We start from the raw sequence: 121,896 nt of genomic DNA, 5'->3' as shown, positions 1-121,896 counted from the left end.
GTGGGTCTTACTACTCGTCCAGGGTCCGGCACCGTTGGACTTGCCTCTTAGGCATCCCCTCTGAGGTTTTCGTGCCCCTTTAGTTGGAGTCACTCGCACCTCCGTAGCCTCCGCCAGCTGTGACAGCACGTAGACTTATTTTGCTCAACTAGAAGAATCCTAACTCTCCTCTGTTAAGTCAGTGGGTAACTGATGTTATATACTATTTTAAATTGGAAAAAATCGAATTCTCACTCAGAGGATCGGTTCAAAATTTTTTTGAAACCTGGCAAGATCTAATCGATAACATTTTAGAATAAGCATTTATATTGGGGAAATTGATTCTCTTCCCTCTTTTCTGCTCTTAAAGTTTTACTCTGACTGTTGGCCTTCCACTTGTTCTCTCAGGTGGGGGTTGAATTTCGTTCTGGTAAGCTTAACTTGATTGTACAGAATGTTACTTGCTTTTAATAAAATCAACACAAACAAACAAATAAATGACATTGCCAAATGAAAACACAGTAGTGTAAACGAGAGCTCAGTTGTGGCTTTTTGTGTCTTCGTTATGCCCTTTCAAACTCTGTGAGGTAGTGTGTCTTTATCACACACTGTAGGATGATTAAGCATAAGACTGACACGTGTGTGGTTTCATTTAGGTTAAATGACTTTTGTTATTGGTGACGCAGTGGGTAGCGCTGCTGCCTCGCAGTTAGGAGACCCGGGTTCGCTTCCCAAGTCCTCCCTGCGTGGAGTTTGCATGTTCTCCCCGTGTCAGCGTGGGTTTCCTCCCACAATCCAAAGACACGCAGGTTAGGTGCATTGGCGATTCTAAATTGTCCCTAGTGTGTGCTTGGTGTGTGTGTGGGTGTGCACGCCCTGCCCGGGGATTTGTTCCTGCCTTGTGCCCAGTGTTGGCTGGGATTGGCTCCAGCAAACCCCCGTGACCCTATAGTTAGGATATAGCAGGCTGAATAATGGATGAACTTTTGCTATTTAAAGTGCAGTGATAATTCTAAACAGTCATTTTATTAATAGACTTGAAAGGTTTTTATATATAAAAAAGTAAGAAAGCCTTATGCATTTTGCCAATACTTCCATTAACAGACATTTTCAGTCAACTTAACATACAATGGTAGGTCATGAACATCAAGCAAGTCCCATTGTAACCCAAGAGCCACCTGCACATACAGTAAGAATGTTTATTTGAAGTCTTACGCATCATTTAATTCATACTCATAGGTTTAGGAAAAATATATCGTCCCTGGTTTTGACTGGCAAAATTCACCAAAGCATTTTTCGCAGTGAAAATGCGGTGCTCGCCAGTGATCTTGTTTGCCAAATATGTTTCAAGAAATTTGCCACAGGGCTAACTTCAACAGACATTTTTTTTCCCAGTCCTCCATAATGCTTTGTGAAGCCTGTGTCATATCACAGAGCTGTAGCAGCCATTTATAGAACCTTCAAGGCTGTGTGCAAGAAGATTGCTGACTGATCTGCTTTGCACATGCATGGTGTTACAACTGATTGGTACTTCAGCCGGATTTGCACCCACATGTTAAAAAAAACAAAAAAAAAAAAAAACAAAACTAATTTCATTTGAGGAGTACGTTAGCAGTCCATAATAAAAACATTATGAGTAATGACACTGATCCCTGTACTCTCACTCGGCGCCGCATGGCTAATTATTACAAGGAAAAGCAAGTCTTAAACAAAGCCCCTCCATGTCCCATTCCTCAAGAAAGTAAACACATAAGATCCTGTGAATTAATAACAAAAGATGTATTACCTTTTACAAGGCATTTCTATCCTGTTATTAATTCACAGGATAGTCTTAAGATCAGTGAAATCACAGAAATGTTCAGGAACTTCACTGAAGCAAACTCTGTGGGGTTCACTCATCACTAATTGTCGCTGTTCTGAAGACGCACACAAGTAAAAATTGTACAGACAGTTTTGAGAATGACAGATATTAATTTTCACAAAGGTTGTTGTCTCATTTTCTATGATGGTAACTTGTGTATGCTGTACTCCAGAATGTTCTGAAGAGTGATCAAATGAATTGGAATTAATTGCAAAGTCCCTCTTTGCATGAAAATGAACTTAATCCCAAAAAACCCATTTCCACTGCTGCTGTAAAGGAGGTTTCAGGATGCCCAAAAAAAGTCCAGCAAGCGCCAGGAACTTCTCCTAAAGTTGATTCAGCAGCGGGCACAACCAGTGCAGAACTTGCTTAGGAATAGCAGCCGGCAGGTGTGAGTGAGGTGAAGACTTTTGGAGGATGGCCTGGTTGTTGTCAAGAAGGTCAGCAAAGAAGCCAAGGAAAACATCAGGACAGACTGATATTCTGCAAAAGGCACAGGGATTGGACTGCTGGGGGAAAGTCATTGTCTCTGATAACTCCCCTTTTCTATTGTTTGGGGCATCAGGAAAAAAGAAAAGGTGAGCAGCGCTACCATCAGTCCAGTGTCATGCCAACTGTAAAGCATCCTGAGACCACTCATGTGTAGGGTTGCTTCTCAGCCAAGGCAGTGGGCTCACTCAAAATTTTGCCTAATAACACAGCCATGAATAAAGAATGGGACCAAAACATCCTCCGAGAGCAACTTCTCCCAACCATCCATGAACAGTTTGGTGATGATGATGGAGCACCGTGCCATAAGGCAAATTTGATAAGTAGCTCAGGGAATAAAAAGTCGAAATTTTGGGTCCATGGCCAGGAAAAAGAAAGAAGGGCCAACACTGCAAATATTGACTTCTTGCATAAACTTAATGTAATTTTCAATAAAAGCCTTTGAAACTTTTGAAATGCCTGTAATTCTACTTCAGTACACCAGAGAAACATCTGACAAAAAGATCTAAAAACACTGAAGCAGCAACCTTTGTGAAAACCAATACTTGTGTCATTCTCAAAACTTTTGGCCACAACTGTACTATGTACACATGAAACTAAATGTGAACTTGAACTTCTCTCCCAGTCCTGAGGGGACTTCTCAAGTTGGGGTTTATGGGGCAGGTGAACAATACACTTGTCAGGTTATCCACATACAGTATGCTCTGTAGTGGACTGCTAGTCTATGGCAGGTTCTTGATTTCCACTACACTGCTTGCTACTTAGGCAGTAGCTCCCAGATAACGATAAAGACCAGAAATGGGCCTAAACATATGGATTATTAGTGGTACCTTGAAAAGCCTTGAAATCTGGGTCCAGAAGGTCAGCCAAATAGGTTTTGCATTTGAGTATTACACACCCTTCTCATCTCGTTTAAACACACATTATACAGTGACAAAATGCATATTAAAATCAAAATCCATAACACAGTCTTTCTTTAGTATTACAGTGTGGTACACTTTTACAAAATTCAAAAAGTTCTATTTTGCATCACCGATAATTAGAAGGTTCCAGAAATGACAGGTTATACTTCTATTCACTTGCATTCCGTGACCTTCAGTAATACTGAATTGTGTTTATATAACATCACTTCTGTTTATTATTTATTTTTATTCATGTTCATATATTTTTATTTCTATTTATGTTATTGGTTTGTTTTTCTTTTATTCTATTATTGTAAAGCACTTTGGCCACAGCATTCCTATGTTGTTTTAAATGTGCTATATAAATAAATTGACATTGACTTTAACATTCTGGTTGATTTAAGACATGTTGTATCAATGTCTAAAGAAACTCCATTTTCTGCTATCCTCTTAATACATTATGCAAGTGACCACATTTTTAAACAGATTTTTCAGCTCTGGTTAGTCACCCTTTTTTAATACTACTACGGTTTTATTTTCTGTCAAGGCAGACTCAAACGCTCCCTAATCTCCCCACGCCGCTGCACACATCTCTCACTGACTTCTGATCAGTTTTTCTCTTTGGATCTTTTCCCACTGCTATGAATTAAAGGTTTGAGTTGCTAGTTTTCACTTTTGTTTAATTTTGGTTTATTTGGATTCATGTTTTTTTTGTGGTTATTTTGATTCATAGCTACAATATTGTTTTATTTAAAAGGGTTGATGCTATGAGTGTCAAAGATCTTAAATACAAATTCTAGAATTCTGTTTTTTTTTTTTTTTGACAGATTTTGTCTTTCATTTCCTACACTAACCCTGATCATTTGCCTCCCTCCTGACTATTCTTCGTTTAATCAGCTAATGAAAACTTCACTTCTGGGTCCATTTGCTCCTTAAATTTTAATTTCAAACCTAAGTTCCACCTCGTCCACCTGTGTTATCCACTCATTACACCCAGGACTGATCAGTTCTTTTAGTGCAATTCGCTTCCTGCTGCTTTCAAATGTTTAATTAAACTAGGAATTTAAGAATGGAAAAAGGTGATATTATTCATGTTAACTCTCAATGTTGTGATGCAGTTTTCAGGCCCCTGTCACGCTACATCATTTTTCCCATAATTTCCAGTTTTGGACAGTGGTGACTCACACCAGACACCACCCATCATATACTGAAACATTTCCTATAACTCAGTCATTGCCCCTAGCAATCACAAACTCAAATGGCAAGTTGTAGGGTGGGCTCTTGTGTGTATGAAGGCAGATAACCCGTAAGTGCTCAGATAGAAGTATGAGTTATACATCCACAACAAATCAAAGGTGGTCTTTTCCAGGTTTTACAATGTATCCACTTTTTTTCTTCCTTGTTACAAACTAAAGCACAGACAACAGTAGAAGCGGCAGGGGCTATGTAGTTGTTCTCAGTGTTTGTTCACTTTCACATAGTGTGTCAATTCCCAAATGTGTCAACTATAGCAATACTCTCAACTTTACTACTGCACTGTGAAACTGTGCAGAGAATTCTTGAGAGTTGTAGAAGTAGTCATTTTCATTGAGTTCTAGTTGTGTAATCTGACATTCTCAAGTGAACAAGATCTACAGTCGGTAAATGTGATGTGCTCTCTGAGTCAAAGCTGTGTAGTGTGGCATCGGCCTTAGAAATAAGCAAGAGTGTACAGTAATCCCTCACTTATCGCGGGAGATAGCTTCCAAGGCCGACTGCGATAACTGAATTTCCGCGAAGTAGGGACACTATATTTATTTAATTATTTAACGTGTATTTGGGCTTTTTTAAACCCTCTCTGTATTGTTTACAACCCACCCTTTACTCTATTAATAACAGGGACAACTGCTAAGCAATATGAAATCGGTAGATAAGTTTACACTTACTGTATAGCGAAGTACACGTAGCTATATATGACGTGATGATGGTGATGAATATGCTGCGCAGTAAAAATGATGACAATGAAGGTGATAATCCCCTGAATGCAGTAGCAAGAGCATGTTAATGCTGAATGAGTGAGATGAGACTTCCTGGTTAATGCAGCACTCCGTCGCTGAGCCAATCAGCAGCACACAGGAACTTAACTGCGTGCTCTAATTGGGTAGCTTCTCAGCCATCCGCCAATAGCATCCCTTGTATGAAATCAACTGGGCAAACCAACTGAGGAAGCAAATACCAGAAGTAAAAAGATCCATTGTCCGCAGAAACCCGCGAAGCAGCGAAAAATCTGCATTATATATTTAGATATGCTTACATATAAAATCCGCGAAGTTGTGAATCCGCGAAAAGTGAACCGCGAAGTTGCGAGGGATTACTGTAATTATGGATTAAATATGTTAAATCAGGCCTTATAATTAGATTAAAACAATGATTTTTTGTGCACAATAGCCAAAATTACTTCTAAGACAGTCTACCTTACCTTAAGAATTGTACTAGCAAGATAAAAAGTGAGAAGCATTTAATTTGCAACTAGAAAAGCATAAGGGTACTGATGCTATTAAAGGAGATTGTTTCTTGAAAGAGCAAACACAATCAGATGTTCAGACTACAGTATCTGCTAGAAAACTGCCTCTCCCTTAGTGTGGCCAAGACCACAGAGATAATAGTGGACTTCAGAAAGCAAGGAGACACAAACTCCCCTACAACCATCAACAGGACTACTGTGGAGAAAGGGAGCAGTTTTAAAGTTCCTCAGTGTACATATCACCGAAGACCTCACATGGAATGTTTACACTTAAAGTGGCAAAGAAGGGATAACACTATCATCATCTCAAGTGGCTGAGCGGATCTGGCATGAGCCCAAGCACCTTCAGATCATGTTACACCTGCAGTCTTGAAAGCATCCTATAACTGTTTGCATCATTGCCTATTATGGGAATGGCACTGGCCTCATTCGCAAAGGACTGCAGAGGGCACTGTGTTCTGACCAACAAACCACTGGAGAGGATATTCCTAAGCTGAAAGAGATACATGTTAGGCAGTGTCGAAGGAAAACCAAGAAAATCATTAATGACTCCAGTCATCAGTGTCATAGACTGGTCGCATTATTACCTTTAGTCAGATGATACTGCACCATGAGGTCCTAAGACCAGCCAGTTCCAAATCATCTTCATCATTCAAGTTGTTAAGATGCTGAACTCTACACAGTGACTGGTACCAATCCTTAAGACCCGACACATTCATGCTGCTGTTCCTTCATCCCAACATTCTATTGTACCACAACTATTTTGTGTTAAATAGCCCATCTGTTCACCTTCCTAGCATGCACTGTATATGATATGCCAGTATGTGTAATTATTTATGTAATGTGTTGTACAAATGTGTGACTGATTAATTCATAATTAAATGCATTTATTATGTGCATACTCTACTGTGTAGATTTGCAATCAAATTTTTTGTGTAAAAATGCACAAAATATCTGCTCAACTATTTTAATGTGCTGACCTTCCAAAAAAAATAATACATTTCTTTAGGAATCAAAAATATACAAGGTTTCACAAAAAACTATACAAACATATTTTCACAAGGACATGCTGCAGTCATTATTTGCAATCTAGACCTTTGTTATCAATACTTTAAAAATACTTTAATGTAAATAACAATACATTTGTACATTATTTTGTCATTAAATAATGTATATTAGATTCTACTGCACAACTTAATTTTTAAGTATCTTTTTCTAAAGAGTGTGTAGGCATTATCACACATGAAGAGGAATCAGCGTTTAATGACCACCCACCCATCCATCTTCTTAGTTCAGTGTATATACTTAAAAATTATTTTGCAATTATGCCATACTGTAACTATCTGAAAACAGATGTGATGCTTAAGAAAGGTTTAGCGGAATCATTTTTATTGATAATAAATAGCTGGTGTCAAACAAATTACTAAAAGATGTATAAAATGTATAGAAATAAATACTGTAAGAGCAGGCTATTCCTTTTATTGTACTTACATATGAAGAGTAATCACATGCCAGAAGGCAGTAAAAAAATGTCATGACATTCTTAGCATTGCCAGAGCCACAAGTGGCGTAGTCATGTCCTCTTAAGTGAGGTGGGCAACATGCCTCACTCCAACTAGCACAAGGCACATACCTGAAATACAGCAGTATAGCTTGCCAACCCATCAGATTAATAACTGAACACCTGAAAATTAATTTATTTACTATCTGAATTTCTGTGGTATATGAATGCATTACATACCTGCATGTGTATGTTTAGCTATTACACCTTAATATAGACAGTTGGATGACCACTAATACACATTTGAGGTGTTACAGTGTGCGTTATGGCTTTGTTAGACTGCATTTGGCTAAGCAGACAATTTACAAAATGAAACTACCATGAAGAGATTCAGTTTAACAACCCACAGCATGAGCACTGTGAGATAAAGTATTGTCTTGGAATGGAAAAAAAAACAATTGGCACTATTTCTGTGCCCATAATTAGTGGATGAATTTATCACTTTTTTTTTTTTTTTTTTTACAATACACTGTTCTTTGCATGTATTTTAATTCAGGAAGGATCTATGGAATGTCTTTACAAGCTGCCCTGCTATCTTCCCATTTTGCTTTTCTTTAAATGCAAAGTATTACATTAAAATGTAAATCAAATATGTTAAATACATTTAAAACTTAAAAAAATGAAACAATACAATCTAAGCTGAAAGCAGACAATCCACTTCAGTTTTCAGGCAGGAGTAATGCAGCAATGTACCAGCTCCAAAACAGATGTATATTATATATGAATAAGCCTTGGCTACAACTTACTGATCAGTTTTTCATTTTTGTCAGATGTTTACATTGAGGATTCTAAACCTCTAGGCTGAAAGCCTTCTCTGCGAATGCAGCTTAAATCTATACGAGGTGTGACATCACAACGAACCAGCAAAGTATCATCTCGTATGTATTCTCTCTGCCTCAGAGCTTGTAGGTGCATGAACGTAACATAGCCAAAACCTTTAGGATTGCGTGGCATACTGGGGCGCTGGAAAGCTAAGAGATCTGGTTTTGTTTCCATCACCTCCTCATGGTTTTGTTGGACAGGACCCTCTGTCTGGTCTAAAATAGAGAGGCGAATTGTACCTTGGAACGGCCAAGGTAACTGACTATCATATATGCCCTGCATGGTGTGCACAAAGAGAGAAATGTAATTGGCACATCGTGGCACACTAGGCGTTTGCAAGTGAAGGCGCAGACAAAGCTTGTAGCCTGGCCGGCCTGTGTAGAAGCCTGGACTATGAATCACAACAGGCTGGTCAGCTTCTTGGGTTCGGAGAAATGCAGAGAAGTTCTCAATCTTCCAGATATATATGCCATTGAACTGCTGAGCCTCAAGCTCATTCACCTTTTCTTCCAAAACACGGACTTGTCTCTTCAAATCACCAACCAGGCCACTCTGCGTTTCCATCTTTGCTGTCAGTTCCCGGATTTGGTGATCTTGCCTAACAAGTCGACTTTCTAGCTGATGTATAGTCTCCTGAAGATGTTGCCGGTTTTGGTCACAGTCACAGTGGGATGGGGTTTGACCACCAGCTGCTCCACTTGCAGATATGGGGGATGCCATGGTGCAGGGCCCTGTTAAAGGGGGTGCTGGATCAAAATGAAACTCGGAACTATCACTTTGTAGGATTGGTCCCATGTGGCTGGGTGTGGTCAAGCTGAGACTACGTAAAGACATTGCCATGAAGTGCATGTGCATCTGTGTGTACTCCTGCATGTGCTGTGCCAGCTTGTCACGCTGCATCTGAAGAGAGAAGATTGACATGAAACCAATTAAAATGCAAAACTACTAGCCAGACTTCACATTTTAATTTCACTCAAGCATTTTGTATTGACACTATGTATTCTTAATAAATACAGAAACTTCTCCTTAGTAAATATATAAAATACATAGGCTGCACATTCGAAATGTTAAACAGAAGTCATGCCCAAACTTAACTAATTTTGGAATTTTTTAAATTCATTCAACTTTAATGAACAATAATTGAATGAATAAAAATTCAAACAAAACTTGAGAAAAAAAAGAATGATCAGATTGTTTTCAAAGCACGTAAGGATCTGGGTAACAGCTATAACAATATTCAGTGTACATCTTCAGGAATGCCTGAAAGTCATGTATTGTGCATACGGTGATTGTGACTACCTTAACAGAATACTTTACCCAAAAATGGTATTTTATCATCAAGTTTTGCATTGATAACAGAGATTAAGAGAAAATAAGTTTGAACAAATATGTGTCTATGGTGACTAACACTGGACCGCAGCAAATGGGGTTAAAAATGCCCATTGGTGTGTAAATCTCCAGGTTACTTGTGTTGCATTGTCCATGTGTGTTATCCAGTCACATGCTCACAATTTGCAAAACCCATGGAAGAGCTGCCTCTTCACTCCATTCACTGGTCAAGAGTACTAAAAGTATTTTTAATTCAAAAGCTCTGTCCCATGAGAATTGTGTTTACTATTTATGGACAGCACAGATTTTTCTAGAAGCATTTATTTAAGAACAATTTAGCAAAAAATGCATTTTGTGAGCATACGACTGGATATCTGATATGTGGATTAAGCAACACAAGTAACATATCTTCTTGTGAACATTTCTGATATTGTTTGCCGAGCTCCAGCATTATTCACCATAGACTACCATTCTATAATAAACTCAATGAAAACAAGAGATTAAAACTTTCTCTGTCATAACAACAAAACACATGGGTTAAATATATAAAATCCTAAGCCTAAAAGTGCAATGATTTTGTGCAACGATTTTATGTCATATTTTTTGTCACACTTTAAATCGAGCTTATTTTAAAACCTACATATATATGTTCGGAATCATTCTTTTCAGATTTTATCAAACTTTAATGTGATGTTGTTAGATTTTCAGATTCTTATTCCGTTTTTAAATTATAAACTAAAATATCAAGAACGAACATCCCGCGAGACAAGACTTTGTGCCAACTGATTTAACCATGCCCGGGGCCGGAAATAAAAGACAAAGAGCAGGACAGCTACTGAACAGGGTTTTAAATGTTCAAAGCACCGTGCGAGATCCAGATCACACGGCATGGCAGCAGCAGCAAGCCAGCAGCTGATCGAGCAAAGACGAGGTGTGTTAAAAAAAACAAAAAAAAAAACAAAAAACTATTTGTTTCTCATTGTATCACCGTTTAAGAGGGGGTTTCAGAGGAGCGACCGCATCTCCTTTGGGTGTGTTCAGCCCCCCTCTTCACAACGTGAGCGGCAGAGACGTGGCTTGGCTGGCGTGTAGCGCAGGCCAGGGGGGTTGGCAAGCAAAGCGAGCTGGGGGTAACCCCCTAGTAGTATATAAAAATATTTGTGGGTGGAGTATGTTCTTATTAAAAAAAAATCTTTTTAAGTCAGAATATCTAACAAGCAAGCAAAAAGGTAAACAATTTAAAAACATACATCTAAGTCAAACTCAATCATGGAGAGAAGCAGTAGTTGTAGTCTCTTAATAAATATTCAGTTTTTCTTAATTAAATTGGACTGAAGGTGAAAATTTCTGGGCTTAAGCAATTAGATAACCTCTTCTGCTCAAGCCTTTCTTTTGAAACATCCAAACAAACCAAAGCAAACATTTTGTGTTTTTCACTTGCTTGTTCATGCTACAGACCAACCATGGGTGCAGATAATTTTGCCATTTTTTTTGTTCATTATGAAGCCGTTTTCAACACTAACTTTTTTCACCCCAAAGGTTTTCTAAACTGCCAATTACAAACTGAATGCACGATTTTGGTGTTTGCTGAAATGAACTGCCTGAAAGCTGATTTAGGTTATGGATCTCAGTGGAGCACGCGTGCTTTTTTTTTTTTTTTTTTGGCACGTAGCAAGAAAACCCTCTTAAAAATGTATTACCTAGTCATGATACTTAACCAAAGTAGATACAGGCTTTAATGGGATAAAATGTACAACCCATGACATGTCTTTGAGATATTAATACTGCTTAAGAGAAGATAAGTTAACTTTGTTTTAGTAGTTTTTTAAAGCACAAATAACAGGTTCAAATGAAAATTAATTCTTTGAACAGACTTACCTTTTCTGGACATCCAAAGGAACTAAAAGTACATAGCACAGGAGCTTTGGGGCAATCCATATCACAGTGGCTTTTTAGCTGTAAAACAAAAATGTCATTCAAGTAGTCCTTAAAAGTCAAATTCATATTTTTCCAATAATTATTTCAAAACTTGCATCAGCAATGACATTTCCTTGGAGAATTTTCACAAAGTGTGTTCTGATGATTTGCTATAAAAATGACAGCAGAAGTATTGTGACATAATGAGTGGACTAGTTTTGGTACACACAGAGTATGTAAGAATTTATTTCCAAGATCAATTCAATGATAGCACGGCTGGCTTTACAGACCGTTATTCCTTGCTCAGACTTCATGCAAACAAGAAATGGTTTCATTTAGTGGAAAACCAAAAATACAAAAGCCAGCTTTATATCATTTGGTTTCTCACCACCCAAAACTAAGCTTAGTGTATTTTCCACTTACTGTATGTTAGATGTGGCTATTAGGTACCCAACTCTTAATCATATAAATCATAACATGATGAATGAAAAGGGTTTGTCACTCTCACCTGCTCTCGAATTAGCTCAGTACTGCAGTATTCACACATCACATTTGCTAAAGGGCATTCTTCTTCATGAGTCTATCAAAATTAAAGAAGTACAAATTACTAATTTATATATAGAGACAGATCATTCAAAATCCCTTAACATATGCTTTGAATGAGTGTTAAAAACATACTTTTCATATATAGTATCATCAAGTCTGGTCACATTTAAGCATTCTTATTACCGCAGTAGGCATTAAGAGTGTCCAAAGTCAATGCAGATACAGCAAAAATCTTTGCTTACTTAAGACAGATGTGAAATAGTCCTGACCACAAAAAATATTTCACAACTTCTAGCACATTGGTACCAGTTCAATTCTCTCTCCCTTAATGTCAACAAAGTCAAGAAACTGATCGTAGCAGGACACAGTTCACACATTCATTTCATCTAGATCGAACGGGACAATGTGAAGAGGGTCAGTAACTTTAAATGTGTTGAAGTCATCACTGTAAGTGAACAAGGTACAACACATCTCAGTAAAGCAGCTCACCAATGCCTTTACTTCATCACATGCTGGTGGACAGCCTGGATGCCTCTATCAGTGCTTACCAACTTCTATCAGTGCACAGTGGAGTCCTTCCCTTACTGGCCACACAACACCTTGGTATAGTACTTGCTCAACTCAAGACCGCAAAGTACTACAGAGGTGTGGTGAAGTCAGAGTGGTGAACAGACACTGTGGTATAGCGGGTTCGCGGCTTCAAAAATTAAAAAGGGGCCAGATTAATCTAAATCCATATAGCCATGTCGTTCTCCGTGGGCATGATTGCATGACCGCAGGGAGTTAATGAGGTAGTTGGAGCAAGTTGCACCTGCACGTGTGTGTGTGATCGTTCTCATTTGACTCATTGGCTTCCTGAGGCGTGTGATTAAGGCGCTGCGCCCACGGAGGCATATATATATATATATATATATATATATATATATATATATATATATATATATATATATATATATATATATATAGGTTGACACTATGAAAGGGGAATGGATAGATGAAGAAAATGAAAGAGGTTAGAAGACGTGAAGAGCGATCTTAGCAGGAAGTTCTGCACTCCTAGAAGGAGGAGACAGAACGAGCCGGGGCCCCCAGCGAAGGAGTGTTTGGTTGAGGCGCTCTAGGGGCTAGTTCGCCGCACTGAACATACAGGTGGAGTGTGGTGAGCAAGGCAGGTGTGTAAACCCCCCAACCCCACCCCCGAAGAAGGGATCAGTGGAGCGACTACGTGAGTGCAAAGGATGAAGGGAGGAGAGCCGATCTCAGACAGTCTGGCAGTGATGTCCGTAAGTAAGCCAAGACGGAGTTCGGCCGAAAGGAGCTCGTTGCAGTTGGGTCTCCGCCGGCTAAGGGAATTATGGGTGAGAAAAGGAGGTGTGCTAAGATCGGGATGAGAGAGACTGCATTTTTAACCTCTGATTTTAAAGGATTTGTTCATTGTTTTTGTCCCCACCTTGCACTTGTGTTTATGGATTATTTATTGGAACTGTGGAGCACTGCACTAACTGTTTTTGTTTACTGATTTTTAATAAAAGCACCGTTGCACTGATTGAAATATCCCTTGGCTACATTTGAGAAGTGTCCTCAATTTGTCAGCTCATCTCGGTGACATTACCGATGGTGTTGGGTTCGGGGCTCCCAAACGCAAGATGGGAGTGTGGAGTGAACCAGCATTCGTCACACACACATCTTACTTCATTTCTAAATGTATATAACATTGTCTGTTTTAGAAAGATAAATTTTATTATTGAAAACCTTTGTCATTCAACATTGCCACTTTCCTCAACCCCGATTTAAAGTCAGTAACACTCACATCGTGAAATTCAGAGACAATGTTTATCTTTTGGCCATGAAGCTACTCAACAGTTGCTCTTACAGACAGCTGCAGGAGTATACCCAACAGGTGTTTCTTACTAATATCATACAGTGTTGTATTTAATGTATGGTATAACTCACTGTTTCATGCTGGCATTATACTAGTGTTGCCACCCATGTGGGAGACATGCTGGTGAAAATCCATCCATTACTGAGCCTACCTATACCAGTTTAGTCTTGAAGCATTAACACAGCATACTTTTATCTTTCAGTGTAACATTACATTGTCAAATTACCTTATCAAGTTAAAATACAAAATGTAAAGAATACGATGCATAACATTTCAAAATGTGACACCTAGGATCTTTATTACTTTCAATATAGAACAGCATGTGTAAGAATGCATGATGCATGCATGATGCATGCATGATAACTGACTCCGGATGTACTGTATATTACAGTAGAAAAATTATTTATTTAGAAACCCGATATTTTCTAGCTAATAAATACAAATACTTGTTTTTCATTTTTTTTAATATAAAATGTACAATGTTGAAACGAAAACATCTTATATTCTTAGTCTAAAAATCATGTGTTACTTAAAAAGTATTGTTTTGACCAGAATAACTACTAAATGTGCTAGGGATATTTTTCAAAGCTGAACTCTTGCATAAAAAATAAACACTCAGCAGGTTTTAAATTTTATTTAACCCAGCCACAGGGGATGCACAAACCAGTGTGTTTCTTCGTGCCGGTCCCAAGCCCAGAGAAATTGGGAGGAATCAATATGTGGACAACAATACAGAATTCCATACCGGATCGGTCAAGGCCCAGGTTAAAAACGGCAGCCACCAGTACTGTTAGCCAGCAGAGTGCTGGCGGAAATGGGGCTACTGTTGTCCGAAGAAGAAGGAGAAGAAGAAGAGGGGGGAAGACGTGTCCGGAGGAAAGAAGAGAGGAGGAAGGTAAAGAGAGTGGAATTTAGGGTAGGAACTCTGAATGTTGGCAGTATGACTGGTAAGGGGAGAGAGTTAGCCGATATGATGGAGAGAAGGAAGGTTGATATATTGTGTGTGCAAGAGACTAAATGGAAGGGGAGTAAGGCCAGGTGGATTGGAGATGGATTCAAATTGTTCCATCATGGTGTGGATGGGAGGAGAAATGGGGTAGGGGTTATTCTGAAGGAACAATATGTCAAGAGTGTTTTGGAGGTGACAAGAGTGTCAGAAAGAGTAATGATTATGAAGCTGGAAATTGGACGTGTGATGATGAATGTTGTTAGTGCATATGCACCGCAAGTTGGGTGTGCGATGGATGCGAAAGAAGATATCTGGAGTGAGTTGGATGAAGTGATGAACAGTGCACCCAAGGGACAGAAAGTGGTGATTGGAGCAGATTTCAGACATTTTGGTGAAGGGAACAGAGGAGACAAGGAGGTGATGGGTAGGTATGGTGTCAAGGAGAGGAATGAAGAAGGTTAGAAGATAGTGGACTTTGCCAAAAGGATGGGCATGGCTGTGGTGAATACGTATTTTAAGAAGAGGGAGAAACATAGGGTGATGTACAAGAGTGGAGAAAGATGCACACAGGTACATTATATCCTATGCAGAACAGTCAATCTAAAGGAGATTTAAGACTGCAAAATGGTGGCAGGGGAAGTGTAGTTAAGCAGCATAGGATGGTGGTCTGTAGGATGACATTGGAGATCAAGAAGAGGAAGGGAGTGAGGGCAGAGCGAAGGATCAAATGGTGGAATCTGAAAAAGGAAGACTGCAAGGTTGAGTTTAGGGAGGAGGTGAGAAAGGCACTGGGTGGTAGTGAAGAATTACCAGACAGTTGGGAAACTACAGCAGATGTAGTAAGGGAGACAGCAAGAAGGGTGCATGACGAGACACCTGGGGCCTCATGCATAACGCCGTGCGTAGAATTCGCACTATAACATGACATAAGCACAAAAGCCGAAATGTGCTTACACACAGAAAAATCCAGATGCAGGTATCTGTGCACTCGCCAACTTCCACGTTCTTCTGCTACATAAATTCCGATCAGCGTGAAAAGTAACACACATGCACGCGCCTGCTGCCCTGCCCCAACTCCTCCCAGAATTTTGCCTCTTTGAATATGCAAATCAATATAAATAGCCCTTAAGCTCAGCCTTCTGTGAAAAGACAATGGGAAAAGCACGGGGGGACATAAGAATTTCAGCGAATACCAAGTGGAGGCAAAGAAAAATGTACTATTTGTTGGTTTAAACAATGGTATAATCAACAAAAGGAAGTTGATCGAGTGACAGAGTGTCGGAGAAACTCGAAAGCTCAAGTTCACAAAGTCGCACAGTGCCCGAAATAAAAAAAAAAGTCACATATCAAAGTCGCTGTGAAAAGGCGAGTAATAGCCCATCATCTTAGTGTCATATGAATGCTTATTAGGGTACAGAAAAAAAAAAAATAGGAATACAGTGGGGGGAAAAAAAGCACGAAATGTCAACTTTAATCTCGAAATTTCCACTTTAATCACGTAGTTTATTTTGCCATTAAAGTAGAACATCATAAACTTCATCTTAAAATCGTTTAATTTACTAGTTTCTTAAATCCCATCAAAACTAAAGTAGCACGTTAAATGCTTTGTTCTGCATTTGATCTTCTAAATTTTCATGATGATAGGAATGAAAGCATGTTATTAAACATGGGAACACGGTGGCGCAGTGCTTGTTCATGTCCAACACAAGATGCTTGCTGTGCCATGCGCAACCTTCAATGAAATAATTTATCGCAGCAGTACTGTCTCTTTCAAACATACTAACCTCCAATTCTTGTCCTTACTTTTCTTTCTCCAAATATCCAATCGCTACACAATCAGCTCTGTAATAGACGTTAAGCCATCTGTAAGCTTAGAACGACGATTCTTCAAAACGTTTAAGGAACATTGAAATATCTTCGTAGTACGTGTTTAATTATTCTATCTATCTATCCTACCAGTGTTGCGCCAGCCCAGAAAGAATAAAGCACGAGGTATAGAATAATCCGTGAACTAGCCAGCGCTGCGGCACCGTGTTCTCACATGTTTGATTATTAACAATATAGATTACTTAAATTGAGTTAAAGTTTTATCTGTATAATATAATCAACATATTTTGCTGCATTTCATCTTAAAAATGATATCATCATCATATGTAAATATGCGCTTTATAAAGTGGTGCAGGTTGTGCAATATTATAACTGTTGTGCAAGTTCACATTGAGGTAAAAGTACAAACAGTTCTACAAGGAGCACTTGATGGACTGATTGAGTGTGTTTAAAGTTCTTGGGATGAAACTGTTTCTGAACCGCGAGGTCCATACAGGAAAGGCTCTGAAGTGTTTTGCCATGTCTGAGGCAGCGTTTGCTTGATGCTGTATACCGATAATTCTCTTTCTGATCAGCTGCTGCTGTGCTTCCAAACTCAGATACAGTGATATAAATACTCCGAGTGGTGCAGTGAGAGTAATATGGAAAAAGATGATCCGCTGTGGCAACCCTTAACGGGAGCAGCTGAAAGAAGAAAAAGAAGGTGCAGTGAGAGTAACAACGCTAAAGCAGTTATGGTGTTTGTAATACTATGGCTATTTCCTGGACCATTATATTGTTGCAGGTTAATTACAATCAGATGCATTACACTAATAAACAATATGCAGTTAGTTTCAGTGTATTTATAAAGCCGCGTCAGGAATGTGGGTCTAAGAAAGAAAGGGTAACCGCACAGGAACAGTAGTGCTGCTTTGACACTGGGTGCCGCCAGTCTGCAAAACCGAGCGGAGAACTTGCGTACTACAGGGTATGAGGTACCGTGGAAAAGTGCGTGGCTTTATGCCAAGTGTAGGTTTTATACATCGCGATTTGAACGTGGAAACGCTCTTACGCAACATTTCTGTGAGTATGCACCGTTTATACATGAGGCCCCTGGACATAGGAAGGAGGAAAAGGAAACCTGGTGGTGGAATGGGGAAGTACAGGAGAGTATACAGAGGAAGAGGATGGCCAAGAAGAAGTGGGATAGTCTGAGAGATGCAGAAAGTAGATAAGAGTACAAGGAGATAAGGCGCAACATGAAAAGAGGTGACGAAGGCTAAAGAAATGGCGTATGACGAGTTGAATGTGAGGCTGGACACTAAGGAAAAAGAAAAGGACCTGTACTGACTGGCTAAACAGGGGGACTGAGCTGGGAAAGATGTGCAGCAGAGTAGGGTGATAAAGGATAAAGATGGAAACATACAAGTGAGAAGGGTGTGTTGAGCAGATGGAAAGAGTACTTTGAGAGGCTAATGAATGAAGAGAAAGAGAAAGCTGGATGATATGGCAATAGTGAATCAGGAAGTGCAACGGATTCGCGAGGAGGAAGTAAGGACAGCTATGAAGAGGATGAAGAATGGAAGGGCCGTTGGTACAGATGACATACCAACGGACGCATGGAGGTGTTTAGGAGAGATGGCAGTGGAGTTTTTAACCAGATTGTTTAATGGAATCTTGGAAAGTGAGAGGATGCCTGAGGAGTGGAGAAGAAGTGTACTAGTGCCGATATTTAAGAATAAGAGGAATGTGCAGGCCTGTAATAACTACAGGGGAATAAAATTGATGAGCCACAGCATGAAGTTATGAAAACAAGTAGTGGAAGCTAGGTTAAGAAGTGAGGTGATGATTAGTGAGCAGCAATATGGTTTCATGCCAAGAAAGAGCACCATAGAGGCAATGTTTGCTCCGAGGATGTTGATGAAGACGTATATAGAAGGCCAGGTTGAGTTGTATTGCGTCTTTGTGGACCTGGAGAAGAGTTGTGGTATTGCATGAGGAAGTCGGGAGTGGCAGAGAAGTATGTAGGAGTGAGAAAAGTGAGTGCAAATTAGAAATGTAGGCAGAGTATAAATCAAAAGACAACTTGCACTTCTGCAGCATATTTTGAGATTTACTAGCTGAAAAATATAAATATCTGCAATATAGTGAAGCAATAGTTGTGTTTTTTTGCCAACTGCATGATGAACTGATTTAACCTTCTGCTATACTCTTGGAAGAAAAACAAACAAAATAATTAGGGGGAAAAAAAAGTAGCACAACCAGTCATTATGACAAGGCAATAAAAATATTTTTAAACAAATAAAGCTGCTGTAAATGTTATGTAGATTCATATCCATAACCTGAACAGTTTCACCCTAAAGGGTGCCCTACTTTCAATGGCCTCTGCGAATCTGATGCAAACATTCTTATATACAGTGTCCTTTCAAAAGTATCCGGGCCCTTGACTAATTTTCCATTTCTATTTAATAATACACCAAATCTTCAAATTGTTTGCTGTGATATGCAAGACTTTGACTGTAATCTGTACATGTGACAATAAGGAACCTAGAAAACCACTTTTATTTCAAAGCTCATTTTTTTATTTATTTTTTATGTAATGCTGCTTTATATGAATGTTTTTTTAAGCTTCTGATAATCAAACTGCACATTTACCAGATAAAAACTACCTTATTGAATATTGTTTCTGTTTATAAAGAACATCCACTTAATAAAGCTTATGTTTTAAAAGTAGGAACTCAAACACATTAGATATAGGCACAAAGAAACAAAGAGAGATGACAAAGTAACATTGAGTTATGTTGTAAATACTGCATTTATGTTAAGGAGTCACAAACCAAACTTGAAACCCACCAGCATCGTTTAATGCTACTGTAGTCCAAGAAACAGTATGTGCTTTCAAACTATTAGATGACAATTTGAGTCACTCAAATTTCCTCTGTTTCACCATTAGTATGAATGTATCTCGTACACGTTTTCACTTATTGAGACGTGTTATAAAGTAAACAGGCTGGCACAGTGGTGAAGTACTTAGTGGTTCAGAGTTGCAACTCCAGAGTGGTTGCTCCAGATTTCCTCACAAATTATAAAGATGTGTTTACAAAGTGGTGAATCTATATTAGCCTGGTGTGACCGAGAGTAGAGGAGTGTGGGTAAGGCTCCTTCCCTCCTCACTCCCAAGCACTGCTGGGTTAGGGATCTGCTACCAAAAACTTTAAAGTAAATAAACTGGGGTGGGGGAAGGATGAATAAAATGCTAGCAAGTGATGTGTTTAAAATGATTAAAATGGGGACAGTGCTGTTTCTGTCTTGTTACAGCAATTCTGCTGGCATTAACCACATTACCTATATATAGAATAGGACATAATGTCCAACGACTATGCCCGGGCATGATGTTGGCTGGCATTCACAAGACAGCTGCAATGTTGGGTGAACAAAGTCAAGAAGATCCACAAAGGAAAAGGAACATACAAGAGGGCTGGAATATCCAGTGAACAAATGCAACAAGGTGCACAAAGAAAGAGGGACATAAGGGCTAGCATATCAAGTAAACAGAGCTTCCTAAATGAACAACATGATTGAAACAGATGGACTTAACATCGTACCTGTTCTCATAAATGCATAAAAAAGCATTTCATAAAGCTAGCTAAATAATACAAGCACACTATGCTTACCTTTACCTCCTCAAAAATGATGGAACCTGCACAATTTGGGCAGATGATAAGCCGCCGTAAACACTGATTAGCCATATGTTCATTCATATGGCTCCTCCTCACTTGTTTATTGCAGTCTCTGCATGGCACTGTAGCATACAAGCACTGGGATGTGTGTGTCTAAATAAACAAGGAAAAAAAAAAGAATGAAACTATTAAAAGCCAAAAAAGAATTAGAGGGAAAAAACAAGACTTGGAAATAAATACTCAGTGCTTTGAGCAAATGTCAAGATCAATTTTACTAAGACTTTTCTTTCGTGTTTTAAACCCTTAACGACTGCCCGTAAACAGCCACTGAAAGTCTTTAAATAAATACCAAATCACCTTCACAAAAAAGAAAAATATAACAGAAGGATTATCTGCAAATAAATAGCAGAATAACAGAATGTACACATCCACACAGCAGACATTGTCAATCTTGTAAAAAGGCTTAATGAGCAAATGAAACAACAAATTAAAATTTTAAATAACCAAAAAAAAAAAAAAAAAGGGCCACAAAATAGCTATAGGGCCAGTTGTAAGAGTTTTACTCTTGAGAACATATAGATAGGATTGAGGTATATAGTAGAAAAGACAACAACAAAGCAGCTACACAGAATATATTAGCTATCTAAAAACAACCAAACAATACTGAACGGAAAGATGGCCAAGAACAATATGATAGTAACATTATGAGTAACAATGTCTCCATCTAATGCCAAACACTAAGATTTGAATTTTTCCAGTAGATGGTGAGGAATACCACCATGACTTTGTTGTTGCTAACTTAACAAATGTATTACTGTTAGAATTTGCTTGTTAGTGCTGAGGTGGCTGGATGAAAAATTTCATGCATCACAGCTTCTTGACATTTTAGAAAACATGTGCTATAAAGGTCCTATGATGGTAAACTGTACTAAACACTAATCATGCCAGAGAAGCAAGCTAAGAAAACAAACCAGGCTCAATTTTACAGAGAAATAAATGATGCTGGTCCATTTCAAACTTAGCTTTTAAATAGATAAAAGCCTCTGGATTTCTAAAATAGACCATAAACAAAACTGAAGGCTCCAATTAATGCTTTCCATTGTGCCACTCATGGCAATTTAAGTTAAGATTTATCACCCTCGCTTAGGCACTCAAAGTATCTGACAGGTGCAAAAGAAGCATATAAAATAAATTAGTCAATGCAAGAAGGTCCACTCAGCTCTTAAATTTCATTGCTGATTCCTCTTTTTATGGCTATCAGCAAATTATGGATCATTAACATATTTTTATTATTTAAATAAAATTAGGCTAATTCAGGAGGATCACAGCAAGTTATTTTAAATTTCACTGCAGTGGACTCTATTTAATCCTGGAGACAGGCAGTTACTCCAGGACAGCTGGACAGGGCCCCTCGTAAAGGTCTTTAACCCATCAGCACGACTGGTATCTGCTCCTTTGGGCAAGGAGGAACAGGATGAGCACTGGCAGAGCCTACAAAATGACCTCCAGCAGGCAGGCCACTGGTGTGGATGTCTCTGACCAAACAATCAGAAACAGACTTCATGAGGGTGGCCTAAGGGCCTGACGTCCTCTAGTGGGCCCTTTGCTCACTGCCTGCCAGGCACCGTGGAGCTCAACTGGCATTACAATACCAGAATTGGCAGGTCCACCAATGGCACCCTGTGCTTTTCACAGATGAGAGCAGGTTCACCCTGAGCACATGTGACAGACGTGAAAGGGTCTGGAGAAGCCATGGAGAATGTTATGCTGCCTGTAACATCATTCAGCATGACCGGTTTGGTTTGGTGGTGGGTCAGTGATGGTCTGGGGAGGCATATATCCATGGAGGGATGCACAGACCTCTACAGTCTAGACAATGGCACCTTGACTGCCATTAGGTATTGGGATGAAATCCTTGGACCCACTATCTGACACTATGCTGGTGCAGTGGCTCCTGGGTTCCTCCTGGTGTACAACAATACTCGGCCTCATGTAGTTAGAGTATGCAGGCAGTTCCTGGAGGATGAAGGAATTGATGCCATTGACTGGCCCCCACGCTCACTCGCCTGACCTCAATCCAATAGAACACCTCTGGGTCTGACATTATGTTTTGGTCCATCCGACGCCCTCAGTCTGTCTAGGAGCTCAGTGATGCCCTGGTCCAGATCTGGGAGGAGATCCCCAATGACACCATCCGTCATCTCATTAGGACATTGCCAGCCATGCCTACAAGCACGTGGGGTCCATACAAACTACTGAATATAATTTGGAGTTGCTGCAATGAAATTTTGGCAAAATGGGCTAGCCTGCCTGGCGCATTATTTTTTCACTTTGATTTTCGGTGTGTCTTTGAATTCAGCCCTCTGTAGGTTGATCATTTTCATTTCCATCAAATGATGTGCCATCCTTTCGTTCCTAACGCATTACCATATCAATCCATAGCAGTAGAGATAGCCAGCAGGAATTTTTTTCCCATTGAGATCTGATGTGCTTTCAAAGTGTTCCTTTAATTTTTTTGAGCACGATCGATCGATAGATCGATAGATAGACAATGAAAGGCACTATATGATTGTCTGTCTGTCTATCTGACACACTTTTTAAAGTACCATATATTCATGACCATAGCTGTGAATAAACAGTTTACTTTAGTTCTGTGCTCTGACAAGGCTGAACACATGGATGGTTGAAAACAAAGGAGAGAACAGCAAAAGCATCAGTTAACAACATCCTTCCTAAGTACTTCATTTGGATTTCAAGCAAACTCAAACTTCTGAATCTTAAAACATGAAATTCAGCTTGAATAACACTATCAAAAATTGCATATAACGTTTACACTTGTATACCAAATAAATTTAAATTTGAAAGGTTTATAGCTTACAAGGCAACTATCTGAAATATACAGATTTAAAATGGATATGAAGATGGGAAATAGAACAACAACATTTATTTATATAGCACACTTTCATACAAAGAATGTAGCTCGAAGTGCTGTACAAGATGTCAAATAGCAAGTTACATTAGGTAAGAATATTAATGAATAAGTAACAAAGAAAAAGTAAATACTGTAAATAAATCCACACTATTTTATAGAACATAGATATATAATTAGTAGAAGGGTAACATCCTTATGTACAGTACAATATCATAACTAAGTCTATACATGATTCCGGTGAGAAGGTCAGATGGCCGGGAAGACAGAAAAAAAAATTAAGCAAAGTAGATTCTTAAAGCCATCACTAGTATGTGGAAACATATCCAAAAATTTATGGAACAGTCAAGAGTCTGTCTGTGATCACTTAAACATTTATTAACTTTTAGAACTGCTTTCTACTTTTCTTTTTACATTGCTGTGAAGTTCATCAATGATACAACTTACATCCAGTTTGCGTAGCTCCATCCTTTGCTCACAGCCTTTATTGGGACAACGAACTGTTAGTGATAAAATTTCTCGCTTGGCAAAATTATCTGGAAAGAGCTGATTTTCCAAGAGTATCTCATTGTCCACTGGACACTTTTGTCCTGCATCCCTTAAACAGAAAACGTGAAATTCAGTTCAGGGCTCTCATTTTACACTGATCAAACATCGCCATAATCGTCTTGACTACTTTAATATAAAGATTATTCTGAGCCTCAAAATATTCTTGAAATCCTCAAAGTAATTCAACTCAATTCTTTAACATATGACGCATGTTACTCTGAAACAAGTCATTTTTTGTTTGAAAAAGTACATATTAATCCCATTATACCAAGTGGTGAAATAATCATGCTGTGATAGGTTCGTTTATAGACATATGGTAGGTAGGTAGGTAGATAGATAGATAGATGCTAAAGGCACTATATAACTAACAGACAGACAGACAGACAGACAGATAGATAAATAGACATGAAAGGCACTATATAATAGATAGATAGATAGATAGATAGATAGATAGATAGATAGATAGATAGATAGATAGATAGACATGAAAGGCACTATATAATAGATAGATAGATAGATAGATAGATAGATAGATAGATAGATAGATAGATAGATAGATAGATAGATAGATAGATAGATACTTTATTAATCCCAGGGGGAAATTCACATACTCCAGCAGCAAAAAATATTAAATTAAAGAGTAATAAAAAATGCAGGTAAAAAACAGACAATAACTTGAGTAATGTTCAACGTTTACCCCCTCTGGTGGAATTGAAGAGTCGCATAGTTTGGGGGAGGAATGATCTTCTCAGTCTGTCAGTGGAGCAGGACAGTGACAGCAGTCTGTTGCTGAAACTGCTCCTCTGTCTGGAGATGACACTGTTTAATGGATGTAGTGGATTCTCCATAATTGATAGGAGCCTCTTGAGTGCCTTTTGCTCTGCTACGGATGTCAAACCGTCCAGCTCCATGCCAACAATAGAGCCTGCCTTCCTCACCAGTTTGTCCAGACGTGAGGCGTCCTTCTTCTTAATGCTGCCTCCCCAGCACACCACTGCGTAGAAGAGGGCACTCGCCACAACCATCTGATAGAACATCTGCAGCATCTTACTGCAGATGTTGAAGGATGCCAGTCTTCTAAGGAAGTACAGGCGGCTCTGTCCTTTCTTGCACAGAGAATCAGTATTGGCAGTCCAGTCCAATTTATCATCCAGCTGCACTCCCAGGTATTTATAGGTCTGCACCCTCTGCACACAGTCACCTCTGATGATCATGGGGTCCATGAGGGGCCTGGGTCTCCTAAAATCCACCACCAATTCCTTGGTTTTGTTTTGTGACTTGTGTTGTGGAAATGCTTCACTTTTGCTTTCTAGACAGGGTTTAGTTTCAGAGAGAACATACCTTATTACAAAGCAGTAGTCATTGAGAAATGCGGAATCAGCTGTGCGTTAACTGTTTTAACATGCAGCTCTCATAGTGGTCCGTCTTAGTGTTAATATCACCAAGAAATGTATTAGTAACAATAACAACTGTTACATTACATCTGGAAAAAGTTGCTCTGTTATTTTATAAATGTATGAAAATACTATTAAAGCGCTACTGACCACTTTACAAGCTATGATGAAAATGGGCTCCACTTTTAGTGACGCAAAGGTTCATGTACCATAATAGGTTCATGAAAGCAGACCTCAGCTCATTTGTATAGGGAATCACTGTGTTAACTTACTGTATGAGAAGCTCTCTTCATACAATCTGAAAAGTCGGCAACATCTGTGGTAGAGGCTAAAGTGTCTATTGGTTTTGGAGCATTGCTCACAGGACCAGTGGTATTCTAGTTTTTAACCAACTGAACTGTGCCTTTCATTGGTGCATTCATAATGGGATATTACTCCACAAACCCTTCGCATGTCAACTTGATGGAGCCTGTATATACAAACGGCACCACAGTCCAAATATGCAGTTTCACCTTAACAGAGCATATCTTCCCTCCAGCAAGCTTTCAGGTACTGTAACAGAACTAACAAAATGAAATAATGGGAAGTCCCACCAACTTCAACAAATTACATTTGCTGCTGTCAACACTATCCTATTGGGCTCCTTAACAAGTGCTGGACTACTTTTTCATAACCTAAGCAGTTTTTAGTGCAAAACACTGTATTTAACACACACCCATACTCCCTTAAAATAAAGGCAATTTTTTTGTTTCCAACCAACAAACTGAATGCCTGCAAAATTGGGAGACCCATGGCCAAAGGCAGAAAATGCAGCTCCACAGAGACAGTGAGCAGGCTAATATTTTAACCCAAGTCTTTGAACGTATTACAGAGCAGTGCTTCTCACTGGAACACAGATATTCTCATATTTTTCATTATAGGCTACAATTAACAAATTTTGAACTTAACGTTCAAGTCAAGTCAAGTTGGGGAGCATACACTGGTACAGTGCATTGCCGCACCCACTACACGATGAATCAACTCGGGATCCCAGTTGGCAACCCCCCAGGCAGGCACATGGTCCAGTCCCACCATCCAGAAATGACCCCTCTATCTGCTGCAGCCAGGTCTTATGTGGGCGACCTCTTGGCCTGGTCCAGCCACTCGGGTCCCCAACAATGAGGATCTTACAAGCTGGATCACCCTCAGGGAAATGCGCCACATGGCCGTAGTGCCGTAACGGATGCTCCCTCACAATGCAGGTAATGTGCCTCATTCAGGACTCCATGAGCAACCACTCATTTGACACAAAGTCAAACCAATGGTACCCAAGGATTTTCCGGAGAGACACAGTATCAAAGGAGTCCAGTCTTCATCTCAGGTCACTGGATAGCGTCCATGTCTCACAACCATATAGCAAGACAGGAAGCACCAGGACTCTAAAGACTTGGACCTTTGTCCTTTTGCAGAGATATTGGGAGCACCACACACCCCTTTCCAACAACCTCATGACTCCCCACCTCTCACCATCACCCCCCCCCCCATTCCCCCAGTCCGTCTACTGACTTCATAGGAACATAGGAAGAGTCACCAGAGACATGAATGTCACTGCCAAGGTAAGTAACATTGCTATGAAATAATGCATGAGAAAGTCATGGTGTGAACTAGATTGACAATACAGAAGAAAAAGTTTCCACTCATGTACAGTCACCCCTGGAATTTTCCCAGAAAATGCACCATTTCTCCCAGAAAATTGTTGCAATTACAAATGTTTTGGTATACACATGCTTATTTCCTTTATGTGCATTGGAACAACACGAAAAAACAGAAAAAAAAGCCAAATCTAATATCAGGTCACACAGAACTCCAAAAATGGGCCGGACAAAATTATTGGCACCTTTTCAAAATTGTGGTTAAATCGTTTTATTTCAAGCATATGATGCTCGTTTGAACTCACCTGTGGCAAGAAACAGGTGCTGGCAATATAGCAATCACACCTGAAGCCAGTTAAAATGGAGAAAAGTTGACTCAACCTTTCTGTTGTGTGTCTGAGTGTGCCACACTAAGAATGGAGAACAGAAAGAAGAGCAGAGAATTGTCTGAGGACTTGAGAACAAAAATTGTGGAAAAATATCAACAATCTCAAGGCTACAAGTCCATCTCCAGAGATCTTCATGTTCCTTTGTCCACTGTGCGCAACATAATCAAGAAGTTCGATAAAAGACTGCAACGAAGGATAGTCCGAATGGTGGATAAATAGCCCCAATCAACTTCAAAACATATTCAAGCTGTTCTGCAGACTCAGGGTGCAACAGTGTCAGCTCGAACTATCCGTCGACATCTGAACGAAATGAAACGCTATGGCAGGAGAGCCAGGAGGACCCCACTGCTGACACAGAAACATAAAAAAGCCAGACTGGAGTTTGCCAAAATGTACTTGAGGAAGCCAAAATCCTTCTGGGCGAACGTCTTGTGGACAGATGAGACCAAGGTAGAGCTTTTTGGTAAAGCTCATCATTCTACTGTTTACAGAAAACAGAATGAGGCCTACGAAGAAAAGAACACAGTACCTACAAGTCAAACATGGTGGAGGTTCTAAGATGTTTTGGGGATGTTTAGCTGCCTCTGGCACTGGATGCCTTGACTGTGTGCAAGGCATCATGAAATCTGAAGACTACCAAAAGATATTGGGGCGCACGGTAGGGCCCAGTGTCAGAAAGCTGGGTCTACGTCAGAGGTCATGGGTGTTCCAGTAGGACAATGACCCCAAACATACCTCTAAAAGCACCCAGAAATGGTTGAAGACAAAGCGCTGGAGAGTTCTGAAGTGGCCAGAAATGAGTCCGGATCTAAATTCGATTGAACACTTATGGAGAGATCTCAAAATTGCTGTTGGGAGAAGGCGCCCTTCAAATCTGAGAGACCTTGAGCAGTTTGCAATAGAAAAGTGGTCGGAAATTCCAGTTGAGAGGTGTAACAAGCTTGTTGATGGTTATAGGAAGCGCTTGATTTCAGTTATTTTTTCCAAAGGGCGTGCAACCAAATATTAAGTTGAGGGTGCCAATAATTTTGTCCAGCCCGGTTTTTGAGTTTTGTGTGACATGATGTCAGATTTGGCTTTTTTTTTCTGTTTTTTTGTGATGTTCAAATGCACATAAAGGAAATAAATGTGTATACCAAAACATTTGTAACTGCAACAATTTTCTGGGAGAAATGGTGCATTTTCTGGGAAAATTCCAGGGGTGCCGATAATTTCGGCCATGACTGTATCATTTCTACTGGAGATGGGTCTAACTGCTTCCTGCAATAGCTATGATGTAGGTTAGGTAATGCACACAATGTCAGCCATGAAACACCCTTTGAGTCACAAAACCCTAATCTTAACCATAGCGTAATTCGCCATATGATGGGTGCTTTGTGATCGACGCTGTGGGCATTTCGGGATGTTAGAGCATTACGTTGCTGACCTCAAAGGTACTGCAGGCTACTATTACTCTTTGTTGTTCTATTGAGACATTAAGGTATGTGTAGTGTGAAAGAGCTGTAAAATTTGAATTACTAAAAGAAAGATTTATCCCATGAGAGAAAAAGATAATCACTTGTAAATGTATTGTGAAGTTTCTAATAAATACTATAAGCACAAAATAAAGCAATATGCTAATAATAAACAAGGATTAATGTTTGATTGCATAGTTATTGCAATTCTCTCAGCTGCTCACAAACTTCTACAGATACGCTATAGAAAGCATTCTCTGTCACAGTATGACAGTGTGGTACGGCAGCTGCACAGCACTGGACAGGAAGGACTTGGCACGGGTGGTGAATACAGGACAGGGGATTGTGGGAAGTCCTCTCCTAGACCTGGACTCTGTATATGCTGGAAGGGTGCAGAAGAGGGCCAAATGTATAGCTGCGGATCTCACCCATCCGGGAAATGAACTATTTGTACAACTGCCTTCGGAAAAGCGGTACATGAACATAAAAACACGTACCAGCAGACTGAAAGACCGCTTTATCTCCAGAGCTGTGAAGTCCATCTGCACCTGCTGATGCACACACATACATCTACCCCTAACCCGCCCCCCCGTAGACATGCACATGCACTTTCCCTCGTAATCAAACACACACACACACTCGTATTCCTCCCCTGCAGACCCACGCGCACAGATCACTGGTCCCTGCAGGTATACTACCTCAGGAAAAGTCTGGACTTGATGATGTTTTATTGCTGCTATCTTTTATACTCATGTTTATTTTATTATTTATAGTGTATTGTATATTTAAGTATTCTGCCTTGAAGCCAAGTCCTACCAACAAAAAATTGTTATGTGTATGCATAATGACAATAAAGAATTCTATCTAATGGGCAGCATGATGGCAGGACTGTTGGCATGCAACACTGAGACTGGGGTTCACTTTGCAAAACTACCTGTAGGGAGTATGCATATTCTCCTCGTATGTGTAGGTCTTCTCCAGGTGCTTCAATTATCTCGCATAATCCAAAGACACTCAGGTTAGGTGGACTGGCGCTAAACTGGCTCTTGATATATGTGTGTCCATTCTGTTATGGGCTGATGAGGTATGTCAAGAGACTGTTCCTGCCTTTTCACCATTGCTTGCTGGGATAGGCTCCAGTTTCTGTGTGACCCTGCTCTGATTAAGTGAAAATAGATAAATGGAGGGGTGCTGTAGTTATAATTTTAACATTCTCAACACCCCACCCCCAACCCCCCCCCCTTTACTACAATTCATGGTCTTGGGAGGCACAGCCTATCTGAGTAGAATAAGGCATAAAGGCAGGAACCAGTGCTGGAATTTGTACCAGTCAATCACTGTGGCCATAGTTAGAAATATTGAAAATCAAATGCAAAACCAATCTAAAATATTAGAAAGTCCAACTATTTATGTAGTACTTACAGTATGTATTAAAACAGAAATTACATAAATATTTTTTAAATATGAAAAATACCTGATAGACTGCAGGATACAGCCTTTACAGAAGCGGTGGCCACATGGCGTTTGCACTGCTTCTCTCAGGGCCATTAAACAGATGGGACATTCATACTTGCTTTCCAGCGGAGGCTCAAATTCCACATCATAGCCTTGCATCTCAGTTGTGCAATGTGGAATTTCTTGGTATGTGGCACTACCATTATAATTCTTCAGGTCTGCTTTTTCTGATGCAGCGCAGCCCCCAGACAATCCAGCACAGCAGCCACTGCTAATACTGTCTGTCTCACTGTCATACCCGACGAGGCTCATTCTCAAATCTTGGGCTGGAAAGAAAAGACAGTGTAGATGAAACACCCGATACCAATTTTACAACAAACCACCATCATTATTTGGAGATTAACAGCTTGTCAAGGTGCATTTAAAGTGTTCTAGTACAGATGTAAGCTACTTAATTGAAATATGATAAATAAAAAAACAAGCTTCACACACCACCCACATGTATATACCTACTTATGTACACTCACAACATAAACCATTTGGCCTGTTTACCTGAATATATAGAAACCACCCCAAAATTGTTATTTTAAGTGATTTACTTGGTTCCCCTTAACTTATTGGTCTTCACTGCTGAATACACATAAACAGAGGATCTTCTGACAGATAACTGACCATCACAAAAGATCTCTTTTGCAGTCATTTAAATGCTCATGTCATTTATGGATCCTGCTTTGTGGCACACACCCTCAACACCAATTCTATCCATGAAGACAAAACAGTCATAACATTAAAAACAAAAGGCCCTAAATCCAGACCTTCACATTTTTTGTATTAAAACTAATTATTTCAATACAGACTGATGTTCCTACAAAACAAATGCAGACTTAACTGTGCTGTTCGGCACGTGTTAATGCCAACCTACTACATTAAGTTTGTTATATACAATACAGAGTAAGTCTTGATGTAGAAGATTTGTAAACTCTAACCCAAGTTTTTCTATTCCATATTTGTTTCTTTGAATTACAGAGAGATATATAGAGATATAGAGAGATAGAGAGATAGATATAGATAGATAGATAACTTTATTAACCCCCAAGGGGAAATTCACATACTCCAGCAGCAGCATACCAATAAAAACAATATTAATTAAAGAGTGATAAAAACACAGTGCAAGTTAAAAAGTGCAAGGTGGAGAGTGTGAGGCAGGTATAACAGATGGAAAATTTGTATAATGTTAACGTTTACCAACCCCCCAAAGGTAGAACTGAAGAGTCACATAATGTGGGGGAGGAACGATCTCCTCAGTCTGTCAGTGGAGCAGGATGGTGACAGCAGTCTGTCGCTGAAGCTGCTCCTCTGTCTGGAGAGGATACTGTTCAGTGGATGCAGTGGATTCTCCATAATTGACAGGAGCCTGCTCAGCCACGGATGTCAGACTGTCCAGCTCCATGCCTACAATAGAGCCTGCCTTCCTCACCAGTTTGTCCAGGCGTGAGGCGTACTATCACATACCAGTATTTTTCATTGTACTTATTCTTTTCAAATTAATTTAAATTAACTTTCATTTTTTTTTCCTTACCTAGAAACTAAGCCAACTCGTATCGCTCGACACCCCCCCACCCGGGGCACGCAACGCAGCAGCCACTTGGCGTTTCTGCTGCTTGCGTTGTGAAGTATCCTCCTCTTTTGTCTTTAAGAATGAAACACTTCAATCAAATCACCACTCCACCTTATTTGTAATCCAAATCCTGGACACAACTGTAAAGCTTTTTTGGTTTCTAACAAGCTTCAGATTTGAACACACATTCTATTATAGCTTCCCAGATGATATTTACTGTTAACTACAGCACTTAACTTTCCAGTCTAAAATTCTTAATGCCTACAGAGAGGAGTGGACAAAGTACAGTACATTAGACCAGTTTGGCTGTTAAGCATGAGGGGGAAATAAAAAAGTCTCCTATAAATGTAATATAAGTGGGATACACTTAATAGTCACAAAACTATCATAACAGCACAGCAAGAGACATATAAATATGACTGGAGGTCACCAGAGTGTACAATGACTGCCCTATGGCTTGCCAAGATTATGAAAATGAAGTCTACAAATGAAAATCACTGGAAATATTCTGCAATGTGACAGGGCCTTGAAATTAACACACTTCTTTGGGACTGAAGTAACCAAAAAAAAATGCAGACATAGGGAGAATGTATTAATTATAAAGTGCATGGTTTGAACCCAGAATGCTAAAAACTGTGCAACTGTATCCCTAACAATAACATTCTCAAAACTGCTTAAGCCCTGTATATCAAGAAGACCAAAGCCTATCCTAACAGCATTAGGTAAAGGGAGGAACCAACCTTGGAAGGAGCATGCAATCACTCTCACACTTATGTAGTTACATAAGAACATAAAAGGATCACCAAATGAAAGCCGACTCTTTAGTCCATCAATCATGTTTGGTTAGCTAATATGGTTATCCAGTTTACAATAAAAGTTAAGAAGTTAAAACTAACACACTTCTTTAAAAAAAAGAAGGGAGCTGGAACACCCAGAGAAAAATGTGCACAAACACAGCGAGAACATGCAGACTCCACACATGACAAAGTGCAGGATTCCAACCCAGGACATTGGATCTATAAGACAATGATGTAAACCACTTTGCCACCAAGCCTGCCCACAACCAAACACTGATGAGAATGAATCTTTTCCTCTTGCTTGTGAAAGATCCTATGTAAAAGGTGGGCAATTCAGGGATTAACACGTTTACGTTCTATTAAAGCAGCACGTTTACACCATTGGTACTTCCTAGCTAAATACAGGTGGGACTTAGGGTATGGCAACTACGGAGACACAACCAAGCAATTTTCTTTTCAAATTAATTTAAATTAAACTTTCATTTTTTTTCTTACTTAGAAACTAAGCAAACTCATATTTACGTGACTTGATATGTACCATCTATCACAAACAATGAAAGGTAGTACTGTATAAACTGGACTTTGAAACCACTTTTGATCATTTTCTGCTTTCATGCACATGTGTTGCTGAATGTAATTGTTAGTGTCCACAGTAAGCTAAGCCATGGTAAAGTAGCTTAATCCACAACTTGCTGAAATTCCCAGCTTCACCGTCTCAGCTACTGACAGGGGCAGATGACGGACTGAGCGATCCCTGAGCAAAGGCAGCACACACGGCAACAGAACAGGCTCCGTTACAAATAAGCAGATAGGAAGCTGTCCATATGGTAGAGGAGAGTTACAACCAGCTGCTTGTAATTCCAGCATCCTAAGTATGCCTCGCAGCCATGGCATTGCAGGGAGTTCACCTGCTTGGATGAGTGGGTGACATTTTGTGCAATTATTCAGGAAGCACGTCTCTGCTGAGGGATCATTCGTCAGTTAGTGGTGGATTTTTATGCCACCGTTATGCTTCTTTCCAATTCAATGAGGTACTGTGTTATCAACAACTGTAGGATGTTTAACCACAAGGTTGATTTAGATAGATTAGATAGATACTTTATTAATCCCAAGGGGAAATTCACTTACTCCAGCAGCAACATACTGATAAAGAAACAATTTACTATAGGTACCCTTAGTTCATTTTAGATTAAATCATGTTTTGTGATTTTAAGTACAGCAATATTGCTTTACTGTCATTTTATTATTAAGTTTGAAACTTTTTTCTGTAAAAAAGTACTAAAGCATTACCCATTGTTGCCAATATTTCCATTAATTGATATTTTCAGTGCAAGTTTTGACTTGCATACAAAAATTGTGTTATGAACATTAGCAGGAGTGGGTCTCATTCATAACTCAAGGGCCATCTGTATTCAGTTTTACCCACCTGCACCTCAGAACAGGTAATCCACATGAACCTAAGTGTTTTTGGGTCAGGCCAGTAGTTGGATGGGAGACCATCAAGATAACGCTGCTGGAAGAGGTGTTGGTGAGCCCATCAGGAGGCGTTTACTCCTTGTTCTGTATGTGGATCCCAATGTCCCAGTGCAATGACGGGGTCACTATGCTGTATAAATTGGCATCATCCTTAAGATGGGACATAAAACCAAGGTGTAGACTCTCTGTGGTCATAAAACATCCCTTAGCATCTTTTGAAAACAGTAAAAGTATTTTCGATGTTCTGGCTAAAATTGCCCACTACGTCCAGGTGATTCTGCCCCCCCAATCAACTCCTGTCCCTTACTGGCTAAGTCTCTCTCTCACCCTTTCACCACCTAACAGCTAATGTGTGGTGAGCAAACTACTGGTACAAGAATGGCTGCCATTGTATCATCCAGGTGGATGCTGTACATTGATGCTGGTTGAAGACGCTCCCCGATCACTACATAAAGCATTTTGAGAAGGTTGGAAAATCAGACTACTACTTCTTTTGGCTGCTCCCGTTAGGGGTTGCCACAGCAGATAATATTCTTCCATATCTTTCTGTCCTCTGCATCTTGTTCTGTCACACCCATCACCTGCATGTCCTCTCTCACCACATTCATAAACCTTCTTTTAGGCCTTCCTCTTTTCCTCTTCCCTGGCAACTCTATCCTTAGCACCCTTCTCTCATATATACCCAGCATCTCTCCTCTGCACATGTCCAAACCAATGCAATCTCGCCTCTCTGACTTTGACTCCCAACTGTCCCACTTGAGCTGATCCTCTAATTTACTCATTTTTAATCCTGTCCATCCTCATCACACCCAATGCAAATCTTAGTATCTTTAACTCTGCTACCTCCAGCTCTGTCTCCTGCTTTCTGGTCACTGCCACCGTCTCCAATCCATACAACATAACTGGTCTCACTACCGTCCTATAGACCTTCCCTTTCACTCTTGCTGATATCCGTCTGTCACAAATCACTCCTGACACTCTTTTCCACCCTGCCTGCACTCTCTTCTTCACCTCTCTTCCACAATCCCCATTACTCTGTACTGTTGACCCCAAGTATTTAAACTCATCCACCTTCGCCATCTCTACTCCCTGCATCCTCACCATTCCACTGACCTCCCTCTCATTCACACACATGTATTCTGTTTTGTTCCTGCTGACCTTCTTTCCTCTTCTCTCTAGACGATATCTCCACCTCTCCAGTGTCTCCTCAACCTGCTCCCTACTATCACTACAGATCACAATGTCATCAGCAAACATCACAGTCCACAGGGACTCCTGTCTAGTCTCGTGTGTCAACCTGTCCTTCACCACTGCAAATAAGAAAGGGCTCAGAGCCGATCTCTGAAATAATATAAATGTAAATTAGTAATTAATCAATGCATTCATATCTTCTAAATAGATTTAGTTCATTCTAATAATAATTCTTTACTACATAGGATTCTTGGAAAAACAGCATAATATACCAAACCTTTAAAACTTTTAATACATATATTTACACACAATTATTATGAGTTACAAATGTAAAAAAAATCAAATTTAAAGATAAATATAAACCTTGTTGGAAATTTTGAAAATGCAATCATTAAGTACAAATAAAATTAAGAAACTTTACTTGCATATTAAAAGTGAGACACTGGTTTGTCTTGATGACTTTGATAAAACAAAGTATTCAAAATGTAATAGTTAAAAGTAGTCTGATTAATGTGAAGGCATCCGTTTGTTGTAAAATTCTGTATGCAAGTACTTCATAACCACCATTCAGTTCCAAAAGAACCCCCACCCCCAAAATATCATTCTGAGTCACTTTCCTGTTCCAAGGCAACTACGGATGATAAACTTCAAATATGGGCTATATAGTTACTGTATGTGTTTATACAAAACATTACAAGAAGTTAAATGTTGGCAAACATGGCATAGAAAGGGATAAGACAAATATTTGATATGTTTAAATCCTGCAATTGTTCTCCTTCCTTTAAGCTAAAATTTGCATTAGAGTTGAGGGAGAACAGCCCTGTTTCTGATGTACTTGACTGGTGGTGGTGATGTTGAGGCTTAACATAATTTGACAAGTCATCTATGTAACTGACAAGTTTAAAATCAAAGTTGTGTGCAACCACATCTTAGTTTCATAATGAAGATATGAAAACATTTAATTTCTATCAATAATGATACAAAGAGAATACGTTGATTAAAAAGAACTACAGTAATTTATTTTGAAGAAGAAAAAGTCTTGGACTTAACAGTTAGGAAAAATTACAGGTGAAAGAAAGAAAAAAACCAATGGATTTACAGGTTTTACGTATTGCAGAATACAATCAATTTGACCACCTTAGTGTGTGGAGTGTGTAGATGTGTGTACACTTGCATACATGCCTGTGTTTCACGATCTGAGTCAATGATCTAACTCAGAATGAATCATCCAACCTGAATAAAGTGGCATGCCAGGCACAGACTAGTAACTGGTCTGTGGGGAACCCATGTCACCCATGAGATGTCACCCATGGGCATGTTTACTAAAGAAAATTGAGTAGGATGAACACTGGATGCAAACAAAAACAAGTGGGTTGGGGGACAAAAAAAAAAAAAAATACTGGCCCGTGGGTTTTAATATCCAAAAGTCAGTCCCTGTCTAGGCTGTGAGTTAGTCAGTTTCTAACAACCATCCCAGCTGCACTATACACTGAGCTAAACTACTGTACCTCACTTTCACCTGATAGTACATCCATTTTGCCATTTAAATGTATAATTTCTAGCAGCATAGATGTGTTGACATCTTTGGAGTATCCTCCATGGCCCTTCCCCAATTAAAAGGTCAGGAAATGCTAGCCTGTTCCCAAGGGGAACCCCACCAGAGAACCCACAATACTCAAATCACACCATTTCCCGGCACTTCACCACTTCTTATACACACACAGTTGTTTGCCACGTCCAGTGTACACCTTACCAAGACCTTTTATCCTGACATCTCTGTCCTGTGCTACCTGTTTTTGCAATGCTCTTTCTGTCCTAGCCAGGGACCTGGCTACATTACACAATACATACATATGCAAAGAAGCACAGAGTAAAGAGCTCCACAGGGTCATTAAGGTTGCCCAGCGGATAGTGGGCTGTCCTTTCCCCTCACTAGAAGAACTACATAGTTCCTGTTGTCTCAGGAACATCAAGAAAATTCTTCAGGACCCATCACACCCAAGACATGCATTGTTTGAATGCCTGCCTTCAGGCAGACGTTTGAGATCCATAAAGACTAAGACAGACTGAGAAGCAGTTTCTATCCTTCAGCCATCACCATGCTGAATGCTGCTAAGTAGTCTATCTGACCGAGTGCGCCTTCATTTTTACAATACACTCTCATGCTTACAATACAGCTCTATGTCAACATTGGCTAAGGGACAAGTGCAATATGACGTATGTATAAATGGAAAACAGTGTTCTGCTCTTATGGACTATTTTGGTTTTAACTTGAATATTTGTTTTTTTGTTTTTGCACTGGAAAATGTCACCTACAATTTGTTGTACAATGTCTCATTGCTACAATGACAATAAAGATTTTGATTGATTTGATATGAACTAGGATAACTATTATATACGAGGAAATATCAAATACAATTGACATGATATAAATAACATCAATCAGAACAAAACACCGCTTAACATATGTAAGGGCTTTGAAAAATCAAAACACCAATTAGCACAATAATGACTACATATGAATTTAAGTTAATCAAAAGAAAAATCTGCAAGTAATTCAATGTTACTTAACAAAACAAAAATTCTCATACAAGCCAAAAATAACACTACAGCATGTTCTCACTCTGCCTATTTAACTACTACTCTATTTACAAGTTTTACAAGCCCTTGCAAGTCACTACCACCAATGTACAGTACATTATTAAAATGGACTGCTAACCACAAAAACTTTATTCATAACTTTGTAGCAGTGCTACTGTGGGGAGAACTTCACTTCCCAGCAGCCCTTGGGGGCTGCCCGCATAGGATGACGGGAACAGATGTAGGTGCTGCTGGTGATGAAACAGTCCAGCAGAAAAGTTTAAAAGGGAGGCCTGATGGAGCAAAAGGAGATCAGTGTTTTGTGTATCCAGTCCAATGTGTCATCTAAAAAGTCAATTGTGTCCTAGATCATTTCATGTTAGATGAATGGACTGTCTTGTGCCTGCTTGTCATGTTATAGTGGTGGATTAATTGTCGTGCGTCTTCAAAAAGAGCACTCCTTGAAATCTCACCCCTCACGACTACCGGTAGGACTGTTTCATTAATTTTCTACAAAAGCAGTTCCCGGGATTCTCATCTTCACACCAAATCATTTCTTCTGCTTTTGCTGTATTGGACTGTATAAGGACACTCGGTGTTTATTGTTATGGTTTGTTTGTGTTTATTGTACATCTCCGTAAGGGGACTGGGGTGGGATTATTCAGCATGTAGTTATATTTCGTTTATTAGTGTTTAGTACATTCTTTCATTGTTTTATTACCTGTAGCTTTTTGTCTCTGCTTGTGAGTGTGTGCGGGTCGGGCCAAGGCTGGGTGTGTCCCTGGAATCTCCCAAAAAAAAAAAAAAATCACCCATCTCTTTGACGGTGTGAATCTTAGCAGCACCGTGCCACTACAACTTACCCTCTTCTCCTACTTAAAATATACATTTATACTTATTAGGAATACCCATAGACATTAATACAATTTATACTAAGATCCAAGCTTAGCAACACAATATTCCCATATATGAAATGTTTAAAAAAAAAAAAAAGTGTATATTTAGTGTTATTATTATTAAACATGCATAAATCAAAACACTGCAAAATTCAAATCAGGACACAAACAGAGGTTTCTTTTTTATTAAAATAAAATAATCCTTAAAAAAAGTCTGAATTAACATGAGAAGCACGAATTTGGGGTGTCCAGAAGATGCAGTGATTTACTTTATGAGGTAGAACTACAAAATAAACAAGAATTGTTGCATCAGATATCTCGGATATTAAAATGTGTGCTTCAATTTAAATATGTAAAGTCTACGTAAGTCTACATAATCTCAATTATAATATAAATGTGTCATTTTTCATTCTCTGATAGAGGTCCATAGAGGGCTAGATCCCTGGCAAATAATGAAAAATAACATCTTATTCACAATCACTGACCTTGGAAATAGTCTAAAACGATACAACACATACTTATCGTTGACATTTGCTATTTTAAACTTTTTGGTAGTGGCTCTTAGAAGGCTCAAACCACCAGTAAAGAACTAAATATCAAGAATATCCTATTCATGATCAGCAACCTCTAAAGAGTAAAAAATGACACTCCATTTCACTTCAATGCCTCTATTACTGATTCTCATTTTTTCAAAGTTTTGTGAAAAGGAGTAACCTTGTCCTCTAGTATTCCATTAAGGGTCTGTTGATGTGGTATGCACAACTTCAAGTCCTTCTGATCATTTTTGCTCTGGGCACCTATCGGTTTACTCTTTATCATAAGGGTGTAATTTTCTGCACAAAATATGGTACAAAAATATCCAAAAATGAGGGGGGTTTAGTTGTAGAGGACCAAAAATAGTGTGACATCTTGCATAATTAGATATCAAGATGAATCGAATGGTATATCATATGTAGGGGGTTTCTCATACCAATAAGTCAAGAGATGCCAGACCAACAAAAACAAAAAAGTGAAATTTTTTCTCAGCATTCAATAGTATTTCTTACACAAAACATCTGTGCTGCATTAACAAAGGAGAGCATATGCAAGTAAGAATTTCACTGCATTCTAACACATTACAATAATTACACTATAAACCTGGTAGCGAGATCCTGCCCCAAGGGGAGGAGTTCAAGTATCTTGGGGTCTTGTTCACGAGTGAGGGAAGAATGGAGCGTGAGATCGACAGGCGGATCGGTGCGGCAATCCGCAGTAATGTGGGCTCTGCATCGGTCTGTCGTGGTGAAAAAGGAGCTGAGCTGCAAGGCGAAGCTCTCAATTTACCAGTGGATCTACATTCCTAACCTCACCTAGGGTCATGAGCTATGGGTAGTGACCGAAAGAATGAGATCGCGAATACAAGCGGCTGAAATGAGTTTCCTCCACAGGGTGTCTGGGCTCTCCCTTAAAGATAGGGTGAGAAGCTCAGTCATCCGAGAGGGGCTCAGAGTAGAGCCGCTGCTCCTCCACATCGAGAGGAGACAGATGAGGAGGCTTGGGCATCTGATCAGGATGCCTCCTGGACGCCTCCCTGGTGAGGTGTACCGGGCACATCTAACCGGGAGGAGGCCCCGGGGAAGACCCAGGACACGCTGGAGGGACTATGTCTCTTGGCTGGCCTGGGAACGCCTTGGGATTCTCCCGGAAGAGCTAGAAGAAGTGGCCAAGGAGAGGGAAGTCTGGGCATCTCTGCTCAAGCTGCTGCCCCCGCGACCCGATCTCGGATAAGCGGAAGAGGATGGATGGATGGACACTATAAACCTATAATATAAAGTGACTGCAATGCAAAACTATTCCAATTTAAAATTATCTTTTTGTTTCCTAACAATGGCTGTCCTTTTATTTCCTACTTGAATGCCTTACTGACCTGTTAGCTGTAGGTCCTGACTGAATCAAAAAAGAACATATAATGTTAAAACGGATTTCCTTTTAAGTAAAATTAGAATATCAACCCATGGAGATGAGACTCACCCCTGTACTTGAGAACACTCTCCGGCTATAGACATGGCAGACAAGAAGAGCCATCACTGGAAACTTTCTCTGCTTCTTCTCTCAGCCCTGCTAGAGGACTGCAATGCAACATTTACTGCAGTCTAATTCCTCCTTGCTGTCATCTACCCATATTCCTGAATGAGTATCAACAGAAGGTGTTTTGATCTCACAGGTGGCACAGTGGTAGTGCTGCTGCTTTGCAGTAAGGAGATTGTGGGTTCGCTTCCTGGGTCCTCCCTGTGTGGAGAGCGCTTTGAGTAGTAAGAAAAGCGCTATATAAATGTAAAGAATTATTATTATTATTATCTCTGATGCTCTCATTCTCATATCTATGGCTTATGAGAGCTGCAGTAACTGTAGCTTGCTGTTCCCAGCAGCATTTTATGGTTCAAATATGATAGGTTTGTGCTTTGGCGGTCCCAAAAAAGTATGATCTGAAAACAAGCCTATGTATGCTGTGTTGCATTTATGAAACAATGTTGCGATGCGCCAAGGATATGACCCAGACCACTTTTATGTACACACTAATGTTCATGCTGTGCCTTCACAACTTTCAGCTTCACGTAATCAAATAGATGACGAAAAACTGTTTTGCAGTAACTTTAATGTGTTACAATGTAATTCTACTTTTTCACATTTTTAAATCTCCTGCTTCTGACAAAGATATTTTCATATGAGTTGTTTCATTTCAGTCATGTGGTAATGTCATGTAATATTCTTCACTTTGCAATTCGATACATTTTTTCTCTTACCTAGTACAGTAAAACCTTGGATTGCTAGTAACTTGGTCTGCAAGTGTTTTGCAAGACGAGCTAAAATTTTTTATAAATTTTAACTTGCTAAACAAGTGAGGTGTTGCGATACGAGTACTACGTATATGCTTTGTCTACTGAGTGTCACATGGTCACAACTGAGCTGATGGTTCTTCTCTCTCTCTCGCTGCAGGATTGTGGGTAATCGTCTCCCATTCTCGGTCTCAGTCAGCGTGCCTCACTCATATAGTCATCATCCGTATGAGCGTATACTGTTTACTACAGCATTGGGACCACGTGTGTGTTTGTGTTGTAATGTGCGAGTCTCTGTCTTGCACCCCATAACACGAAGCTGAGTCTCAGTACTTTAGCAACATCAGCTTTATTCAGCTTGAAACAGGAACAGCACGGTTATTTATTGTAGCGGGATCTACCGCTCTCCTATACACACACACACAGCAGACAGACAGGGTCATGGCCAGGTTAGTGCCCAAGTAATACTGTGCCCTGCGCATTTATAATATTCCTTGTATCACCCATCAACGACAGGCGCTTATAGCATGTCCATGATCTTTTCGGATTCACTTTTGTAGCGAACTGATACAGTGCAAGGAGCCTGCGGTTGCTTCGGGACACACTTTCGCACATCATCCCATTGGGTGGAATCCCAAATGAGTTTAGAAACCTTACAGTGCGTAAAGCATTCTTTTTATTTTGTGTCCAAGTGTTGTGACTCTTCAGGCAAAAGCAACTAACAAGGAACCTATCCAATGACAAAGTCGCAAAAAAAGAAGACAATTCCAGTGAGCCAACAGATTGCAGGGATTCCATAAGTTAGAGTGAAAGTCATCCTACACAATAACCCTCCTCTCTCTCGTCTCCCTCACACCAGCCACGATTCATTTCAAAAGGTAAAGTGTAGGTTAATTTGTTTTATGTATTTTTACTTTATATTTTGCATTAATCATTTTTATATGAATAGTTTTGGGTTGTGGAACAAATCATCTGAGTTTATTATTTCTTATGGGGAAATTCGCTTTGATATACGAGTGCTTTGGATTACAAGTATGTTTCCAAAATGAATTATGTTCGCAAACCGAGGTTCCACTGTACTTGTATAATACAGTGCTGCTTGATTTAAATTGAAACTGGCTCTTTAAAACCTGTCAAGTCTACCTTCACGCTCTTCCTGGTAACCATCACTGATGAATTGTCTGAATTTGCTACTGTATGTTGTTACTGAAGTGCTCAGTCTGTATATTTTAAACTGGCCTGTAATCATATTAGCTTTGTAAACTGTCATTTGTTTTACATAAAAATAAGCACACTAACAAACTACTGTGACAGCTCTGTGTGAGATAATGCCAAATTGAATATTTCTAATAAACAATCTACTTACACTGTTAGAAGGCCGCCTTATATTGCTCAATTCAAAGAATCCTAACTCATCCAGCATAACACAAACAGAAAATGTCCCATTTTACTTAAAATTAGAAAAACGGATTAACTTTATCAGTTTTGGTTTAAAAACGCTAATTTAGAATTAGTCAAGCATTTGATCAATACAGTAATCCCTCGCTATATCGCGCTTTGCCTTTCGCGGCTTCACTCCATTGCGGATTTTATATGTAAGCATATTTAAATATATATCGCGGATTTTTCGCTGCTTCGCGGGTTTCTGAGGACAATGGGTCTTTTAATTTCTGGTACATGCTTCCTCAGTTGGTTTGCCCAGTTGATTTCATACAAGGGACGCTATTGGCAGATGGCTGAGAAGCTACCCAGCTTACTTTTCTCTGTCTCTTGCGCTGACTTTCTCTGATCCTGACGTAGGGGGATTGAGCAGGGGGGCTGTTCGCACACCTAGACGATACGGACGCTTGTCTAAAAATGCTGAAAGATTATCTTCACGTTGCTATCTTTTGTGCAGCTGCTTCCTGAAACGACATGCTGAACGGTGCTTCGCATACTTAAAAGCACGAAGGGCACGTATTGATTTTTTTATCTGTCTCTCTCTATCTCTCTGTCTCCCTGCTCCTAACGGAGGGGGTGTGAGCTGCCACCTTCAACAGCTTTGTGCCGCGGTGCTTCGCATACTTAAAAGCCAAACAGCCCTATTGATTTGTTTGCTCCTTTGAAGAGGAAGATTATGTTTGCATTCTTTTAATTGTGAGACAGAACTGTCATCTCTGTCTTGTCATGGAGCACAGTTTAAACTTTTGAAAAAGAGACAAAGGTTTGTTTGCAGTGTTTGAATAACGTTCCTGTCTCTCTACAACCTCCTGTGTTTCTGCGCAAATCTGTGACCCAAGCATGACAATATAAAAATAACCATATAAACATATGGTTTCTACTTCGCGGATTTTCTTATTTTGCGGGTGGCTCTGGAACGCAACCCCCGCGATGGAGGAGGGATTACTGTACTGACCTCAACTGAACCATTGTTAACTTTGGGAATATTTCAAGTATCTTAAATTAAACCTGTTTCTTTGCATTCTGGAATGGGTGGGGGAAATCTGATCTGAAATACAGTACTTTACATTAAAATTAATTTGTAATTTTCATTGTAATGAAATACTTGAATAAAAAAAAGTAAAATGCATTAAAAACAAAATAAAAATACTGTTAGGAGCCGTCCAAATTACAAGTGTAAACTAAAAACAAATAAGAGCTAGAAAATTAATGTGGATCTGAAAGCCAGTGGGATTATAAAACTTTGCAAAGACAACTTAAATCAAAGTACACTTTCACTTTTGAACATTCCTAAGGTTTTGGAAATATTGTGCATGATGTAAATCATCCTTGCCTCTAAAATTTGTCTGTACTGTGATCATGATTCTTAACATATCCTCCAAAAAAAGCAAAATTAAAAATGGGCACTGTATTCTGCTTTAAATGACCCTTTAATATACAGCATATTGAAGTGATGAACAGTGTACCCAAGGGACAGAAAGTGGTAATTGAAGCGGATTTCAATGGGCACGTTGGTGAAGGGAACAGTGGAGACGAGGAGGTGATGGGTAGGTATGGTGTCAAGGAGAGGAATGAAGAAGGTCAGAGGATAGTGGATTTTGCCAAAAGGATGGACATGGCTGTGGTGAATATGTATTTTAAGAAGAGGGGGGAACAGAGGGTTACGTACAAGAGTGGAGGAATATGCACACAGGTAGATTACATCCTATGCAGAAAAGTTGATCTGAAAGAGATTGAAGACTGCAAAGTGGTGGCAGGGGAAAGTGTAGTCAAGCAGCATAGGATGGTGGTCTGTAGGATGATGTTGGAGATCAAGAAGAGGAAGAGAGTGAGGGCAGAACCAAGGATCAAATGGTGGAAGTTGAAAAAGGAAGACTGCAAGGTTGAGTTTAGGAAGGAGGTGAGACAGGCACTGGGTGGTAGTGAAGAATTACCAGACAGCTGGGAAACTACAGCAGATGTAGTAAGGGTGACAGCAAGAAGGGTGCTTGGCGTGACACCTGGAAAGAGGAAGGGGGAAAAAGAAACCTGGTGGTGGAATGGAGAAGTACAGGATAGTATACAGAGGATGAGGATAGCAAAGAAGAAATGGGATAGTCAGAGAGATGCAGAAAGTAGACAAGAGTACAAGGAGATAAGGTGCAAGGTGAAGAGAGAGGTGGCGAAGGCTGAAGAAAAGGCATATGATGAGTTGTATGAGAGGTTGGACACTAAGGAGGGAGAAAAGTACCTGTGGGCTAGACAGAGGGACAGAGCTGGGAAAGATGTGCAGCAAGTTAAGGTGATAAAGGATAAAGATGGAAACGTACTCACAAGCGAGTAGAGTGTGTTGAGCAGATGAAAAGAGTATTTTGAGAGGCTGATGAATGAAGAGAACGAGAGAGAGAAGAGGTTGGATGATGTGGAGATAGTGAATCAGGAAGTGCAACGGATTAGCAAGGAGGAAGTAAGGACAGCTATGAAGAGGATGAAAAATGGAAAGGCCGTTGGTCCAGATGACATACCTATGGAAGCATGGAGGTGTTTAGGAGAGATGGCAGTGGAGTTTTTAACCAGGTTGTTTAATGGAATCTTGGAAAGTGAGAGGATGCCTGAGGAGTGGAGAAGAAGTGTACTGGTGCCAATATTTAAATATAAGGGGGATGTGCAGGACTGCAGTAACTACAGAGGGATAAAATTGATGAGCTACTGCATAGGGCTGGGCGATTTGGCCTAAAATCAAAATCTCGATTAATTGAACATTTTAACTCGATTACGACTAATGAACGATTTTTTTTTTGTTTTTTTTTTGCCCTCATAGTTCACTGAAAGGGTTGTACAGTAAATATGCTCACATATTACAAGTGAGAGATTTTTGAATGAAGGGTGCATTACTTGATTTTAAAATAATTGAAGGAAACACACTATCTACTATCTGTGATTATTTATTGAACATCAATGTTGAACAACTGAAATTAAAGCACACATTGCCTAAAACGAACAGTCACTTTGTTCTTATAAAAAAAAGTAAAAATAAATAACTTGCACTTTTGGAAACAAAATAAATTATTTTCAATGTTTTTCTTATTAAAATAAAAATGCGATCGCGATGGCACAGTGTATCTTCTGTCGAGAGTTTTAATGAGGTGTTTAAACACGCTTCGCTCCACTGTAGCCAAGGGAGTCATATCCTTTGCGATGTAATAACAAATAGCGTCAGTTATTTCTTTCCATCTTCTTGAACTCTTCTCATACTGTGTGGCATTAGTGAACGCTTGTGTTATCAACATCTGCTTTGCGGAGGCACTTGTTGCTGGGCGCTTGTCAGTCTCTTTTTGTTTTTTTTGAGCCATGCACTGTTCATATTCAGTAACGTGATTGTGCTTCAAGTGTTGAAACAAATTGGTGGTGTTACCTTTGGGCGTCGAAACTGTTTTTCTACAGTGTCTACATCTGACTTCATTTTGTTCGATGTCATCCTTACTGAAGCCAAAATGTCGGGGACTGCGTTTTTCTTTGGTACAAGCTGCTCTTGTTGCTCAGTTGTGTCAGTGTTTAAGCTCTCCATGCTCGACATTTCGGCGGAATAACATAACGTAACGGAGCGGGGTCACGTGACTCCACACGCGGTAGTGTTTTTAAAGGGAAAGTAATCGAAATAATCGACCTGGAAAAATTTGATCGATTATAGGTTCTGAATGTCGATTTCGATTACACGCCCAGCCCTACTACAGCATGAAGTTATGGGAAAGAGTAGTGGAAAATAGGTTAAGAAGTGAGGTGATGATTAGTGAGCAGCAGGATTGTTTCATGCCAAGAAAGAGAACCACAGATGCAATGTTTGGATGTTGATGGGGAAGTTTAGAGAAGGCCAGAAGGAGTTGCATTGCATCTTTGTGGACCTGGAGAAAGCATATGACAGGGTGCCTCGAGAGGATCTGTGGCATTGTATGAGGAAGTCGGTAGTGGCAGAGAAGTACGTAAGAGTGGTATAGGATATGTATGAGGGAAGTGTGACAGTGGTGGAGGTGGGATTACATCAAGGATCGGCTCTGAGCCCTTTCTTATTTGCAATGATGATGGACAGGTTGACAGACGAGATTAGACAGGAGTCCCCGTGGACTATGATGTTTGCTGATGACATTGTGATCTGTAGAGAGAGTAGGGAGCAGGTTGAGGAGACCCTGGAGAGGTGGAGATATGCTCTAGAGAGGAGAGGAATGAAGGTCAGTAGGAACAAGACACCATACATGTGTGTAAATGAGAGGGAGGTCAGTGGAATGGTGATGATGCAGGGAGTAAAGTTGGTGAAGGTGGATGAGTTTAAATACTTGGGATGAACAGTACAGAGTAATGGGGATTGTGGAAGAGAGGCGAAAAAGAGAGTGCAGTCAGGGTGGAATGGGTGGAGAAGAGTGTCGGAGTAATTTGTGACAGATGGATATCAGCAAGAGTGAAAGGGAAGGTCTACAGGACAGTAGTGAGACCAGCTATGTTACATGGGTTGGAGACGGTGGCACTGACCAGAAAGCAGGAGACAGAGCTGGAGGTGGCAGAGTTAAAGATGCTATGATTTGCACTGGGTGTGACGTTGATGGATAGGATTAGAAATGAGGACATTAGAGGGTCAGCTCAAGTTGAACAGTTGGGAGACAAAGTCAGAGAGGCGAGATTGCATTGGTTTGGACATGTGCAGAGGAGAGATTCTGGGTATATTGGGAGAAGGATGCTAAGGATAGAGCTGCCAGGCAAGAGGAAAAGATGACGGCCTAAGAGAAGGTTTATGATGTGGTGAGAGAGGACATGAAGGTGATGGGTGTAACGGAACAAGATACAGAGGGCAGAAAGATATGGAAGAAGATGATCAGCTGTGGCAACCCCTAACGGGAGCAACCGAAAGAATAAAAAGAAGATTGTACTCTTGTAAAAAAAAAAAAAAAAAAAAACAAAATTAACATGCCACACAAATGCTATCTAAAGAAAAAAAACAAAATGGATGACCAAGTTCTAGAACAAAATACACAACATTTCATTCTTCAATTTAAAAGGCTGGAGCCTATATGGGTAACATCAGAGGTAAGGAAGGAACCGGATATAGATGGGGCATCAAGTACATTGTAAGGTGTACTAATACAATTTATTTCACAAAATAATGTGTACAAACACCACATACAATGAATACAAATTTAGAGAGATCAGTTAAGGAAGCAGCTCTGCTGTCTTTGTCATAAACCTTTAATTTTAATCAGACTGAATGTCAAAATACTATGCAGGAAATTAATGTACTTCCCTAAACTGCAAGCCCTGAAGTATTTTGGCTCCTTTATTTAAAGATGCTTCTTCAGCAAGTAAAAAATAGATATTCTCATCATAAAGTACCTGACATATTATCTGAAAATAAAGACATTATTGTTTCAATACCACATACACTTACAGTCCATAATTTCGGAAATGCTAAACCTCACGTGCCTCTTAAGTTGCCTCTACCAATGGCTGTGTAGGTACATTTTTCTGACAAACCCAGAGTCCATTAGGGCTTTTAACTTTTTTTTGGGTGATCAGTTCATCTTCATTAGACATGGACAAAACTGAAAAAGTTCCATGGAAAGAAAACCACAGTCTTAGTGAGACATGCTTCAAAGGATTTTAGGGTGGGATATTATAGGGAAGGCTTTCTTTATACAAAGGCAAACATAAAAAAGTAAAGGCAATTAACAACAGCCACAACTGATTGAAGCTGATACACGTTTGCGATGGCTTATGGGTCGTTTAACATGCACAGTGCTGGCTCTGCTGTTAGTGTAGTTGAAGCCAAGGTTAAATCAACATGGACATTCTGCAGCGGGATTGTACCATTGTTGAACAGTGCACTGTTGGGCAGAGGGAGTGAAACCTGCTAAAATTCACCAAAGGATTTTGGTTCACTACAGAAGTGAAAACAAAAAAACTCAATGAAAAGATTATGAATGGGCAGAAAGGTTTAAAAATAGAGGAGTAAGATTAACTGACAAAGCTCAATCTGGTCAACCATCAGGAGGCATGGTGGTGCAGTGGGTAGTTCGCTACCCGGGTCCTCCCTGCTTGGAGTTTGCATGTTCTACCCGTGTCTGCTTGGGTTTCCTCAAACAGTCCAAAGACATGCAGGTTAGGTGCACTGGCGATCCTAAATTGTCCCTAGTGTGTGCTTGGGTGTGTGTGTGTATGTGAGCCCTGTGGTGGGCTGGCACCCTGACCGGGGTTTGTTTCCTGCCTTGTGCCCTTTGTTGGCTGGGATTGGCTCCAGCAGACCCCCCGTGACCCTGTAGTTAGGATATAGCGGGTTGGATGATGGATGGATGGATGGTCGACCATCAACAATGCCCACATAAGCCCACATCAACGTGGCAAATGCCTTAATCAGAGAAGACCGACCGATTACGCTGCCTGCTTTTGCTTGGATATTTTGCTTAGATATATTTGGACTTGGATATCAGATACATGGATCTGCACATGTCACAGCACATGATGACTTGGGGTATTATAAAGTTTGTGCAAGAGAGACACCCAAACAGCTTACTGATCTGAACAAGCCTTCAGTAAATTTCAGCAGGTTTTACTCTCTCTGACTAAAGAAATCCCACTACGGCGCATTGTTCAACAATGGTACAATCCCACATTAGAGCATCCATCTTCTTTTAACCTTGGCTTCAACTAGACTAATGGTAGAACACTGTGCTATGCGTGTTCCAACTACACATAAGCCATTACAAACGTGTTGTACTATGTCAGTTTCTCCCTGTAATTTTCAAATTCCCTTTACATTTTGATTTTTAAACTGTATTTGATGAATTGCCCATATTCATAACATATAACAGACAAATGTTAAAATAAACATTTTGTATAAGTGAAACACATACCGTCATTGACGTATTTCCAGAATGTATGCTTCACAATAAACCTTATCCAACAGGAAATCCCAGAAGTCAGTAGTCTAGTATAGACAGGTTAGTTAGTTGGTTTGTTTCAGAATTAGTAACCTCAATCTTCTTCGAAATTCACATCTGCTTCAAGGATTAAGGGCTCCCGTTTTCCTTTAAAGTATTAAGATTTAAAGTGTATCATCAGGATGATTGTTAGCCTGCAAATTCCATGTACATTCATTCAGAAAACTTTCTGTGACATCCATATCTTCCATTTGCAAGTGATAGTCAACCATTCAGGAAGATAACCATCATTAAATGGCAAGTTTCTTCATTCAAAGGCTTCAGCAAAACCTAAAGAAAATAAATAAACAAAAAAAAAGTTTGAAATGGCATAGCTTTTTGTCCAATGGGGAAAAAGCAATGCATTTGTAGACTATTTCAGATTGCAAGTAAATAAATGGCTTAATTCTGAAAAGCGTCCAACATGTATTCAGCACCATTACATTTTTCAAATGAAGGCCAAATGAAATGTCTATGAGCACAATAAGTAAAATGCAGCAAAAGCAGTGAAACTACACACGACACATATTTGAATAGCGTGGAAACAAATATGACAGTCTCACTAGAGAGTCAAGAATGGCATAATGATTGCGGTTTAGGCAGTTCATCCTTTTCTTAAAGCATGATTGAATTATTTAGGACCTGATTTTTAATATTTCCATTTAAAATGACTGGATGCTTTGCCCAGGGCACAGCAATAACATTAGTACATCCCCTATACGGTTGTGTTTGTTATAAATGCTGGTTTATTTTGTCTTTTAACAACACATTAACCACAATGAAAAATAATTGTAATATGAAAGACTTTATTTGTTGTAATGGCTTTAAAACGGCACTTTCAGTGTGGTTAGTACAGTATTCATTGTAGTTATTTTGGGCAACAGACACTCTAACAATATGCTATAGATTTTGCTGCTGATATAATGCAAAATTCAATGTTGTGTTCTTCATACACCATCACTTCTTTAATTGCAATGCCATTTTTAACCTTTCGAACACTTTTAAAAACAATGCCATTGACTGTCACAAGTTTAGTGCTGTAGTATTTGGTGAGTTCAATGTGCCTCTTGATGACAGGAGACACTAAATTGGAGGAGACTTCATAAATCTGATCTTTCAGCTGGGCAAAACCAATTCTTTGTACCCCCAGGTAGAAGTGTAGCTGTGGAACGGATGTTCTAAATAGCTGGTGTCACCTTTACTTCATGGAGAAGTGCTAACAGCAGAACATGCAAGTTGGTAAGCTGTTGTTCCTTTAAAAAAAATTAATTCTTTAAAGCTGAAAAGAAGAACATGTATTTAATTCATTTTCTCTCTCTCTCTCTATTATATATATATATATATATATATATATATATATATATATATATTCAGCTTTAAAGAATATACATATATATAAAAACAATGCTACTTTTGTGAAAAACAGACCAATGCTGCAACACAAAATACAAACAAGAATAAACATCAAAAGTAATATTATATGTAATAATATACTTAAAATGAAATTAGATAAAATAAGAATTAAACCAATAGTAATACAACATATAATACCACTTCACTGGGGAATATGTCCATGAGAGCAGCAGCAGTATATATGAGTATTATTTAAACTGTCTTAATTTGCTTATTTTATATATATGAGAGGGGACCCAAAAATAACCGTAATTTTGTTGTTGTTAGGTTGGTACTTGTAGTACGTGTTTGGGCCGCTAGGGCGATCTAGTTACACTCCTCACAAGTCAGTCTGCCAAGTGCCATCAGTCTGGAAGGTTGTGCTTGTGTTCAGTGAATTTTTTTGTAAAAGTAGGTTGCGCAACAGTGTGAGAAGGAAACGCCCTGATTTGTGGGAGTCGGGCGATCGGTTCTTTCATCATGACAACGCTCCATCTCACACTGCTCTCAGCATTCGCCAATTTTTAGCAAGAAACAGTATGACAACCCTGAACCACCCACCCTACTCACCGGATTTAGCTCCGTGTGATTTCTTTTTGTTCCCGCGGATGGAAAAAGACTTGAAAAGAAGGTGTTTTGCTGACGTCGAAGAGGTAAAACAAGAAACGACCAGAGCATTAATGGGCATTACTTCAGACAAATTTAAAAAATGTTTCGAACAATGGAACAAACGGTTAGATAAGTGTATTTCCGCCAATGGAGAGTACTTTGAAGGAGACTAATTGTAGTTTGTACAGAAAATTAAATTAAACACGTTTTAAAAATATTTCCGGGTCCCCCTTTGTACATATACACATACATATATAAATACACATACATACAGACATTTTTTATATATATATATATATATATATATATATATATATATATATATAGTAATCCCTCATCTATCGCGGGGGTTACGTTCCAGAGCCCCCCGCGATAGGTGAAAATCCGCGAAGTAGCGACCTATATTTATTTTATTATTTATACATATTTTAAGGCTTTATAAACCCTTCCCACACTCTTATAAACCTTTCTCACTCTCTCGTTAACCTTTCCCACACTCTTATAAACACTTCCTATGCTCTTAAACACTTTCTGCATTCTTAAACACCGCAGACCAACACTGCACACTGCACGCAGCGATCAGACGTCAATGTGTCTGCACTCGCTTTGTGAAGGGGGGCAGCTGAAGTGACGCTGAGCAGAAATGGACTTTGTGCTGCTTCTGCCAAAATGCGTGCTTGTCGCTCTGCGCGTTCGGAAGGAGGAGGAGGAATGGGGGTGTGTGAGGGCTGAACGCACGTTCGCTCAAACCCCCACCCCCCCTCCCCGGAGGCGCACGCTCCTGCCACTTCGCATTGTCAAGGGGGTGGGGAGCTGAATGAATGCTAAAGAGAAGTGGACTTTGTGCTGGCTTTGTGCTGCTTGTCACTCTGCGTGTCAATAATTTAAAAGCTTTTAGGTGTACATCACCTATTTTCCCGTCTCACTGTCTTGTCTTGCGTGAAGTTAAAATGTTTTATAATACTGAGATGTTACTCATATCCTTAGCCCGACATCCACATATCATATGTGTTAACAAAGTGTGTTTTATAAGTTTACATGTGTTTGAAGCATGTGGGATGGGTATTTTAAGGCTTAAACTATAAAAAATGTTTATTTATATGGTCTTTCTATATCGCGGATTTTCTCCTGTTGCTGATGGGTCTAGAACATAACTTCCGCGATAGGCGGGCAATCACTTGTATTTAAAAACCCGCGAAGTCGTGAATCCGCGAAAAGTGAACCGCGAAGTAGCGAGGGAATACTGTATATATATATATATATATATATATATATATATATATATATATATATATATATATATATATATATATATATATATATATATATATATATATACATACACACACACACTAGTCATTTAGCCCGTTACAATAACGGGCGCTAGAACAGTAGTGCATAAACATTAGTAGGAACAGTCTATATTAAATGGCAAGGGACTTTGACCTCATTCTTTTTGTTGGTCGTATTTTTCTTTCTTTCAGCCTTTCTTTTGTTGATGTTTACTTGCTGAGCTGACCGTTCTTCATGGGCTGCCGCCGTGTATTGTGTGTCTTTAATTTTCTGTGACAGTAATATTGTCTTGTATGGCTCTATTCAATAACAGCGCGCACAAAAAGGCGAGCTTCAAAAGAGCGACCTCAATTGAGTTTAGCGCGCCCTTATTGAAGGATGCCTGTGCGCGCCCTTATTGAAGGATACCGTCTTGTACGTCCGCTGGCTTGTACGTCCGTAATATACCTTTAATTTTCTCTGGCAGCAATACAGGCATGCGCGTCGGTAATATGCCTTTAATCTCCTCTGACAGTAATACTGGCTTGTATGTGGCTGTAATATGCATCACTGTATTGTGTACCTTTAATTTCCTCTCGCAGTAATACTGGTTTGTATTTCCGTAAAATGGCTCTAATTTTCTCTGACAGTAATATCGCACACTCACTGTGCCCCGCGCATGCGCACTTCATCAGAACACACCTGGACGCACACAGGGATTTTATATATATATATATATATATATATATACACACACATATATATACATACATATACACACATATATATATATATATATATATATATATATATATATATATATATATACATATATATATATATATATACATATACATATATATACATATACATATATACATATACATATACATATATACATATACATATATACATATACATATATACATATATACATATACATATATATATATATATATATATACACACACATATACTGCATCCGGAAAGTATTCCCAGTGCATCACTTTTTACACATTTTGTTATGTTACAGCCTTATTCCAAAATTGATTAAATTCATTTTTTTCCTCAGAATTCTACACACAACACCCCATAATGACAACGTGAAAAAAAGTTTACTTGAGACTTTTGCAGATTTATTAAAAAATAAAAAACTTGAGAAATCCCATGTACATAAGTATTCACAGCCTTTGCCGTGAAGCTCAAAATTTAGCTCAGGTGCATCCTGTTTCCCCTGATCATCCTTGAGATGTTTCTGCAGCTTAACTGGAGTCCACCTGTGGTAAATTCAGTTGACTGGACATGATTTGGAAAGGCACACACCTGTCCATATAAGGTCCCACAGTTGACAGTTCATGTCAGAGCACAAACCAAGCATGAAGTCAAAGGAACTGTCTGTAGTCCTCCGAGACAGGATTGTCTCGAGGCACAAATCTGGGGAAGGTTACAGAAAAATTTCTGCTGCTTTGAAGGTCCCAATGAGCACAGTGGCATCCATCATCCATAAGTGGAAGAAGTTCGAAACCACCACGACTCTTCCTAGAGCTGGCCAGCCATCTAAACTGAGCGATCGGGGGAGAAGGGCCTTAGTTAGGGAGGTGACCAAGAACACAATGGTCACTCTGTCAGAGCTCCAGAGGTCCTCTGTGGAGAGAGGAGAACCTTCCAGAAGGACAACCATCTCTGCAGCAATCCACCAATCCGGCCTGTATGGTAGAGTGGCCAGACGGAAGCCACTCCTTAGTAAAAGGCACATGGCAGCCCGCCTGGAGTTTGCCAAAAGGCACCTGAAGGACTCTCAGACCATGAGAAAGAAAATTCTCTGGTCTGATGAGACAAAGATTGAACTCTTTGGTGTGAATGCCAGGCGTCACGTTTGGAGGAAACCAGGCACCGCTCATCAGCAGGCCAATACCATCCCTACAGTGAAGCATGGTGGTGGCAGCGTCATGCTGTGGGGATGTTTTTCAGCGGCGGGGACTGGGAGACTAGTCAGGATAAAGGGAAAGATGACTGCAGCAATGTACAGAGACATCCTGGATGAAAACCTGCTCCAGAGCGCTCTTGACCTCAGACTGGGGCGACGGTTCATCTTTCAGCAGGACAACGACCCTAAGCACACAGCCAAGATATCAAAGGAGTGGCTTCAGGACAACTCTGTGAATGTCCTTGAGTGGCCCAGCCAGTGCCCAGACTTGAATCCGATTGAACATCTCTGGAGAGATCGTAAAATGGCTGTGCACCGACGCTTCCCATCCAACCTGATGGAGCTTGAGAGGTGCTGCAAAGAGGAATGGGTGAAACTGGCCAAGGATTGGTGTGCCAAGCTTGTGGCATCATATTCAAAAAGACTTGAGGCTGTAATTGCTGCCAAAGGTGCATCGACAAAGTATTGAGCAAAGGCTGTGAATACTTATGGACATGGGATTTCTCAGTTTTTTTATTTTTAATAAATTTGCAAAAATCTCAAGTAAACTTTTTCACATTGTCATTATGGGGTGTTGTGTGTAGAATTCTGAGGAAAAAAATGAATTTAATCCATTTTGGAATAAGACTGTAACATAACAAAATGTGGAAAAAGTGATGCGCTAGGAATACTTTCCAGATGCACTATATATATATATATATATATATATATATATATATATATATATATATATATATATATATATATATACACACACACAGTGATCCCTCGCTATATTGCGCTTCGTCCTTCGCGGCTTCACTCCATCGCGGATTTTAAATGTAAGCATATGTGAATGTATATCGCGGATTTTTCACTGCTTCGCGGATGTCTGCGGTCTACAGTACGTGCGCTTCCTCATGATTTGCCCATTTGAATTCAAACAAGTGACGCATTTGACTTCAAACAAGGGACGCTATTGGCGGATGGCTAAGAAGCTACCCAATCAGAGGACGCGGTTAAGCTCCTGGGTGCTGACTGGCTCAGCGACAGGGAGCGCAGAATTCGATTTCACTTAAAGCCGGCATCTCATCTCATCTCACTCATTCAGCATCAACGTTTTGCTTTGTGCGTACTGTAGTCAAGCTCTTCGTTATGTCTACAAAGCGATCTTCTCCTGCTACTGGGGCCGTGCCGAAGCGCCAACGGAAGATGCTAACAATTGCTGAAAAGGTGAAATTGTTGGACATGTTGAAGGAAGGGAAAAGCTACGCCGCTGTAGGACGCCACTACGAGTCCACGGTTCGTTATATTAAGAAGGAGGAAAAGAACATACGATCTACGGCTGCAGTGTCCTTTAACCAGGAGGTGAAACAAAGTGTAAGTGGACGTAGTAAGGCGGTAGTCCGGATGGAATCTGCATTAGGGATTTGGATCGAAGACTGCCGGAAGAAAAACATCCCCGTTGACACCAATATCATCCGACAAAAGGCCAAGCAACTTTATGATAGGTTTGCGGATGCTGGAGATGCTCCAGACGATGACGATGATGACCCTCGACCTGGAACTTCTGCTGAATCCCCCAGCGAGAGCCGTGAATTTACTGCCAGCAAGGGCTGGTTTGAAAAATTTAAGAAAAGGTTCAACTTGGCCAGTGTTAACCTGCAAGGAGAGGCTGCCTCCGCAGACAAAGCCGCAGCCAAGAAATTTGTCGCCGACACGTTCAAGACGATTATTAAGGAAGGCGGATATCAGCCTGAAACCGTGTTTAATATGGATGAGATGGCCCTATTTTGGAAGCGGATGCCGTCTCGTACTTTTATCACGAAGGAAGAGGCAAAAGCCCCGGGGTTTAAGGCACACAAAGATCGCATCACGCTGGTCATGTGCGCCAATGCTGCGGGCTTTATGATAAAGCCTGGGCTCATTTATAAGTCCAAAAACCCCGAGCCCTGAAAAATAAGAATAAAAACCTGCTGCCTGTGTAATGGATGCACAACCCGAAGGCGTGGATTACGAAACACCTAACGTCGGATTGGTTTCACCAATGTTTCATCCCGGAAGTAAAGATCTATCTGGCAGATAAAGGGCTGGATTTCAAAGTCCTTTTACTTCTGGACAATGCTGGAGGTCATCCCTTGGATCTATCCTACCGAGGTGTAAAAATTGAGTTCTTGCCACCAAATACAACATCACTGATTCAGCCAATAGATCAAGGAGTTATCCGGGCTTTCAAGGCATTGTACACAAGGAACAGCCTGCAACACATGGTCGAGGCAATGGACACGGATGATGACTTTTCCCTGAAGGAGTACTGGCATAAGTACATGATCACATCGTGTATGGTGAACGTGCATAAGGCCCTTAATGATATGAAAGAAGACACGGTTAATGCCTGCTGGAAGAAATTGTGGCCAGAAATTGTGCGCGAAAACAAGGGCTTTTCTGCAGAAGAAATTCATGACTCAGCGGTTGACAAGGCAGTCACGCTGGAAAAACTGCTAGGAGGAGAGGGATTCAACGACATGACCAGTGATGACATCAATGAGCTGCTCGATGCCCACTCCGAGCTGCTCAGCGATGAAGATTTGGCCGAGATGACCAAGTCAGCGAGCGAGGAGGAAGATCAAGACGACCCGGGAGAGGTAGAAGACGCAGGCCTAACTCTCGAGCGTCTCGCGACCATTCTACGAATGGCAAAAGATATGCAGACATCCGTTGAAGAATGGGACCCGCAAATGATTCGTTCTCTGCAATTTAAAAATGCTCTTGACAGCGCCACGGAAGTGTATAGGAACCTCTTTACACAAATGAAAAAGCAGCGCCAGCAACTGCCCATCACGATGTTCCTTACACGTAAAACACTGCCTAGTACGCCTTCAGTGGAAGAAGACGACAGCACTGCTACACAGTCGCGTGAAGAGGCTCCTTTACAACAGCTGTGACAGTGCAGTAAATGTCATCGTTATCTGACAAGTTGGTGAGTACCCAAAACTATTTTTCTACGTACTTAGTACAGTACATGTATGTACGTTTATTGTAACTGTGCACACATTTTATACAATTTTTTGCATTGCATTTTTTTTTTTGCATTGTAGGTATTTATTGCCGGTGGCCTGGCTGTAACAAATGTGATATCGGAGACACTCTACAGTTTCTTTAAAATAGCATTTTGGTTTTATGTACAGCATTTACATGTTAGATTTTTCACGTATTTTTATATCACCTACTCAATTACAATATGTTTAAAACTGTTACGTATTAAATAAAACTCCTCAATGATATATGATACGTATGTTTGTGAGTACTGTAGTATATAAACTGTGTTTACATACATAATTTCAACGAATCTTACCTAATAACTAAGAGAATATAAAGGGTTTATGCTGTATAACTGTACGGGGAATATTTCTAAACCATGTGGGAGAGTTTATAAGGACTTAAAATATATAAAAATAACCATATAAACATATGGTTTCTACTTCGCGGGCTGCTCTGGAACGTAACCCCCACGAGGAGGGATTACTGTACACACACACACACACACACACACATACACATATTCACACATATGCATGCATACATACATATTATATATATATATATATATATATATATATATATATATATATATATATACACACACATATACAGGTCCATAAATATTTGGACAGAGACAACTTTTTTCTAATTTTGGTTCTGTACATTACCACAATGAATTTTAAATGAAACAACTCCGATGCAGTTGAAGTGCAGACTTTCAGCTTTAATTCAGTGGGGTGAACAAAACGATTGCATAAAAATGTGAGGCAACTAAAGTATTTTTTTAACACAATCCCTTCATTTCAGGGGCTCAAAAGTAATTGGACAATTGACTCAAAGGCTATTTCATGGGCAGGTGTGGGCAAGTCCGTCGTTATGTCATTATCAATTAAGCAGATAAAAGGCCTGCAGTTCATTTGAGGTGTGGTGCTTGCATGTGGAAGATTTTGCTGTGAACAGACAACATGCGGTCAAAGGAGCTCTCCATGCAGGTGAAAGAAGCCATCCTTAAGCTGCGAAAACAGAAAAAAAAAAACCCATCCGAGAAATTGCTACAATATTACGAGTGGCAAAATCTACAGTTTGGTACATCCTGAGAAAGAAAGCAAGCACTGGTGAACTCCGCAACGCAAAAAGACCTGGACATCCACAGAAGACAACAGTGGTGGATGATCGCAGAATCATTTCCATGGTGAAGAGAAACCCCTTCACAACAGCCAACCAAGTGAACAGCACTCTCCAGGGGGTCGGCGTATCGATATCCAAGTCTACCATAAAGAGAAGACTGCATGAAAGTAAATACAGAGGGTGCACTGCAAGGTGCAAGCCACTCATAAGCCTCAAGAACAGAAAGGCTAGATTGGACTTTGCTAAAGAACATCTAAAAAAGCCAGCACAGTTCTGGAAAAACATTCTTTGGACAGATGAAACCAAGATCAACCTCTACCAGAATGATGGCAAGAAAAAAGTATGGAGAAGGCGTGGAACAGCTCATTATCCAAAGCATACCACATCAACTGTAAAACACAGTAGAGGCAGTGTGACGGCTTGGGCGTGCATGGCTGCCAGTGGCACTGGGACACTAGTGTTTATTGATGAGGTGACACAGGACAGAAGCAGCCGAATGAATTCTGAAGTGTTCAGAGACATACTGTCTGCTCAAATCCATCTAAATGCAGTCAAATTGATTGGGTGGATTTTCAAGATACAGATGGACAATGACCCAAAACATACAGTCAAAGCAACCCAGGAGTTTATTAAAGCAAAGAAGTGGAAAATTCTTGAATGGCCAAGTCAGTCACCTGATCTTAACCCAATTGAGCAGGCATTTCACTTGTTGAAGACTAAACTTCACACAGAAAGGCCCACAAACAAACAGCAACTGAAAGCCGCTGCAGTAAAGGCCTGGCAGAGCATTAAAAAGGAGGAAACCCAGCATCTGGTGATGTCCATGAGTTCAAGACTTCAGGCTGTCATTGCCAGCAAAGGGTTTTCAACCAAGTATTAGAAATGCAACATTTTATTTCCAGTTATTTAATTTGTCCAATTACTTTTGAGCCCCTGAAATGTATGTGTGTGTATATAAAACGCTAACGTGGCTGTTCATTTGTCTGTCCAGGATTTTAAATCACCTGTAGCTCGCAAGCTGTTTCATCTATTGGTACACATATACTACATGACATCTACTATCCGCTTTCGGGGTGATGATTTTAATTACTCTTTATTTTATTGTAGAATCAACTCTTGGCAGCGTGAAGCATGCGTACGTGCACTGTTCTCATTCCCTGCCACCTTTGCGGTCACTTCCCCTATCTCTTCATATCTTAAATCATTCTTGAGGCAGATTGAAGATTTAAGTGCCAGCTTAAGTGAAAAATTAAGAAAAACGTACTATAATTGCAACACAAACACTGACTTAATCAGTTTTAACGCGAAAAGATGCCTACGGAAGAAGAGAAGCAGTGGGCTGCTAGGGTGGAGAAAAGAGGAGCTGCTCAGGAAACAGCAAGCGCATCAGCCTGTGAGCAAACGAATGGTAAACGTACAGAGAAAGAGGATGAAAACTATGAACGCTCAAGTCAAGTGTATTCACTGCACGTTATTGTGCAGTGCGCCGTTACTGGTACATATATAAAAGCCTAAGCCTAAAAGTGCAATGGTGACGTTTTTAATGTCACTTTTTTGTCACGCTTATTTTAAAACCTACATATATATGTTTGGTATTATTCTTTTCAGAATTTAATGTGATGTTGTTAGATTTTCAGATTCTTACTCCGTTTTTAAATAATAAGCTAAAAAGTATCACGAACTCACGTCCCGCGAGACAAGAATTTGTGCCTAAAGATTTTACCACGCCTGGGGCCGGAAATAAAAATAGGACAGCTGCTGTACAGGCTTTTAAATGTTCGAAGCGTCGCACAGATCACGCGGCACCACAGCAGCAGCAAACCAGCAGCTGATCGAGCAAAGAGGAGGTTAAAAAAACAAAAACAAAAAACTTTCCCATTGTACTGTATCACCATTTAAGAGGATATTTCAGAGGAGCGAACGTGTCTCCTTGGGGTGCGTTCAGCTCCCCTCTTCACAACACGAGCGGCAGAGACGCGAAGTGGCTGGCGAGTGAAGCGAGCGGGGGGAACCCCCTAGTAAAGCTATAAATGTACTTCAAAAATGTAAATTTACTGTAAACCCTTGCAAGTTGTATGGCTAATATACTCTTTTTGCGAGGCTGCTGTCTCACAAAGTCTCACTGCATGTCTAAAAAGAAAAACTAAAGAAAGTTAACATTACTGTCTAATTGGAAATATAAATGTCATGTCAGAATACAGGTATAGCCTCAGTGTTTTAACACCTAGTACAAACTACAGAGGAATCAAAACTTCCCAGAATTGTTGGAAAAAAAAAAAAAAAAACAAAACTTACAGCAAAAAATTCCAATTTAGTCACCGACAAAACACTCCACTTGAGATGCAATCCACTTGTCCCTGTACTTCATCAATTTCTGCAAACATTTTATGGACACATCTTTTGTTAATTTAGAGCCTCCTGCCTTTTATCCTGACTTTAGCAAATTGTCTTTCCTTCAGTCTCAATTTTAATTTTAAGGAAAAAAAAAAGTCACAGGGAGTGAGATCTGGCAAATTCGAGGGGTGCAAAGCAACACCACCACTTGGCATACTGATTAACAAGACTATAGGCCTACAATACTTACTGGCATAGTTGATAACTACACCCTACTCCTATGCAGTTGACTGATTACAGAAAATGTTGGGTCCTGTCCCAACCCAGTTTTTAGATGGGCATTGTGTGATCTATTCCTGCAGTTATGCCACATAGTGATGCAGTAGTCAAAATGAATATATTGCAGCAGAAAGAACAATAAAATAGAACAGAAAGCCTTTATTGTCATTGTAAAATAATTTACAACGAAATTACAAGCACTGCTCCAGCTTGGTACAAAAGAAAAACAATGCTACTTTTGTGAAAAACAGACCAATGCTACAACACATAATATAAACAAGAATAAAAAAAAGTAATATTATATGTAAAAATATACTTAAAATGAAATTAGATAAAATAAGAAATAAACCAATAGTAATACAATATATAATACCATTTTACTGGGGAATAGCTCCATGAGAGCAGCAGCAGTATGTACGAGTATTATTTAAACTGCCTTAATTTGCTTATTTTATGCATTTATGGCCAATAGATAGATAGATTCAGAAAGCGGTTTCTATCTATCTATCAAAGATCTATAACAATGACCAGAGGGCAACAGTTGAAACAGGTGGTGACCAGGATATGAAGGATCCATAATGATGTTTGTGGCTCTGTTGAGAGAGCAAGAGTAGGCAATATCTTTAGGAGAGGGCAGACAACAGTCTGTCATTTTTTTGTGCTGTGTTTATGACGCTCTAGAGAGCCTTCTTGTCTGTTTCCTTTTATCCGGCGTACCAACGATTTTTGTACCAGTTGTTTTCCCCCCCCGAGCACTCTCAGAAAGTGCAGTCGCTGTTGTACTATATATCCATCTATCCTTGGACTCCATCACATGATATGAGACAACTTTATTTGTCCCCAGAGGAAAATCTGGATTTTTTAGAGAAGCAGTTTAAATAAATAAAAGCATAAAGAGTAAGTAATGAAATAAATACACTCAAACACTTTGGTCTGAACACACACCAGAATATATAAAGTATGAATATTAAAAAGAAAGAAAACTTCCGACTTGGCTGGCAGAGTCACAGTGAGGCATTATGCAGACGTATTGCCGTTGGTACAAAGGAACCCCTATAGTGTTTCCTGACACACTTCTGCAGACTAATTGGTTGGCTGAAAATCCTCGGTGTTAGTGTGTGACAGAGAAGATGTGCAGAATTGTTCATAATGGCACTCAAGTTTTGTTTTAGTTCTTTCCATTTGTACAACCTCCAGGGGGAATCAGAGTGCAACCTATAACTGAGCTTGCCTTTTTAGCCTGTTGATTCGGTTGGCCTCTCTTGAAGTGATGTTACCAGCCCAGCATACCACAGCGTAGAAAATCACAATGACAATCACAGAGTTATAGAAGATATGAAGGATGTCACTTCCCACATTAAATGAGCACAGTCTCCTAATGAAAAATAGCCTGCTCTGCCCTCTCTTATATACTGTAGTTCCTGTGTTCAAAGATCAGTCCCACCTGTCATTAACGTGGACCGTATCTATATCCACTCCCTGAATAGTCACCGGATGTTGAGGTTCTCTGGTGTGGCAAAAGTCAATAACCAGTTCCTCAGTTTTGTTGATGTTAAGATGCAGACAATTCTCTTTGCACCAAGAAACAAACTTTTCCACTTGACTCCTCTCCTGAGTCTCATCCCCCTTATCAATACAACCCCATAACTGCAGAATCATCAAAGAATTCCTGCAAGTGACATGACCTGCTGCTACAGTATATTTATAGTTGGAGGTTTACAGAGTGAAGAGTAAAGTGGACAGGCCTGTTCGTTGTGGTGCTCCAGTGTTGCTCACACAGTCCTTGAGTCTCACAAACTGCGGTCTGACTGACAGATATTTCATTATCCAGGACACCATAGGCTCATCCACATGCATATCTCTGAGTTTATCCCTTAAGAGGGATGGTACTGAAGGTGTTGTAGCAATCAAAAAACATAATTCTCACAGTGCTGCCATCTTTGTCCAGGTGACAATAACACATGTGGAGCTTAGTCTCGTCTTTGTCCCATAGGCGAACTGCAGTGGGTCCAGGTCTCTCAAAGGTCTTCATGATGTGACACATAAATGACACTGGTCTGTAGTCATTAGAAATCTCAATTTAAAGGCAGTACGATGAGTTCAGTTTAAAGTCCAGCTTTAGGAAATGACCTTTTCTTTAACTCTAGGTGATAATTGTGAGAAATATTGCCATCATTTTTTATTCATTCCTTTCATATTCAATTCACATTAATTGTGTAATTAAAGTTTCTTACTTTTACTTCAGCAATACATTCCATGTCCACTTATCTCTATCTGTATTTCTGGAAGGAGGTTCTGAAAGTGTTCAAGTACTGTGCCACAAGACAAACATCACACTGTTCTCTAAATTGCATACACCACACACCACCTAAGTGTATAGAGGAAGATTTTAGCTTGTATACTGGAATTTCATTTATTGGTTAAGTAGTCACTAACAGGCAAAATCAAACAAACAATTATTTATTGGGCTAGTTTGCTAGTAAGCGTACAGCCACCATTCAGAGTTTGGCAAGCCACATGTACTATTTACTAAGGAACAAGGGTGCATGCTAGGGCTAACAGATTGAATGTCACTACTCAAATATAATTCAAGATTATTTTTAAAAAGTGTTATTCGAAGGCAAAAGCTGACATTCGAATGAAGAAAATAAAAAATAAAAAAAAAAGGTTGTTTGGTTTACCTTCACTAATTTCAACATTGAGTTAACTCCAGACACACAATGCAAAGCTGCAGTAGTTTACTGCTCAGTTTTTGTATGTCACTTCCACAAAGAGCTTTTTGTTCATTTTGAATGGCTAGCCGCTGGCACCACTTCACTACATTATTATCCAAAAAAACAACAAAAAAAAAAAAACACATATACACATATAAATATTGCATAGTTTACTGTCAAATAATGCAAAGAGTACGCAACACGTGTTTCGCCCTAATTCTGGGCTCATCAGGCGTACACACTCACTGCACCCCCTCTCGGGGATCGCCCCTCAGACGTCAGCGTCCAAGACGAAGCCTCTTTATGTTGCGCCAGGGCGTGTGGTTAGTTTATTTGACAGCATGTAGATCGGGGTAATTACATTCTTGACATTCATAGTCTGAATCACAATCTGATTGTATGGGTGGTTACCTACTAGGTAACGCTTGTGGTTGGTCTGCAAGTCGGCAAACATCCGCCACGGTGCCCTCTTCAGTTGCGAGAAGCAGATCATAGAATGTTGCATAGTTTACCAGAATTAGGGCGAAACACGTGTCGCGTACTCTTTGCATTATTTGACAGTAAACTATGCAACACTTTATGATCTGCTGTGAGAGTAGAGGACAGTTGAACATCAGTGGTGAGGGACAATGTTTTCGTACCCAAAAGCAGTTTAGTACTTACACTCCTAGTACTAGACTGAAAACAACGCATTGCTGCAGAAGCTTCCCTTTTATAGGGTGCAGCTACTTGGAATTTTATTATATTATAATAAAAAAATCCTGGGACGGAACGAGATGAGACTTTTTAGCCTGGGATGTGAGATGACTTTTTCAGAGAGATACTTTCACGTCCCACTAGACGAGACTTTGTGCCAAAAGATTTAACCACGCCCGGGGCCAGAAACAAAAGACAAAGAGTAGATGACAAAGTAGGATATCGTAAAGAATTCAAAAACGTTGGCATGGTACACATGCAGAGCTGGTTACAGATAATGAAAGTACTAAAGATTGCATTAGCACAAACAAACAAATTATTACTTGGTGAAATAACAGAACAGCGAAAAGAGATTGAATGTATTGTTCGGATTTAAACTTTAAGTTGGAGACTTGTAGAACGTCTAATACGTGTTGCCATCAGGGAAAAGTAGTGTTTCATCCCATTGAAGAGGCATATCTGCAAGAATTAAAAGATCTGTTGTTTGGTGAAAGTGAAATCCATATATGCAAGTGGCAGAGACGCCAAGTGGCTGGTGCGTAGCACAGGCCAGGGGGGTTGGCGAACAAAGCAAGCAGGGGGCAAAGCACCCCACACTCTCTTACATTTAAAACAGTTGCCCAAGTACCACTGTGATTTTTTTTTTTTTTTTTTTTTGCTGTTGCCGTTTGATCTTGTTGTGGCAACCAGTGCAGCCATTACCATAAAAATAAAGCATAAAAAAGCACATATAAACATACATATTATGCCTAGAATCGATATCCTAAGTTCAAAAATATTCTAATATTTCACTTTAATTTTGAATATGCAAACCTTATTTTTTGGCTGATTGGACAACTCTACTGCACACTATGGGGTTATTTTTTAAATAAAGTTTTAGTGCTCAGTACTTAATCAGCATCTCCAAACTGGGCTCTTTTTTGGCATTTACAGTTAAGGGTGTATACTACTTGGGAGATACATATCTGAGGGAACAAATGAAGAGAAGAGTATGGAATGGTGGCCTACAGTACACAAAAGGGTGCAACAAAGAAGAAAGTTTACAGGCTTCAATATACAAAGTTGGGCTTTTATGTGCTTAGCAATCCCAAAGAGCAGACACTAAAGAGGAAATTGCAGTTTGCATCTTCTGACGTTTGAATTAAACCACACTATTTAAATTAAAGGACAGTCAGTTTCTTTCAACTGCTACCACAATATTGACGGATAACTCATATTTTCCAAGATTTTTTTGATCTAGTAAGATGACTCCATTTTAGGACTGCTCAATCACTTATGCAAAGCAAAATTCTAAACTAATTGCCCAAAGGAACAAAGAGTATCTCTCGGGTTAGGAGGGGAAAAATTGGTACATATAGAGTATTTGTTATAAATTGCAGTTTGGTTTAATGCCTTCATAATTTAGCTATTTATGAAGAGAAATATTCATATGTTTACTATGTATAACATGCTTTATGACAGACCCAGTACACTATTCTAGTACCAATTTGAACTTGATAGCCAACACTTGTATAATATTAAGGAATCAAATGAGACACTATAGTAATAGAAAATAAACTAGCAGAAAACAAAAAGATACATGTATAATTGCCACAACCAGGAGGAAATAGGAGGTCAAGAGGAGTTAGGTAGAACCAAGGATGATAGAAACCAATATATCTTTATACTGTCACCCCCTGTTCTTAAATTGTAACCTGCTCGTGGAAACTTGTCAGAAAACCAAAAGCAGATATCAGTAAACTAGTCATTATTATTTAAATGGAAAAAAATATTGTATTCCCAGTGCATCACAAAATCCTCAACCAATTTCCTTAAACATCACTAAAACACTATTAAAAAGCTACATACCATCAAAAGCTTGATTTCCCCATGTAATAAACAGTCCATTCTTCAACTACCTAATTTAGAAACTATTAAAGAGGATATTCAAGGATGCTGGTCCATAAAATTCCTTACTTAAGATTATGCAGAGGCTTGGAACCTTTTCCCTAAATTTCATAATGTGGGTGTTATTTTTGACCAGTTCCCTGAGTTTTGATCCACATGTTAAATCATTGACTAACTTATGTTTTTCCCTTTAAGAAATATTGCCAAATTGAAGGAAACTGGGTCTAAGGCTGAACTGGAGATTCTTATTTATGTTTTTCTTTCCCCTCACTTTGACTTTTGTAATAGACTTTTTACTTATCCAAACAATTGCAATTCATTGCTGGACCATCTTCAATCAGTCTGAAATGCTGCTGTAAAGCTTTTAACTGGAAGAAGCAGAAGGTCCCATATTACTCCTGTTGTTAATGGCATTACTTTGGCTTCCAATTAATTTTAGAATTCATTTTCAAATTCTTGCCCTTAAATATCGTGCCAGGCATGGCCAAGGGCCCAAATATGTGGTGGAACTTCTCCATCCTCACTTTCTGAGTCAATCTCTTAGGCAACAATATCATTTATGGCTATAGCACATTTTCATACAAAGGATGTAGCTCAAAGTTCTTTACCAGATGTCAAAGAAGTTGTTACATGCAAGGAAAAACAAATTAAAGAATAATAATGCATAAATAGTACACAAAATATAAATAATGCATTCTTACATAAGATAGATATATAATCAAGTGAAATAGAGTCCTTAAACACATAATTTTTTTAAGTCTCTAAATGACAGTCAGTCGGCCAGGGTGGATAGCGGAGAAAAAAAAATCTTTTTTTTTTGAAAACAAAACCTGTAGGTCCTCTGGTCAGGGTCTACAGACTAACCCCAGGACTCGATTAAAGATCGGACTGTTGAGTGGTACCTTAAAGACTCTTGAATTCACTTCTTCTGGCCCTGCACTCCGAGATCATTACAAATAATTTTAAAAAAAGTTGTGAAGACATTTTATTAACATGAATTTGGTTAATTTTAAGTCTTATTTAAGATGCTCTAGCTCACTAGTCTACAAAAAAATATTTTTTGTTTGCTTCTGGGAACTTCAGAGTAGCTCTTTATTACGTTTTTTACACTGATTTCATATATGAAATCGGAATTAAGCTAGCATGTCAGGTTTTTGAAATACACATCAATGACGTTTTGACATTTTTGAATATCAATATATCAACACGATATCTGGAGTTTGGACTATGTCCCACCAAAATTCTTTTGATGTGTTTATTCAGAAAACAAACCAGAACATGATACCAGAGACACGTTAAAGTATATTTATGTCAATTTACCTCAATATAAAAGGGAGGTCAGAGTGCCCAAAAATGTTGGAGGGCCCTCACTTTTGCACTTGTACTGCACATCCGTCTCTCTTTGCCAGAACCAACAGTAGTCGCCCATCATGCTCGGAGTGAATTTTCCTCGATATCAGTTTTCCATCACCTTTATATCTTGACAAAATCTTTCCCCATACTCATCACTGACATCACTTAGATTTGTTGGAAAAAAGTTGAGATGAGAATGTAAAAAATGCGTCTTCAGTGACATTCTGGCTCCTGTAAGCTAATATACTTTCAGCAGGTTCTCCACAAGCTCAGTATAATTCTCTGCTCTGTGCTTGTCAAGGAAATTCTGGACAACCCGCGCTGGACAATGAGGGCGCTGATTCAGTTGGCTTCAGTTTCTTTTTGAACTCATCGTCAAGCATCAGTTCACGGATTTCAGGACCAACAAAAACACCTTTGGCTTCACTTTTCTCGAGACCAAACTTATTTCTTAAATGCTGAAATGCATTACCTTTACTGTCCAGTCACCCTAGTTGTCCAAGACCTGGAACATCATAACTAAAAAATGGGACGTGCTGGACGAAAACGGTTTTCAGATTTGGAGTCAGCAAGTAAAATTTATGAAAGTACAGGTGAAAGAATCCCAGTAGCAAAATGCTTGTAGACCAGTGTGATGTTTGTCATTTTTATGAGCCTTTTTAATAACTGGTTTTATATATGCATCTAAGTTTTAATTATGCTTATGTTGTATACCAGTACTGGAAAAGCACCAAAAAACCTAGAATTTAATATGGAACGGTACTAGAATTTCAAGATTTTCAGTACTGAAAATAAACATTAGGCTTCCTCTCAATCCCCACTCCCCAAAAACACACAAAAACTGCAGTTGTGGAAAAAATGTCCTTTTCATAGACTTCACGAAACAAAACCACACACCTCAATGCAATAGGAATTTCAAGGGGGAACCCCGTACTGCTTTGACATGATCAGGGCTTCACAGGAGAGACCAATTGCTTGCTCCAACGCAATCATCACTTCACAGGGGAAACCCAACATCACCTTACTGCTTCGGCATGACAGAGGGGAGCACTGCATAGTGCAGCACACCAGGGAGGTTAGAATAAGACAGGAAGGTTTTGGAGTTATCCATTATTTACTTTGGAACTGTTTTGGTATAGCAGTGTTAAGGTTGGAAAACTGGTATTGATACTGAAGTCAAAATTCCTGCACAGATCCAACACTAACATGTATCGATTGTACAAATTTCAGTAATTCAATTCAAAAAGTTACTCATATTATCTAGATTCACTACACAGAGTGATATATTTCAAGCATTTATTTCTTTTCACTTTGCTGATTATGGCCTACAGGTATTGAAAACTCAAAATTCAGTATCTCACAAAATTAGAATATTACATAAGACCAATTAAAAAAATTATTTTTAATACTGAAAAGTACATCCATGTATACACTCAATACTAGGTCGGAGCTCCATTTGCATGAATTACTGCATTAATGCAGCGTGGCATGGAGGCAATCAGTTTGTGCCACTGCTGAGGTGTTATGGAAGCCCAGGATGCTTTGATCGCGGCCTTCAGCTCGCCTGCATTTTTGGGTCTGGTGTCTCTCATCTTCCTCTTGACAGATTCTCTATGGGGTTTAGGTCTGGCAAGTATGCTGGTCAATCAAGCACAGTGATACTATGATCATTAAACCAGGTATTGGTACTTTTGGCAGTGTGAGCAGGTGCCAAGTCTGCTGGAAAATGAAATCAGCATCTCCATAAAGCTTGTCGGCAAAGGGAAGCATGACGTGCTCTAAAATTTCCTGGTAGACAGCTGCAATGACTTTGGACTTGATAAAACACAGTGGACCAACACCGGCAGATGACATGGCACCCCAAATCATTACTGACTCTGGAAACTTCAGACTGGACCTTAAGCAACCTGGACTCTGTGCCTCTCCACTCTTCCTCCAGACTCTGGGACCTTTGATTTCCAAATGAATTGCAAAATTTACTTTCATCTGAAAAGAGGACTTTGGACCACTGAGCAACAGTGCAGTCCGTTTTCTCCTTAGCCCAGGCAAGGCGCTTCTGACGTTGTCCCTGGTTCTGGAGCAGCTTGACACAAGGGATGCTGTGACAGTTGTAGCCCATATCTCGGATATGTCTGTGTGTGCTGGCTCTTGAAGCACTGACTCCAGCCGCAGTCCACTCCTTGGGCATGTTGCTTGTGCACCTTTTCTGCTGTCACATTTTCTCCTTCCACTCAATTTTCCATTAATATATTTGGATACAGCACTCGGTGAACAGCCAGCTTCTTTAACAATGACCTTTTGTGGCTTACCTTCCTTGTGGAGGGTGTCAATGACTGTCTTCTGAACCACTGTCAAGTCAGCAGTCTTCCACATGATTGTGTAGCCTACTGAGCCATTTAAAGGCTCGGCACACTTTTGCAGGTGTTTTGGGTTAATTAGCTGAGTGGACATTTGAAACATATCACTCTGTGCGTAACTCTACATGCTACACTGATCCCTCTCCCACTTGGACAGAGGCAGTGGTGCAGTAAGAATTATGTTTCTGGACTTCCCTAGCGCCTTCAGCACCATCCAACCTCTGCTCCTTAGGGTCAAGCTGACAGAGATGGGAGAAAATTCATACCTGGTGGCATGGATCGTGGACTATCTTAAAGACAGACCTCAGTATGTGCGTCTAGGGAACTGCAGGTCTGGCATTGTGGTCAGCAACACAGGAGCGCCGCAGGGGACTGTACTTTCTCCGGTCCTGTTCAGCCTATATACATCGGACTTCCAATGCAACTCGGAGTCCTGCCACGTGCAAAAGTTCGCTGACGACACTGCCATCGTGGGCTGCATCAGGAGTGGGCAGGAGGAGGAGTACAGGAACCTAATCAAGGACTTTGTTAAATGGTGCGACTCAAACCACCTACAACTGAACACCAGCAAAACCAAAGAGCTGTTAGTGTATTTTAGGAGGCCCAGGCCCCTCATGGACCCTGTGATCATCAGAGGTGACTGTGTGCAGAGGGTACAGACCTATAAATACCTGGGAGTGCAGCTGGATGATAAACTGGACTGGACTGCTAATACTGATGCTCTGTGCAAGAGAGGACAGAGCCGACTATACTTCCTTAGAAGGCTGGCGTCCTTCAACATCCACAGTCCACTGACAGACTGAAGAGATCGTTCCTCCCCCAAACTATGCGAGACTTCAATTCCACCCGGGTGGAGGGGGTAAACGTTAACATTATACAAAGATATTGTCTGTCTGTATACCTGCATTGTTATCACTCTTTAATTTAATATTGTCTTTATCAGTATGCTGCTGCTGCTGGAGTATGTGAATTTCCCCTTGGGATTAATAAAGTATGTATCTATCTATCTATCTATCTGTCTAATGAATCTATGTGTTTCACTTTTTGAAATTAATTGCCGAAATAAATTAACTTTTTGATGATATTCTAATTTATTGAGATGCACCTGTATATGTGAAGCACTTGGTTTCTAATTAAGCAACTAGGTTTTAACAAAAACCTGCAGCCACTGCGGTCCATCAGGACTGGTGTTGCTCACCCTGGTCTAAGGAGTAACTTGTATACCACTGTTAAAGGGCAAACTAACCTGACATTCCCTGCAAATATAGAAGAAACAACTAAGATGAAAAAAATTCAAACAACTAAAAAGTGGATTTGTCAGGATATTCTGCCATATGATATCTGGTAATTTTTATAGAACATATGCAGCATTTGATTGACACTTTAAAGCATGCATTCTAGTCCCAAGTGGAAGCAGAATTTTTATCTAATAATTCCGCCACTATCTGGTTCACTACATCTCTGTAGTCCCATATAGACACTGGGATACAAGTCTTGCAAACATGTCCTTATCTTTTATTAATATACTAAATGATAACTCTGATTCAGATCATGGGTGGGATAATTAATTGAAGTCGCTCCTCAATGATTGAACTTTTCGTGCTTCTGAGGTAAACGTGTTTTCCAGTTGGAAACTACACATAAACACCTTTCAAAGTGGAAGCGGCCAGTCAAACAATGAAAGAGAAACTATCTGAATGATTCAAGATATGACTCAACACTGAACTTCCACCTTAGTCAATATCATGAAAAACAAACAAAGAAATTTACACTGGTCAGCCAGAAGAGGTAATTTTGTATTTGGAGTGACAATGCATTTTTAAGGTATTTAGTTTGCTCGGTTTCCACAAGAAAAAGCAAAGCTTCTCAATAATCAATTAATCAAGTGTAGTAAATCATTTGCAAACTCACATTTCTCACAATAATCTGAATGGAAATTCCTATGAAATCAACAACGGGTGTTTGATAAAATGGGACTTCCAAAAAACTCCCATAGCACATGATTACAACAGATTCATCATGCTACTGCTAGAGTCCTGACACACACCACCCCTCAACTGACTTGATACCACTGCCTTCAGCTTAGATCAGGGGTGGGCAAAGTCATTCCTGGAGGGCTGCAGTGGCCGCGGGTTTTTGTTCCAACCCAGTTGCTTAATTAGAAAACAATCCTTGCCAATAATTACATTTCATGGCTTGTTAGTGCTTTAACTCTGCTATGTCAAGTCATTCTCATATCCTAGATTTTTTTTCCATTCTAAGGATATCATCCAAATACTTTGAAGTGTAAAACGGATGGGTAATTCTCAATCCTTCACTTTTTTCCCTTCTGTTTCCTTCCAAGTATTTAATTAAACCAAATAGTGCACGATAAATACACACAGGTGTAAAGGGTAACAAGCAAAATGGATAACTGCTGGTTTCTTTTGTCATTTGCATCTTCTTGCTAATAAGGAGCAATTAAAAACCGAGAATGCAGCTGTTTAAGACTTAAATAAGCAATAAGGGTTCAAAATCTTAATGAGGGAGATAACTAAAATGAAGCAGACGTGTTTCTAGAGCAATAAGTGCTTCTTATTAAGCAATTGGGTTGGAACAAAAACAATTCAACCTTAGTTTCATCAGTCCACAAAACATTTTGTACAGAGAATCAAGATAGTTTTGGTCAAACTTCAGGTATGCTGCAATTTTTTTTTTTTTTGGAAAGCAATGGCTTCCTCCTCAGTGTCCTGTCACGGTCACCATGCCTATTGAATATTACAGTAGGTGTATGGTAGACTCATGAACAGTGACGTTAACCTGTTCCTACTTCAGATATTACTCTAGGGTTCATTTTTAAATCACTGTGCATTCTGTGTTGTACCTTTTGAGTGATCTTGACTGGGCACCAACATCTAAGGAGAGTAGGCTCAGTTCTAAATGTTCTCCATTTACACACAATTTGTCAACTGCAGACCAACGAATATCTAAACCCCTTGAAATTATCTTATAATCCTTTCCAGCTTTATGCAAATCAACAATTATTTATCATACATCTTTTGAGGTCTCTTTTTAGTGATGCATGTTTAAAAAGAGCAGATTCTTCTAATGAACAGAAAACTCAAAATGTCTTTTTTTAATTGGTCAAAGTAGCCATGTACCACACCTCCAATCTCATGTCATTGGTTGAACTCCAAGTTTCCCAACTTTGGACTCCGGTTAGTTTTTGTTGAAGTCATCAGCCAAGAGATTCACAAACTTTTTCCAACCTACACTGTGAATGTCTGAATCATGTAGTCAGTATGCACATGGATTACACAATAATTTGTACATTATAACTTCAAATAGACCGTGTTTATTCATTATTGAAACTTAGATGAAGATCAGATCCTTATTTTAAGACAAACTTACTTATAAATATAGGGTGGCACAGGGAAACGGGAAATTTTGGAACTAGGTGTTGGCGACCCTGGGGCATCAGCAGTTGTTTGGGACCAATGCAACCTCGTTTAGAACCCCTTGCCATTAGTTATAATGGAGCAGTGAAGTGGTGCACAACTAGCACTCGCTGTGAAAGCCATTTATAGGAATGGTAATAGTGCGACTGCTGTCAAAGGGAATTTCAGCGTCATTACCAGTTAGGACGTCATGTGTCCAGTCTGCTCATGCAATTACAACATTGATGCGTAATTTTGAAGAAACGAGTTCAGCCTTAAAAAAAGAAGTCCCCAGGTAGAGCCACTTCGCATACTGCTCGTCAATCAATGGCAGCTATTCAATTGTTTGGAAGGTGCCCCAGTTCACGCAACAGTGACATTCCATGGCCTCCAAGATGCCGAGATCTCACCGTTTGTTAATCTTTTTCTGTGGGGACATCTTAACACTAGAATTACCAGAGCCTACGAAAAAACTCGTAAATCCGTCCCACCTTAAATCGCGTCTTAGATCCGTTTGCACCTCTCCGCCAGAGTCCTTTGTCATCTAAATGTGCTGATAAACAAAAGCTACTAGCAGCCAGCTATTCCATCCCCCCACCGACTTAGAACGAATTTCTCCTAGCACATGGCTTGCCTTGATTTGATTATGTGGGATTGAAGTGGAGTTTTATAGTGGAAATAATATAGTGTTATTTGGAATACACGCATTTCATGTGTGTTCTGTTCCGTTCAGTAGTCTGTGCAAACACATTTTTAAAACAGAAACATTTTTCATATTCTAATAGTAAATGACAAAATGTAGGCATAAACTATATAACGTATGAAGCCTGAAGTCCATATATCAAAGAAACACTTTCACAAAAGGTACAAATAAGAGAACACGTGCGCTTTTAAAAAAAGCCGCGTTAGCATGCCACATTCACACTCTTACTACAACCGCCGCGGTGGCGTAATGGTATCAGTTCCTGACTGGGAAACAGAGGGTGGCGAGTTCAATCCCGCACGTGAACTGCTCTTACTCTTACAATTTTAGAATAACAACATAAATTTGATTTCAGTCTGTAACAGCCGGTGTAACTTATGATACTGGTAAAGGTTAGCTTTTTTTTTTTAATTCACTTTTCATTCTCGCAGTCGCATTCAGAATCAATCCATACAACCCCGTCTGACATAAAGACGCGCTATAGGTCTGCAGTGTACCACGATGCATACTACCGCCCACCCCCCCCAAAAGGGTTCTGACACACAAACGCTGGCGAAGCTGCCTTCTTCGTATCTCATCGTCACTTGAAATCAGCAGTTCTTAGCTGCTTATCAATCCATACAACCCCATCTGACACAGCTGTTTTCACATAAATAAAAGTGTACTTTTATTCAAGACTGTAACCGAAGAATAAAGAAAGCAAGTTACAGTTGGTGGTTGATACGACAGCTTGCGTGGTGCAATGCTAAGAACTGCTGATTTCAAGTGACGGTGAGATACGAAGAAGGCAGCTTCGCCAGCGTTTGTGTGTCAGAACCCTTTTGTGGGTTGGGGGGGGGGGGGGGGGCGGTAGTATGCATCGTGGTACACTGCAGACCTATAGCGCGTCTTTATGTCAGATGGGGTTGTATGGATTGATTCTGAATGCGACTGCGAGAATGAAAAGTGAATTAAAAAAAAAAAAAAAAAAAAGCTAACCTTTACCAGTACCATAAGTTACACCGGCTGTTACAGACTGAAATCAAATTTATGTTGTTATTCTAAAATTGTAAGAGTAAGAGCAGTTCACTTCTCGAAGTGGAGCCGTGCGGGATCGAACTTGCCACCCTCTGTTTCCCAGTCAGGAACTGATACCATTACGCCACCGCGGCGGTTGTAGTAAGAGTGTGAATGTGGCATGCTAACGCGGCTTTTTTTAAAAGCGCACGTGTTCTCTTATTTGTACCTTTTGTGAAAGTGTTTCTTTGATATATGGACTTCACGCTTCATACGTTATATAGTTTATGCCTACATTTTGTCATTTACTATTTTAAAAATGTGTTTGCACAGACTACTGAACGGAACAGAACACACATGAAATGCGTGTATTCCAAATAACACTATATTATTTCCACTCTAAAACTCCACTTCAATCCCACATAATCAAATCAAGGCAAGCCATGAGCTAGGAGAAATTCGTTCTAAGTCGGTGGGGGGATGGAATAGCTGGCTGCTAGTAGCTTTTGTTTATCAGCACATTTAGATGACAAAGGACTCTGGCGGAGAGGTGCAAACGGATCTAAGACGCGATTTAAGGTGGGACGGATTTATGAGTTTTTTCGTAGGCTCTGGTAATTCTAGTGTTAAAAGTCAAGTGTACCTCACACGTCGTGCAACCATGGCTGAACTAATAAGGAGGATTGAAGAGGAAATCACTGGCATTCCTCTTAACATGTCACATCGAGCAATGCAGAATTTCCACAACAAGCTGCCAGATTGTGTACGGAGAAATGGACAACACCTTCATGATGTTTTCTTCAAAACATAAAATGAATATTGATTACCATCATCAACTGCATATCTGTACAATTCACTTCATCATTAAATGTATATTGTAATGTGTTTATTTGTGCATTGAACGTAAATTGAAAATTTCCCATTTCCCTGCACCACCCTGTACAATTATTTCCTAAGGGTTCACATACTTATTCATGCCCCTGTATATTGCACTCTATTTCTACATGTAGAGGCTTCTCCAAATCATTACGTCTGAGTGCTTTTTAACATCCAGCAGTTTTATAACTAGATTAAGAGGGTGTTATGGTTCGCAGGTGGGAAAAGTCACCTATTGGGACCAACTGAGAATCGACTGCCTGTACACCACTGTACAGTCACTCAAATGGCAATCAAACTAACCCATACCGTCTTTGGGGTGTGCAAGAAAAACGGGAGTTTGCACATTCTCTCCTCTGATTCAAAGTTCTGAGGCTTTATCATGTTTAAATTTAGGTTTCATTAAATAGTGCTTTTTTTTCTTTCTTTGAGTTTTGTTCTTATTTGATTTGCAAAAGCATGTTGTAGATCCATGACTCTGACGAAAATGCTAAATAAAAGGAAGTTTGAATTAACTGATTCTTGACAACTTGTCCATTCTCTTTTGAGTACAAAAAAATATTAAAAGGGTAGGTGGATCTTACGTTGTCAGGTTTCTGTTGTTCCTGAAATCACACAATCGCCACTGTCTCTTTCCTTCCACCAGAGACTGCACAAAAGGTCATACAAAATCCCCATTCAAAAAGGCGTGGGGACCTTTGTCATTCATGAAAACTCATGCAAAATCCCATGAGGAGAAAGGGAAGGAAAAAAAAGGTCATTCAAATTCCTAGAAGTAAGCTGATTTTTTAAGCTGAGCAAATGATGTGTGTTTATTTAATTATTTAAACTTTGTCGAAGGTGAATACCAGAATACTAACATAGCAGTATATATTTTGTACTGTTTCATTTTGTACATTTTTTTTTAAAACAAAACACTATTAATATCCTTAAAAAATATAAAAAGAAATCACAGATTGCGCTCCTCCTCAAATGCCTTGCTAGTTACTAGAATCCAACACTTGCACATTACTTTGCCTACTGAATTATGCAACTGAACAAACAAGCAACCAAGTAAAATCTAAATCGAAAACAAAATATCTGAGGGTACTGAAAACCTAGGACAAAAAAAAAAAAACAGAACTAGAATAAGGAGAATTAGACACACTGACAAATACTGCAAGTATGTAACTGCACATAAATAAAGCAGGACAACACAGTGGTTAGAACATTAGTGTCACAGCTCCATTTTGCTGGGATAGATTACATTTGAAACAGTAAACTACTTCGGAAGCGACTCAAGTCTCACAGAATTTGTTTCTATTTTATGATTAAAAACAACAACTTAATTTTTGTATAGCTCTCTTCACTGGGTGCCAACGCAGAGTGCTGTGAACAATACCCAGGTAAAATACAAGCATAGATTATACTAATTTCTAAATACAGAACTGCTCCACATTTAAACACAGAATAGTTAAAACACACAAAGAAGAAAATAATTAAACATAAATGGAAACAAGCAATATCTGTCCATTAATTAACTGATGAACTAAAGATTGAAAAGCACTGGTAAATTTATAAACTATATAAAGATTTTGAAATTTTAGATTTCTCAACAAAAATTATACTTTGACAAATTTCCTTAAAGTGTGCCAAGTTGTTTGACAAAATCTGGTGCACTATGAGCCAAGACAGACAGACGACCAGACATGGTGAATGCAATAGGTCTGGGGCAGGGGTGGGCAATGTCGGTCCTGGAGAGCCGCAGTATGTGCAGGTTTTTGTTCCAACCCAGTAGCCTTAACAAGAACTCAATTATTGCTGATGAAGCACATATTGCTTAAGTGACATTTTGATGCTTCATTTTAGTGGTCTCGCTTGTTAAGGTTCTCCAACCTTAATTGCTTATTTCAAACTTAAACTAATGCATTCAGTGTTTTAATTGCTCCTTATTAGCAATAAGATGTAAAAGACAAAGCAGCCAGCAGTTCTCCAGCTAGCTTTTTTCCAATTACATCTGTGTGTGTTCATCATTGATTTAATAAAACACTTAATAGAAAAATGTGACAGACTGAAAATGATCTGTTTTAGGCTTCAAATCATTTAGATGATATTCTTGGAAAGAAAAAAATCTATGATATAAGAGCCTTACATTGCACAGACTAACAAGCCATAAAATTAAATAAGGTCTGAGATTGGCAATGATTGGTTTCTAATTAAGCAATTGGGTTGGAATGAAAACCTGTAGCCACTGTGGCTCACCAGGACAGACATTGCCTACCCCTGGTCTGGGGTGTCGAACTCCAGTCCTGGAGGGCCATGGTGGCTGTAGGTTTTCATTCTTAACCATCTTCTTAATTAGTGACCTGTTTTTCCTGCTAATTAACTTCTTTTGCATTAGTTTTAATTACCTTGACTTAGGCCACTTAGTTGTTTCTTTTTCCTTAAGTAGTAACTAAACAATAATGAGACACAAAACAAGCTGCCATGTGACCAGGTCACCTGTGCCCATCTCACAATATCTGAAAATAAAGGAAGGTAAAGGTCTCAGTAACGTTCATCTCTCAGGTCAAAAAAAAATGTTTTGACAATGTTTTTAGAAAAAACAGAAAATCCAACAGTTTTGGAAATGTCTTCTGTGATAGAATGTGAGCAGCAACAAGCCATGGAATTAAATAATGGGTTTAATTAACAGCAAGAATTGGCTTCTCATTAAGAAACTGGTTGGAGTTTGAAGCCCCAATTTAGCAGGTTATCTGTCTTGCACGTCTCACTTCTGTTTGGCTCTCATTTAATCAAGAAAAGAATCAATTCCGAGGACTGAATCCTTAAAAACAGGGATATTAAAATGAAGGGATAAGAAGTTCATTAGCATTGAAAACTGGTCACTGATTAGGAAAAAGGGCTTGAATAAAAACCTGCAGCCACTGCAGCCTTCCAGGTCTGGAGTTCGGCACCAGTGCATCTGGATGATCCCGTGCTGATCTACTCTTACTAAACATTAACACTAACAAGACTAACTTTCAGGTTTAGCTCTGTTGCAGTATGCCCCCGAACTGTGGACTAGCAGTGGACCAAGACTAAAATAAAGTGCAGTGGCAGTGGACTTCTAGGAGTCGGAGAATTTGAGCAAAGTTGCATACTATCTTAGACGACCTAGTACATTAATAGACCTAGTACAGTACGAAATGTTACAAAATGAATTCCACAAACAGACACACTGTTATGAACATGTAAAAGTACAAATATGCAATTAAAAAATATGGCAACCATATTTTATAATTGCACTGAAGTATACAGTGATACTGAATTAAATACATTAAAAGATAAGCAACACATGAAAATATTTATATTGTGTAATACAAGAAATGGAAAAATGAAAATCAACATACACATATCTATATATCTATATCTCTCTCTCTATACAGTATTTATCTATATCTATCTCTATCTATATCTATATATAAAAAAGCCAAATAACACTGACTCACTCATCACGAAATCTCCCGAACCATGAGGACTTGGGACTTGAAATTTGGAATGCAGGTTATCCCTGGCCCATAGGTGCTCGCTAAGAAACGGTTTTTGAAAATTTCGTGGTCCAAGGACGTTCTGTCTGTATGTCTGTCCGCTTTTCAGAAGACAATTACTGTACCTAACGAATTTAGATCTGGTTGTTTTCTACAATTTGCTTGAACTTTCCAGTTGATTTTGCGACTTCTCTCATCGCGCTAAGTACCATAGTTCGCTTGTGGTATCGATGTATTTATTCAAATCCAACAGAGTGGCTGTGGGCTGAGAGCAGGGGGGCGGGGCGTTCTTTATTCACTTGGTAGCCTCTGTTCGAGTCAGTCTACGTCTCACCACATGATGGAGTGCACCTTAGCTAGTGATACCTGTTTGTTCAGCAGACATTATCATCTACAGATCACTAAGGAGTAACGTTTGACGTTTTTGAGAGAGAGACCAGAGCTCCATGTGTTTTAGAAGGCAGCTGCCGATTGCCAGAGATATCACGGCCATGTGCTTTTCTCCCCACACGGGGAACGCTCTCCCGTCAAAGCTGAACACGATCAGATACAGTGCCAATGTCTAATGATTTTTAAAGCTTGTCCTGTTTCATTACTATGTGGGCGCAGCCACGGGGTACAGCTAGTCTTCAATAAAAACACAGTGTTCCCAAATAGGCAACCGCTCAGCTGCCAATTCTGAAAGATTTCTTCCTTAATGTGTTCCTTCTGAGTGTTACAGTAGTGTCTTTGCGGATGTCCTCCAGATGTGATTTGAGATCTCTCATAATATGCTTGTGTTCTACTGTGTAGTTTGTGCTGTGATGAGAGATTCTTGACAAACACAGTTCCACTTCTGACAAGGTATTTTACACTAAACGTCACATATTAGTAACTAGCTTTGATTAGAAAATTTAAATAGATAGCCAATTAGAGACAGGGGATGAATGGGGGCCAAAATGACCAGCACATAGTGGACAATTTAGCATGGACATCGGGATGCACCCTTCTCTTTATTAAGAATGCCCAGGGATCTTAATAATAATAAATAATAATAATTCAATCTTTTATGACCACAGAAAGTCAGGAACTTGGTTTTATGTCTCATCCGAAGGATGTTGCCACTATAACAGCACAGTGTCCCCGTCACTGCACTGGGACATTGTGATCCATATTCAGACCACAGGATCAGCGCCCTCTGCTGGCCTAGCCAACACCTGTTCCAGCAGAAATGCAAGCTTTTCCTGGTTAATCTCCCATCTAAGTACTGGTAGGCCTAAACATGCTTATGCCGACTTAAATACCACTCTTCAAGGTATAATTGGTAATATAACTAATGTGCAAGATGAAAATCAAATTAATGATTGAAAGCTTGCCTTTTGGTCTTACTTTCAAGATGAGATCGATATGTAGGTTTTTCCTTTCATGGACTAATTATTGTCCACAAACCAACTTGAACCAGTGGACTGTGTCAAACAAGACATCAACGAGCATCTGCCACATCTGGTTGTGCAGTTATGTATTCACATTCCTGTGACTGACACTGTGAAGTTTTGGACTGTTTTCAACTGTTACACCAGCTCCACATCTTCCACTAAATCACCCAGTGAACTTAACAGAAATTGCCATGAATGGAGACGTGAAAAGTGAATATCAGCACAAACCACTGGCAGACTTTTGGTTAAGTTTACATCCTGAATATCCAGAGCTTCCTAAAGCAATTCCCAACCACATACCTCTGTGACAGCGGTTTCTCTTTAAAAATAAACACACATATAGACACATTTTACCTTCACATTTATGACACATACAAGGAATTTATTCTTAATCAATGCATATTGGCACTTTAAATACTATATATATACAGTAATCCCTCCTCCATCGCGGGGGTTGCGTTCCAGAGCCACCCGCGAAATAAGAAAATCCGCGAAGTAGAAACCATATGTTTATATGGTTATTTTTATATTGTCATGCTTGGGTCACAGATTTGTGCAGAAACACAGGAGGTTGTAGTGAGACAGGAACGTTATTCAAACACTGCAAACAAACATTTGTCTCTTTTTCAAAAGTTTAAACTGTGCTCCATGACAAGACAGAGATGACAGTTCCGTCTCACAATTAAAAGAATGCAAACATATTTTCTTCTTCAAAGGAGTGCGCGTCAGGAGCAGATGATGTCAGAAAGACAGAGGAAAGCAAACAAATCAATAGGGCTGTTTGCTTTTAAGTATGCGAAGCACCGCGGCACAAAGCTGTTGAAGGCGGCAGCTCACACCCCCTCCGTCAGGAGCAGGGAGAGAGAGACAGAGTTTGCTTTTCAAACAAAAATCAATACGTGCCCTTCGAGCTTTTAAGTATGCGAAGCACCGTACAGCATGTCGTTTCAGGAAGCAGCTGCACAAAAGATAGCAACGTGAAGATAATCTTTCAGCATTTTTAGACTAGCGTCCTTATCGTCTAGGTGTGCGAACAGCCCCCCTGCTCAATCCCCCTACGTCAGGATCAGAGAAAGTCAGGGCAAGAGAGACAGAAAAGTAAGCCGGGTAGCTTCTCAGCCATCTGCCAATAGCGCCCCTTGTATGAAATCAACGGGGCAAACCAACTGAGGAAGCATGTACCAGAAATTAAAAGACCCATTGTCCGCAGAAATCCGCGAACCAGCAAAAAATCCGCGATATATATTTAAATATGCTTACATATAAAATCTGCGATGGAGTGAAGACGCGAAAGGCGAAGCGCGATATAGCGAGGGATTACTGTATATCTATCTATTATATAAAAAAATCTTGGGTCGAGACGTGATCATCTTGGAGAGACACTTTGAAGTCCCACGAGACTATTTGCACGTCACGCCCTACTTACAAACAATTTGTCAGAGACACTTTAACGACCCACGAGACAAGGAAGTGAAACAAAAGGACAGCTGCTGTACAGGCTTTTAAATGCAGATCATACATCTAGCAGGCAGCGAGCAGCCGATCCATCCGCATCTCCTTAGCATGAAGCGCGCCCACAGGGGTGGGGGTAATGGTGTGGGTGAGCAAAGCGAGTAGGGACCACAGCCCCCAAGTATATACAGTGGTGTGAAAAACTATTTGCCCCCTTCCTGATTTCTTATTCTTTTGCATGTTTGTCACACAAAATGTTTCTGATCATCAAACACATTTAACCATTAGTCAAATATAACACAAGTAAACACAAAATGCAGTTTTTAAATGGTGGTTTTTATTATTTAGGGAGAAAAAAAAATCCAAACCTACATGGCCCTGTGTGAAAAAGTAATTGCCCCCTGAACCTAATAACTGGTTGGGCCACCCTTAGCAGCAATAACTGCAATCAAGCGTTTGCGATAACTTGCAGTGAGTCTTTTACAGCGCTCTGGAGGAATTTTGGCCCACTCATCTTTGCAAAATTGTTGTAATTCAACTTTATTTGAGGGTTTTCTAGCATGAACTGCCTTTTTAAGGTCATGCCATAGCATCTCAATTGGATTCAGGTCAGGACTTTGACTAGGCCACTCCAAAGTCTTCATTTTGTTTTTCTTCAGCCATTCAGAGGTGGATTTGCTGGTGTGTTTTGGGTCATTGTCCTATTGCAGCACCCAAGATCGCTTCAGCTTGAGTTGACGAACAGATGGCCGGACATTCTCCTTCAGGATTTTTTGGTAGACAGTAGAATTCATGGTTCCATCTATCACAGCAAGCCTTCCAGGTCCTTTAGCAGCAAAACAACCCCAGACCATCACACTACCACCACCATATTTTACAGTTGGTATGATGTTCTTTTTCTGAAATGCTGTGTTCCTTTTACGCCAGATGTAACGGGACATTTGCCTTCCAAAAAGTTCAACTTTTGGCTCATCAGTCCACAAGGTATTTTCCCAAAAGTCTTGGCAATCATTGAGATGTTTCTTAGCAAAACTGAGACGAGCCCTAATGTTCTTTTTGCTTAACAGTGGTTTGCGTCTTGGAAATCTGTCATGCAGGCCGTTTTTGCCCAGTCTCTTTCTTATGGTGGAGTCATGAACACTGACCTTAATTGAGGCAAGTGAGGCCTGCAGTTCTTTAGACGTTGTCCTGGGGTCTTTTGTGACCTCTCGGATGAGTCGTCTCTGCGCTCTTGGGGTAATTTTGGTCGGCCGGCCACTCCTGGGAAGGTTCACCACTGTTCCATGTTTTTGCCATTTGTGGATAATGGCTCTCACTGTGGTTCGCTGGAGTCCCAAAGCTTTAGAAATGGCTTTATAACCTTTACCAGACTGATAGATCTCAATTACTTCTGTTCTCATTTGTTCCTGAATTTCTTTGGATCTTGGCATGATGTCTAGCTTTTGAGGTGCTTTTGGTCTACTTCTCTGTGTCAGGAAGCTCCTATTTAAGTGATTTCTTGATTGAAACAGGTGTGGCAGTAATCGGGCCTGGGGGTGGCTACGGAAATTGAACTCAGGTGTGATACACCACAGTTAGGTTATTTTTTAACAAGGGGGCAATTACTTTTTCACACAGGGCCATGTAGGTTTGGATTTTTTTTCTCCCTAAATAATAAAAACCATCATTTAAAAACTGCATTTTGTGTTTACTTGTGTTATATTTGACTAATGGTTAAATGTGTTTGATGATCAGAAACATTTTGTGTGACAAACATGCAAAAGAATAAGAAATCAGGAAGGGGGCAAATAGTTTTTCACACCACTGTAAATATACACTTTTCTTTTTTAAATGCAGTACATAATGTCATTCTATATATAGCAACTGAATATGTGCTGCTTTCTTCTTCATTTCCTGAATCACATGAATAATCGTCTTATTGTAGTGTTGTAAACAGAATTTTGTTGTATGATAGTATGACGATAAATAAACTCAAACCAAGATGCAAGCCCTGCCTTCACATTAATGACGAGTAGTATCTCTTATATATTTCTCTTCTGGTTCGTCCCGTTTCCACTTCAAAACCGGTCCCGCCCACATGCAGCCGACACTGCATTTCTCGATTTCTATTCGTCCTCTTCCATGTCATGCACTATACTGGCCTGCTGAGCGTAATGCATCCAACAAGTACTCGTGGTGCTGCCACAATGGTAGAGTAGCTTTACCACCTTTGCAGAAGCCACCTGTGTCTTTACAACAGCTTCTTACACAGCAAACATCAGAAGCTAAAAATTACCGTGAACACATTCTAGAATACAATTCTTCTCTAGCGTTTGCTTCCATGGGTGCACAGATAACTCCGCCTCCTGGCCACGGACCATAATGTTTCAAAATACACAGGCAAATTTATCACCAAATCTCTCCACTATACGCTAATACTTCTACCTCTCCAGGATATGGACAGTTGTATGTTTTTGACACTTACAAAATAAAGCAAACTCTGCATGCAGCGAAAATGTACTTCTCCAGCTAGATTCCATGCTCATAACCATGAACCCCTTCGCTAAATCATACAAACACATGCATGAAATCGCTCAGTCCAATCCAACAGCATCTGAACAAATGGTTTTCAAGGAAAACCCTAGGCAGGATTTACGACAATACAATGCCCCGACATGTCAAATGATTTTCGTTGGAGAAGATGGCGAAACGCCTGCCGAAAGGGACATTTGCATCTATTCCATAGGAAACTCCTGTAAACAGATTTCCACGCTCAATATGAATTGTGATCCTATGGTTTACCCAGTTTTATTCCCTTACGGAGACATTGGCTGGCACAAAGATTTACAACATGTTCCCGATAAAAGAACCGCCAAGCGAATAAGGCTTACTCAATGCCAATTTTACACGTACAGATTAGCAATGAGGAATACATTTAGTATTTTGCACTCCAGCAGCAAATTATTCCAACAGTACGTCGTAGATGCGTATGTTAAAACAGAGGGCGCGTATCTCAACTATCTCAGATTACATCAACAAGATCTGCGCGTGGAACTATCAGACACACTGCAAGCAAACGCTGAAAATAACAATGCACGTGTAGGCAAAATGATCATATTACCGTCCACATTTCCAGGAAGTCCAAGATACATGCAACAAAACTATCAGGATGCCATGGCCATAGTACGTAAATTCGGAAAGCCTGATTTATTTATCACTTTCACATGTAATCCTGCTTGGCCGGAAATTCTACATGCACACTGCGTCTTTCAGTATTTATTTCTTCTTGATTTCTGAGTTTTCCGTTCCTATTCTTACATCGCCGTATGCTACGGCGGGCATCGGCTAGTAAATAAAAAAAAAAGAATTAAAAAAAAAAAAAAAAAACTAATCTTTTTACTATCATTTAAAGTTTATGTACTGCATGCTAGTTATTGGCTCAAGTATGAATAAGAGCTTCTCAAGATGGTATGCAGAGTCTGTGAAGCTGAAAAGAGGTACCAAGTTTTGAAAAGTTTGGGAACCCCTGTCCTAGACTAGCAGGTGACTATTAAGGGCCAATCAGAATCATTTACACCTGGAATTAATCCAACTATGGCCCACAAGCTAGATCCAGCACATGGCCTAGGTGCAAGGGGCTCATGTGCTTCTTGAAGAATATACCTCATCAAGTGTTCTTAAGATAATAATGGTATAGTTGGTGCTGTATGCATAAGTTGCCACCCAAAAATATTCAAACTAACCATGTTTTTACCATTCGAAAATGGAGTATATGTAGCGTTGAAGTGTGAATGTTTTTAGCAACTTGATTGTTTGACTTTGTCTTGCAAATGCATTAAAAAATGAATCTGCACATGGCCGATTTTTACCAGCAAGTGATTTGGTTGGCAGCGGCAATCCTGAAGGTGGGACCCTGTGCTGTGCACAAATCAGTAAAAAAAAAAAGTGATGTTTACAAAGGTGGAAGAAGGAAGTTAGAATAAGAACAGTTTTCTGGTAGCAGAGCAACCAAACCAGATTATTCATGTATTTCAACCAGTGTGTTTAGTGACACAAGCAGTAAAATGCACTAATTGGTACTGTCATCCCGACTGTGCCTTCAGGCAATTAATGTGTTATTTAAACGCTTCCTCGCCGAGACAGAAGAGGACAGGTACGTTTCCAGGTGAGCTCATTTCAATTTTAGTGTAGAATTGTTAATTTATCTTTTCTCCATTCTTCAAATTTTGCACTAATCCAAGGCAGCGGCAACATGCAAAACCAGTTCATTTTTGACATTTTAAGGATCAGCGTTCAGACAGAAGTAAGGAGTGCACCAAATACGTAGCTCAGGTAATCACTCATTGTTGTGAATTTGAAGTTTAATATCAGGACCTTATGAGCCAAAATAAAGACTTTTTTCCATCTCCTTTTGCAACATTCCTACCATTTTGCAGCTGAAGTTAACTGAATTCCAGTGCATTTGTAAACCTAAAAATACCATTTCCAAAGTTTCTTTGTTTGATTTCAACCAACTGTAAATTACACAGGATTTGTTTCTAAGACTAAGAGCGCATGCAGTGTGCAGGGAATCATTATTTGGTAGCCCATGCAGTTGTGAGCAGGTCTTTCCACAAGTGAAAATGACTAAAAGCAAGTATAGGAAGCATACCGAATTAAATGATGTGTATATTTGCAATGAATGAATTGTTCCGACAATCAGCTAGTCAGTTGATATTAATAGTTTGGGCAGAATTAGGCAGTTTCATGTTTAAGGCTAGAAAATTGTCATAACAGAATCACTTTACTTAAAAATTGCTTTCTTATTGGTTTGAACATTGCACTTAATAGCATTTAATAAAAAGTTTTATAATTAAGCCAAACAGATATTTATAAGTTCATGTTTGTCATTAATGCATGTACTAGTTAACCAGGACTCTTAGTAGGGCCACACAATACATTAATTGAAATTACAATTACGACTGACTTGACATACTAATCATGGAAAGTGACGATTACTGCAGTGCATTTAGTACTCCAGTTCTCTTAGGTCAAGCTAGTTATAAACTGCTCTAAAAAGAAAATGAGTGTTATAAACAACCATAGACACATTCACTTAGCAGGACTGCACCGGGAAAATGAGAGGTTCTCACATTACAGGTCTCATTACATGCTAAATTCTAAAAGTAACTTTAGAAGACTAATCCTAAAAAGTTGAAATATCTTTCTTTTCTGTTTGCTGCCACTTCCAGAAAAATACAGAAGCATAATTAATGTTGAACCTAGATCACCTAAAACTCCTTTAGAGGGAAAAGTACTAAAATGAAGAGAATCTTCCGTAATTTAATATTTTGCTTTCAAAAGTATTGTGTAAACTGTAATCTAATATACACAGGCATTTACAGCCATTTAAAATTCAAGTGCATAGTCCAGTATGAAGTGTGTATGGAAACTAAGCAAGCAGTATCAAGTCCCTGTAACAATAGGTCTGCAAAACAGATAACCATTAATTACTTGTTCACATTATAACATAGGTCCATTCCCAGCAGGCTATCAAAAGCAAAATCAGATCAAAGAAGCCAACACATTTTATTTACCAAAGGACAAGGCACCAGTTAAAAACAACAAAGGTTTTAAAAAATAACACTCCGGGTAAGAGAAGTCATCCCATCCTGTAATGACTCTTGTGAAGTTACGTTGCCTTTACTTTATTTGATGTCACATAAAACTTAAAATGGATCTGAAACAAGTAACACTTTATGCAACCCCGAGTGATTTTCAGTTGAGCAGAATGATGGAAGCATGACTAAAATAACAGTTTATTATACCAATCTGGAATGGATGCTGAAAAGCAGATGCATGCATTGCTGCTTCTTTAAAGGAGTATTCCTTTCATTTCAATACGTCCCTCAAGAACAGGGGCTTCACTGCTCAAAGAGTCTAGTAGCAGCATGTAACAATAGGTCACTATCAAAACACTCCTTGAGAATACTATACATTCACGTCATTACATGTAATGTGTTTACATACATGTTCCACATGCTGTGCTTACATCAGCTTCTTAACTTTACATTATTGTCGTTTCAGCTTTTATAATCTGATTTGATTTTGCATATACAGAACCGCAATTTATAAATATCCATGTTTAAACATTTTCCCACATTTTACATTTTGGAATGGTGAGTGTTGGTTGTGAACAGGGCTGTGGAGTCGGTAGATAAATCCTTCAAATCCAACTCCCAACTCCTGCTCCTTAGTTTCTGGTACTTCTGACTCCGACTCCTCTGTATTTAATATGCTAATACATTTTCCATGTTGATTGACGGAAGGCAACCTACACATCAATTAACCACAGAACTACTGGCTAGGAAGCCGACTCTCTACTGTATTGGCCAGTTTAAACAAAAGACAAGAACCCCATAGCACACATCAGGTCATCGCACACACCTCCACCTACATCATTATACTTGTTTACACTCAAATGAACTTGTTAAACACATTATATCTGAAATAAAATGAAAACACTTTTTGTAATGTACCATAATCCAGAGTACAATATGTGAATGTCAGGTTGTATAATCGCTCAGCTGAACATCACACTAGTAGTAACACAACTACGCATTGGGCTTTATTCTTACATAAGAGAAGTACTTAATTCTGATTATTGTTGTGAAATGGGACATTTGAACTTGCTGCATTTTTTTTTCATTACAATTTAAATTAGGAGTCAGTACATTTTTGCTGACTCCAGGTACCCAAAATTGTCTCCGACTCCGAAGCCCTGGTTGTGAAGGCTGCTTTTTTAGAAGTAACATTTATTTTAAAGGAAAAAAAAGGAATATTTGTGTTACAGTGATCCCTCACTATATCGCGATTCGCCTTTCGCGGCTTCACTCCATTGCGGATTTTATATGTAAGTGTAATAAAAAAAAAAGTTTTCTCTGTAACAGGAGAAGGGATGAAATAAAGGAGTAAGAGGGGGTTGGTCGCTTCAGTGCAAAACCAGCTACAAAGATTGGAATGTCTGGGATGATAGCGAAAGAATGTGCAAAAACCTGTTTCTCATAGAGGGTTTCAGAATGTTTTAGGGAAAAGGTTAAATTAATGCAAGATGTTTTTCTGTAAGTTGTTTTGATGTCTCTAAGAAGGGTTGTTTTAGGCTTAGTAGAGATAACACAGAAGTGTCCCGTGGGAAGGGGTGTGCAGAAACTGATCACTTCTGTATACACCCGCTTACCACGTAAGCCATTTTGGGCAAGGACACTCAATTAGTATATAAGGGAAGGTTCCGCCCTCAGTTTCTTTGGAAGCTCAACCGTGGGGAACGTGCACACCGCCCGGTATTGGACCAGGCTCATGAGTTGATCCTCTGACGAGACTGACACACGGGCTCCCTCAGTCTACTGGTCTAGGATGATGGCTCTGGGTCTTTTGATATTACTGTAAGTCAATAGTATAATTCATATATATCTGTATTACTGTGAGTCAATAGTACAATTCCTATATCTGTATATTTATTACCATTATATTGTATGTAACTGATATTATATTTGAACAAGTACAAAATTGAAGTACTGGACCTTTCCTCTCTGATTCCTGCCTGCTTATTTTCTGTTAAAACCTTGGAACCATTTCCCCAAAAATAAAACAGTAAGCATATTTAAATATATATCGCGGATTTTTTGCTGGTTCGCGGATTTCTGCGGACAATGGGTCTTTTAATTTCTGGTACATGCTTCCTCAGTTGGTTTGCCCAGTTGATTTCATACAAGGGACGCTATTGGCAGATGGCTGAGAAGCTAGATTGCTTACTTTTCTCTATCTCTCTCTTGCGCAGACTTTCTCTGATCCTGACATATGGGGATTGAGCAGGGGGGCTGTTCGCACACCTAGAGGATACGGACGCTCGTCTCAAAATGCTGAAAAATTATCTTCACGTTGCTATCTTTTGTGCAGCTGCTTCCTGAAACGACATGTTGCACAGTGCTTCGCATACTTAAAAGCTCGAAGGGCACGTATTGATTTTTGACTGAAAAACAAACTCTGTCTCTCTCTGTCGCTCTCTATCTCTCTCTCTCTCTCCCTGCTCCTGACGGAGGGGGTGTGAGCTACCGCCTTCAACAGCTTTGTGCCGCGGTGCTTCGCATACTTAAAAGCCAAACAGCCCTATTGATTTGTTTGCTTTTCTCTATCTCTCTGACAGCCTGTGCTCCTGACACGCACTCCTTTGAAGAGGAAGATATGTTTGCATTCTTTTAATTGTGAGACAGAACTGTCATCTCTGTCTTGTCATGGAGCACAGTTTAAACTTTTGAAAAAGAGACAAAGGTTTGTTTGCAGTGTTTGAATAACGTTCCTGTCTCTCTACAACCTCCTGTGTTTCTGCGCAAATCTGTGACCCAAGCATGACAATCTAAAAATAACCATATAAACATATGGTTTCTACTTCGCGGATTTTCCCATTTCGCGGGTGGCTCTGGAACGCAACCCCCGCGATGGAGGAGGGATTACTGTATACTTAAATTTTATTTAAATAAAAACTTGTATTTACTATACTAAAAACCGCATCACACATTTCATGTGTGTGCTGTACCTTTATTGTAAAGAATAAAAAGGAATGATTAAACACTGATTTTATCATTTTTCAACTAATCCAGCATTTAACTAGGGCTGCCATAAACTATTATTTTGTAAATGATTAATCTATGAAATCATTTTGACCAAATAATTCAAGTGGGCATATAAATATCTGCTGTACTTAAATATTGAACACTCCTACATAGAGAATTTGAAAACATCAGGATACAAAAAAAAAAAAAACAAACTAAAGTAACTCCAACAAGAACACAAAGAAGACAACACTGTTAACCATAATACAGTTTAGTCAAAAATTCAAAAAGAAAAAAAAAATCAATTAACAAGGGACATATTAACATAACTTGGAGCCTCGGACCACATAGTTTGGCGTTTGGGTTCTTTTAGAATTTAGTGTTATAATGGATCCATTCTAAAACCCATGTTCCAACTTTTTTTTTTTTAAATCCATCCATCAATCTTGAGATTGATTCCTTTCAACATTATACCAAATATTCATCAAGCAGCATAATAATGTTTGTAAAGTGTAACTCGTACAAAACAAAACCACATTGCAAGAGACAAGTAACTTGTAAGCAAATTAATACGGTATCATTTTGTAGCCGCAAAGCATTTAATAATTATGCATTAAACCTTTCAGTAAGAGTTGCTTTTTGGATTGCCAACTTTGGCATGGCTTTGTGCTTTGTACTGAAGGTGCAATGTCTTCACACCGAGCAATCTTTTTTTTTTTTTTTCTTTTTGTTACTTTCATCATATTTAAACACTTCTTATTTATAAAAACAGTGTTGAGCAAGACTGACGACATGCATTCATCCATTTTCAATTTTTGATGTTAATCAGCAATGTTTCACTTTTTTAAAAGCAACCTACTAGAGATCTTAACCTGCAGGTTACCTCTTTCAGTGAATGCCCATTAAAAATCCTTCAAAAATCCTTTGCAAAATATTCTGTGTAACACACAAATGAGTTCACTCAGAACAGTTCTTCTACCAAAAAAATTACACTTTGTAATTGTTTCAGACACGGGAGGTGAAGTGAAGTGGGAGAAAACCTTTACAACAGGGAACACTTTATAGGCAACTCTTCCAGGGCCCTCCTGTCTGGCGAGATGAGGGCAGTGGGACAGTCACCAGGCTGTCTGCAGTGATTTAATAATAATTCTTTGCACTTATATAGCGCTTTTCTCATTACTCAAAGTGCTCAGCAATTGCAGGTTAACAGGCCTTGCTCAAGGGCCAATCAGAGCAGAGTTGGGCGTTTATGGGATTCGAACCGGCAACCTTCTGATTGCCAGTGCAGATCCCTAGCCTCAGAGCCACCACTCCGCCTAGAGTGATTTAAGAGAGAATGTGGGAATCACCCAAAACCATTATACTTTAAGATGTGTACACCCCAAAACCATTATACTTTAAGATGTGTACACCCTTTTCAATGTTAAAACAGGGATTAAACTGAGCTGCACAGTCTGAACATTTGTCAATGTAAACTTCAGTAGAAATTGTGTTTCTCTTTAAAAATACCAACATTCCAGCAGCAGCTCCGCTGTGGGGAAAGAGAACAACTGTGAAAGTGCACAGCATACACCAATCTGACCACACATCTAAACGAATAACTATAGAAAGTAACATTTCTGACTGACTGGAAATGCAAACATGACATGTCAGAATATAGATGCCATCATTATAACAATACAACGTTTTATACAAATAGACCACTATTTTAATCTAAACTCGATTTGCTGTTATGCCATATAGCGATGCAATAGACAAAAATCACAGACAAATATTGCAGTAGAGAGATGCACTTCTTAAACGCCTGGAGCCAAGTAGTTGTATTAGTCTGCATGTGTGTTCATCTGTCTCTTCTGTCACTACACTCATTATGATGAACAAATTAAAGTTCACGTTGCTTGTTTTACTGAGCTCTTGAATTGATGACAGCAATCTTACTTTTCTATTTTCACTTGGTGTCAAGTCTCCTGTTTGATATCTTTTTCTGTCTACCAGTCTCTCCATTGTAATTTTACAAATCTTTCTAATGCATTGGTAGAAATGGGACAGTGCAAGCCCAGCCAATTAAAGAGCACAGACTGGAGCAGTGGCTTCAGCACCTAATGATCCCGATATGTCCAGTGTGTCACTTGTGTGAAGCCCCAAAGAAGAGCTACTACCTCCCAATCTCTTCAATCTTATATACTTGTTCAGTTACGTATACAAGACTGATTGTGACACTCAGAGAAGGGCTATGAACCGAATATCTGCAAATCCTACAGATCTACCTGGACGGGAGGAAATCCAGCACAGGTTTTTAAGAAACCTAACCCCACACACGTGGGTTGAGCCTAGGAGGCATTCACCACAATACAATATAAACTTTAAGTTGTCTCCAGATATGCATTCTTATTTGAGAATCCCTTCTGCAAGACTAGCCCATCCCTGCATTAAAGTCTACAGCAGGGGTGTCAAATTCCGGTCCTGGAGGGCAGCACTGGCTGCAGGGTTTCATTCTAGCCATCTTCTTTATTAGTGACCAGTTTTTGCTGCTAATTAACTTCTTTTTGCCTTAATTTTAATTAACTTGACTCAGGCCCCTTAGTTGTTTCTTTTTCTTTAATTAGCTGCCAAACAATGAGACACAAAACAAGGTGCCACGTGACCAGCTCATTTGTGCCCATCGCACAATATCTGAAAATAAAGAAAGGTGAAGGTCTCCGTAAGGTTGATCTCTCAGGTCACCAAAACATTTTAACGATATTCTTAGAAAAAAAAAAAAAAAAACAGAAAATCAACAGTTTTGGAAATGTCTGTTGTGGCAGAATGAGAGCAGCAACAAGCCGTGGAATTAAATAACGAGTTTAATTAACAGCAAGAATCAGTTTCTCATTAAGAGACTGCTTGGAGTGAAATTGGTTGGCATATGAAGCCCCAATTTAGCTGGTCATCTGTTGGCTCGTTTCACATCTCACTTCTGCTTGGCTGTCATTTAATGAAGAAATTAATTAATTCAGAGGGCTGAATCCATAAAAACAGGGCGATTATAATGAAAGGAAAAGAAGTCAATTAGCAGTGAAAACTGGTCAGTGATTAGGAAAAGAGTTAGAATGAAAACCTGCAGCCACTGTGGCTCTCCAGGCCTGGAGTTCAACACCAGTGGTCTACAGTTTTGTCCGATTCCAACACAAACCTAAACTCCATAATTAATTACTAAAACTGTTTTCCACTGGGTGTACCGATTTCTTTTCACTGTCCAAAGACTTGCCAGATAAGTGAATTGGCAATCATAAAATTTGCCATAGTGTATGGTTAGGGTTTGTGTGTGTTTGCCCAGTGATGGACTGGCACCCTGTCCAGGGTTTGCTCCTGCCTTGTGCCCTCCGCTAGCTGGGACGGGCTCCAGCAGACCCCCGCGACCCTTTCACTACTGAGCAGGTTAGAAAATAACTGATAGACTGATATCTAATAACACAAAAATAAAAGTGTCTTTGTAAAACAAAAGTTGAATACTGGGACAATTTAGCTATTAGCTAAAGTTTAACTAATTCTAATTTAGATTGCTTAAATCTGAACAGTTACAATCCCACTCCCGGAAAATCTGCCTTCACCTGAACACGGACATCAAGCGGAGGAAGATTCATTCCGAACGTGGCTGTCACTGTTCAGATTTATCCAGTCTCAGCATTGGTGTACACACCTGTCGGAGCATTTTTAAGTAGAATAGTTTCCTGAAATTATTAACTTGTTCTTCCTTTAAACATTATTGGTTATAAGATCTTTTCCTAGGTACAAAAGGGTGTCAACCCTGACATCAACAAAAGCGGAAATTTCCACCAGGATGTGCGGACTTTTGATATCCACTGTGAATGTTTGATAAAGCCTGCAAACGAACAAACATGTCGCATTTGAAACACACCGCACTGTAAGCCAACAACGCATCCGTTTGGTTTTCACTCATACAGGTGTAACAGAATAAATAAAAACAACTTTCATACGCGGCATTTGCGGTCGTCCGCCGTTTCCGATGAGAAGACGAATTCAGACGAACTCGATTACTTTTAAAGCTTCCTGCGAAGTTGGATAACTCGGGGGGATGAAGGCGGCTGCGCCGTTGTCTGTCTGGTCGACACACGTGAGGCGACCCTGACCCGACAATTTGCCTTCTTGTAGGAATTCCTTCCGTCTGATGACAAGATACCACCGACTCGCTACGCCCGCCGGTTGAAAACCCCGCTCCACGGGCCGAGCGGGAGAGCTGCTGCTCCGTTCCGGACTTGGCCGACGTCTGCCGAACAGAACAGCGCCCTTGGCTGCCTCAAGACGCGCGTGCACGCGCTCCCGTCTCCGCCCTCGACACTCACCTCTCCTGAGGACGGAAAGTAAACCGAGCAGACAAAGAAGTGGTGTCCACCGACTGACAGTTCACCTCCGTGTGTCAAACGGAGAGACACCTTTTGGATGAAGAAAAGCAAAAACGTCACACTTCCTAAAACCGAAATCACCCGTAGTATCGCCCTCTAGCGTCTTGGAGACAGGTAACTTTTTTTTTTTTAACTTATTCAAGTTAAGCAAACTTTATTGACAGAAGAAATGATACGTTGGCATCTACGAAATTAAAGGTGGTAAATTTGACAAAGACTCTATATAACAGGGGTAGGCAACGTCGGTCCTGGAGTGCCACAGTATGTGCAGGTTTTTGTTCCAACCCAGTTCCTTAACGAGAACTCAATTATTGCTGATGAAGCACATATTGCTTAAGTGACATTTTAATGCTTCATTTTAGTGGTCTCGCTTGTTAAGGTTCTCCGACCTTAATTGCTTATTTCAATCTTAAACTGCTGCATTCAGTGTTTTAATTGCTCCTTATTAGCAATAAGATGTAAAAGACAAAGCAGCCAGCAGTTCTCCAGCTAGCTTTTTTCCAATTACATCTGTGTGTGTTCATCATGCACGGTTTGATTTAATAAAACACTTAATAGAAAAATGTGACAGACTGAAAATGATCTGTTTTAGGCTTCAAATCATTTGGATGATATCTTTGGAAAGGAAAAAAAATCTACGATATAAGAGCCTTACATTGCACAGACTAACAAGCCATAAAATGAAATAAGGTCTGAGACTGGCAATGATTGGTTTCTAATTAAGCAATTGGGTTGAATGAAATTCTGTAGCCACTGCGGCTCACCAGGACCGACATTGCCTACCCCTGTTTTACATCTTATTGCTAATAAGGAGCAATTAAAACACTGAATGCAGCAGTTTAAGATTGAAATAAGCAATTAAGGTTGGAGAACCTTAACAAGCGAGACCACTAAAATGAAGCATTAAAATGTCACTTAAGCAATATGTGCTTCATCAGCAATAATTGAGTTCTCGTTAAGGAACTGGGTTGGAACAAAAACCTGCACATACTGTGGCACTCCAGGACCGACGTTGCCTACCCCTGCTATATAAGATTATAGACGATTGTCAGATATTGGTAATAAAACTCGTTTGGTCTTTGACTTCATTGATTACAAGTATTTAATTCATGACCACAGTTACAGTACATCCGGAAAGTATTCACAGCGCATCACTTTTTCCACATTTTGTTTTGTTACAGCCTTATTCCAAAATGGATTAAATTCATTTTTTTCCTCATAATTCTCCACACAACACCCCATAATGTCAACGTGAAAAAAGTTTACTTGAGATTTTTGCAAATTCATTAAAAATAAAAAAATTGAGAAAGCACATGTACATAAGTATTCACAGCCTTTGCCACGAAGCTCAAAATTGAGCTCAGGTGCATCCTGTTTCCCCTGATCATCCTTGAGATGTTTCTGCAGCTTCATTGGAGTCCACCTGTGGTAAATTCAGTTGATTGGACATGATTTGGAAAGGCACACACCTGTCTATATAAGGTCCCACAGTTGACAGTTCATGTCAGAGCACAAACCAGACATGAAGTCAAAGGAATTGTCTGTAGACTTCCGAGACAGGATTGTCTCAAGGCACAAATCTGGGGAAGGTTACAGAAAAATGTCTGCTGCTTTGAAGGTCCCAGTTTGCACAGTGGCCTCCATCATCCATAAGTGGAAGAAGTTCGAAATCACCAGGACTCTTCCTAGAGCTGGCCGGCCATCTAAACTGAGCGATCAGGGGAGAAGGGCCTTAGTCAGGGAGGTGACCAAGAACCCGATGGTCACTCTGTCAGAGGTCCTCTGTGGAGAGAGGAGAACCTTCCAGAAGGACAACCATCTCTGCAGCAATCCACCAATCGGGCCTGTATAGTAGAGTGGCTAGACGGAATCCACTCCATAGTAAAAGGCATATGGCAGCCCGCCTGGAGTTTGCCAAAAGGCACCTGAAGGACTCTCAGACCATGAGAAAGAAAATTCTATGGTCTGATGAGACAAAGATTGAACTCTTTGGTGTGAATGCCAGGTGTCACATTTGGAGGAAACCAGGCACCGCTCATCACCAGGCCAATACCATCCCTATAGTGAAGCATGGTGGTGGCAGCATCATGCTGTGGGGATGTTTTTCAGCGACAGGGACTGGGAGACTAGTCAGGATAAAGGAAAAGATGACTGCAGCAATGTACAGAGACATCCTGGATGAAAACCTGCTCCAGAGCGCTCTTGACCTCAGACTGGGGCGACGGTTCATCTTTCAGCAGGACAACGACCCTAAGCACACAGCCAAGATATCAAAGGAGTGGCTTCAGGACAACTCTGTGAATGTCCTTCAGTGGCCCAGCCAGAGCCCAGACTTGAATCCGATTGAACATCTCTGGAGAGATCTTAAAATGGCTGTGCACCGACGCTTCCCATCCAACCTGATGGAGCTTGAGAGGTGCTGCAAAGAGGAATGGGCGAAACTGGCCAAGGATAGGTGTGCCAAGCTTGTGGCATCATATTCAAAAAGACTTGAGGCTGTAATTGCTGCCACAGGTGCATCGACAAAGTATTGAGCAAAGGCTGTGAATACTTATGTACCGTACATGGGATTTCTCAATTTTTTTATTTTTAATAAATTTGCAAAAACCTCAAGTAAACTTTTTTCACGTTGTCATTATGGGGTGTTGTGTGTAGAATTCTGAGGAAAAAAATGAATTTAATCCATTTTGGAATAAGGCTGTAACATAACAAAATGTGGAAAAAGTGATGCGCTGGGAATACTTTCCGGATGCACTGTATATCCTTTTCAACAATCAGAATCAGAATCCCTTTTATTCATAAGTTAATGTACAGGAATTTATGAGTTTAAATACTTGGATGCACAAACCAGTATGTTTCTTCGTGCTGGTCCCAAGCCCAGATAAATGGGGAGGGTTACGTCAGGAAGGGCATCTGGTGTAAAATTTTGCCAAATCAATATGCGGAGAATAATTTTGGATGATCCGCTGTGGCAACCCCAAACAGGAGCAGCTGAAAGAAGAAGAAGAAGAAGAAGAAATACTTGGGATCAACAGTACAGAGTAATGGGGATTGTGGAAGAGAGGTGAAAAAGAGAGTGCAGGCAGGGTGGAATGGCTGGAGAAGAGTGTCAGGAGTAATTTGTGACAGACGGGTATCAGCAAGAGTGAAAGGGAAGGTCTACAGGACGGTAGTGAGACCAGCTATGTTATATGGGCTGGAGACGGTGGCACTGACCAGAAATCAGGAGACAGAGGTGGAGGTAGCAGAGTTAAAGATGCTAAGATTCGCACTGGGTGTGATGAGGATGGACAGGATTAGAAATGAGGACATTAGAGGGTCAGCTCAAGTTGGACGGTTGGGAGACAAAGTCAGAGAGGCGAGATTGCGTTGGTTTGGACATGTGCAGAGGAGAGATGCTAAGGATAGAGCTGTCAGGCAAGAGGAAAACCTAAGAGAAGGTTTATGGATATGGTGAGAGAAGACATGCAGGTGATGGCTGTGACAGAGCAAGATGGAGAGGACAGGAAGATATGGAAGAAGATGATCCGCTGTGGCAATCCCTAACGGGAGCAGCCGATAGAAGAAGAAGAAGACTTAATTTACAGGAATTTGACTTGGTAGATTTGGAGCTGCTTATATTAGAACATAACATCAATTACAAATAACGTAAATAGCATAGGTTAAAAAGGAAAACGTTATACAAAGTTATATATTATATATTAACTTTAACTTTATATATTATATAATTATAAAGGAGACGTGCAAACAATGATGTGCAACTTAGGGACGTGCTGTGAGGTTCATGGCTGGTGAGGCACTGACTCCTTCAGAGTCAGATTTAAAGATATATGAACCCAAAATACTAGCATACACATTGACTGCTGGTTATGTTTCATATCTCATCAACAATCTTTACACATACATAGGTAAGCTGGGATAAGAAAGTATGTTACATTTATAGCGGCTAGAGAGAGCGCATTTCCTCCTCACCCTTCATGTGTTCTAAATTTGCCTTTGCAATTCCACAATTTATACTCATTCAATACAAATGAAAGGATAGAGTGTTGTACAAAAAAAAAAAAAGATTTCAATTTTGACCTTAATTGAAATATTTAGTTGTTTTTCAAAGCTTTTATTTCTGTTTTTTAATCAATTTTAATACAGACTGTCCAACAAAAAGGATAACAAGAAAAACAAAAGAATGTTTTATTTAAGGTCAAAATTTAGTTTTTAAATATTGGATTGTTTCTTTCTTAGTCTGATCCCACTTTTCATAAAATTGAAAACTGTTTATGGTCTTACCTTTAATTGTTAATGAAGTCTATGCGCCTATCCTTCTCCATGAAAATCTCCGTCAATTTCTTGTAAAAGTCCTCCTTATTTTCCCTTTAGTTTTAAAAATGTTAATTTTCCATTTTGGCGGTCAGTCGGAACAAAAAATTAAAAAATGGACCGCTACAGTGCACTTGACTTTTTGATATTGCTAACTTATTGGTGCTTAGAGCGTCTGCGTAGAAGAACAGCAGCAATAAGCACCTGTTGGGCTCACATCCGCCCCCTTCGGTGCAGCATGGTACAGCAAGACTAAATATCCATACATTCATTATCCAAAGCTATATGCTAACACAGGGTCACGAGGGTCTGCTGGAACCAATCCCAGCCAGCACAAGGCTGGAACAAATCCTGGGCAGGGCACCAGCCCAACACAGGGCACACACACACACACCAAGCACACACTAGGGACAATTTAGGATCGCCAATGCACCTAACCTCATGTCTTTGGACTGTAGGAGGAAACCGGAGCACCCGGAGGAAACCCACGCAGACACGGGGAGAACATGCAAACTCCATGCAGGGAGGACCCGGGAAGTGAACCCAGGTCTCCTTACTGCGATGCAGCAGTATGACTAAATACTGTATGTAACACACATTCATTAAAGATATTAGCCACACTGTGGAAAATCAAGGTGTATAATAAACGTGTCTGCAAACATTATATTGGCGACATACTGAGAGACAGCAACAGACACGCGCCAATTTCATGCATCATCCCCATGTGTGAGGGAGAGCACAGTCCAAGGTGAGGCTCGGCTTGTCGCTGCCGTATCTTACGTTTCTCCCCTGTATTTGAACAGGAAATGTGCCAGTTCAGTGATTTTGATTATAAAAATGATCAAAGTTATTGAAATCATATAGAAAATAAAGGGCGGCACGGTGGCGCAGTGGTAGCGCTGCTGCCTCGCAGTTAGGAGACCCGGGTTCGCTTCCCGGGTCCTCCCTGCGTGGAGTTTGCATGTTCTTCCTGTGTCTGCGTGGGTTTCCTCCGGGCGCTCCGGTTTCCTCCCACAGTCCAAAGACATGCAGGTTAGGTGGATTGGCGATTCTAAATTGGCCCTAGTGTGTGCTTGGTGTGTGGGTATGTTTGTGTGTGTCCTGCGGTGGGTTGGCACCCTGTCCGGGATTGGTTCCTGCCTTGTGCCCTGTGTTGGCTGGGATTGGCTCCAGCAGACCCCCGTGACCCTGTGTTCGGATTCAGCAGGTTGGAAAATGGATGGATGGATGGATAGAAAATAAATTTATAGCACCGACCAGTGAACAATTAATTTATTTTATGTTATAATTATTAGTTTTTTACTTTTCTTGATGATGCCTCCCCTGATCGCATGTTCCTGGTGCAACTGAAAGTGTGAATGTGTAGTGTGCAGACCCGAGGCATAAGTGAACTAAGCAACTGCTTAGGCCCTCCAAGAGCGTTTTAAATATCCCAAATGAGAACATTTTTTTTTATTATTATTATTATTATTGGAATTACAGTTCTAACTTGCAAAACATGAAAAGAAGAAGCAGTTAATTTCAAGGAACACAAAACAGTTCATTCATAAATAGTTACAAAACACAAACTGGTGTTGTAGCAGTGTCTGCATGTATTAGATGCTTTCTACAGTTTAACTGGTCTGGTTGTCTGATACAACAGACCTTTCGGTTGCCTATATGTTGTCACCAAATTTATAGTAGGTGTGCGAATGATCAAGCATTGACAATAGTAGTATGGGCAGTACCAAGGCAGTGTGGGGGGGGGGCCCAAATCTTGAAATCTTGTTCTGATTAGGGCCCCATAAAGGCTTAGGCCGGCCCTGGTAGTGTGTATGCATGTGCACACACATAAATGTACAAATACTGTACACACACATATCTTCATGTAGTATATGACAGAACACATGAATATACATAGATGACAGGCAAGTTACCAGTTTGAGAGGGCTATGGCTCTGGGAAAGAAACTATAAACGTGTCTGTTAGTCTTAATTTGAATTGACTTGAAGCGTTTACCACAGGGGAGCTGGGTGAGGTGAGTCCGTGGTGATTCTTATGCCATGTTTTATGACGCTAGAGGTCTGCACCAGATGGAAGAGCACAGCCAATTATTTTCTCAGCAGACCTCACAACACGCTCTACATTCGTTTTTGGAGTGTGCCGTTGCTGAACCAAGCCAGACAACAATGGAGAACGTGATTACACTTTCAATTATGACTTTGTAAAACTGAACTAGGATTGGCTGGAAATATTTAACTTCTTTAGTTGGCGTAAGAAGTACATTCGCTACTGAGCCCTTTTTAGTGATGGAAGTGGTGGTAATGTCCCAGCTGAGAGTGTTTTTAATGATTGTTGTCTCCAAAAATTTGTAGGATTCCACTGTATTAACTGCAGAATCATTAACTTCTAGTGGGAGAGGTTGTGACAGCTGTTTGCGAAACCGAGCAAACCGCTTTGACACTGTGGAACATGCTGTACATTTTTATTTGAAGCTCTTCATTGTTTTGGCTTTGAAAACAAAGTTATTAATGCAATATTTACGTTATACTACCCTTTGGAACCACCCACAGGTTCAATATATATAGAGGAGTAAAACAAGGAGAGCCATTGACTCTCCTCTCATTCTTACTATCCATCCATCCATTGTCCAACCCGCTGAATCCAAACACAGGGTCACGGGGGTCTGCTGGAGCCAATCCCAGCCAACACAGGGCACAAGGCAGGAACCAATCCCGGGCAGGGTGCCAACCCACCGCAGGACACACACAAACACCAAGCACACACTAGGGCCAATTTAGAATCGCCAATCCACCTAATCTGCATGTCTTTGGACTGTGGGAGGAAACCGGAGCGCCCGGAGGAAACCCACGCAGACACGGGGAGAACATGCAAACTCCACGCAGGGAGGACCCGGGAGGCGAACCTGGGTCCCCAGGTCTCCCAACTGCGAGGCAGCAGCGCTACCCACTGCGCCACCGTGCCGCCCTCCTCATTCTTACTAGCTTATGCAAACAATGTATCTCCATGTTAAAAAGAATTCATTTCAAAGCATTCTCATGTCTGACCTAGAGACTAAACGCTGGCCATTAGCAGATTAGTATGGCTCTAGAGTGTCTCGATACTTACTTTTCGGTCTCAGGTTTAACCATGAATATTACAAAGTGTGAACAGTTTGCTGTAAAAGAGGGACCTAATGATTGAAGACAACTTTATGGTATTCCAATTAGAGATCAAATTTCTAATCTTGGGATTAAAATATGTAAGGATCAAATTAAAAGTACTAATCTGAATTACCTCTCCTTATTTAATTAGATAGATAGATAGATAGATAGATAGATAGATAGATAGATAGATACTTTATTAATCCCAAGGGGAAATTCACATACTCCAGCAGCAGCATACTGATAAAGACAACATTAAATTAAAGAGTGATAACAATGCAGGTATACAGACAGACAATAACTTTGTATAATGTTAACATTTACCCCCCCCCCCCCCCCCAAGTGGAATTGAAGTGTCTCATAGTGTGGGGGAGGTACAATCTCCTTAGTCTGTCAGTGGAGCAGGATGGTGACAGCAGTCTGTCGCTGAAGCTGCTCCTCTGTCTGGAGATGATCCTGTTCAGTGGATGCAGTGGATTCTCCATGACTGACAGGAGTCTGCTCTGCGCCCGTCGCTCTGCAACAGATGTCAAACTGTCCAGCTCCGTGCCTACAATAGAGCCTGCCTTCCTCACCAATTTGTCCAGGCGTGAGGCGTCTCTCTTTTTTATGCTGCCTCCCCAGCACACCACCGCGTAGAAGAGGGCGCTCGCCACAACCATCTGGTAGAACATCTGCAGCATCTTATTGCAGATGTTGAAGGATGCCATTAAAACAATTTGATATTTGCTTAATGAGTGATTTATCTTTGAATGGAAAAATACTTTTTATCCAAAGCAGAGGGGGTGTCAAGATTGATATATACGGTGTAGGAGGCACACGAGATGGACAGGCATCCCAGCAAGAAGTCGAGAAGATCCCTTACCCAGATGGAAAGCCCCAGGTGAACAGAAAGGCATCCTGAACAAGACAGAGAAGGATGTTGCACCCAGACAAGGCTGCCCTAATGGATGGACAGACATCCCAGCCAGTGGAGATGGTTCCTTACCTGGGTGGGAAGCCCCAAAAAAATGGACAGGTGTCCCAACTGGACATGTGCTTAATTTCTTCCCTGGTTGGGATAAAAGAGGACAGGGAAGGACTGTCTCTGAAGGGTGTTTATTCCCTCCAGGTGCTAGATGGTAGCAGCCCTTCATATCGGTGCCCATTCGGGAACCAGCAGGAGATGCTGGGAGTTGTAGTCTGGCAGCACAGCCCAGCTGGGATTCGTGGGTGCCTCAAGAGGGCACTGCAGGGAGATGCACTCCTTACTGTATTGGACTTTCATATGACCCAACAGGCAGCAGTCCTGGTACTGGAAGTACTCCCGGGTCCTCAATAAAAGGTGCAGCACTCCCTTGTCCAGATAAGTCGAAGCTGGGAGGAAGGAAGACAACATTTGGCTGGAGGAGGAGAGTGCGGTGCAGAGAGGTGTTTGGGGCTTTTTTGGAGGTATTGTGGTTAATAAACTTCCATTTATTTGAACCTGGGACTGTTTTGTGTATTTGTGTTGGGGTTTGGGGTTCACTGGCACTCCGGTTCAATCACAACAGCAATGACTTTAATTGTCCCAAAGCCAATAGCATAAGCAGATTAATAGAAATACATATGATTTCATTTGGGAAAAAAAGTCTCATTATTTGGACAAAAATGACCTGGAATTCATATACAGTAGCTAAGGTGGACTGAATGTGTTTGATTTTGATTCTTTTAATACCATTTTAAAGATATGCCTTGGTGTGTAAAATTGTCCAGGAAAGGCACTTTAATTGTCAAAGACTGATTTTATATTGTTGGACGGGGGCGGCACGGTGGCGCAGTGGGTAGCGCTGCTGCCTCGCAGTTAGGAGACGCAGGTTCACTTCCCGGGTCCTCCCTGTGTGGAGTTTGCATGTTCTTCCCGTGTCTGCGTGGGTTTCCTCCGGGTATTCCAGTTTCCTCCCACAGTCCAAAGACACGCAGGTTAGGTGCATTGGCGATCCTAAATTGTCCCAAGTGAGTGCTTGGTGTGTGTGTGTGCTCTGCGGTGGGCTGGCACCCTGCCCGGGGTTTGTTTCCTGCTTTGCACCCTGGGAATTGGCTCCAGCAGACCCCCGTGACCCTGTGCTAGGATATAGCGGGTTGGATAATGGATGGATGGATGGAAGTTAATATGGGAAATGCCTAAATTGTTAGCCTTGATTTACACATAATAATAATAATAATAATAATAACAGTCTCTCTATTATAATAAAAAAAATCTTGGGAAGAGAGACAAGATGCGACTTTCTCAGACAGACACTTTCATGTCCCGCGAGACAAAACTTTGTGGCAATAGATTTAACCACGCCAGGGGCTGGAAATAAAAGACAAAGAGTAGATGACAAAGTAGAACATCGTAAAGAATTCAAAAATGTTGGCACGATACACATGTAGAGCAGGTTAAAGATAATGGAAGTACGAAAATTCGAAAGTCTCAAAAAATGATAGTAAAGATCGCATTAGCGCAAACAAATGGAAATTATAACAGCGAGAAGAGATCTAATATATTGTTCAGATTTAAACTTTAAGTCAGAGACTTGTAGATCATCTAATTCGTGTTGCCATCAGGGAAAAGTAGTGTTTCTTCCCAATGAAGAGGCGTATCTGTGGGAACTGAAAGATTTGTTGTTTGGTGGAAGTGAAATCCACATACGCCATCACGCTTGAGTCACAAAGTTGCACAGATACACACAGGAGATTTTAGAGACAGAAGCATTATTCAAACACTTCAAACAAACATAAGTCTCATTCAGGAGTGAATCGAGCTACGTGTGTAGTTGAAGGGGACAGTTCCGTTTCTCAATTACAAGAATAGAAAATCTTCCTCTTCATAGGGGCGCGCCTTGGGAGCGGGAACCCCAACAGGAGCAGAGGATGTCTGGGGGAGAAGAGAGACAAGGCAGTGAGACAAAAGGACAGCTGCTGTACAGGCTTTTAAATGTTCGAAGCGCCGCATGAGATGCAGATCACGCAGCACGGCAGCAGCAGCAGCAGCTGATCGAGCAAAGAGGAGGTAAAAAAAAAAACTGTATTTGTTTCCCATTGTATCAAAGTTTAAGAGGGGGCTTTGGAGCAGCGACCGCGTCTCCTTTGGGTGCATTCAGCCCCCCTCTTCACAACGCGAGTGGCAGAGACACAAAGTGGCTGGCACGTAGTGCAGGCCGGTTTGGCGAGCGAAGTGAGCAGGGGGCAAAGCCCCCTAGTAATAATAATAATAATAATAATTCTTTACATTTAGTGCTTGTGGTAATGTGCCTTACTGGCATTACCTAGAATTAAATAAAATTTGTCAAGTGTCCTCTGCAGTGGAGAGGCATTTGTTTGTAATAAAAAGTACAAAGAAAGGAAACTTGTCTTATTCCTTTTTTATATACTATTGCAGATAGACATCTTCACAGACCTTATTAGCGCCTTTTGGAGAGTGTTGTGGTAGGTCTCGGATAGACTGGAGAGACAGCCTTGCCATTTAGCCTACCGGCCGGGATGGCATTGTCGGTCCTCCACTACTGCGTGTGCCTCCCGCAACCCCATAACTCTAAAGGAATAAAAGTAAGTGTGAAGCATCATAGTATTAGGTTACCGCTGTTTAGAAAAGGGATCCCATGTGTGTAGTTGTCTGGGCAGTAGCTCAGGGGAAGGGTGTGAAACTTTAAAAAGTGCTTACGGTAACTTAAGGCAGAAGCGCAGTTGCGTCTCAAATGCCGGCACAGCTAAGCGCGTGCGCCGGCTGCTTGAGTGATTACTGTATAGTATTTTTGTAGGGCAGGAGACGCCACATCTCACAGACGCGTTCTCGTCATCGCGTGATTGGAGAGAGATGATGGAGGACAGCCTAATTGGCCGGCACAAGGGCACCGAATATAAAAGGGACTCATGGCCCTTAGAGATTGGTCCCTTTCTGATTAGATCTTCCTGGAGAAAGGTACTCAGTAGAGCAGTTTCAAATTTACCAAGCATTACGGCTTGTGCCTCCATCCATCCATTTTCCAACCCGCTGAATCCGAACACAGGGTCACGGGGGTCTGCTGGAGCCAATCCCAGCCAACACAGGGCACAAGGCAGGAACAAATCCTGGGCAGGGTGCCAACCCACCGCAGGGCTTGTGCCTTGTTTTTGTAAATATTTGTTCGTGAAAATATCTCTGGAATACTTTTTGGTGGAAGTATTTAATTGGGTTATGGGTATTGGTGCACTGTTTATTTTTGTATATAGCCACTATTTTTGTACTTCATTTATTGACTGTTTTTGTGTGTCTTTTGCGGTATTGAACTATGTTTTAATATATAAAATTCCGCAGGACATTATCTTTTGTTGAGTGCACCTGTAAATAAAACTTCACTTTATTTTTCAAAAACCCAACCTTTTTTGTGTCCGTGTTTCCCTGTCTTGCACTATCATCCTGGTCACGCTTGGTTCCACACACTAGACACCTAGAGTGTAGGCTGGTGTTCTTGATTCCCACTACACAGGGTGTCACAGTGCTTTCCTCACTACTCAAAGCATTTTACATAGTGAGCCACTTCAACCACCACTATTGTGTAGTATCCATCTGGATGATGCCATGGCAGCCATTTTTATGCCAGTGTGCTCACCACACCCGAGCACGCAAGGATACCTTTACAGGGGCCAAGGGCCTATCACTGCCTCTGGGCACTTCCTCTGAAAGGACTGTGCAAATCAAACAATGCAATAGGTGCAGGTTATCAGTTTTCAGAATACCTTACCAAGGTGGTGAAGTGGTGACAGAGATAGCCAGTTAGAGACAGGGGGATGATTAGGGGGCCAGAAATTCTAGGTCATGGTAGGCAATTTAGCCAGAACATCAGGATACACCCTACTCTTTACAAAAGATGCCCAGGGATCCTTAATGACCACAGATAGTCAGGACTTTGGTTTTACGTCTCATTCAAAGAACAGCGCCATTTTTACAACACAGTGTCCCCATCACTTCACTTGGATCCACACACAGAGCACGGGGTAAGCAGACCTGCCCAGGCTGAACATGCTTAGCTTCAGGTGGGTGACCTCTTCTTAAGTGCATGTGTTACGGCTGTTGACTTCCACTCATCACTCATACAAACACACAAATCAAATCAAAGCAAAATGGCCAAGGCTGGCGACCTCAGCTTTGAACCCGAGCACGCAAGGATACCTTTACAGGGGCCAAGGGCCTATCACTGCCTCTGGGCACTTCCCCTGAAAGGACTTTGCAAATCAAACAACGCAATAGGTGCAGGTTCTTAGTTTTCAGAATACCTTACCAAGGTCCAGAGGGATGCCTGTTTCCTTCAGCTGTCCCTTGTCAAGGGCTGAACAAATCAAACAGAGCAATAGAGACTGGCTGGCTTATCTGAGCTTAAACATAACAGGTAACAATTCTTCCTAACATTTGCTGTACATCCACATTATTCTTCCAGAGTCCTCTGTATTAGTATGTCTATTTGCATCTCAGAATTCAATGCTGTGCTAAAATACTCCTTCTGTTTGTTTGGCTGATGCTCCAACAGAATAGCAGATCTAATGGTACCCCTTTCTAAAGTTCTCTCATACTTGTCGCTGAAACCTTTGTCTTTCTCACCAGCCCCTCAAATACTTGTCTTCATTCACCTCTATCTGCTCACTACTCCCCGGCTGCCCTTGACAGTATGATGTCGTCATTGAGCTAAATCGCCTGCTTGTCACCACTTCTTGTCCTGTGCCTACATTGTACATTTTCTAAACTCTTGGTTAAAATGTATACAATTTAAAAAAAATGCTAGTTTTCCCTTATAAGTCCTATAGTATTGCTATAGGTTTGGTCATCCAATTTGTTCACTCAAAATCTACGTATTATCTAAAATAAAATGCACAAATTAAATTTTATGAGCAAGTTAAGTCAAGTTAAGATGGGGAGCATGCACTGTTGCTGCACCCACTACACGACGAAACAGCTCAAGATCCCAGTTGGCATCCCCCCAGGCAGACACGTGGTCCAGTCCCACCCTCCGGAAATGACCCTCTATCACCGCAGCCAGGTGTTACGTGGGCGACCCCTTGGCCTGGTCCAGCCACTCAGGTCCCCAACAATGAGGATCTTACGAGCTGGATCACCCTCGGGAAAACGCGCCACATGGCCGTAGTGCCGTAACTGATGCTCAAAGTCTCCAAAGTAGCAGTTTTGGTGGGACCGTGAGAAATGATTGCATATTTTTACTATTTGTATTTTTATAAATATTAACCTTTACCATCCGAGAGGAAGTAAGTGACTGAGCTCCGTTGTTACCTCCACTACCTAGACCCAACCACTAATCCGCTGTTCCGTTATTTGCTGCCACCGCATTGTTTTCCCACCGTTATCGCTCAGCACAAACCAGTCCTTATTATTTTTATCATAATCAAAAATTATTGATTGTTTCGTAGAATCAAAACACTCGCGAACAGTTTTTGTATATTTTAGAAGCAAATAAGAGTGCTAAAGGTGGATACAGATAATCAACAAACAATGTATTTTAATGCAAATGGTTAAGGCAAAGCAGATGCATCCATCCCATTAAAATTTTAACTTAAATTTAATAACTAAGATGTACTGTACGTAATATTTTCTGAATCAATAATTGTTTGTCAAAAAATGTTTTATTCACAGCAGCCTGTACCAATGCAGTGCCGCTCAGTGGGTATGTGGCACCCTTGTGCAAAGTATTTGGCACCCCCAATTTTCTTGAAATAATATTGATTTTTTAATTTTTAATAAAAGGGTCCGCGAGCCATCAAATTATTTTTAAAGTCACCTCTGATGATCACGGGGTCCATGAAGGTCTGGGCCTCCTAAAATCCACCATCAGCTCCTTGGTTTTGCTGGTGTTCAGGTGTAGGTGGTTTGAGTCGCACCATTTAACAAAGTCATTGATTAGGTCCCTATACTCCTCCTCCTGCCCACTCCTGATGCAGCCCACGATAGCAGTGTCATCAGCGAACTTTTGCACGTGGCAGGACTCTGAGTTGTATTGGAAGTCCGATGTATATAAGCTGAACAGGACCGGAGAAAGTACAGTCCCCTGTGGCGCTCCTGTGTTGCTGACCACAATGTCAGACGTGCAGTTCCCAAGACGCACATACTGAGGTCTGTCTTTAAGATAGTCCACGATCCATGCTACCAGGTATGAATCTACTCCCATCTCTGTCAGCTTGTCCCTAAGGAGCAGAGGTTGGATTGTGTTGAAGGCGCTAGAGAAGTCTAGAAACATAATTCTTACAGCACCACTGCCTCTGTCCAAGTGGGAGAGTGATCGGTGTAGCATATAGATGATGGCATTCTCCACTTCCACCTTCTCCTGGTATGCGAACTACAGAGGGTCAAGGGCGTGTTGAACCTGTGGCCTCAGGTGGTGAAGCAGCAGCCTCTCCATGGTCTTCATCACATGTGATGTCAGAGCAACAGGCCGGAAGTCATTCAGCTCACTAGGACGTGATACTTTTGGGACTGGGGTGATACAAGATGTTTTCCAAACTGTTATTGTCTGTTTTTTACTTGCATTATTATCACTCTTTAATTTAATATTGTCTTTTGTATCAGTATGCTGCTGCTGGAGAATGTGAATTTCCCCTTGGGATTAATAAAGTATCTATCTATCTATCTATCTATCTATCTATCTATCTATCTATCTATCTATCTATCTATCTATCTATCTATCTATCTATCTATCTATCTATCTATCTATCTATCTAAAGGGACCGCCATGCAAAAAATTCTAAAGAGGTTTGAGAACCGCTGCTCCAAAGAGACATAGCACTGAAGGACTCCAGTCTTCATCTCAGGTCACTGGATAGTGTCCATGTCTCGCAGCCATATAGTTTATATATTATATTATATAACTATATTATGAGCCTTATTCAATAAACTAAAACAACTCCAATTTTTAAACCCCATTACAAGATTAAATGGATTCAGGCCTACATTAAATCAAAGGTGGATTAAATTAGGGTGGAGTGGTGGCTCTGAGGTTAAGGATCTGTGCCGGTATCTGGAAGGTTGCTGCTTCGCATCCTGTTACTGTCAGAAGGGGTCCTACTCCGCTCGGCCGTTGAGCAAGGCCCTTAACTGGTAAACTGCTACAGGGGTGCTGTACTATGGCTGGCCCTGTACTGTGAACTCCTTCCAAAGGGTCATGTGAAAAAACAATTTTCCCTCAAGGATTAAAAACAAAAAAAGACAAATTATAATACTTTACCCCAAACCTCGTTTTTTAAAAGGATAGTGGTGGCACTGAATTTCTCCTCATTTTCAATTTTGATGTCAATAAACTCCCCCTTAAGTTATCTAACTTACCTAGGTAAGCTTTGATTTTCTGGTTGATTGCATACAAACACAATTTCTCCCTTCACAGATGTTTTCTTTTTTTCCCCCTCACAGAAGTTTTATTAGGAATGATAAAGATATTAAATACAAAAATACAACTCTTCTTCAGTAATTTAAATTTATTAGTAGGGCAGCACGGTGGTGCAGTAGTGGCGCTGCTGCCTCATAGTAAGGCCGGGTTCACTTCCTGGGTCCTCCTTGCGTGGAGTCTGCATGTTCTCCCCGTGTCTTCGTGGGTTTCCTTTGGGTGCTCCGGTTTCTTCCCACAGTCCAAACACATGCAGGTCAGGTGCATTGGTGATTCTAAATTGTCCTTGGTGTGAGCCCTGTGGTGGGCTGGTGACCTGCCCAGGATTTGTTCCTGCCTTGCATCCTGTGCTGGCTGGGATTGGCTCCAGCAGGCCCCCGTGACCCTGTGTTAGGATATAGCTGGTTGGATGATGACTGACTGACATGACTGACTGACTTTATTAGTGACAAAAGTGTTTCATAATAGCAGCTATTTACTTACCCATTCAGAATTTTTAGATAAATATGGACCTCCAATATCAGTTAAAGAATATGCAATTACATTTGACACCACACCTTCTGGGCTTATCAAATTATTACATTGTGGATTTAAAGCTAAATGTTAATTTTAATCTAATGTTGGAAAGTATGCACATAAATGACAAAAACTGTAATAATAAGTGTCTTAGGAGAAATTGTCAAAAATATACAATCTCTTCAGCAAAAAAGCTTCTGGCTTTCTCGGTTTGAAAATATTAATTGGAAGGAAGTTTATAACATCTCGAGAAGGTCCTAGATTACCAATAAAATCTGAGAGGTTTCTTTTAAAATTAGTTTTTGTATTTGCCCTGTTAACCAGGTGATAGTTAAGATTTTAAAAAGATTTTGCATTAACCTCTGCATTTTGTAATTATGAGGAAGAAAGTATTGTTCACTTATTTTTTGGATGTATTTATACAAAATTCTTTTGACGTGATCTGGAACCTTTCTTTAAGATGACTACTGGTGTTAGTATCTCCTTATATGATAAAGATGTTTTGCTCTTTTATAAGGGGAATGAGCAATACAAAAGCTGGTATATCCTATACTTATTTATTACTAGCTGTCCCCTGCGGGTCTGCCTGCGTAGTAGTGAAACAGGACAAAAAAACTTTAAAAATCGATAAACAAATAAGTATCACTAGCTAAACGGAGGCAAGGTACACTCCAAAATGTGGCAAGAAGGTTAACGACTCGAACAGAGGCTTGCATGTGAGTGAGTAGGGTCCCACCCGACTCCCCACTCCTGACGTCACTCTTCTCATAGCCTCTCTCTTCACTTCGTGCAAATAAATCACTGCCTTAAGCGAACTATGATCCTTAGCGCAATGACAGAAGTCATAAAATCAACTTGAATGTTCAAGCAAATTATAGAAAAAAAAACAGATCTAAATCCATTAAGTAGTCCTGTCATTTGCTAGCTAAGTGGAGGCAAGGTACACTCCGAGGGTGGCACAGAGTGAGGAGGGCTACACCCGGTTCCCCACTCCTGATGTCACTCTTCCCCCTCCCCTCAGTCCACAGCCTCTGTCTAGGATAAGCGCAAATAAATCACTCCTGAAAGCGAACTATGATTCTTTCAGAAGTCGCAAAATCAACCAGAATATTTAACCAAATTAAAGAAAATAACACGATCTAAATCAGTTAAGTAGTTCTTTCGTGACAGACAGATGTTGGATTTTATACATAGGGAGCAGGGCCGGGACAAGCGTGAGGCAAACGAGACACTTGACTCAGGTGAACACTGGGAAAGGGTGCCAGATTGATGAAAAATGAAAATTAATAAGTTGCAAAATAAAAAAAAAGAAAAAAGCCAAATGTATGTTGCAACGTTCGTCAAATACCTTACGCAAACTGACAATTTGCATCGGACGCTCTCGCTCGATACACTCGTTTCCTCGTATGATATCGCACTAGTAAGTATTTTTATTTAATACTTATTAGTAATAAAAAACTATATGTGTAGGGGCGCAAATTTATCCCCCTGCCTCAGGTGAAAATACCTCTAGGCCCAGCTCTGATACACTCAAAAAAATGAACTTTGTGAGTTGTTTGAATTACTAAACTAATATCTCAAAATTTAAATAACCAAGCTGTGTTTTAAGCAAAAACATAGGGCACTTTAATAACATGAACATGACTAAAAATATTATTGTAAACACTAAAGCCACCTTTGTTGTATTTACAAAACTGCATTTAGTAAATCGCACAAGGCAAGTATTATGGCTAGTTTTTGTCCGTTAAGGGTTCCCATAGCTCAGAAGTTTACACATGCTCATAAGCAGAAAATCATAGAGTTATCCACTCCCAGTTCCTTACGGAAGTGCCTATTGGAACAAATAAGAAGAGCTTGCATACTAAAAGCACTTATTGTTTACCTGAATGAGGATCCTGAAGACATCATAAAAGAGAACCTTGTAAGTATGCAAACACATGTTTATTGTAAAAGGCATGCTTTACGGAGCACAGTTTTCTGTTCTCCTTGTAAGTACTTCATTTATTTTGAAAACATCTTTTCTAGTTACTAAATTTAAACGTTTTTCAGAATGTATTGTGTGCGTGATTAAAAGTAAAAATGCAAGAATATGTCAGTTTAACCATGTGGCCAACAGCAACATTAGGTAGTAAATTAAAGTTTGGGTTCATTAACAAATTTCTTTAGCCACCAAAAGTATTGGGAATCATTTAAAAAAATACTTCTTATTATTGAAATGTTTTCTTGCACTAAATATTGATTTCTTGGATGAAATATTGTTTTCTCTGACTTTGTTTCTTGGATTGCACCACAGTTTCCATCCATCCATCCATCCATTTTCCAACCCGCTGAATCCAAACACAGGGTCACGGGGGTCTGCTGGAGCCAATCCCAGCCAACACAGGGCACAAGGCAGGAACCAATCCCGGGCAGGGTGCCAACCCACCGCAGTGCACCACAGTTTATCAAATTTAAATGCGCCTGATAAAATGTAAAGGGCATTGATATCTTTGTCAGCGTAGTGTAATATACTAAATTATTTAACTGCTTTGCTTCTACTATACATAAATATATTTTTTGTGTTTGGTGTGACCAGACATTTTTTTCCCTTAATTGCTTAAACACTTTAACACAACGTGCATGGTATGTGTTTTCAGGAGGAGATATACTGTATTGAGGCATAATTTGGAAGAGTGGCTTATTAAGTACTGGTAAGTAGCATTTTATGGTGTTTCTTTGCTTGTTAAAAATGCAACACTGAGCTCATGAAATATATATATTAAGCGTGTGATGTTCTTTTTTTATTATTACTTTCAGTTCCTTAAACGTGGAAGTATATAGACTGTGGTGAAGAAAAATCAGGAACACCATGGCAGCCATTGACAAGGTATGTGATTTATATAGCACTACACTTTTTAAATTCAGTCAGCCAAGTTTCATTTGTGTACACAACAAACAAGATATTACTTTGTTTCAAAGTTTTACAGAGATTTGGAGCTAAAGGTGCTTTGCGTGAGATGGTGTTGGACTGGGGCACGTGCTTTTTTGAAGATTTAAATTTATGTAACATTTATGTACAAGATACTACATAAACAATATAGTTCTATATTTTATAAAGCTGTAAGAAATCGCTGCCCTCAAGGATTTGTGTTTGTGTATTTACGTGTGGCTTTCTAATTGGCTAGACCACTAGGTATTATTATAAAGCAAAAATGTTTGGGACTAGAAGTATTTATTTTATAATGTTTTTAAATTATCTTTTACTACTAATGTCTCAGTGCCAGCTGACTAGTGAGGAAGAAAAAAAGATTATTAACTGTAATGATTATAAGTACAGTTAGGTCCATAAATATTTGGACAGAGACAACTTTTTTCAAATTTTGGTTCTGTACATTACCACAATGAATTTTAAATGAAACAACTCAGATGCAGTTGAAGTGCAGACTTTCAGCTTTAATTCAGTGTGGTGAACAAAACGATTGCATAAAAATGTGAGGCAACTAAAGCATTTTTTGAACACAATCCCTTCATTTCAGGGGCTCAAAAGTAATTGGACAATTGACTCAAAGGCTATTTCATGGGCAGGTGTGGTCAAGTCCGTCGTTATGTCATTATCAATTAAGCAGATAAAAGGCCTGGAGTTGATTTGAGGTGTACTGCTTGCATGTGGAAGATTTTGCTGTGAACAGACAACATGCGGTCAAAGGAGCTCTCCATGCAGGTGAAAGAAGCCATCCTTAAGCTGCGAAAACAGAAAAAACCCATCCGAGAAATTGCTACAATATTACGAGTGGCAAAATCTACTGTTCGGTACATCCTGAGAAAGAAAGCAAGCACTGGTGAACTCAGCAACGCAAAAAGACCTGGACGTCCACGGAAGACAACAGTGGTGGATGATCGCAGAATCATTTCCATGGTGAAGAGAAACCCCTTCACAACAGCCAACCAAGTGAACAACACTCTCCAGGGCGTAGGCGGGCATATCGATATCCAAGTCTACCATAAAGAGAAGACTGCATGAAAGTAAATACAGAGGGTGCACTGCAAGGTGTGAGCCACTCATAAACCTCAAGAATAGAAAGGCTAGATTGGACTTTGCTAAAGAACATCTAAAAAAGCCAGCAGAGTTCTGGAAAAACATTCTTTGGACAGATGAAACCAAGATCAACCTCTACCAGAATGATGGCAAGAAAAAAGTATGGAGAAGGCGTGGATCAGCTCATTATCCAAAGCATACCACATCATCTGTAAAACACGGTGGAGGCAGTGTGATGGCTTGGGCGAGCATGGCTGCCAGTGGCACTGGGACACTAGTGTTTATTGATGATGTGACACAGGACAGAAGCAGCTGAATGAATTCTGAGGTGTTCAGAGACGTACTGTCTGCTCAAATCCAGCTAAATACAGTCAAATTGATTCATGATACAGATGGACAATGACCCAAAACATACAGCCAAAGCAACCCAGGAGTTTATTAAAGCAAAGAAGTGGAAAATTCTCGAATGGCCAAGTCAGTCACCTGATCTTAACCCAATTGAGCAGGCATTTCACTTGTTGAAGACTAAACTTCAGACAGAAAGGCCCACAAACAAACAGCAACTGAAAGCCGGTGCAGTAAAGGCCTGGCAGAGCATTAAAAAGGAGGAAACCCAACATCTGGTGATGTCCAGGAGTTCAAGACTTCAGGCTGTCAATGCCAGCAAAGGGTTTTCAACCAAGTATTAGAAATGAACATTTTATTTCCAGTTATTTAATTTGTCCAATTATTTTTGAGCCCCTAAAATGAAGGGATTGTGTTCAAAAAATGCTTTAGTTGCCTCACATTTTTATGCAATTGTTTTGTTCACCCCACAGAATTAAAGCTGAAAGTCTGCACTTCAACTGCATCGGAGTTGTTTCATTTAAAATTCATTGTGGTAATGTGCAGAACCAAAATTAGAAAAAAGTCTCTGTCCAAATATTTATGGACCTAACTGTAGTTACCTCATACATACCAAGGACTGCATTTTGTATTAATCATGCTGCAGAAAGCTATATGATTTATTACTTCTATATGAATTTGTTCTTCATTTAGGTAGAAAAAGAATTAAGCTTGTGCACAGAATTATGTGATTAACTTACATTCTTTTATGAGAAAATGCTGACCTCTTGATACTAACAGAATTATAAATCAATGTGATTGTTTTCTGAATTCTTGCTTAAAAATATAAGAAAACATGTCACTTATGAATTAATAAATAAGGATTATTAATCTAACCAAACAAATATAATCTAATGAAGATATTAAAACTATAAGAATGTAATCTCTTTATAACTAATGTAATGAAATATAAGAAACTGCTTAAATTGGTCTTGTGTGTGTGTGCACTGAGAAGGGCGTATTCCTTAGGAATGCGAGTGCCTGATAACTCTTTATTTTGGTATACTCCTGTATGTAATAAATCAGGATGTAAACGTAACTTACAGCAATCTAGGTATGACCTCAAAATAAACTGCTATGTTTTTTCTCTCTTTGGCTAATGAACAAGCTAGGTGATAAAAGAGAGAATTTTTTTCTTTTTTGAGCAGTCTGTCTGTTCTGAGCAGCCAGTGGCACTGAGCTAGGGAGGGGTACCAGTCTCTTCAGAGGTTTGGGGGGGGGGGGGGGGGGTTTGGCTGCAGTCTCTTTAACTCACCAAGAATAAAGAAATGTTTTTTTATTTTAAATTGGTGTTTTTGCATCCCGTTGTTTTCGACTTCAGCGTTCACACTACTTAATGTGGGGTGGTGTTGGTATTGATGTGTATCTTGTAAGCATGTTCTACATATTTATAAGATGGATAACTGTAAGGTTGTTCTATATCTTTTTGCTACAGAACAACTGTATTGAAATGAGAAGAGGTTGCATACTAAAAGCACTTATTGTTTACCCGAATGAGGATCCTGAGGACATCATAAAAGAGTACCTTGTAAGTATGCAAACACATGTTTATTGTAAAAGGCATGCTTTACAGAGCACAGTTTTCCAAAAAGTTTTTATTCCATGGAATAGAAATCTGTAAACATTTTCCCACATGTTTATGTGGGTTGATTCCGGGTACTCCAACAATCCAAAGACATAGAAGTTAGGTGAATTGGAGATGCAAATTTGGTCATGTGATATTTGGGTGTGTGAGCTTGATTGTCTAGCTTGTCTGCCCTGGGATCAGCACTTGATGGACTGATTGAGTGCGTTTAGAGGTCTTGGGATGAAACTGTTTCTGATCCTTGAGGTCCATGCAGGAAAGGCTCTGAAGCATTTGCCTAATGGGAGAAGTTCAAATAGACTGTGCTCATGGCTGACTGCAATCCGTGCAGATACTGGTAGGTTTCCTGAGGCAGCGTATGCTATAAATGTCTTGCAGGGCTGGAAGCTGTATCTTGATCATCCTCTGCGTTCTCGACACAACACTCTGTAGAGCTTTCCGAGCAGCTTCTGTATAGCTATGATACCACACTCAGATACAATGGATTAAAATATTTTGAGTTTTGCACTGAGAGTAACAACGCTAAAGCAACTGTGGTATTTGGAATAGTTTGGTCATTCTGTGCATCATTATATTGTTACAGGTTGATTACAATCAGGTGCCTTAAATTTATTATCGTTAATTTCAGGGTATTTGATAAAGCCTGCATCATGGATATGTATCTAGAAGAGAAAGGGAAACCACACAGGATCAGTAGCACTGTTTTGATGCTGGGTATGCCAGGTTGCAAAAATGGGCAGAAAACTGCATACTCAAGGGGGTAGGCTGCTGTGAGAATGTGCGTGGCTTTACGCCAAGTTTAGTTTTTATACATTGAGATTTAGGCGTGGAAACGAGTGTACACACCATTTATACATGAAGCCCCTGCTCTAACCGGGTTTGAAGTGTATCGCTTAATTTGAAATCTAAATAAAACTGTTCAAGTATTCTTTTTACAGTCAGTCTTTCAGTACTGAGTCACCAGTCTATGCTAGCCTAACTACCAAAGCATGAAAAGCAATTTACCCACTTTTACTTTTGGCCAGATTTTATTTTAAAAAATGCCTCTGAAACTAGAACTGAGAAAGAATCTGTTTTCAAAAGGAAGTATTGTTGCCATGTGTTATTGGTAATGATTTGTCTCTTTTCAATTTTTTTTCAAGGATATTGCAGACAGCCAGGAAGCCATGAACCAGACAACCATAGGCATCATACATGAAGGAGCAGAACCCACTGATGACTTTGAGGATGTTGGAATAATTATCGAAGATGTTGAACTAATTTACATCCTACACAACATTGCAAATGCATTTGCTGTTTTGTTTGGCACAATGTATGCACTGAATTTGAGCCACCCACAATATTTGAGATATACCTTTGAGGTTCTGCAAAAGATAGTGATGGAACTAGATGGAGCCAAACTATCAAACAAGGCCCAAGTACTAAAAAACAAACTGCCTGAAGCGACAGCTTAGGCTTACGAGATGCAATAAGTGTTGCACATCACAATTTATTTGTCTTTATTTGTTTTTTTGTTCTTCTTTTCCTAACTAATCCTGTTTAAAGGAAAAATTTAAGGCACTGAAAAGGGACAGGCTGTTTTTTGTTGCCACCACTGTTAAATGTGATTTCAACCTATTTTCCATGACTTTTATCAGTGTTATAAAGACCAATATATCATTCTATATAATATTTTTTTAATTTGATGTTTATATTGTTGCTTTATATAATTCAACTTTGTACTTTGTAGCTTTGTTAATAAATGCAGTTTAAAAGGTACCATAATTGTCGGTATTTTATGTAGGTGAATTGTGTGGAAATAGACACCCATATATTTTGTTAAACCAGCTAAATAAAAAGCAATCCATATTAAACAAATCACTTAGTGGAGACTATTCAAAATAGTTCCATTAATACTGCTAACTACAGCTAAGTAAAGACAAAATGCTGTGATATTACTTTTATGTTAATTCATTTAGTTCATTCTACTAAACATTAATTGGTCCAGCAAAGTAAAACGATGTTGAGATTGCGTTAGTTAATTTAATTCGTTGAACATAAAAAAATCACTTCATCTAACTTGACCACATTATGTTGACTGAGTGTAAGTCGTTTAAGGAGATAATACTACAAAATATTATTCTTAGTTTACACAACTCAGTTGTGTGGAAATTGTTGACATGACTCAGTTAAGTAAATTCAGCAAGAAATTTTTTTGAGTGTAGAGAGATGTATTGTAAGTTCTACCTTCATAAATGTAAATGACCCAAGAAGATGCCTAACTTTATACAATTTCAAATTGAATTTGCTCATTATATTAATACATTGGAAGAAGTAAAAAATGCTAAGGCAAAAAAAAAAAACTTTTGTGAAACACTGAATCTTAATTTCAAGTCAAGTCAAGTTGGGGAGCCTGCACTGGTACAGCGCATTGCCACACCCACCACACAATGAAACAACTCGGGATCTCGGTTTGCAACCCCCCCAGGCAGACACACGGTCCAGTCCTGCCTTTCGGAAATGACCCTCTATCTGCCGCAGCCAGGTGTTACGTGGGTGACCTCTTGGTCTGGTCTAGCCACTTGGGTCCTCAACAATGAGGATCTTACGAGCTGGATCACCCTTGGGGAAATGCGCCACATGGCCGTAGTGCCGTAACTGACGCTCCCTCACAATGCAGGTAATGTGCCTCATTTGGGACTCCATTAGCAACCACTCATTCGACACAAAGTCAAACCAATTGTACCCAAGGATTTTCCAGAGAGACACAGTACTGAAGGAGCCAAGTCTTCGTCTCAGGTCACTGGATAGCGTCCATGTCTCACAACCATATAGCAAGACAGGAAGCACCAGGACTCTAAAGACATGGACCTTCGTCCTTTTGCATAGATATTGCGAGCACCACACACCCCTTTCCAGCAATCTCATGACCCCCCATGCTCTCCCAATACGTCTACTAACTTCATAGGAAGAGTCACCACAGACATGAATGTCACTGCCAAGGTAAGTAAACCTATCAACGAGGTCAACACTCTCTCCACAGACAGACACACTGCTAATGGCCGTGCCCAAGAGGTCATTAAAGGCCTGGCTCTTGGTTTTTATCAGGACACTCACAAGCCCAGACACTCAGACTCCTCATTCAGTCTCTCGAGAGCCCTGATCAGAGCCTCCATTGACTTCGCGAAGATCACAGCATCGTCAGCAAACTCAAGATCTGTGAATCTTTCTTCACCAACAGATGCCCCACAGCCGCTGGACCCCACGACTCTGCCCAACACCCAGTCCATACAAGCATTGAACAGAGTAGGAGCAGAACACACCGCTGATGAACACCAGAATCAACTGGGACAAACACAGAGGTCCTGCCTCCACTCTGCACAGCATTCACAGTACCAGTGTACAGGCCATGATATCCAACAGCCTCAAGGGGATCCCGCGAATCCTCAGGATGTTCCACAGGGCAACTCGATCAACTGAGTCGAACACTTTGCGAAAATTGACAAAGG

At 40.0% G+C, this 121,896-nt stretch overlaps 1 protein-coding gene across 3 annotated transcripts; it reads right to left on the bottom strand.

Annotated features, from left to right (window-relative positions):
- Positions 1–7,102: 7,102 nt before the first annotated feature.
- Positions 7,103–96,130, bottom strand: traf6 (TNF receptor-associated factor 6). 3 transcript variants are annotated; one of them, XM_028793500.2, is made up of 8 exons: positions 96,029–96,130; positions 49,717–50,073; positions 30,047–30,353; positions 23,603–23,753; positions 20,221–20,379; positions 11,872–11,943; positions 11,325–11,402; positions 7,103–9,017 (listed from the first exon to the last, which is right to left on the bottom strand). In XM_028793500.2, exons 3-8 carry the CDS (start codon positions 30,337–30,339, stop codon positions 8,070–8,072), a joined length of 1,701 nt encoding a protein of 566 aa, XP_028649333.1. In that variant the 5' UTR covers positions 30,340–30,353; positions 49,717–50,073; positions 96,029–96,130; the 3' UTR covers positions 7,103–8,069. The 3 variants fall into 3 exon arrangements, with proteins under 3 accessions (XP_028649333.1, XP_028649334.1, XP_028649335.1); XM_028793501.2 differs by lacking the exon at positions 96,029–96,130 and adding an exon at positions 95,663–95,767; XM_028793502.2 differs by lacking the exon at positions 96,029–96,130 and adding an exon at positions 63,979–64,132.
- Positions 96,131–121,896: the final 25,766 nt, after the last annotated feature.

The sequence above is a fragment of the Erpetoichthys calabaricus genome, chromosome 2 (assembly GCF_900747795.2).
Source record: "Erpetoichthys calabaricus chromosome 2, fErpCal1.3, whole genome shotgun sequence".
Classification (NCBI taxonomy): domain Eukaryota; kingdom Metazoa; phylum Chordata; class Cladistia; order Polypteriformes; family Polypteridae; genus Erpetoichthys; species Erpetoichthys calabaricus.
Note: the sequence above shows the minus strand (reverse complement) of the source record. Positions and strands in the feature narration are given on the sequence as shown.

Coding starts and splice junctions, on each gene's coding strand:
- traf6 (XM_028793500.2), bottom strand. CDS start 30,339: ATGAGCCTCGTCGGGTATGACAGTGAGACAGACAGTATTAGCAGTGGC. Junction 23,754..30,046: donor TGTATCCTGCAGTCTATCAG/GTATTTTTCATA, acceptor TTTCTGTTTAAG/GGATGCAGGACAAAAGTGTC. Junction 11,403..11,871: donor CTGAGCTAATTCGAGAGCAG/GTGAGAGTGACA, acceptor TTTGTTTTACAG/CTAAAAAGCCACTGTGATAT.